A 144,179-nucleotide genomic window follows, 5' to 3' on the forward strand; every position below is an offset into this window, starting at 1 on the left:
CACTCTTGTCCTGCTTTGAAGTTCTTACATCCAAAGTATTTTTCCTGCAAGCACAAAATTGTTTTCATAGTAATTACTCCTCTCCCTTCCTCCCTTCTTGAAATTTGCTGTTGATTCATTTGCATACACTCTCCGAAGAAAATTTCTGGAGCCGAGAAGCAAGGTATCCACGTCGGGGTCTGGAGGGTCCATCTGTGTGGCAGCCTGGAGACACTGGGGAGTATCAGAAAACCTGCCCACGCTGCCTGGTCCAGAGTGAAGGAGAGGTCAGATGCCACTGAGCTGCCAGATGTCTGGCTAAGCAGGGGGATGAATTTTGGCTGCGCATCTACAGCGCATTAATGGCCTGTGCATTAATGGCAGCTGAGGGTGAAAAGTAGACTCTGTCAGAAGAAAGGAGTAGAGCAGGTTATAGTTCCCAAAGGTAGAAGAAGCAGGATTTCTAGCCAGAGAGCCACAGTCAGCTTGTGCTCTCTGGGTGACACCACAGCTGCACGCATTTCAGAGTGACAGTCTCTCTTTTGTCTTCTGCATTTAGCTGCAGAACAGGACCACTGTAAAACTTAGCAGTGGCAGGAGTGCATTTGCACCCACACCACACGAGCAGCAGGGTGATGAGCGTGCACTTAATACCGTGGCTGTACAGAATAACAAGAGATTGCTCTGTTGTTCACCAGAATACTCTGCACACTGTCAGGGCAAAGAGGTGGGGTGAGGCAGGAGCAGGTCCATGGAAGACGTGAATATGGGTCATCAGCAGCTACGCACATAACCACAACACAGAAGAGGATGCTTCTTAAACTGGAACAGAATATGCAGCACAAGTAACCAAAGAAGCAGAATAGCGTTTGCCCACAGCTGGGCACAGGCTGACCCCGTGACAGTGGACTAGGAGAAAGAAAATTGTTATGGTGGTATTACAGAGTTTCCTTAGGAGGGAGTATCTCCTCCTTGTTAGACGAATCCAGGGCCTGGCCCTCAGTGGGACAGGGGTATGGCCACCCGTTTAAAACCCCTGTTTCTCAGCACGCAATCCAGGACCTACTTGTGCACCTGGATGCCCTGTTCTGCACAGCTGATGTGGAGATGTATCAACAGAGGCAGTTCTCATCTTTCATCTTTAAATGAATTTGCCCACGAAGGGGAGGCTGCATGAAATGACATGGTTTTTTCCACTAGTTTGGTGAGAAGATAAAGCCAGCCTTTGCCTCTTTACCTGGCCTTCCCTTGACATGCCAGTAGACCTGAGACCTAGATGAAAGGTCTGGAGGAGAGGCAAACATTTGGGACTTGGGGTAACATTGTGGAGGTCAAGTCCTTTTTCACAGTGTGTGTCTGGGATGGATGTACAGACATTGTCGGGAAGAAATGTCCTGCTCATATTTCTCATTAGGCTTCAGTGCTTGAGGTCACGTCCCTGTTATTTTTGTCCATTTTTGTACTGAGAACTGTGCCTTGTCTTATTCTTCTTGTAATGTCCAGTTTTAGGATCCTCCTCACTTACATGAGGAGACTGGTACCTATGTATGTGATTTGCATGTGTGTATAAGCACTCAAAAACACAGCTTACACATAAAAAGTCTTGGTAACAGCAGTATAGTCATCTCGTCATATATTAGGCTTGATAAGGTTACTTTCAAGGGGCTTTTTCCAGTGAAGCAGTAGTATTTTTAGGGTTTTATATCTGGAATAGCAAATCTGGGAGCTGAAGAATATGTCTGTAGGGACCCAATGCTGTTCTAATTTTTCTGCTTCTCACAGCAGTAATTCTTATTAGAAATCACTCATTAAAGTTGATTCAGTGAGATATGGTGCAGTACTAGAACTCTCTGGTGAATTACATACATCCTTACTGTGCTACAAAATAAGTATTTCACATGGAAAATACTTTCTGAGCAATAACCATTTGGCAGACATGCACTATCCAGAATAAAGTTGAGGAGAATTTGCTGGTGCCCACAACAGGATAGCAATGATTGTATGAAAAAAGTCATGCTTTAATACTTGTTGGGCGTGCTGTTTGTTGTTGTACACTTCTACAACATAGGCATGAAGGAAAAACACAGCAGGTTTGTGTTTATCTTGTCCTAGAAGAAGCTCTGAACGTTACAGTTATGTTGTCAATAAAACGCCTGGGTTATGGTACATGATGTGTGTGTGCTTGCATATTCATATACAGGTAATTTTTGAATGTCTTGAGCCAGCAGGTGAGACTTAGAGGAGCTAATCACAGAATAATAGGTCGTGAAGCTCTGACAGTGTGTAGATGTACTTGTGGCTGTGGAGCGCAACTCAGGATCTGAACTGTGTCTCCGTGGGCTTCTTGCTCCTCAGCGCAAGCTAGCCCTTACCTCACGTCACCTGTGTAGGACCACTGCTCTCACTGGGGTGTAAGGACAGACCCAAAAGCTTCCTGCTGCTACATGCAGGTTTCTCATGTAAGTGTAATGCTTGTGTTCGAAGCTGGCTTACCCAGATGCTGGCACTATCAGGCTGTGTTTGACAAAAATATGTTTTGACAAATGTAATGCTAATGGAAGTTACACGAGGGAAAACTGAAGATGTAAAACAAGACAGCTCTGGCAGAGCAAAGCACGTGTTCGAGATGCTTTTTCAGCGTAATATCATTGTTTGGTTAAGCTGCTCTGAGTTGGAATTGCCACTGAAAAGGATGATTATGTCTTGCTCCCAGGTACATGTTCTTGCTAGCTCTTTCCTATCAAAACTAGGAATTGTTTGGCAAGTCAGATCAGCTTGTTGATCTGGTTGAAAACTATGCCTTCCAGAAATAAATATTGGCCTTCAGTAAGATTAAAGAGATGACGTGTCATGGCTGAGGGATCACTATAAGCCATGGAAACACATGGCAAGCTTGAGCAGCTGGGTGTCATGAGAGGAGCAGGACTTCTCTTGTTAACAGCAACATGGCCCAAGGGTAGCTCAGGGTAACACCAAAACCATACCCTCACTTAGGATCCCTGCTTGGTTCAGCTCAGAGCTGCTCTTGACTCTCTGGGGGATAACAGAGCTCCTGGCAAAAATAGCTCCTGACCTCTCTCAGGAGGAATCTCTCTTTTGGGATGCAAATCTTAAGAAGCCACAGGTACAGATTATGTCTCTGCATTTCCTAAGTGAATTGGATGTGACTCTTATTATTATCTGTCTTTTTTCTTTCAGCTACAGCAGGGGACATTTGCAGGCTGGTTTTAACCCTCTGAAGGTACTAGCAGTCTTTATGGAAATTTTAGCTAAACTGGTACAGCTACAGACAGGGTTAAATCCCCATTATTGAGGGAAAACAAATGAAGATTAGATCTACCACCTCCTAGCAGCTCTTGCAGCCCACACCTCCATTTAAAATTATCTTAGCACCTATTTTTGTGGGACTGGTGTCTTGCTCTGTGACCTCGCCTGCCTGGTCCCAGAGAGTTATTATCAACATCTATCACATAAAGATTTCTTTGCTTACCCTGGGCCGAAGTGAACATCAGTGGACAAAAATAACCCTGTCTCTTCCTTGGTTATAGTGTGAAGCATTTTCTCTTTGTTTGCTATAGCTGAGCTTGTATAAAACATCATGGTTTATGTTATTAGCTCTTCTTTGTGCCTGAAGCACCTTGAGAAAGAAAGGATTTCATGGCCTTCTAAAAGCTGTACTCAGAAGAGTTTTTAGAAGTAAGCTGATTCATAATCAATACTGCCAGGAAGGCATGCTTGGTGCGAAGGAAATATGTGGGCAGAGCAGTGAAATAAGCCCATTAAAGGAACTAGTAGCAGCCTCCATATATAGAAGTTGATGGGAAGAAATGCCAAGTAAAAAAAAAAAATTAAATAGATTATAAAAATGAAATATATGCTTCTGGTGACTGATATGTGATTCTTTTCCTTTTCCTTACTTACCTCCTTTCCCACCATAAGGTACCTAAATAAGACCTAGCTTGCATGATGGAAAAGTTACAGCAATTGTCACTTGAGAAAAGACTAGAGGCATCCCCACAGAAGGACAAGGCCATTGTACTGCTGAATGTTGTATACCCTACATGTTTTATGTCCGATTTAGTAGTAGAATAGAATTAGTCCCCTCAGCTTTCTCTCCAGCACTTGAGATAAGGGCTACTGATGTTGTCTATCTGGACTTCTGTAAAGCCTTTGACACAGTCTCCCACAACATCCTTCTCTCTAAACTGGAGAGGTATGGATTTGATGGGTGGACTATTCGCTGGATGAGGAACATGCTGGATGGTTGCACCCAGAGCATGGTGGTCAATGGCACAATGTCTGGATGGACAATGGTAACAAGTGGTGTTCCTCAGGTGTCCTTATTGAGACCAGTACTATTTAATATCTTCATCAATGACATAGACAGTGGGATCGAGTGCACCCTCACCAAGTTCGCGGATGACATGAAGCTGAGTGGTGCAGTTGACACTCCTGAGGGACGTGATGCCATCCAGAGGGACCTGGACAAGCTTGAGAAGTGGGCCCATGTGAACCTCATGAGGTTCAATAAGGCCAAGTGCAAGCTCCTATGCCTGGGTAAGGGCAACCCCCGGTATCAATACAGGCTGGGGGATGAAGGGATTGAGAGCAGCCCTGCACAGAAGGATTTGGGGGTACTGGTGGGTGAAAGATTGGACATGAGCCGGAAATTTGCGCTTGCAGCCCAGAAGGCAAATTGTATCCTGGGCTGCATCAAAAGGAGCATGGCCAGCAGGTTGAGGGAGGTGACTCTGCCCCTCCACTCTGTTCTGGAGAGACCCCACCTGGAGTCCTGTGTCCAGCTCTGGAGCCCTCAGTACAGGAAAGACATGGACCTGTTGGAGACGGTCAAGAGGAGGCCACCAAGATTATCAGAGGGCTGGAACACCTCTGCTGTGAGGACAGGCTGAAAGAGTTGGAGTTGTTCAGCCTGGAGAAGAAAAGGCTCCAGGGAGACCTTATTGCAGTCTTTTAGTACTTAAAGGGAGCCTGTAAGAAAGATGAGGACAGATTTTTTAGCAGGGCTTGTTGCCATAGGACAAGGAGTAGTGGTTTTAAACTAAAGGAAGGGAAATTCAGGTTAGACATGAGGAAGAAATTTTTTACAATGAGGGTGGTGAAACACTGGAACAGGTTGAGGTGGTAGATGCCCCATCCCTGGTGAAATTCCAGGCCAGGCTGGACGCGGCTCTGAACAATCTGATCTAGTTGGAGACGTCCCTGCTCATTGCAGGGGGGTTGGACTAGATGAGCTTTGAAGGTCCCTTCCAACCCAAACTATTCTATGATTCTATGTGCTAAGGACTGAGGCTCATAAAGGGCATAATTAGTAAGTCCTCAGTACAAGACTACATAAGTGAGAAATCGGAAAAAACAAATACCAAGGTTAGTCTGTTCCTTTCAGATAGGTGGCTTTCTGTCTTTCACTGGACCTCTAAGGAACTATCTACCTTTCCTGACCCCTTTTCAAAAAATAGCCCTGATGTAAATCAATGTTGTTTTTTTATTTAACAAAATCAGTGAGATTTAAAATTATCCATTATTCAACCAGCTGTTACCCCCTAGTGTTACAGCACAGTGGTATAATACAGCACACAAACTGAAACCCATTCTCTGCTAGTGTCAGGAAGACTGGCAGTGCTTTAGCAGAAGCACGGGAACTGAAACATCAGTTGGATGGCTCTTGGGAAAGAGGTTAGGGAGGGAACGCAAAGAAAAGAGAAGAGTGAGTCAAGGAAGCCAGAGGGACAGGGGAGATTTGGGAGAGTGACAAGTACCTCTTCCTAGTATCAATCTCCACTTCTAATCCTAAATGTTCTCCAAACTCTTGTAAGTTTCTCAACTCCAGAAAATCTTCAAATCAAGAATCTAATTGCATATATCCTAAAAACTATGTTCATTTTGGAGACATAAAAAAATGAGCCTAAGGGAATTTTAATGGATTAAATTCCTGGGGAAAAAACCCTTGTATTTTTACCTTAGTTTTAACTATTCTCTGCCAGGTTAATATATGACATCTGCTAACAAAATGATCTTTTAAATAACCTCTGGATCTACAAACTTATGAAGCAACCTCTGCGATAAAGTGACTATAGGCCTCCACTACTATAAAAATGCAAAGCATGGCCAGCCAGCTGCAAAATCCTCCAGGTCTGACCAGGGCTGTGTCCATCCTTTGTACTGTGCCAAGTTCATCGAGGCTCTGGCAGTAAAACCTGGCTCTTGTGAGATGTTCTGTGCTCATGAGTTGCAAAGCTACTCTGTAAAATGTTAATCAGTGAGCTTGGAAAGTATCGCCATTCTCAATTTACAGGTGGAGAAACAGACACACAGAGGTTAAGCGGTTTATCAAAAGTCTTAGAGAAAGCAGGTGGCAGAGCTGAGAGTGTAGTTCCAGGACACTAAGTCTCACAACCTTGATCTAAGTGATACTTTCTCTGGAAGACATCTCATTATTCACATCTGCTTTTTCGTATAATAGAGATACTTAATTCCAGTAACAGGAAAGGAGAACTATGAGAAATGGTCAATTATGAGAATGAGGTTAAAATCACTAGTGAAACAGAGGAGGATGTTTACTGCTGAGAGGAGTACAATGTTGAGTAAGCTGGGAGCATGAACACTATTGGTTCTGACTTCTGTAAGCAGACTTTGTTAAACTGGCAATTGGCACAGGGGATCCTTTGCTGCATTTCCAGATATGGGCTTAGTTTCCTCAGGGCTGTTTTCCATGCATTTGTGTTTTAAACCAGATAAACTATGACTTCCTGAAAATAAAAATAGCTTTGTTAAGCTTAGACTTTCAATAAAATATGTCAGATTACATGAGGCAGGAAAAGTATTTTTTTGCATAATAAAAGTTTCTTGCTAGTAACAAGACATTTCAAGACTTAAAATGTACGCAATGTCCTGAGCCTCCTCTGATGTTCTGTAGTTTAACTCTGAATGGAATGAATGTTACTTCTCTCCACACCTACCTTTCTCCTCACACTGAAGTTTTTAACAATGAAAACCTAAAGCCTACAGCTGAATTCTTCTATCAGAGCAGCAAAACAACTTAGAGTAGTATCGGCATTTCATTATTTTCTTCTCCATGCACAGCAGGACTTCAATCTACATGCAACTTTGTGACCAGTCTCAATGAAGGCAATAAAACCGTTCCCATACAACGGGATAAAGAAGAAGAATCCGTCTTTTTTACCTGTGAGGCAGATGCCATTGTAGAGACATCCACAGGCCACATGTTTGGTGAAATTGCAGATCTGGAGGCTGACTGCCAAGCCATGTAGGCAGGGTTTAACAGCTGGACCACCTGCACTCCCTTCAGACAATGCACTCAGAGAGGAAAGGCAGCACAAGGTAGAGCCCTGTGACAGGGAGTGCCAGATACGAGTAGCTTTGCATTTTCAAACATGCTGAATGAATGAATGAGACGACTCATCTGTATTAACTTTGACATGGGTGTGTGACATGGTTGTGTGAAGGGCTAAGGCCTTCATAATGTATTAGAGTTATCGCAATGATATTTTCAGGGAATAATTAAAAAGGAAAGCTAAATCCTACAGAAGTCTCCTGAGATCCAAACATAAGCAACATGCTATATCATCTTGAGTTAATTTGAAGGCCCAAATCACAGGAGAATGCTTGGAGTGCATTTTATATGTCCCCCACAACCTGTGTTTCAAGTGAGTTGGGGAATGTGATTTTTATTACCTTTTTGTGGTTAAAAAGGGACCCTTTGCATCACCAAAGAACAGATGTTCATTCAGTCTAGACCAGTTATAAGCACAAGAAAAGGAGATTATTTCATTTCTGGAAGAGGACACGATGGGTACTTTCTGCAGCACTTTGCTGCCAGCCTAAGGAGAAATTATAGAGCTACGCAAAACATTTTCTGCAATACTTGTTTTATCTGGGGCCATAGAAGCATGAAGTGAGAGAAAGTCATCTTGCAGAATTAGCAGCCTTGCAGTGTTAGCATCTTGTAGCCATATAAAGACAGCAATCTCTAAAATTGCTTCAGTTTTTTCTCCTAGATAGTACCACTGGCAATGATTCAAGAATACAAAATGAATTACAGCAGAACCACTGATACAAAAGGGAATAAAGAAAAACAATAGGGATGTGTTTAATGAACCACTTCTCCTAGGTCCTGTTACAGACAGTTCTCAAAAGCTATTTTTAAGATTAGTTTATATTTATACACTGTTATTAGCAAATCTGCTCTTGCTAGTACACACCAGTGACTCAATCTGTAAGGCATTTCTCCATTTTTTATGCCCTCAGAGGAGTTTACAATTGTTGGAGACTCATGGAACTGGTTCTCTCTCTCTGTCAACCATGCATACATGCAAGTGTGTTTGATGTAAATATTTCTTAATTCTCTGTAGAGAATACAAGTACAACAATTAAACCATCTTTGAATGGCCAGGGTCTGACAGTCTAATTTGTGAACGATATGGAAGTGAAATGTTCTATGCCCAGCTGTTGAATTTACATTTTTTGTTGTACACTAGTGAATTCAGATGGCCTAACTTAATTTTTAGGGCACTTCTATATTTTGAGGTCTCTGTGTCAAAATAGGCTTATCTGAAACTTAAACAAGTATATATGAATGCAGTTTCCTCTTCTGTATTGCCAAATGAAGATCCGGCATTTATCTTTTTCAAATGAGTAAAATAGAAAATAAACAAATATCCTCTGTGCAGGGTGCGATTGTAAGACCTCCTGAGTATAGGTTGAGAAGCCAACAGTCCTGAGTTCTGAGACAGATTAGAAGTCACTTTCAAACTTTGATGACAAAGTTACAAATGTAAATTCATACTTATGCATTATAATGGGGTACACAGTATGTCAGGGCTGCTTAGAAGAGCCAGAATGTCTGATACAGTCTGGCCAAGTTTTGTCCATGGGTTGCTACAGTCTGCTGCATGATGTGCTTACTCTAAATCTGAAATAGTTCAGAAACACTGTTTGTACATGAGCAAGTAGCATGGTGCAGCAGCAGCAGTGCAGAGAGCAAAGCACTCAGTGCAGAGAACCAAATGTCTACACTTAACACATTTCCAAGGTTTTGGAAGACAAATGGGGGTGTGAACTGTTGGAAATTCCTAAATCCTCAGTACTTTAAAGGAAAAATAATTGTAAGCAAAAAAAGACAATTGGGAAAAAAACCTGCTGGAAAAAATGTCTGTGGCAGAATTTTGTTCCTTTACTTGTTTGTTCGTTTCTTTTTTTTTTAAAAAAATTCTCTTTGGATTATAGTTCTGCATGAACTCAGCAGCAGCAAAGACATTGTTTTCTGTGTCAAATTGGGTTGAAACAGACCATCTTGATAAAAACCTAGAGAGAAAGATTTGTCTCTCAGTGGGTAGCCTGGAACTGTCAGAATGGTAGAAGGCCACCCAACTGGTCCTTTAACCATCCTCACCTCCTCCTTCATGATTGTTTCTTACTTTTACTTCCTCTGTCTTGTTCTTCACATTGACTGTGAGCTCCTCAAGGCAGGATCTATTCCTACATACGTGAGAATTTTCTTGTTTTGTTTTTAAATATGATATAGTGAGGCTTTTGGATGCTGGCTCAAGGCACACAGTAAACAGTAACAAAACTAATATTAATAATATTTAGTATCCTGAGCTTCCATTACATTTTCAGCCTGTTCTTCCTCCCTGTTTTCAAAGCGGTTGACCACCTTGGGAAATTAATGAATACATAACCATTTCCAGCTCCTGTAGATTCAATTTATTGTGCTTGTAAAAATTGTATATGTAGAGGTCATATACGGGTGAACTCCAAATGGACAGAAAAACCAAAGAAACCGGTGCCTTATTCAGGCACAGACATATCAGTAGTTATAAAATTTGAACTGATATTTGACAGTTGTGAGATTTTCTGACGTTAGGATGGGACAAATAGGCTGTGTCTTCACTGTGGGGTAAGTGTGCTTTGTGGCACATCCCATGTTCTCGTTCACCATGATGCTGAACATAGGACCTGCTGGAGCACATTGCAAGTCCCCAACGGGCTGCTAGTCCTGGTTAGCTCTGTATAACAAGCCAGGTGCAGCCAGGAACTAGAGGCAGATATGGTGTGCTCCGATATCCCTGGCTGTATCCCAGCTCTATCCTGGCATAAGTGTGCACTCCAAGGTTGGAACACTGTAAAGACAATCATGACCCAGTTGGTAATATATGATGAAATGCATGTAATTGATGGCAGCACGGAAACTTGACATTCTCAGCAAAGCTGCGACACTTTCTGAAACGTAATCTCACTTGTTCCTGGGTTATAAATTTGTGTGTGTGGAAGAAGTGTTTGATAGAGAGGGAGTTCTGAGGGAACAGAGAGGAATTTTATAGCTTCAAGAGGAGGGTTTGAGGTTTCGGGGTTTTGTGTGTGTATGTGTGTGTCTGTCTCCCTGTTCGTGTGCAAGAAAAAGCAGAGCATATTTCATTGTTCTGTTCCCACAATATATTGTCTGGGCATAATAAATGGAACATGAGCCCCATGTCTCTAATTTAATGATTTGAAATTCCCTCATACTCTTTTTGCCCAAGGCAGACATCTATTCTCCTGTTAAAGTTCCTCCAAAAGTAACTAAGCCTAATCCACCTTCCATTGAAGTCAGTGGGAATTTTTAAATTGATTTCACTGGGAACAGATACAGGCCTCTATGATACATCCTTGCATTATTACTCTTTTTTGTTTGTTTGTTTGGGGTTTTTTTGGTCAGATTGTGTCATCATAAGTACCCTGCATTCTTGAGGAAGTGGTAAAGTTTCACTTCCCAGGAAATTTCTCAGTTTTTTCCAAAGCTAGAATTAGTTGGGGATAAAAACTGGAACACCACTCCAAATTTGTCCTATGACCTATTTTTTTGTTTAAAGTCCTGTTGACATATGCCTATATATTAAATCCAGTTTGCCACTAGGAATATCTTATGGATAAAGCATTTTACAATACCAATCTGTAAACTTTTGCTAGAGGCTTCCAAAAGTTTTTTTGGCAAAATTCCAACCATTTCTGAGTGATGGGAATCTGCCAGTGCAACATTACAGGGAAAGCTCTGGCAGCTATGTGGAATGGGTTTGAGCAGCACTGGTGGCCAGCAGCATGTCTTTGCTGTTGTTCCCACTTGTTCTCAACATTACTGAAGTTGCCCTAGCACTGGCAACCTGTAGGTTAAAAAAGTACCTTTAAACAAAAGCTTAGCGCTTGGGTGGATTTAAACATTTTTTAAACGCGACCCCACATTGCATGGGTAAACTGTGCTAGCAATTTTTGCAGCAAGATTTTGGTTTAAGCCAAGATCTGCCTATCAGCACTTGAACTGCCTTAGGGACAGGGCCTCAGAATAGAACTACTATATATAACCAGATGGTGACAAAACTGTATATATTTGGAGGAGTCATGAAGCAGGATGTCATTCCCAGTCCTCTACATACCGAAGCAAGTCAGTTGCTTTTGGTGTTCTACAGACCTTCTTCTACCCAATAAAGCTACCAAAATAAGGCCCAAAACAACGGTCTGTGTGATGCACTGATGTTACTCCCTGGTCTGAATTCCTCGCTCCCTGGATAGGGCGATGCAGTGTGTTAACAACAAGGATGTCTCAGCTGGTTCTGGTTTTGTCACACAGGTGGGCTGCATATGGTTTCAGTGAAATAAGTGGTGGTTAACCTGCTTCCAAATGTGAATTTGGACCAACAGGGCTGAAAATACAGAAACTGGAAGGGAAGCAATCCTGTGGTGGACATAAAGGACCAAAGTACATACTGACTTTTCAAAATTATACACTCATATCCTCCATGGCACAGTCCTATTTAGGTATCATTGCCAGGTACAGCTCAGCTGTAGTTTTTTTTCAGGAAAAGACCCTTTACAGTTTCAGTGAGGTATTCACCATAGAAATCCTTGGAATGTTTTCCTAAATATATAAATGGGCAGGACATTTTATATAGTTTTTCCCTCTGCTATCCTCCACATTTTCACTATAACTTTTTTTTTTTTTAATTATTTATACACACTGTAATCAGTCTCTTTGTCAGGGGTTTTCATGGTGGAAAACAATTCATCAACATTTTGCTTGAACTATTTTGGTGATGTTAGAAAAGTAACAGATTATTTCACGAAGGGTAGCCTGTCAAATTCCTGAATCTCATCTGGTAGCATACTTTCTTTGCTTAAGAATAGTACCTACACTAGAGTGCTTTGTTTACAAAACGAACCGTTCTGGAATGAATAGCTGAAATCTACTCAGGTACAACGAAAGTCCTATTTTTTTTAACAAGAGATGTTGCTGAAAATTTCAATGGGATTTCAATATCTAGAGCACCTCCAAGATCTGGCTCCTAATTTGGAACCTGAATTATATTTAGTATCCATTTAAAACCTAGATTGCTTTTAAGTTTGTCCACCCAGTTTTATCATGCAGCATCTGCTTTTTTTTTTTTTTGCAATTACTCAGAATCCACCAAACTCTACTAAAGTTGCAGGACACTCTATACCAATTAGCAGTAGCTGAATGATTCTATTTACAGGGAGAAAGCAGATGTGTATTCTTGCCATTTTTCACAGAAACTTACTTGTATGAATTGGTATAGCTGTTTTATTGCTTTCGCCTCAAATATTTTCTTTAAACAGTCTCATAACATGATAGAGGTAAGACTTGGGTACAAGTGTTGAATTCTGATTGGCCCAAGATTTCTCTGAATAATTGCAACTGAAGATGTTTCTCTGCACTGCAATTGCCTCCTGCTGTGCTACCATGGCTGTCCCACAAAAAGGAAGTTCCAGGAGTATGTGAAATGGGATCATAAAATCATTTCAATTGGAAGAGACCCTCAGGATCACCAAGTCCAACCATAACCTAACTCTAGAACTAAACCATGTCCCTAAGAACCTCGTCTAAATGCCTTTTAAACACCTCCAGGGATGGTGACTCCACCACTTCCCTGGGCAGCCTGTACCAATGCCTGACAACCCTTTACATGAAGAATTTTTTCCTAATATCCAATCTGAACCTCCCCTGGTGCAGATTGAGGCCATTTCCTCTCTCTTTTTTTTTTTTTACCACAACTTCCAAGGCATTAAATCCCCTTATTGTAGAAATATATGTATATTTCCTTTTGGCTTTGGATATAGCAGGATTGTATTTAATTCAGGTTAGATATCCCAATGCTCTGATATCTTAGACGGCAACGTTGCTACGGAGAGCTCAACAGTTACATCTGAGGAAAGTTTCCTGTGTTTTGCATGGTTTTGTGAGGAAAGGAAATAAATCAAGATTAAATATAGATTAGTAAATGGAGAGAAAATGGTTGATTAAATGCTGTTTTCTCAATTTTGTGCCATAGTGAAGAAAAGGCTGTCACTCAAGACAGGGAAGAAATAGAGTTTCACAGCATATTTGGATTTACAGTGTAACTAGCTGGCAGAACTTATTGCCACCATATATTGCTAAAGGCATAAAGCTGGAAAAAATGTATCCTGGCTGTATAGGGCAGCTACAATTTTCATCACTTCACTTGGGTAATTGGATGGTCCTGTTTTCAAGGCCAATTCTCCCAAATACATAAATGTGAAAATCTGAGATTTCTCTAAAGCTATTTTCCTGTTATTCAAGTTGCTCTCTTTTTCAGTTTTGTGCTAGGGTTTCTCTTTTTTGTATGTTTGTGTAAGTAAGGTTTTTCTTACCTTAGTTCAAGTTGTGTATACTGTGTATATCTGTGCGTTTGTCATAAAAAGGTAAAGTCCCAGCTTTGTAAGTCCCTACAAGTTCTGTTAAAAGAGGTAGTCCAAGAGATAAGAGAAACCCTGCCCAGGAGATGGAAAACTACAGAATATTACTTCCTTTTCTTAGACTGTGGAGAAATCACACAGAAGAGGCTTTGTGAATATCTCCACTGTGAGAAAAACTTTGGTCATTTGACTTTTTATGAGACCTAGGAAACTAGAATTTACGGGTTCCAGCATTCATGAAACTTCATACTATTCTCTTCCTGTTAGTGCATCTTAGTCATATTTCAACCTAAACACATACTTTTGCCCTTTTCTTTTGAAGTTTTTGCATAGATTGAAATTTCACTTCTCTTTGAAAATCTGAGACTAGAATTCAGGATGGATGTTATCATCCATTTACACTTCAGGAGAACATTCTCCTACTGAATACTATGGGCAACATCCACGTGACTTGTATCCTATCATCAATGTTATTTTCTACATTGGTGGGCTTGTTCAATTCAAGAATGAAAAGGCAGGTGGTTGGGCCCACCGCTGTTCAGACACCCATGCCCTGTTGTGGCAAACTCTGTCTGGCAGTGCATGCAGCTGGATGTGCAAAACTGCACCTTCTCCAAGAATGAATCAGTGTGGATGATGGCGTGGTGATAAAAAAACCTTTAAACTCACACGTGCATTTTCTGTGGCATGGATAGCATTTGAGTTTAATTTTGGATGCAAATTCGTATATATCCTGCCTCTGGCTTGACCTGAGGGTTTTGTGAAAAGCTCAGCATGTTTTTCCTAGGATATCATCTTGTTCTCTTGAGAGCCCCACCTCTTTTGACTGGTTCTATGGACACAAAATAAACACCAATACTTAATGATAGTTGTATTGGAATGTAGCGGAAGATTTGGCGAGGAGGTTAGTTAAATGTAAATACACTCAAAGTGACTTGCACCTGTCTGTAGAAAAAGCACATACATCACACTAATTGTTTTACTGACCTTGTGTGCTTGATGAGTAGAACCTCTGTGTTAGATAACATAAGCCTGTGAGAAACTCTAGGCACCTTATCACTATGTCTGAGATTCCTGCTTTGTTGTGAGAAAGAGCGGGAGGCTGCGCCTGCCTGAAGCCTTGAAATCCAGGCGAGCTCAGCAGGCCCAGCGATCTTCCAGCAGGGCTGAACTTACCAGCGCCTGCGTCCCCGCTTGTGTCACCTCTGCCTGGGAGCTTAGGTGCGACTTCGGAGATCCTCCAGTAGAGAGGTAACTAAAATAAAACTTGCTCTTTGCAATGCGTTCGTGGCCTCTGGCTCTTCTTGCGATGTGCCTGCATATGTGTACACAATAGTATTGTCTGAAATCCCAGTCGCAAGCTCAAAGAGCATATGCTGCAGGGCACACACAGTCACTGTTCAGATGCTGAGGGAGGTTGTTTTCTTCTCATGAATATGAATGTCCTGTTCAAAACAAATATCGTCAATCTTTGGTGGCCTAGGACTGAAAGCAATTCCGAATTAATCCAGCAGGTTGGCAAGAAATCAAAAATACCAACAGCATATGAGTTGATGCAACTTACTCCCAGTTACATAAACAAGGAAGGCATCGTAATGGCATAGCTGATGGCACAGCCAAGTACTGCTGCAAGCAGGCTTTTAGCACTAACTACTCATCAGCTGAGTAAGGTTCTGTTCACTTGCTTAAAATTAAATAATGAAACTAAACTAGCTACAATAAACTCTGTACAATGTAGGGTTTAAAAAATGGCAATGGAAAAGATACACAGAAAATCATAAGGTGGAAGTGAATATGAAAGCTTATGGTATAAAGAAAAAAGACCCAGACACACCAAGCACTGTGTTACGAAGCTGAGCATACAAGGTAAAAAATTGTTCTCAATAAAGACAGTGGCATGTCTTTCACTAAGTCATTCAAGTTCTAAGGTCAGCATCAGATTGAGGTACTTCCCTGTGTTTAGGAACCAAGAGAATATTTCATGGAGAGGACAGGATTCCCCTTAGAATTACAAAACACCCCTGATACTGGATACAGCATCCTATTGTGGTTGTGGTGTTGGGTTTTTGTTTCTTTGTTTTTTAAAGTCAGAAATAGAATTATTTTGAAAGTATTAGAATTGCTGTTTTCCTTCTCTTTCTTTTTTTTTTTTTGGGGCGGGGGTGGGGGGGGCAGGATGGAAGAGGCAAAACGGGTTTGAATATCTTAAAGTAAGAAAAAGCAATGGGAATTTATATTGTTACCAGATGAAGAGTTGCCATCTTGTCACCATTCTTCAGTTATATTGAGCTTGTTCCGCTGCAGGGACAGGGAGGTTAATAGCAGTGACAAACGAGTCCACCTGGTTTGCCGCTCAGAACAGGGCCGGCACAGCACAGTCGAATTCAAAACACAGCGAGTATAAATCTGTAATGGAAGCGGCAATTAAAAAAAAAAAAAAAGAAACAAAAACCAAAACCAAAAATAACTTAAAGAACAAAAGCAAGGGAGTAAAGTCATCTTTCAAAGGGCTGACTGGATGCTAGGAAGAATGATCATAAACGGTTCAGAGACCTAATAAGTCACCCACAGGTCCTCCTGACTTCAGAGGACTTTTCCCCAGATTCATAAAAGCTTCCTAGGAAAATACTTCAATCTAGCCAGCAGCACTAATGAGATAAGTCTGCAAAACTCTCCATGACATTAGCAAGGCATCTAGGAGTATTAGCAGCAATGGGGAGAAAAATTAGACATTACAGAGGATTCCAGGAGGTTTTCTTCCATTCCCGGACCATTCTACTCTGTTTTACAGTAGCATGTTGCAAACCCTGTGAAACGCAAAGCCTGCTTTATACAGTACTTAATGGAATGCCTCTGACCTCTGGTAAAACCAGTAAAATTGTATTTTCATAAACAGGAAAACAAAGTTAATCCCTAGAGCTTCTGAAATAATAATGAATTTTAAAAGTGTAGAATTATTTATTGTTTGTATCACAATAGCAAGTAGAGAAGCCAAACAAATTGAGAGTTGCTTAATACCGGGCAATGTTGAAACATTGCACAAACATAACAGAAATATGCAACCTAGACAGACAAGACAGCCAGAGGGTGAGAGAGGAAACAGAGATGCATGTTAAATAATTATGAGTTTCCAAAGCCACATACATGCGCAGAATGAAAACTAACGGAAATTACAGAAAATACATTAGAAACCTCATTACCAGCCCTGGTTCTTGCAAGTGTTAAAAAACGCTGTTGTTTGTGGAGTTACATTTCCATCAGAAAAAAAGGACAATGAATGAAGCTATCGTACAGATATTTCATTGCAGGCTCACGATGAAGCAACTATATCCCTGCAACTATTTAGCGAAGTTCCTTTCTGATAGAAGCAGTACTATTAGCTGAGAAAATCCCTTTGGATTTTCACTTGGTGAGCTTCTTTTGTTCAAGGATCTTCTTTTTATTATGTAGAAAAGCTCTGAGTTACTTTGCCAAGATCAGGTCTTTACATGTTGAGTGAGAAGTGACTAAGTCAAGAGGACACACATTCTTTTCCATTCTCCCCACACTTTCTTGGTGAGTGGTAAATCTGCCTCATGTGACTTGGTGAAAAAATGAAACTTCCTTAAGACAGAGCATCTCAGCTTGCGTTTCAGGTGTCTGGATCTAATTCAGAAAACAGTGTATCTTTCTTATAAAGCCATAAGGGAGCAGGCGTGGTGAATCAGGTTCCACATGGATAGTTACCAGGCCATGTAGAGGGGCTTGTATCCAAAATGCATGCAGAGTCAGAGAGTTTGCTGTGACTTGCAAGCGAAACATCTGCCTCTTCTGGAAAAAGAAAGTTTTCCCCTTACCTGGACCCACTCATTGGCCTGAGCTTGTCTTAAAGCTTGTGGTTATGACTAGACTCGCCTTCAGCGTTGGTCACAAACAGACCCTTGCAACTGATGGAAGGAGCAGAGCACAACACGTTGGCTCTTGGTAGCTGAGCCGCATTAACAGATGGTACTGATGGTTCCTTGCCTGTAGCAACTGCAAAACAAAACATATTTGCCTAGGCTGCTGTGGTGAAGGTACACAGTTGCCACAGATAAGGAATGCAGGTCTGGTCAGCTAGCACAGCTCAGTGAATAGCTGCCTTAACCACTGGTAATTGCTGGTCCACACCTTCACCGACTTGTATATAGCTACACTAGAAGTAGAGGAATCCCATGCTGTTCGTAAGTCTTACACCCACACACTGCTATTTAGTCACAGCTAACATGTTCATTTTATTGTTCATTTTAAAAAGGGAACAATGCATTGTTAAATTTGGAATTACAAAGTAATTTTTCCCTTTTAAAAAGCAATTCTTTTTTTTTTTTTTCCCCACAGACACCAGCAAAGCCAGCAGTGATGGATTTCTATTTGTTGTCTTTGCTATGCTAACTAGCATGCACTCTGACCTACAGAGTGAGAAGAACGTGATTTATCACGAAAGGTTCATATAAATATTGAGTTAATTCTGCCTGACAATTTTTTTTCATGCTTCAGCATAAGGCCCTGAGGACCACAGGAGAGGAAAAAAGTTTTTGAAAGATAAAGTTCTTGCCTAACACTGGATGTGGAAGAAGCAACTAGTAAAAGCAGTCAGTAACACAGGCAAGACTGTCACTGGGGAAAGAAATCAGGAGAATGGTCAGTATTTACTCAGGACACAAGAGAGATATCTGGAAAGTGGTAAAGACAGTGTGACTGCACTTTTGAGGAACTAACCGTAATGAAGCAGAGGACAAACTGTTGGTCAGAGCACATTCGTCCAACTCAGTTCAATCTATTGAATGCTTAATTGAGTTTATTTGCAAGCACGGCTGGCTCTATACGCAGTTTGTTCTCTCACACAACAGGATTAGTACTCTGTTAGTAACTACAGAAGCTGAATATGTACCATTGCTGCCAGAAGCAGCCTGGCACATGACTGTCTTCTGACAAGTATTTGGCACATGCTTTCACGATGTAGATGAATCTCCTGACTCTGCTGATGGACCCAGTTTGGAGAGGTTGGCTTCTTATAGGTTTATGCTGCTGGGCTGTACAATGTGCCTTTGGGCATCCTAGTATCTGGTGAGGCACGTGGTAGGATAGATGCCCAGAACTCTGATGATGTACTGGAACCATCTAACACAGATGACTGTGGATGCATGTAGTTGGCACATCTTTGTTCCTTGGAAAGGAATTGCTGTGGGGAACAGTTCAAACCATGTGTTACCACAGGGTCTGATGAAAATGCTACAACTCTTCAGAAAACAGTGGACAGTCCTTCCTGGCAATCATTAATGTGTTAGCAGCTTTGGCCCAAGATTCCTGCCGTGTTCCTGTGAGTCACATGCTCCTGCATGAAATTTGGCCAATAAAAGCCAGAAATTATTACTTATATCACAGGTCTTAAATGCACAATGTTGAAGCAATATGTTAACATGGTGTTCCCGTTCTTGGTTCGTTCACTTACCAAACTAGTCTCATGTTTCTGCAAAACATTTTCTGTGTGGATATCGCTACTTGCAACATTTCCGCTTAATGACACTTTTTTTGCATGAGCTCAACAGTAGTTCTGTTAGTGTGTCTTTTTCAATATTTCTTTGCTCCTTCTCCCAAGAAGTTTTCAGGTGGGGAGTCCTGAGAAACAGAGCTTGAAAAAGAAAACGAACTTGTGGTTAAACTTACTTTATCTGCACCCAAACTCTGGATTAAGTTTCTGGTTTTACCACATACTGTATGTATGACCCAAGGCAAGATATACTGCCTATTTATGCTGCAATTTCTCATCTTGAAAGTGGGGATGATAATAATACTTTCTCTACATCACAGGATTCTTATGAAGTGAAGTCTGTTAACAGTAACGAGAAGCTTAAGCAGAACAGAAGGAACCATTGCAGCTGTTCTTTGCAGGCATCAGGTAAGGGTGTTCATCATCTAAACATACACAGATGAACCACCACTGATGGGGTGCTGGGCCAGGACTGGTTTTCAGTGCCTCTGATTGTGCAAGGGGAGATGAGTGGCTGGGTGTGCCTCGATACAGACACCCCCCCCTCACACCGTGTCCTTCCAAAGGCAAATTAGACATAACCACATCTGGTAGCTCACTGGGCACAAATAAAGACCTCTTAGAAAAATGTCCAAAATCATAAAAAAGAGCCTGGAAAAATAATAGAAACCAATCATGTTGCCACTTGATGTGGGTCTTATTAATAACAAGAAATCTGTATTGTTAGTAAGTGTAAATGTCAGGGATTCATAAAGACTAAAAACAGCGATCAAAAGTTTTTGAAAGATTTTTTTATAGTCTTGATATCCTTCTCAGACAGTTCTGTAACAGTTTGTGGATTTAGGTACAGACAAGGAATTTTCCACTCTAAAATCGCTCTCTCCAGTCTCTTTGTCACTGGGTAGAGCTGCTAGCTGTACTTGCAAGCAACACCTCCTTTCACGTTCATCGTGTTTCACATTTGAGTCATGCTTTCCACCTTCAGCTTTTTTCCCTCTTTTTCGTTTTTAAAAGATAATACATGGTCCAGTGGGATGGAGTGAGCTCTCTTTAAGAGTCGCAATGGCACCATACCTATTTACCTATCAGTAAATCAGTGTGTGGAGCACCTGTGGCGAGCCATCAGCTCTTTGCAAGGTCAGGTTCATATTGCTGAAGTGACTGTGGTGGGACGGCTGCAGGATGGGGCAGTTCACCAACACGCAGAGCGGGTTTGCTGCTCTCAGCAGCCGGGGGTTGGAAGCCAGAGCCCCCCCCTGCTCTTTTCCTGGATGTCCGACCCCAACCACACCAGCTTTCCTGACCTGCTTTCCACGACTCTGCAAGCCCTCTGCAATGCCAGCACAGAACTCCGGGCAGCCTGCTAATGAAGGCTCAGCCATCTGCGCTCACAGCGCCCGGGCGTGCTGCCTCCTCACAGAAGAGGAGGTGAGATGACCTCGCCGGCTTCGGAGGACTCCGGACCGCTGGCTCCGCCCGCCCCCGGACAGGGAGAGCCCATGTCAGGAACCACGCTGGCGCCAGCCCCATGTCGGCCCCGGGGTGCGCGGCAAGGCCCGCGGCGGCCCCGCCGTCCGCTCGGCTCGGCTCCCACCGCCCGGGCGCGGCGGCCGCTGTCAGGGCGCGGGGCGGAGCGGGGCGGGCAGGGGGCGCTGCGGCGCCGGCCCCGACGGCGGTTGGGAAGCGCGGAGGAGGAGCGGGCGGCACATCGACAGCGCTGACGGGCAGCGGCAGCCGCCTCGCCGCCGCCCGGCCTCCTTTGTCCCCTCCTCTCCCCGCCGCGCCCAGCCCAGCCGGCAGCGCGCAGCGGAGCGGGCCGGCCCGGGGATCCCCTCCCCGCGCCGCCGAGGTCGCCATCTTCACCCCCCGACCCGCCTCAGAACCCGCCGGCCGGGCTCCGGGGAGCGCGGGAGGGGGCCTGCGCGGCGCCCGCCCGCTGCATGTGACCGCCGGGAGGTAGCGGCCTCCTCCGCGGATCTCGTCTGCGTCCTCCTCCGCCCCCCAGCGCGGCGGGGAGGGGGCGCGGGGGTGCCCGGCAGCTGGGAACGGAGGTGCCGGGGCGCGGCGGGCAGACAAAGGAGCGGGCGCCGCCGTGGGCAGCGGTGAGTGGCGGGGGCAGGGCTGCGGGGGTCCCCGGTTCTCGGCGCCTCTCTTCTCTGGCGTGTCCGCAGGGCAGGTACCTGCCGGCGGGCCGGGCTGTGCGGCGGCCGCTCCCTTCACCGGGGGACGCGGGGGCTCGGGCTGCTGCCGGCGGAGGAGGGGGGTGCCGCCTCTGCGCCGTCTCCCCTTGAGACGGCCGGTGTTTCCCGCACCGCCAGCCCCGCGGCCGGGCAGCGGCGAGCGCGGTGCGCTGGGGCGGCCGGGGCTGGGCCGGGCCGGGCGGGGCGTTGCGGGCGCAGCCTCCGGCCCCGCCGCCGCGGGAGCGGGGCTGGCCAGTGCCGCGGGCGCGGCGGGCGATGCTCAGCGGTGATCCCGCCTGAGACTCGGACAAAAACGAGCAAGCAACGGATTTTCTGGTGGGCGATGAAAAATTTCCGCCCCCCGCTTCCTTGGCAAGGCGTGTGGCGGGCGGGCAGGTGCCGCGGTGAGCGAGTGGGCGGGCGCCGGGCAGCGGGGCCTCCCTGCCCCCCGCGCCGCGGCCACGCGTGTCCCTGTCGCCGTGGGGAGCCCCGCGCAGCGGCGGCAGGGCCAGGAGGCCGCTCTGGGAGGGGCGCTGGGGTATAGCAGCCGTGACTGCCTTGCACATCCACGGAGGTGCAGCTATATTTAATGGGGTTGTTTGAAATGTGGCGCTTGTCTTCTGGGTTAAGTGTTTGGTTTTCAGGCAGTTATTCAGTGTGTGCAATCTTGTGCTCTTACCGAAATTATAAATCTTACTTTCGTAGGCCAGGATAACATAAACTCCTGCAACTTTTAACTCTGAAGTTGGATATGCATTAAACTGTAAGTCTTCTGATTTTGTTTTTGAACTTGGATAAATGAATGGAATGATTATTTAACGTTCGTGAGACAAAAACTTCTGAAGTAATTTAAATGAAACCCTAGGCAGACTTCTCCTATGCACATTGCAAATACATCTCTCCTGGACTGTGATAACTGGTTAAAAAATAGAAGCTGTAAAGCCCCAGGGAGGGGTTGCCTTAAGCTCCTTTTTTAGGGTTTTTTTTTTTGGTGATGTATCTTATCTTTACCCTCAAGGGCAGACAGTCACCTTTTAATTTTAAATCAATGTACAGGAAACACCTGTAAGTGTAATACTGCTAAGTTTCCTTACATTTGAGTTGAAATTGTATGGTCCTTTCTCCTCACTCGTGAAGAATGCTTAGTCAATTAATTTGCTTAGGTAATCTGATTAGTAATAGCTCAGTGAAGGTACAGATATGTTTCTGAAAGCTATTTTTTATATTGTTGAAATATAGATGTAATTTTGAAAGATGTAAAAAAAATACTAGATTTCATCATAGTAATTTTTTGAAGGATGAAAGGGACCATTGTAGATGAAACCGTATGAAGTGATCAAATGATTATGACCTCAGATAAGCAATTAGATAACTCATTGTATAAATTTTAGTGTGTATATAAATCTAATTGTGTGTCAATAGGTGCATCATTGCTCTCTTAAATTTAATTTTTCTGTTAGCTTGAGTGAGAAGATAGAATATAGATATAGCTGTCCAGATATCTAAAATTATTTTGCTAATGGGTAATACTTTCTACATGCTTTCTGCTTTGAGAATCAGTTCTGCTATGTTCAAGGAACTTCCTGATGAAATTTCTGTGTATTGAGACCAAAGCTGTATAGATCAGAAATTACAGTGTGCAGTATATAAAACATTATAACGTGTTTGTACACTAGGGGCGTAAAGAACTCTGAAACTGTTGTTAGATGTAGCTTATCCAGAAATGTTACAGCTGTGTCATATGTTATCTTTGATGTAAAAGCTATTTTGCTGAAGAGTAATGGACGATTTACTTATGCTGTCATATAACCAGAAAAAATATATTGTTTTGAAGCTTACTAGTAATTCTGACCTTACTGTTAGAAGTTCTGTGGTGGCTTGCAGCGTGGTGGTCTATGGGAAGCCTTGTGGACATGTTGGCTTGTCTTGATAGGGACAAGACAAATATTTTTAACATCCTATCATAGTTTCTGTTGTCCAACAAATAAGTTGAGTTGATTTAGAAACAGAACAGAAATGGAGTGTGTGTTCCAAGTGTCTTTCTAAGTATTTTACTGTGACTTTTTAATCTAGATATCAGAGCTTCTATTGCAGTGATAAAACCTTAACTCTAGAGTAATGTTGAGAAATCATATCATATCCTATGGAGGCATTACAGTAAACAAGAAGTGTTAAAGTCCTCATTTCATATTTTTCCTCAGCAAGAAATGTAATTGATACTCTCTTACATTTCTAGATGCAGTAGTGGTTTGTGGTGGTGAAATAACATTAATCAGCAGTTGCTGCTATAATTCATTGTTCACCGAGGAGGAGTCCCTGTAACACCTGGTAACTTGAGCAAGGCTTTTATAGCAAACTTGCACAAACCCTTCAGATGTTTGTGCCAGACCTTTTGACCCTCAAAGGTAGGGTGTGAAGGGTTGTATTTTTTTGTCACTCCGGTTAGGATTTTCTGCTAGAATTACAATATGCTATTAGAAAAATATTTTTTGTTTACAATATTGATATATGAATTACAAGGAGAATGAATTTCATTCTGTGGTATATGACTGAGATAGCAGTTTCTTGGAGTTGAAGTTTTGGGGTTTTTTTAACTATTAAGGATAGCATTGAGACATTTACTTTGCTTAATGTGATTTATAGCACAGCCTTTAGGCATGAAGCATAATGTGGAATTAAATTACTCAATAATCTATAAAGAAAAAGTTAAAGTACTTCCTGAAAGTACCTCTCTTGCAGGTGTTTTGTTTGTTTGCTTCACCGTTGGTGAACTTGGCTTGTTGTGGAGTGGCACATTGTATGTAAGCTTGGCATACTCTATGGCTAAAGAAAATCTACTGGTCTGTTTTGCAAACTCTGTCATGATTTATTTGCTCTATGTGCAGAAGCCCACTGGGTTCTGGTCAGTGTCACTGAGTACTTGTATATAACTAAAATATGACTAGCTTTCACTTACTTTTGAGTAATACTTTGACTATTCAAATTAGCTTTCAGCAGCTTAGTTGCAACTCCTGATTATACTTGGCAAGCTGAGTCCAGGAACTGAAGAGCAATTTATCGTGAAATTCATTACGGCCACACATGTTTTTACTAGATATGGTTCTAGCTAGTATGAAAGACTGTTGCCTTACATAAACATGCATCTGAATGACCTGGTTATCTTTAGTCACCGCCTTACCTCTGGGCATCTGTTTATTGCCGTACACCTCTCTGTGCTCAGACAGGGAAAATGGGTGAAGACCAGTGTTGTACTGTGCTGCGTTGCATTCATTAAAATCTCTTTGCTACTAAGTACCATATCTGTTTAGTATTAGTCTTCTTGTGTCTGCTTATCTTAATATTGGCCTGTAAAGCAAATAACTGTGTTTTAAAAGACCTGAAGGTGTTGTGAAAGTGTTAAGTCACTGCTTTGATACCTTTAAAGGCAGAGAAATGCTTTCTTATATATGCTGAAGGATTGCGGTGAATTGGCTGCTGTTTACTCCACAAATGTTGCTGGTACGTGTATGCCTGTCTTCTAAAGCAATTTTGTCAGTTCTTAAAGTGTACTTAGCAGGGTTAACATGGAGGAGTTTTTAAATATTATAGCTGTCTTGCTGTATTACTGTTGCATTAAAAATACTGAAGCTAAGTGTACGTGATGATGACTGCCCAAGTAAATGATTATTTTTCTTCAAGCACAATTTTTTGAATAGACTAGTTGGAGATGCATTAGAAAAACAGGGACACAGTGTTCCTTCCTGTGGCCAAGCCTCGGAGGAAAATAAGGGGGGAGGGGAAAGAGAAATGCTTGTCTGAGGGATGCTGATCCTGCGATGGGTGTGTTGGATTCCTTTTAAAAAAAAAAAAGCCAGTAAATCTGAAGAGAGCCTTTTGAGTATTCCCAACCACTTTAAGGTTTCAAGATATTTTGATGAAGCAAATATCTCTTGAGTGATTAGTGTCTCTTGTTTTATCATGTGACTAGTGATGATGTCAAGAAATAATGACAAATTCAAGGAACGATCAACCTGAAACAACTGAAAGTGGGTAAGAGAGCAATCAAACAGCTGCACTGAACATGTTGAAGCAGAGGCTTTATGGAAAGAGCAGACTGAAGAGGAAGTTTAGCAGTGAGAAAACTGTCTGTTACTAAAAATGAGAATTTAGGAAAGTTAGGCTGGTGAGTGTCCTCTGAGAGGGTCAGTTCTCAGTGACTGTTGCATGGCTCTGCCTGAGGAACCCTTTGGTCTCATTCTAGTTCAGTGTTTTGTGTGTGGTTAGAAGTGGATGTGTGAGATGCAACTACTAGTCCAAGGGTAATTATTGTCTCAAGAGGAACAGAGGGTTTTCTTGATCGCTTCTTCTCAGCTCCAAGAAGAAGAGGAGCTCTCTTGCTTGTGATGAAGGCACAGTTAAGGGAGTGCAGACCCACTTCAGGGCAGTCTTCCATCTTTTTTGTCAGCGTCACATTAACAGAAGAGTTTAGGAGGGAGGCATCAGGAGGAAGACATAAGGTGTCAGTGCAATCATCAGCAGGTTTTGCAGGCTTCTTCGTGGAAACGTGGCTATACTGTATTAACTTCCTCCTCTGATATATTTAGCTTTCTGTCCTATCAAATTGATAATGTTTGTCATGAGGTGTCAGGGAGAGAACTGATACCTTCTCTCTGCATGTGCAGTAGTGCATTGGGGTGGTACATGGGAGAAAGCAAGCTGCTGACAGTTGTGCTGCCTGAAGAGCCAGGAACTGCTGTTCAGCTTGCTACAAAGTTGTGGTTAAGGTATATGCAACAAACAAATAAAATGGATCTCCGTGGCTTGTGTTCAATGGATAGCTTGCTTATTTGGCTAGTGTTGGAAGTATGGATCATGGTATAGGTCAACATCTAGTAATAGCAAAGGTCTATCGGGTTGCAGTTACCTGAGCACGTGATCTGATACTGTGCTTATTAGAAAACTGTCAGCTCAGTCCTTCGCTGGACAGAGTTTGAATCCCATCCCCACTATATATAAATTGTAGCAGAAGTGTTATGGCTCAAGATGAGATTGGTTTGCACAGTATAAACTGTTGTCTCCATTGCCTCTGCATGGAGGAAAGGTGCTGGAGGAGAAATGGCAATTCATCTTTAGCATAGTAAAGGAGAAACTTTCATCTAAATAATAAGGGGCTCCTAGTGCTGGAAGAAGTTTACACATGGTAATGACCGCTCTCATCCAAATGTTTTTCACACCAAAGCAGTTACAGTACTTAGAGTCACACTTCAGGCAAGCGGGGATAAAATATTGTAAGTATCTCTAACCATTTAGGCTAAAACAGAGAGCTATTTGTTTTATCGGTATATAAATCATAGTACAAGGGCAAAATAATGCATGAGCCAAATAACTGATTACAGACTGCATTGTTGTTTGCTGGGTGTTTTGCTATCTTGTGCTTTTTTACAAATTATGGTACAAATCAACGTGGTTTTTTCTGGCTGTACATGCTATGAACTTTATCAGTTAATACACAGAGTTCAGAAATGTTTTCTTAGGAAAACTTTCTCTCCACGGAATAGAAAGTGTGCTGTCACGAAGGCCTTCCCAGTCAAAATCCCAGTTGCCCTCACAGAGGAAATAAGTGTGTCTGTCTTTTGAATGAAGCTGGCAATTTCAATGTTTAATTTAGTGCCTGTTCTGCTGTAACATACAGACCTATCTTTGTATAGACTTGGTATACTTTGGCCTCACTTCCTTTTTGGAAGAGGATCTTTTATCACCTTTCTTTGTACTCACTCACTGAATTTGGGGACCAACTGTTTAAATCTTGTGCAAAACCAGGACTTTAATAAATTGCAGTTGGATTCCTCGTCAAAACAGTCATTCTAGTAAGTATTGAAATATTACATGCAGAGAGCTCTTTGTTACTTTTATTGGTTGCTTTTATCTTATGGCTCATGTTCAATAACTCTTATGCTGATGAATAACATCTCTTTTAATTGGCCCCACATGATGCAGCTGTTCTCAACACACACCAGTTGCTGAAGGAATTTCACCTACACCTTTAAAGCTTCCTGAGAACAATTTTTCATTTGAGCTCAACTACCTATTTTCCCTTCTAATCTTCCAAGTAAATGGTATCTCACCCTGATTTGCAGTACTGAAGTCCTTTTCTAGTAAGCTGAGCTTTATAAACGTTTGTTCTGCCTTGGGATAATAAAAATAAAATTGATGTAAGAAAGTAGTTTGAAGTTAAGAGTAGTCCTATTCACCTCAACTGCATAATCAGATTTCAAGATATCATAGAGGCTGTTTTCTCTACCCAAACATATGTTTAAGTATTTCAGAGGAGGAGTTTACCTGTTTTTTGTTTCGTGGTCACATATCGAAGAAGTCAATCTATGGTAGACTGAAAGAAAGGTTTAAAAATACCTGTTTCAAGTAACCTCTAATTTCTAAGGGGAGGGAGCAGGGAGTGGTCTTCAAATAATTACTATGGTTTTGGTATTTCGTGCACTCCTTGATCATCAGTTTGGTGTTGTGTTGGGGTTTTTTCGTTTCTTTGTCCTCAAGCATATGGGGAGAATAATTTGCGGAGCTAGTGGAAGACTAGGTATCTCTGGTGCATTCCTTTTTTTTTTTTTTTGGTTGTCCTACCAAAAATTCACCTTACACAGATGTTTAGATGATCTGCTCACAGTGAGAGCATGTCACTGATCATGTTGCCGGTACAGCCAGGGTTTGCTGCATAATCAAGTCTTTTTATTTCAGTGTTGAAATAGTGACTTGCTCTGAAAGATAAATCGAGGTGTGTCCAGCTCTGTTATTTGATGCAATTGTAGCTTGTTTTCTGCTAAGCTGTCTTGTAATGGGTAAAGCTGTGTGATGCTCTTGAAAAATGTCAGTTGGACTTGAGACTGAGGTGAATTTGAAGGGGCAGTATGTCAGAACAGCCACTCTATTGTGAAACGTGATTGAGACTAAAGCATGGACCATCCTCCAGTGTCCACCATTGCCACGCTCCCTGTGAGGGCTCTAAGGAAGAACCTGTAAGTCCCTGCACTGGTGTCTCTCCTTCAGCCACATGTGGTTGTTAAGTGGCGCTTACACTTGCTGCAGGCCTTTCCTGAGAAGTGGGTAGGAGTGGTGAGGGACGCCTTTCAGTTTAAAGTTAAACCCTGGCTATGATGAACTTAGTGGTGAACCTTTCATTGAGATCCTAAACTTATTACAGTTGAGTCTGTGAAGAAAGTGAACTGCATCTTTGGAAGAATGCATTTTCAACGATAATATTTGTCATTACCTGCAGGTAGCAGTTACGGTGAAGTCTTGTTCCTTGTATTTCTTCATTAGAATCATAATTGTGTTAGTTGTATCCCAAGGTGCTTACAAACTAAAGTATGGGACATTATCATTGTATATACAGGACAATATACATAACAAAGGTTGTGTTGGATTTGTTTGTTTAACTTGTTGTTTGGTTGGTGCACAAAGAACCAAGAATTGTCGCCTTTGCTCCCAGTCCAGTGCCCTTTATGTTGTCAGGATGTGTAGTATTCACAGAAAGATGACCCTCATTTCTTACGATTTTTTTTTTTAATTTGTTGAAAATCATAATAAATGAAAAGGAAAATGTGTGAGGAGTGATCCCACTTTTGCGAAACTCACAACAGGCAGAGACCTGTTACAGTTCAAACAAGTGTGCATTTTTGTGAAATAATATATAAATTAAGAATTCCTTCAAAGAAAATATGTTGTTCTTAAAGTGACATTTCACAGATAGCTACTCAAATGTCGACAGAGATAATGGGTGATTCTAGACTATGCTTTTTGTACTGAATGTATGCCATTTATTTTGTCAAATCCTTAAACTTAGTTCCCTTTCAGGGACAGAAAGCATAATGTGAAAGCTTTGTTTCTGCTGGTTGAGGTCACATTAAGTTATTTTTGTCAGTGCTCTTCTGTGAAGACAGCTTTACCAAACTATTTGTGGCTTATAGTCTCTTTAAATATAACTTAATTTGTGTTTGCATCTATTCAAAGATGCTGAGGGCATTTCAAATACCGTACTGTTCCAAAATCCCAGACAGCAAATTTTGCAAATTGCCATGGTAATGCGTGTGTGTGGGAAGAAGGCTGAAGTCAGAATCTGCATTAACAGAATCTGTTAATATTGCATGCGCTCAGTGCCACTAGCACTGCTTGTTCTTTGCTTAATTAAAAACAGGGTAATATGATGCAGCTAATACTGCATGTAGTCTGATTTTTAACCACATTTTTGTTCTGATTCTGAAACTAATTAGTGAAATAATCAGATACGTGGGTAATCATTGAGTCTTCAGGAAATGGCATAGAAGAATCTCGTAATCTAGCAAAGAAACTTCAAAACTTCTTTCTTGCTTCTCTAAGAATTTATGGATGGGCTTAAAAGTCAGTGTTTTACAACTGAGGCTGCATACCAAGGACACTTACTACTGATAGCTTGCATCGTGGTGATTTCTGCCAAGTCATTGTGAATGTTGAAGATTCTTGTTTCTGGGTAAGCCTGTCTGGATGCTTTTGTACATGCTATTGTTGCCTTAGACAGAGAATTTGTTCTGAAGTGCAGTCAATGTTAGTTAAAAAAAAAAATAAAACAAAAACCAAAACAAACAAACAAAAGCCTCATGCCAACAAACAAAACCCAAACAAAACAAACAAAAACCCCACCAAAACCAAATAAACAAAATCCCAAACAATTTTAAAAAATATTTTAAAGAGGAACTGTGTTCTGAGTGCTGAAACTAGTCCTTAATAATTGCCCTTAGTCAGTCAGTGCTGATGACAGGTAAGCTTATAAATTCGTATGAATTTATGGGAGGACTGGCCATTGCTTACTGTGGGGAACAGGAGAAGTTAAACCTGAAATTTCTTGGCTCTTTACTACTGTAGTCTAAACAAACGGAAAAAAAATAGGAGACTTGGATGAAGGATGATTTATTTACCCCATTACTGTATCGATTGTTTCAAATTTAAATGAGTTGGAGCAACTTTTTAGTTTAAAAATATTGGCCCACTGCTATTGAGAATTACAGAGGCATTGATACTGGTTCGAAATGCAGACCAAGATGTAATGACTTCCATGTTAGGTGGCCTGAGAGAATGTGCTTCTTCACTCTTCCATTGCATAAATAAACCCTATAACAAAACCACCAAGAGGGATATGGAGTTGAAATGCCCTGTCTGCATCAGAGTTCAGATGAGTTGGGGAGGCTGACAGGAGCCCACTGTCCAGAGTCATTAGCCCGGTGTGACACCAACACTGGGTCAGACTGTCCTGAACTTACACCGTCAGCTGTAGGTCTGAGCTGTCCGTGTCTGCATTCACATCACTTAATATATTTTGATTTGCAATGCTATTCATTTGTTATATGCACTCTGTTATAGTAATAATGCTTATTACTATGTTTTATTTTGTTTTTCAAAATGCCAGGCCCCCTTTCAAGAGGATAAATGTCGGAAGTGATGACTTTGAAAGTCTTTGTCCTGGGAAAACAAGTTGTGTTTTTTCAAGGCTGTTTTTACGAAGGCAGGACTCCGCTGTGCAGGCAGTGGAGCTGTTCGTATAGCTAGTGATGTGCTGGGTCCTGTGTTGGCTTTGTGAAGAAGTTGTTTCATGTCCACTAATAGGATATCTCTCTTTCCAGTTCTTCAAAATACGAAACTTTAGGTTTGAGAGGACTTCAAACAATGATCTGTTGTAGTTTTTTTGTTGCGTTGATTACCTCAAACTGTCTACTTGTGTTATGTGCAGGATTTGTAGTAGCACACAGGTTGACTGTCACTTGTACATTCAAAGCAGACAGCTAAGGGATTATTCATACTAGATTTTGAAGCAAAAATTCAAGTAAATTACATCCGCTATCTGATAAATCAGTTAAGTTTTTCATGTCAGGTTCTCAAAGTCTATGTTGGCAGCTATGAAAACGCAGTACCTGCTTCTGAAAAGCTTGCTATTAAATGCACCTTCCTCCCACCAAAACCCAAGACAGTATTAGCCTCTTTCAGTCATTTCCTTATGGAAAAAGAAAGCCTTTATATACAGTGAAGGAGATCCCTGTTAAATTTAGGTTGTATGGTAGTAAAATAATCTGAGAAAGAAGTATTTGTTCACAAATACTTTCTCCTGGGCTTAGCCTCTCAAACTTTGCAATATATACTGGGTTTCTCCATACTGAAAATCCAGTCTGTCTAAGTGGAATGAAATATAAGATTTTATGCCTTATATAGCTGAATTTCTGCACTCTCAGCCTCTGACTCAGATATGTTTCAGCCTTCTCCTTAGTATGTTCATGCAGTGTTATCCATTGATCATACAATTAGACACACCTCTATCACTGACAAGCCAAAGAAATTTCATTAGAACAGAGAAGAAATAGGAAAGCTTGATGCCAGCACAGGTAGACATAATGTGGAAGTCAACCTTCTATGTAAATAGAGTCATAGAATGTCCTGAGTTGGAAGGGACCCACAAGGATCATGGAGTACAGCTCTTGTTCCTGCATATGACAACCCCAAAATTCACACCATGTGTCTGACTCCCAGTAGTTTCCAAGAGGGTTATTTGATTTTTTTTCTTGGGGACATTTCTGGAGGCCCATGGAGGTAAATGTAAACATTATAAAATACTGAAATGTCTTCATGTTGTTGTCTTCTAAGGATCTCTTGAAAACAGTGTTTAAGGTGGGGAAAAGGTATTTAGATATAAGTTCAAGTAGGCTACTGTCCCAAGTCCTCTTCAAGGCTGAGTTGGTGAGTAGAGGTATCTTCCTCCTTCAGACCTAAGTGTGCCATCTCTACATTGTCCTCTAAAGGACTCTAATTTTGAGGCTTAGATCCCTCTGATAGGAATGGGAGAAACTAAAATGAGCTTTTGTGATTCTTTGTGCCTCAACTTAGGTTTAATGTTACATACCTTATGACTATTTTGCTTCCAGATATGCACGGCTCTGAATTCATTGACATTTATTAACTCAATTCACATTCATTATGGCTCTATTAAATGAATTGGTGTACCAGTTATAGGCCTTATAATGAAATTATAAAATACTTTCTACTGGCTATCTGTAATTTCCCATTTGTATGTGACTTTACTATTGACTGGAGTGGAAGGATGATTGTAAATCTGTGTGTATATCTGTACTGTATATGTCCGTAAGAGAGATGAAAATTACTTGGCAGGTACAAAACTGATCCTTGATATTTTTTCCATTTCAGTTTTTAATAGCTTGCAAAAGAAAAGTCCAGTGTTCTAACGAAGATAACAAAAATCAATATAAAGTTTAGATTATGATTTTCTTATGGATAAATTGTTGAAAATGCTGAAGTTCATTGTCTGGTTTTACTGTGTTTTTTGTTTTGTGGTGTATGTTTGTTTTTCAAGGGAAAGGACTGAATGTTTGCAGGCTATTTACCTCGTCATCTATTGTAAAGTCATGGCGTCTTTAGCTTAGATAATACTTTTCCTTAAGACAAAAATGCATTTTTAAAGCTTACATTTTACATATATAATGTCTTCACATTCTTTATCAAATTTCATCCTGTTCTGTGTAATTAGAAAACAACTTAGGAAATATTATGGGGCTGCGCTATTTTTTTTTTCTCTGAATTTAATACACTTAGTAATAACAGCATTAATTTTCTCAAATCTATTAATGCTTTTGACATTTTGGTAGCTGCCTCATCAAAATAGACTTCTTTGGCATTTAGGTTTTTTAAAGGAATGTGTATCTCTTCAGTAGAATCTCAGAATCACAGAATGTTAGGGATTGGAAGGGACCTCAAAAGATCATCTAGTCCAATATCCGTGCCAGAGCAGGAATACCCAGATGAGGTTACACAGGAATGTGTCCGGGCAGGTTTTGAATGCCTCCAGAGAAGGAGACTCCACAACCTCCCTGGGCAGCCTGTTCCAGTGTTCCGTCACCCTCACTGTGAAGCATTGTAGTAATAGATAAGTTTCACCTTTCTGAGGTAGTTAATATGTCATTTATCATATTGATTTGTACTTTGTCATCTTTGTTTTCATATGCAGGTTTTATATTGAACTTCTCAGAAAGGTTAATATGACTTAAGCTGTGATGGACTAAGTGAAATAAGAAACCACCTGAGCAGATAATGTTAGCATAATGATGAAATGCCTGCTAATGTTGCAACGTCAGCAGTATATTGTAACTGGTTAAATCAATAATTTAATTATTATTTAGAAGTACAGTAGTATACTGAATTTTTAGCTCTGAAAACAAGGCTTCAGACAAGAATAAAGCTTCAAATTCTTATGCAAATGCTAACACTTGGACAGTTGCTGTTTATAACTGACATTCATAAAGAACAAGCGATGTGCACATGTCTGAAGTCCAGACTTCATAGAAAGTGGTTGCAGCTTGATTAGTAGTGTGCCTTGGCAGTACCTGCAGACAACCACTCTTTCCACTCTGCTGGCTGGTAGTCTATGCCAGTTCATTTAATAGCATTTCAAGCCAGAAATCTACCATTTATAGAAGTGTTTTTTTGTGAATTACATTGTCCATTAGGATGTGGGTTTAGTCTACGGGGTTCATTTATCTGGGACTTTAAATAGCTGTGACATGATGACTTAAAACGACTGGTCCAGAGCTCATTTGTGACTGGCTTTTCCAAATGTTATTGTACAAGAATGGCTTTTGTTGTTCTGTCCTGCTGCTCTTACAGTGTGGCCCAAGTTTTCTAGTGCTACAGTTTAGGAAAGTGTAATTCATTTATTTTGTACCTTGTCTATTCTTCTTTAAGGAGAGGGGTGGAGGAAAACATTTGGTTTAGTAGTTGTAAATGCAAATATTCTTATATCTTACCTTATTTATATAAGTATTGTTACATAATGAAATAGCTTATGCAGAGTTGCATTATCTACATGTTTTTAGGATGTTATATGTGCTATTAATGTGTACTCGGTGCTAACATCTCATAATGCAGAATTGTCTCAGTTTTCTTTCAGTAAAATTTACTAATATGAATCTTTCTCCACTTTGATTTCAGTTACATTGTGTTTGAGTGAGGAGGTACACGTTTAACTACAGTTAGATTATTTGTTTCTCCTATCTACATATCATATATTGTCCACAGAGTCTTTAACTAAAGTGTAGTCAACTGTCAGTGACAATTCAGTCACAGAACTGACATCTACTCTAAAAATGCATGTTCGTCTTGCTAGCGTTAAGTATTTTATTTGCTTTCTTACTGAATTTGTTAGGCAATCAGTGCAGCGTCATGTTATAAGCAAGTTGTTCATCTGTTTGGTCTGAGAACAGTTTGTGATATGGTTATTTTACCAGGGAAAAGAAAATCATTAGAACTCTGCTCACAGGTATTCTGAATATAGTTTATGTGGAGCCCAAGCATTATGATATTGAAGTGTTTTCCCTGTGCACCTCTGGTACTATGTTGTTAGCTGCCTGCTTTGTTCCGACTAGATGTCCCGTCTTTGGGACCTGTAGCTCTCTAGCCCTTTGTCCAGTAACCCTACACCTTTTATATAGTCTGTCAAGCTTATTGTTCTGTCCACTAAAGTTTATTTTTCTCCTCTTATTATTCTGAGGTAACTAAAGATAAACAAAGAGTAGAAAGCCGTTATCTGAGTCCTCAGCCAAAGGAAGGAGGCTCGGATCACATTCTTTCCACAGAGTCTTCTTGTGTCACAGTCAGGGCTATGCAATCATCAAATGTAATTTTCACAGAGGCAGCTATAGCTAATTTCTAACACTGTTCTTAGCAATCCTCTGTTGTGAAGTCTTTCTCTTTTGACCACACAGATTTCTGTCTTAACAAAAAAGGTGATCAAAGCTTTCTGTCTCTTGACATGTAACACTGTCCAGACAAGTTTCCCCTTTCCCTGTTTTCCTCCCTAGCATTCTTCTCTTGATTTACCATTTCTCCTCATTTATTTTACTTGCTCTCATCTGCTTCAGGTCTTTGTTTCTAGTCCATAAATTTTCTGACAGTCTTTTCTTAAAAAGGAGGGGTAGAGATAGAAAACAACAATGAAAACCAACTTAATTTTACTTTTTAAGTCTGGTTTATGTTAGTTTGAGAAAAAACCAGAAGACTCTGTTCCCTAGTTTGTGAGCAAGGAAGGGCTGTAATCTGACAAACAAGCCCTCAGTGAAAGTCAGCAAATAGAGGTTTAACACAGGTAAATAATATGCTGCTACTTCAACAGCAGATTCTAGAGCAGTGATTCTTCTTGTTGCTCTTGTAGATTTCCTTTCTGTTGCTGCCTGGAGTACTTATAATCTGTCCTTTTACTGAGAACTGCTGGATTTGGTAGCAGATGCCATGGACAATAATTCAATTGCAAACTTGTTTGCTAGACCTCACAAATGTCATGAGACTTAACTGCCAAATTACACATTTTTACTGGGCATTTATTTCAGGAAATAACTGGTCTGTACTGCCTGGTATTGCCAATGATCTGAAGGCCAATCAGTAAGTAGGATTATATAGCTAATCTTGCACACAAAAATGTTGGAACATACATCTGGTTGAGCTGGGTCTCTTTAGCTTGGAGAAGAGGAGACTGAGGGGTGACCTCATTAATGTTTATAAATATGTAAAGGGTGAGTGTCATGAGGATGGAGCCAGGCTCTTCTCGGTGACAACCAATGATAAGACAAGGGGTAATGGGTTCAAGCTGGAACACAAGAGGTTCCACTTAAATTTGAGAAGAAACTTCTTCTCAGTCAAGGTAACAGAGCACTGGAACAGGCTACCCAGGGAGGTTGTGGAATCTTCTTCTCTGGAGACATTCAAAACCCGCCTGGACGCCTTCCTGTGTAACCTCACCTAGGTGTTCCTGCTCTGGCAGGGGGATTGGACTAGATGATCTTTTGAGGTCCCTTCCAATCCCTAACATTCTATGATTCTGTGTGATTAAGGTTTGATTGTAGCAAAGGGAGCAGACAGAATTAAGTAGTTACTGCTTTTGAACCCATGCTCTGCAGTTAATTGCTTTAACTATGTCATACATATATATGTACACACACGTAAATTATATATATAAATATATATTTAAAACAGTGCGTAAATATATTAGGAGAAGAACAAAGAGTGCCCAAGGGTGCATAAGTCAGTGAAAGTTTCTTCCAACACTGCAGCGAAGATGGTAGCCTCTAATCCTTGAATTCTTTCATTAATGGCAGCAGCTCAGCCGTTCCAACATCTGTGATGCTCTTCAAAGGAAAAGAGTTGGAGAAACTCCTGACTGTTCCTCTTGGTAGCTCTTTTCTTCCTGCTAACATGAAGTTACATTGCTCTTTGTTATAAATAATGATTTGCATTAGGAGCTGTAATAGATAGTTACTTATGCCATTTTTTCCCTCCTTCCTTGCTCTTTAGAATTGGGGATCTCTTCAGTAACTTGCTGCTTGAAGAAAGGACCAGAGTAACTGAAGTTTTAAAATTCAGGTAGGTAATACTATCAGTTTACTTTAAATATTGAGCTAAACACAGATAACAGATCTATAAATATTCATTGTGATACCAAAACTATCAAATCACGATAGGGATTTTAACCGTAAGTAGATTGGATCTGGTTTCATGGCTCGTCTCATGAATTCTAAGCAGCAGTTCAAGTGCCTCCCTGGCAATGAGTCCCTGATGAGAAGTCCAGCAGAACTGACATGCAAATGTCCTTCGTCCTCATAATAAAACCAGATTGGTTAATATTCATGTCTGAGTCAGACTAACTTTGACAGGAAGTCCAGGTACTTCGTGATCCTCAGTTAATTTAACAAATTATTTTTGACAGCATTAAATTGTGTTGTTGCCCCAACAGACTCTGGTATTTGGGGTATGTGCAGCCATGTATACTTTATGAATATTTCCTTCCCTAATTTTCTTACCAAAGATATTCTCAATGGATTTGCTAATTATGTCAATTTCACATTCCTTTTTCTTTGTTCAAAGTAAGGCTTCTAGATAGATCTCCAGTACCTAATTCTTCAATAAGATGCCAAAAAACTCTTTTGGTGTTATTTGTGTGATAGCTTTCATGGTTTTAATAATTTAACTAGCAATTTAATATCATATGCTACTGATTATCATCGTTTGCTCAGCTTTGAAGGACCCATCCAGCTTGACTTTACTACTTTCTAACTCCCATCAAGTACCTATGTTTTGGTGTGGTATTAAATAATGCAGATGAGTGGACAGTGTTTTTAATCAGCTGAATTTGCCTCCAGCGAAGTTTTAGTATAGATCTATTCCTGTTCGACTGTAGTAAGTGATACAATTGCAGCACATTTATATAGGGTTAAGTTCTATGGATTACATAAGTACTAACAGACCAGTTAAACCCTGAAACTACTGCTGGTTTCTTATGAACTCAGTTCTGTACAGAAACTTTAATTTTAGAAGTTTGTAAATTCTAAATTAACATTCTTCTTTACTGTTTCATATTTTACTGTCTAAATACACAAATGAACTGTGGAGAAGGATACTGTTAGGTAACAGTACTTTAGGAAATGTGCATAAAATTCTCTTACACATGCTGCTTCCTCAGAAAGAGGTGTAACTTGTGGAACATGTTGCACAATTCTCTGCATTGAGAACAAGCCCTGCAAACACTATTTCATTTCTCAGGTACTCTGTAATAAACGTGTATTCTACCTTATTCTCTGTGCTTCTGAGCATCATTCATGAGGTATGTAATTCAAGTAGCAGTCAAACTTGATGCTTTACCATAAAGATACTCAAAGTATGCTGAATTTAATTTAAATACTGGTAAATTGCTAACATTACATTTTCTGTTTCCTTCTTTCTCTTTCCCTTCCTCCATGTTCCTTTGACAACTTTGAAGTGTTTTCAGTACCACCAGACATGTTTGGACTTATCCTTCATGTTGTGCATTTCCTTTCTATGAACACACCTGGTTTTTTTTCAGCTCTGATTTCACTATTACTTGTAAAACCTTTCTGCCAGAGAGCCTGGGGAAGGAAGAGTCTGCACATGAATTTACCCTGGAGAAGTATGTGACAAGGAGGTAGTTTTATTACTAGCATGTGAAACTAGAAGTTTAAGTGGCATCCCAAAGCGGGAGCAGGAGCTGCAGCCTGTCTCCTGGCCCTGCAGGTCCTTCTCTGGCCTGCTTCTTGCTGCCGTGCCTCAGGAGTACCTCCAGATGTTTATGTACCCACGCTGTGGAAAACAAAACAAAACAAACCCACCCCCCAAAAAAAACCCATACCACGTTTCATTGTAGAAAGAGAATGGGATGTGAGGTTGGGGAATCTCTGTGCTTGAGACTCTGTCACAAGAGGGGAGAGAGAAGGAAATTATAGCCCAATCAGGTGATTTAAAAATAAATTTTAAAACTACCAACACCATAAAGCCCCACAACAACAACAACAACAAAAACCCCAACACCCCGTGGAGGTGGATGGAAGTGGGAAAAGAGAAGGCAATCAGTTGGGTAGCAGATGTAGGGTTGATAAGGGCAGGTAAAAGATGGTGATACCTGTTTGAAGAAGAAGATGGAGAAGAGCAGAGGACGAATATTTACTACTGGGGGAGAATAAGGGCTGTACTGCAAGCAGCAGGAGGGCATGGATGACAGCTGATGTAGGAAGACCCAAGTGCAGGAGAGACATGGCTTCTGCTGGAGCACTGGCATCAGTCAGTAGTGATCTCCCCTGGAGCAGAGTGAGGCAGGGAAGGAAGAGAACTCCACAGTGTGAAAATATGTGTGTTTAATTCTTGTGCCAGAAACAAGTGTAGTGCAATGGGTGTTCCCAACCTGTTGGCTGCCCTTTCTGTACATGCTCCAGGAGTGTCTGGAGGAAGCTTCAATCACAGGTCAGGAAGTACAGTCTTCCTGACTTGCCTCCCTGGAAGTTGTGGAAGTGGTGGGTTTAAAATCTCCATAAACATCTTACAGCATGTCCTAGTCCAGCCTAAAAAAACCCAACCAACCAACCAAAAAAAACCCCACCACCAAATCCCAAATGATTGAAGTTGTAATATTTTTCTTCATTTGTCTTGAGTGTTTTGAGGTTCAGAGTGACAGTTTGTAAGGCAGTGATGCAGGACAGTGCACCAGGGCCATTCCCTGCTGCCTGTTTACACAGAACTCTGCAACTTTTCTGTCCCCTGTCCCCCGGCAATTGTGTGGCTGGACTTGCATCTTCATTCACATAGTCAGTGTTTCTTGTCGCATGATTTTGACCACATGGTGGGTGGATGTACTTCCAGTCATGTGAAGAAGGCGGCATTAAAGCTTGTGGCTCTTCATCATAGTTAGTGTGTTTCTCATCTGGTCTCATGATACTCTGAAACATATACTTTCCAGCTGCTTAGAGCAAACCCAGAACAATCTGAAGGGGAAAAAAAAAGGATAAAAATGTGTTTTCCTTAACTTTTCCATTCTAGTATTGCTACTTATCACTAAATTCCCTAAAGATCTACAATACTGAAGTGGGGGAGAAAGTGGAAAAAAATATTTTCTCCCTTACGGAGGTAATATCAAAATGGTAGTGAATTTTAGATAAGTGCTTTTACACTAGCAAATGGCTTGAGTTTATCAAGGAAACCCTTATTCCATTTCCCAACATTTCTGCAGTATACTCTTGCAGCCAGAAGTCCTAGCCTAAAACGTTAGCAGACTATTCATGTGTTTGTGTCTGGGTACCACCATGGAAAAGCCTGCATATCTCCAAAATCTGAAATATGTCTTTTCTATTACCTGGCTTTTGTAGTATATGTTTTTCAAATTTGGTTCATGGGCTGTCTTTTCTAAGCAAGATTTTAATGGAATTTAGTTTCCTGTGGAAGGAAATATTTATACATCATTCACCACACTTTCATGAATTCTGTATGACTTAATATTCAATTTAATAATTGATTCATAAAGTTGGAGCAATGGCAAAAAGTTTTGGTTCACTTATTTAGTTGAAATTTGTATGTGCTGTTCCCTCTAAGGGCAAAGGAAAAAAATTCACATAAGATGTTGGATTTTATTTTCAGTTTAGCTTCTACCTGCAACTCCCAAGTTCTGATAATTGCATTAATCCTGTAGAATAACTGGGAAGTAGCACAAGTGCATAACTATGCTCTGCTGTTACTCCAGATGCCCATTTGTACAAATACTTGCATTTCACTACTTTTGTCTCTTGCACCAGCTGTGTTTGTATCTGACTGTTCTCCACTCTTCATTGTGAAGGCTAGGTCAAATCACTGGGGTGCAGCTGGATTCTCTGATTCAACTTCTTACATAGGTCTTGAAAAACAGCTGGTGGATTTTTCCCCTGAAACATTTTGTTTGTATTTTGAAATAGAATCATGGAATGTCCTAAGTTGGAGGGGACCCACAAGGATCATCAAGTCCAACTCTTGTCCCTGTGTATGACAACCCCACAGTTCGCACCACGTGTCTGAGGGTGTTGTCCAGTCTCTTCTTGAACACTGTCAGGCTTGGGGCCGTGACACCTCCCTGGGGAGCCTGTTCCAGTGCTCCACCACCCTCTGGGGGAAGAACCTTTTCCTAATGTCCAGCCTAAACCTCCCCTGGCACACCTTCCTGCCATTCCCTCGGGTTCTGTCGTTTGTCACCAGAGAGAAGAGCTCAGCGCCTGCCCCTCCTCCTCCCCTTGTGAGGCAGCTGGAGCCGCCATGAGGTCTCCCCTCAGTCTCCTCCAGGCTGAACAAACCAAGTGACTTTAACCACTAGTAGAACACAACTGATCCAATTGAACGATATTAATTCAGAAGTCCACAGTGCAACTTTTGCTGTCACTTTTCACAGTAAAGTGGACCATGAAGAACAAAATCACTAAAGCTTCCTGACAATGGGAAACCATAAAACAAGAAATCTAGAAGTTGGAGAGCGTTAGTAAGAAAATTACTGTCATGGAAGCCAGCTTTCATTACACCTGTTTGTATGAAGAGAATAGTAAACAAAAAAGTAGAATAGGAAAGTCTGTTGGAGAATATTGGTTGATGTTTAAACTGATTTGTCCTCCTTTTTGGGTAAGCCATCTTGCACTGTAATGGGGAAGAGAACACAAAGCCCACAAAGAAAGGGTGCTAGGAAGTACACTTGCATGATGTTCAGTTGCTGTAGTTTCAAATATTGAATATATACTCTGAGAGCTCTTTCATTTTCAAGATTTTATATTTAGACTTCAAACTAGCTATAGAATGTACTTTAGAAAGATATTTAAACTGATATTTATCTGTTACTGACTAACTTGGGGAGGAAGGGTAAGCAAGCCAATATTTCCATTATTCCTGTTGCATAATAGATCTGTGCCTCTCTCTGGCTGGGTTATGCATGACCAACCATTCTTTTGAGGCTGGTTTGTTAGACTTCATTCCAAGTATTTGTCAACAGTTATTCTGTCAGTCAAATTGGGTCAACCAGCCTTTAGTATGAATTATGTCCGGAGGCTGAACTGCATTTGCACATCCTGAGCACATTGATTGGTGGAGGAGTCTGAAGAACTGGAAGAGTGCCCTCAAGCTGTAGCTTCCTTAAATGCCATTGGCTGGCAGAAGGGGAATGCTGCTTTTGAATTGGCTTGGGCAGGAAAATAATGGTGGGGGAGTTGCAGTGGCTTCACAGGCATTTTTGTTTGCTTTTTAGTTAATATGAGTAAATCAAAAAATGAAGATGGTGATGCTAGCCTAGCCTCCTTTTAAGAGTAGTCTTTTCAAGTTAGTGCTAGTATTGTTGGAGAAGATGCTTTTACTGTGGTAAGGTGGAAATGTGAAATACTCTCAAAGAGGAATGCGTGGGTGATACTTGTTTGCAATATACGTATATGAAAATACGTTAATTTCCTTATACAGAAGGAGGAGTGGAGGCACAGGGAAGCATTGTAATTAATTACTGGAGGGCGGGAGTGCTGGAAGAATTGTTTGATTTGTAAAACAAGAAGCCAAATCTGTAGTTGAGTAGCACCTGCTTCTCAAAAATCTGGCAGGCTTTGATTGGAAACTGCTGGGTACTTGGCACTTCTGAAAATGTAGCTACCTAGCTTTCCAGTTGTGTTTTGAGAGGCTTCTAACTTGAGCTGCCACAAGAGACTGGGGTGCTGCTGTATTAAGTGTGTTCTGCCTTTTAGTGGACTGTGACTTAACAAGTACATGAAAAGCCACACTGTGATGTGGATCTCTGTAGTCCCAGATGATTTTGACATGCAGATGCCCCAGACTAGTTTGTACACAAATGTTATGACTTGATTTATCTGTTGTGGAGAAAACAAACTCATGGAAGATCACTGAAATTTCTCATTGTTAACACTTTCCATAAAAGAAAAACATTATTTACTGTCAAAATTTCATTATTTACCTTCAGAAAAGCCAGTCTAGAAAATTATTTTGTCAACAAGTGCTTTCTCATAAACACAATAGTTCATTTCTGTACCCTCTTCTGCTCTCCATCTGTTTCCTCAATATCTTCTGCATGATCTTTGCCTCTGGATATTTAGATATATTTCAGCAAAGCTTCTTAATGCAATGAGTTATCTGTTGCGGTATCATTACAAGTGCTTTTACTTCCACTTTTTTACAATTTGTTATTTGTTTAAAAACAAATCTCCCACCCAGTTCTTTTATATGGTATACATACTCCACGTTTGTTTCATGAGTGTGGTTCTTTTCTGCTGTGCCTTGCTTCTCTCCCCCTCTCCTGCCTCCAATATAACACTATAACCTTTCCTGTTACCTTTCTGTCTCTTCCTGTTCCTTTCCGCTGCTTGTATCTCAAAATAGCTGTAGTGGTTGTTACTGCTGGGGTGATGCCGTTAGATGGACCCAGAATTTGAAGGCTGCTGGATAATATTACATTGTGAAGTCTTCCATGGGTGGCATGGGAGAAAACTGTAACTACTTTTGTTTTAAGAGCCTTGGAAAAAGTTGCTAGTTCTGCAAAAACTGACTGTGGTAGGGTCCTGGTATAAGTTACTAATGTAGTAGTGGAGGCTCTTGGATGCTCTTTGTTAACCTAATATATTGCATTGTGGTAGCTAGTAACCCCTTGTACATAGGCATCAAATTCCCAGCTGTAAAGCTTTGTTGCAGGAAAGTCTGACTATGTTGTATGTCCTAAACCAAACTGTAACAAAAGCATATGCTTGTTCCAGTCTCTGGAGACTGATATACTTTCATTTCCATATATGTTTAACGAAGTCACGTAGTGTTTACTTACCAGAAACTTCTACAGTAGTGTAGCACTGCAGCTATTACTAATTTGGTAGTTCAAGCTGAACTCAAGTGTGGAAGTGGTTTTTTGTTTGTTTCACTACTTTTTTTTTTTTTAAGACAGCTGAGAATCTGCTAGAAAAAAGATACATTCACAGATATCCAGAAATAATAGCTTATTTTGCAGAAACTGATTATATTCTGAGGATGTGTTCAATAACACAGTTTTTAATAACAAGCAGTTATGAAAAGAAGAAATGTCTGTCATTTCACAAATTAAAAGCAGTAACTTCTCAGAAAAGCTTTTGAAACACTTTTCACTATTTCATTGTCCTGCTATTAGTATTTGTACATTTTAGAAAGTACTTAATTTTTGAGATATTGCATTTTCAATACTACAGTAAAATAGGATATTCATCATGAAATGGAAGAAAGTATTTTAGACTATCATCTTCAGAGCTTCTGCAAAAATCCCATTTTGTCTCTTTACCCATCAAAGTACCAGTACAGAATTAATGAGTAAAAGTTGATGACCAGTATGCACTGACTATTGTTACTGGTATTACCAGTGCTGTCTAAATTTCACCCATGTCTTGGATATTAGTATATTATAAAGGAAGTTAAATCAGCATTTGTTTTGAAGTCTTAGTCTCAAGTTGAGGGTGAAAGCTTTGTGCACATCTCACTAGAGCAAATGGAATGCTTGAGATATCTATATATAAAAATATAATGTACAGTCAACTAGTTAATTTCTGATGTTCAAACATGGATGTACTAGTGACATAAAAAGCAGCTTCTATCTCTTTTGATGGATATCAGCATTATTCACTACATTGCATGTCCAAGAACTGCAGTTATTTCAACAACACTGCTGCTCCTCTGACTCTTAGACCTCTCTGTTCCTGGAGTTACTTCTGGCGTGTGTGCTGCATAATGTGAGATGCATATATGGGGGGTTTGGTGGGGTGGGTTTTTTTGTTGTTGTTTGTTGTTGTTTTTTGTTTGGTTTTGTTGTTGGTTTTTTTTTGGGGGGGAGGCTTTAGCAAACAACTGTCTTTAACACAGAAATTGAAATTCTTCCTGTCAGTAGTTCTGCCATCCCCATTACAGAGCTATATAACAGGAGGCAAAGAGAAAGGTATAAGATCAGACTAGGTAAAAGAGCAGGTGGAATCAAGTAATAAAATACATAGTACCACAAATAAGCATGGTACATGTACCTTTTTGATCTTGTGTTCCTCCTTTAAATATTTATGAGATTTCACATGGAAGAAGGCCCACAGTTGTGGGTTAAGGCATCACAAATTCTGGATTAGAGGAACAATTAACTTTCTGTTGCACTAGAAATATCTGAGTCATGGTCATTGAATAATGCCAGTTGTATTCTTCAGGATCTCTTTATTTAAACTCCTGACTGTTTTTCCAGCCCCCAGGTAATTAAGTACTTTAAACAGAACTGAGACAGTTAACCATAAATGTGTCGCTTTTTTCAAAATTTGAACTTTTAAAGAAATGCACTTGTAGAAATTAGGTTTATTAATCTCTGCCTTCAATGGGGCTCAAAGACCTCAGCGGAAGTACCAAAATGAAACACATTAGGGAAGATCTAACCTGTTTCTGAAAAGGTTACCAGGAAATAGACTAGACTGTCTGATACGTGTTGATACGTCCTGTATCAACACAAAGTTAAAATGTCATACTTCTGTCTATGGTCCTTCCAGTGTTAGATCACAGGTGTCAGCTCATGGGATAGGTCACAGCCTTTCAGTTTCAGGCTGTATGTGGAAGTCCTCGTCTGCTGCCTCTTTGGGAGTGCATGAAGTGCACTTACCAGGATGCTCTGGTAAACTTATGGGCAGAAATTCCTATCACCTTCTATGGAGACTTGGGTTCCTTGGAGCTGGCAGAAATCCCAAATGTTTCCTCTGCTGTTGCTAAAGAGACAAACCTGCAGGTGCAGGAGTACTGACCTGATAAAGTGAAAAACTAGTCTGACCTTTAGGTAAGGCCTAGAATAGCTGTGATTTTCTTTCCACTTCTTGCTGTGTCATAGTCTGACACACTATGTGAAAAGGCTTCTACATCCCTTGTACTCTCTGCGTATGCTTATTAAGGTAAAGCTAATGGTCACTTTGGGTTGATTTGGGGCAGTCAACATGGCTTCACCAAGGGGAAGTCGTGCTTGACCAACCTCATAGCCTTTTATGAAGACATAACAAGGTGGATAGATGGTGGCAAAGCAGTGGATGTGGTCTGCCCTGACTTCAGTAAAGCATTTGACACCGTCTCCCACAGCATCCTCGCAGCTAAACTGAGGAAGTGTGGACTGGACGATTGGGTAGTGAGGTGGGCTGTGAACTGGCTGAAGGAAAGAAGCCAGAGAGTTGTGGTCAATGGGGCAGAGTCTGGTTGGAGGCCTGTATCTAGTGGAGTGCCTCAAGGGTCGGTACTGGGGCCAGTATTATTCAATATATTCATCAATGACTTGGATGAGGGAATTGAGTGTACTGTCAGCAAGTTTGCTGATGACACCAAGCTGGGAGGAGTGGTTGACATGCCAGAGGGCTGTGCTGCCATCCAGCGAGACCTGGACATGCTGGAGAGTTGGGCAGGGAAAAACTTAATGAAATATAACAAGGGCAAGTGTAGAGTCTTGCATCTGGGCAGGAACAACTGCCGGTTCCAGTATAAGTTGGGGAACGAGCTGTTGGAGAGCAGTGTAGGGGAAAGGGACCTGGGGGTCCTGGTGGACAGCAGGATGACCGTGAGCCAGTACTGTGCCCTTGTGGCCAAGAAGGCCAATGGCATCCTGGGATGCATTAGAAGGGAGGGAGGTAGTAGGTCGAGAGAGGTTCTCCTCCTCCTCCTCTGCTCTGCCCTGGTGAGATCGCATCTAGAATATTGTGTCCAGTTCTGGGCCCCTCAGTTCAAGAAGGACAGGGAACTACTGGAGAGAGTCCAGCACAGAGCCACAAAGATGATTAAGGGAGTGGAGCATCTCCTGTATGACGAAAGGCTGAGGGAGCTGGGTCTCTTTAGCTTGGAGAAGAGGAGACTGAGGGGTGACCTCATTAATGTTTATAAATATGTAAAGGGTGAGTGTCACGAGGATGGAGCCAGGCTCTTCTCGGTGACAACCAATGATAAGACAAGGGTAATGCGTACAAACTGGAACACAGGAGGTTCCACTTAAATTTGAGAAGAAACTTCTTCTCAGTGAGGGTGACAGCACTGGAACAGGCTGCCCAGGGAGGTTGTGGATTCTCCTTCTCTGGAGATATTCAAAACCCGCCTGGACACATTCCTGTATAACCTCATCTGGGTGTTCCTGTTCCAGCAGGGGGATTGGACTAGATGATCTTTCGAGGTCCCTTCCAGTCCCTAACATTCTGTGATTCTGTGATTTCCGTGAAATAAATGTTCTTGGTTTCCATTGTAAACAACTTATTTGCACATAGCCTCAAAAAGCATGATTTATGAGTTGCTATGTATTGATACTCGGGGTTCTTATGGAGAGTTAATTTCTTTCTCTATTTTTTGCTGTTCAACAATGATTTCTTAGTGTTGAGGAAGAGGAGTCCAAAGTGAAAACCAACTATTTTTGTCTGTTTTCTTTCCTTTGACACTAGAAGTGCTAAACTTCTTTTGTAGGAAGTTGCTGATAATATACTGGCACTTACAAACAAGATGGTACCAAAACCAGTCCAAGAAAAAATTAGTTTTTAACTTTTTTTTAGTTTATGTATTTATTTTGCTTGATTTTTCACAATGGAAACACTGCCCACATCCCTCTCACCTTCACAAGTGGTGCTACCCTGTGAAAGTGTTTGCAGAATGAATCCATTTGTAAATGCCAGTAAAGATTTTAAGTTCAGCCCTGGGAAGGTAGTTCAGTGTGAACAAAAAGCACTTTAGACCGTAGCAGTGTGTGCTGATTTAGTAGCTGTGCCCTCTTCTGTTTTGTGTCTTCCATCTCTATGTCCCAGAGTTGGCCAAGGCTTTTAGACACAGCTCCTTCTGGAAGATTAGAAATACGAAGAGACTGTTTTTTACTGGTTAAAACCAAACAATCCAGCCCCCACATAAAACACAAATCTCATTTCCCCAGTTCTTAAGTCAAACTGCGGTGTGAAGTTCCCATCAAGTCGTGATGACTGGATCATACCTGAGCAGCTTCTGAGGACCCTTCCCTGGAGGCGGCAGCCTGTGGTGGTGGCACGTGGCTTGGACACGGCACCAGGTCCGCAGTGCAGCTCTTCAGGTGTGGCTGGTTGGGATGGGGTGGCAGGGGCGGCCTGCCTGCTCAGTGCTGGGGAGAGAAGGAGGAGAAGATAATGGAACCCTCTGTGCCCCTCTGAAGACACGAGCTGCAGTGGGAACAGGCCACGCAGCTGCAACTCTGGCAACTAGGGCCCGGAGCAGGGGACAAGGGCAGCTTCCTGGTGGAGGACGGCCACGTTTGAAGATGAGCAAACTAAAATGGTAGCGTAGTCATTAGAAGAACTCATGTGCCTGTTTTTCTTCCTAGCAATTTTTTAATTTAACCTTTAGACCAAAATTGATCTATGTGGTTTTCAATACATAGATAAATTAATGACTTAATACTTGCCAATGTCTTTGTTACTTCTGACTGCATATTGGTTTGGGCTTTAGGAGTTTCTTGTATTGAACATGACCCTGTAAGTTTGTTTTCATAACACGTAGTAAAAAGCCTTGACTTTTTTTTTTTTAATTTTAATTTTAGAGTCTTAATTTGATAGCATATTTCCTGTTTGATACAGCACCCAACTCATTGTCACCAGTTAAACGCATGAAGGAATTTGGTTCAAACTGATTTTCGTAGAATAGAGGCACAAAATCCTTAAAGGAGTGGTAGTTTGAGAAGCAAATTTATTGTAAACAATGTGTGTGTGTATTTATCTGTATATAGATTTGCATTGGTTCTTCTAAAGTGGTCATCCTTGTTGTGACAGCCGTTTTCTAGAGAAATTAAATGTTTCATTTGTAAGATGCAGCAATCTGATCTATTTGCATAGGAAGTCCTGTGAATGAATTGGGATAACGCCGGTGATGTGAACACAAAAGGCTTCATTAATTACCCAGATGTGGATAGTGATTCACCAGCCACAGTTCTGGCTGCATGTCTGGGAGAGAGGGGGCGTTTGTTTGAGACAGAGTCTGAGTAATGAATACCTTAAACCAAGTGATCTGTGGCTGAGTGGCAGACAAAGAGGGCTTTGGGGAAGTGACTGGTTGTCCTGTGTGAAAGGATCACAGCCATTTCTGGCCTTCATGCTGCGCCCCGCATGTGAGCCGTTGCCCTGTCTTTTTGAGAGAGAAAAAGGGAAAATCGAATCCACTTAGGAAGCAAGTGCACCTTGCCAGTGAAGGTGCTGTTACTGTATCGTGCTCATCTGGCTACAGTAACATAGAACGGTTAACTAGAAGGCTCGGTTATTTTAGGTTTGTTTTTTCCAGTATTTTGACAAATGCAGTAGCCATTTTTGGCAAAATAGGTATAGATCTCTTTTTGTTTTGTCTTCTCTTCCACTTTCTTACCTCCTATAAGGAATCTGCAATGTCTGTGCTACAAGCTGATTGCAAGTCAGAGCCCAGAGCGATAGGAGCAGCAGATGTGATGATTCCTGGATGTTTTCTAAGCAGGCCAGTGTGGTGACGTGGGGCAACCACGAGTCAGGAGCACATTCCCTTCTGCTGACTGATACATAGGCCAAAATGTCCTGCTCAGGAGCTGGGTGGAAAGCTAAACCATCATAATCTTAAATTGTTCAAGCACTTCACTCAAGCTTGATTGTAGATGGGATGAATTACTCCTTTAATGGTTTTTCTTTTTTTCTTTTTCCTCTTCCCTCACTTGTTCTGTATTCAGCCTGAGCAATAAAAGAGGACTGAAGGTAAAAGCTAGGAAGAACATGTTCCCTCACTAGGTATATTTGTTGACTTGCTGTAAAGTGCAAAGTGAAGGGCCTGGCACCTGTAAAATATTTGGAGACACCTTGAGTCTCAAATTATAGAAATATCTGTATTTTTGTGAGGGGTAGGAAAAATGAAGGAAATGTTTTGGTCTGGTATAGGATTTGAGGCTTTAAATGCTAGATTTCACAGCTGTATCTTGTGCTCTTTGCAGAGCTTGCTAGTGAAAGCAAAGTTACAAATTTAAAAAGCTTGACACCCCCTTTAACAACCCTTTCCTTTATTTGAGAAGGAGCAACCAGAATGGAAAAGCGTGTAAAAGAGCAACTGTAACTTTCTCTAAATCTATACTTCTTACACCTTAATCTTAACTTTCAGATAAAAATTATTATCCCAGGCAAAGGAATTGTTGTGTGGTTTGGGGTTTTTTTTCGTTGCTAGATACATACAGAGTACTCTTGTCAGCAGATTCAAGGAAAATGTCCCCCGTCTCACCCAGATGCAGAAAAGAAAAAACTAGGAGTTGTGTGGCATTGGAGGAGGTAGGATCTCATTCAAAACAGAGAAACTTTGTATGGTAAACTGAATTGTCACCTTACAACTGTTCGACAATTTAATCAAAGTAGTTGCTGCTTGTTTTTCATTTCAGTTGATTTACTTACATGGAGACTTGATTGTACCCTCCAGCAAAACCCTAGTGACTCATCTCCAGGCCTTTCACTGGAAAGGATTATACAAGTGAAGTACTATGATGTTATTAAGTAACTTACCAAAAAAACCCCCAAACAGAACTAAGAGAAATTTGAAGGCAGAAAAGACCTTTTTTTTTCCCCCCCCCCCTTGAACAAGAGACGATTCCACTGAATTTTATAGCTTGAATTTTCGGTGATAGTGGAGTGTGCCAGCAGTTCTGTAGTGTGCAGAAAGAGTGCTCACCATGAAGTTTGTAAAGATCAGTGTGAAGATACTTACTAATTGTATTTACTTAAAAGCTGTTACAGTCTCTTCTTCCAGTGTGGCTGCAAAACTTCTTAGGAGTTCAAGATAACTGAGGAAAGGGGCAAAGTCTCCATAGAACTAAAGAAAATAGTGCACCTTCTCTCAAAACCAAAAAATCTGCTATTTTACCTCTTTCATAAAAGGCAGTGTGCTAGTTTGGGCTATTTTTACCTTTCCAGAACTTGTCTGTTTCATACCCATTTCTTGGTCATTTGCCATGGGAGTTTGTGGGAGAAAATGAAGCCGTTGTGCTACTTAGTGCTTTGTATCTCCAAAATGCTGGGGTACTGGCACAGGACAAATTTTAAATGTGTTTAAATCCCAAGCACAGTCTCATTTAAAGGGAAGCATGTACCAGCATCCATAGGGTCTCCTGACTCTGGCAGTACCAGAAGAGGTAGTGGATTTGTATGTTAGGAAATGTTAATGGTCTGTCATGTTTCTCCATAATAACACTTGGACTCAGGATGATACTTCTGAATAGGTAATATATATTTATCTTGTGGTCTAGGGAACTAAGTATTTGCCAAGAGAAGTAACTCTGATTAGCTAAGTTTACCTGTCAAAAGAGTAGAATAACAGAACAGGCGGTCAAGACCAGAGTGGGTGGTGTTGGCGAAGCATTTTTTCAAGCTTAAACTTGGAAGCATCTGATGTTAAATCTGTCACGAGCTAAGCCTTGTGATTCACTTCACTATCTGTGGCTTGTTCTGCAGTCTTCATCAGCATAGTTTACGAAAAAGGTCTTGGAGGAACCTGACAGTTCTTCCTGATACAGAGAGATGCAAGGGTTGCTGTTTGCCTTGTGGCTTTGTCGTGCACGTTACAAAAAGATTGCCTGTTGTGTTGAGCTGTCTGGAAAACTTCCATAGTTGATTTTGAGTAAAGGAACTTGCATTTCCCTGTTTCAAGTGGGCAAGTGGTTTTGGGTGACATGAGAAACACTTGAGTCTTTATGCTTACATTTGTAGAGATTCTTACTCTGTGTGGCAGCAGCATTCTTTTCATTGTGAGGAAGCACAAGTATACTTCATACTTGTTATTCAGGACCTTTCAAGTTTATCAGCAAAGTACTATACGTCTAGTGATTGTTTTGGCATGAGAAATACCATGGTCAAAACACTGTTTATTTTTCAGGCTTCCTTTAGGGGCTTTGTAGAAGTCAGAATGTTGGAAAGAAGGTGGCAGTATTTTGTACTTTATTTTGTTTCCCATCCTTACCTGTTTGCAAGCAGATAAGTAAGTAAAATAGTGTAAGAGATCGGTTGGAGATGGTATGCCTCTGACCCATACTACAATTGCTGATGTGTTTTCTTGTAAATAATCTCATTTCTTCCCTTTCCCTTTCCTTTCTCCCAGATAAATTCTCCAGAGCCAGGTCTTTGGGCTTAAAAGTGTTCATTCAGTGTGGATAAGCAAATACTGTCAGGTAACGTGACAGTGGAGTTGAAGTGCCCACAATGGGAAAAAGAATGTAACTTCATTGCTGTGCTATCTTAGAGAGATAAGATTTTATTTCACGCTGCTAACGTCTGCTGTTAGTAGATGCTATTTTGGCCATTACAAAATGCAATATTTAGTGAATCTTTTTTCTTCACTGCGTGTGTGCATGGAGGAGAGAAGTAACCCTTAGGGAAGTGATGAGAAAGCAAGAAGTGGGCCGGGGCAGTGTCTGAAGACTGTGCCAGGCCAGTATGGAGACCTGGACAACAAAGGACAGGAGCAGGAAGCACAGCTGCCTCTTTGAACAAAACTTCTGGGAACCTAAGTGTAAAAGTACTCTGTAGCGAGAAGCCCCTAGTTTGAAGGGCTGCGTTTCACCTTCACCATGTGAAAGAGGTGGACTCAACACAAAAGGGTTGCTTGGCTTGTTCCTTCTATTTTGTTGTCTAACTTCAGGCTCCTATCCTGGGATTTGACATGCGAGCTTTGCAGTGCAGGACTGCAGGGAGAACAGAGGCAGCACAAAGAGGAAAAGCACTAGAGCCTGAGTATGTGGCAGCTTGACACACCTCGAAGGTGACTGCATTTTGTGTTCGAAATACTAGCAGAAAGATGAAAGGTACACAAAACTCTAGCTAATATCAGTTTCAGCCTTAACAGCAGCATAATAGTGCAATTATCTTGAGGGGAAGGGTTAAAGAGGAAGATGTACACAGATTTGGGGTTCACCTTTCCTAAATTCCTGATTCCTCTGTCACCCCAATATCTTTATTGCTTTAAGATTTGAGGTGTACCAGTTAGATCATCCTATGGAAGCTAGATACGTATACAAGACTGACAGAATATTTTTTAATTTAAAAAAAGGGGGAATACATGCATGACAAGTGTCAAGGTGGATTGTGAAGTATGGAAAATTTCCACAAAGCCTTGATTAATTTATTTAAAAAGAAAACAATACATTGTATGTCTTGCAATCTCATACATAATGAAAATAACAGTAAAAGGCAAGTGATGTATGGTCTCCCCCCACACGCATACCTTTAGATGCTTATTTGTACTGCTTCCTGTATCGTGCCTTTTGGCAAGTGAGGAGGTTGAGAAAATGTTGTTTGAGAAAGGGGGAGAGAGAGGGATCATAAAGTTTTTGTATAATTCTGAATTATGTGGAAACGAAGGGGCATACTTTTAAGACTTAGATTACTTAATCATTAGAATAACTTCCTAAGGGTACTAGTGGATTCCCCATAACTTGTTGTTAAGGGATATTTGAATGCCTGTTTAAAAAAAAAAATCACGAAACAGACTAGAAGTCAAAGATCTTAGTTTTCATTCAATTGTGTAGAATATTGGATAACAATGTTTTAGAGGCCTCTTCAGGCTGGAAGAACCAGCAGCTCGTTTATCACCATTTCTGTTTGTGCCTAGAAATTCTAAAAACAAAATAACAACAAACCAACCAAGAAAAAACCCTCAAAAACTGGCTAAATGCAAAGCAGTAGAAGCATATTAGTGACTACAAATCATAGTGCTTGATAAATATCAGTCATGCAAAGAAGTGCAGTTTTTTGCCATGATGATGTACTACAAAATACATGCATCAGTAAACAGGATGGTGGTGTTTCTCCAAGTAACTTCTGTAAGTCAGCGTTAGTAAATCAGCTTTCTTTCCAAACCTTAATTTGTTTCTTTACCTTATTTTTCTTGTGTGACTTGTCTCATCTGCAAGGCTTTTGCCTCTTATTTGTAGTCTCAAGCCTTAAGTATGAAGTCTCTATCTTGAGAAGAAGATGAGGCATTTTAAAATCTTGTTACACGAAAATCCATGCAAAACAAAAGATAAAGTTCTAGTGATTTATGCAAAGTTATGTATTAATAAACATGAAAAGGTGCAGTGCTGTATGGCACACTTACAGTCCTGTGCTGTTGCCTAACGGCAAATCTTCTCTTACGTATTTTTGGGATTATCTTTGCTTAGTGCGTACCTGGCAAGTAAGCATTCATAGGTATAATAACTGCATATGTGATACATGGATATATTACAAAAAGAACAGACTTGCCGTACAGTTAGGGATTTTTAAGAAAGTTGTACAATGATGTTTTGTCAAAGAGCTGGTGAGTACACTGCAGAGCTTTTATAAATACAGAAGACAAGGTTGACATAAGAGAAGCAAAACTACTAAAAGTACAAAAAGCTTGATAGGTATCAACTCCGATGTGGATAGTATAGTTTTGCTATAGATATAGATAGATAGAAGTAGTTTCTGTGGATACTGTAACCGCTACAATATATTCATAACATTGCTTGCTACAGTCAGTCTTTCCCACCTAAAGGCAGATTAAAACTAGGCTTTTCTTAAAGTGATAATGTTAGCTGAGAACCAGCATGTTGTATTACTGCCAGACCTGCAAAAAACACTTATGTTCATTCTGAGCAGCAAAACTGAGTAACTGAAGAGATTCCCTTTAAAAAGATCTTTAAATGGTCTGAATACTTGACTTTATAGTTATATTGCTAGAATGCAATGAAAGCAGATATCAAGAGAGATGTGTAGAGGTTTTTAGAAATTCATCACAGATAGAAGCTGGCAGCAGTGTGTATTCAGTGTTGGTTTTTTTTTTTTTTTTCCAAGGCACACCATTTCTGGCAATTTCAGAGTTCTCCGAGCAGAGTTGAGAAAAAGTTGTGCTTAGAAACCCACCTGTTGCTTTATACGAAAAGATACCATATTTTTATCTCGTTCTTCCAATGCCTGCTTATAAAATTGGAAAAGATTAATGTATAGGATTCTAAAAACTAATAAACATTTGTTGGCCAGTTTTGCAGGGCAAAGGGTTACCCTTTGTCTCTAGCTCTGTGAGAAGACATACATTGAAATCCATAAACTGGTGGAAATGCATTTGCTTAGAACTAATTTGAGTAAGAATGTCCTTGGCTATCTCGAGTTATAAAATAGTATTGTCATTATGCCTCAGTTTCCCACACATATGAAGTGGAAGATGTCAGGAGCCTTCCTCAACGCCAGAGTGCTCACTGCAAAGCCTATGCTTTACCATGAGCTTTCTAATTGTGTCTTTTTTTGACAATTAAACTAATTCCTGTTAAATAGTTAGCAATACGATCATGGTAATGCATTATCCTCAAAGACCTTTATATATATGCATGTTTGGTTGGGTTTTTTTATAGTAATTCAGTAATCACCAGCCTTTGCTATGACAATCCTGACACAAAATTAACTTAAACAATTATATCAATGAAGTCACCATGGCCCAAGATGAAGAGTTACACTTGTGGTAGAATGCTGGGAGTGTATTACATTCAGGAAAAGGAGCTGTAGTTCTTTTACCTACTTGATACTAGTTTTCAAAGTTTTTCTAAATGTACATTAAAGACCTTTTGATTTCTTTCCCACAGAATCATTAAGAAAAATGGGATGGAAAAGATCTGCTCATGCATTTGTTAATTTCTTTGCCAAGATGTGACTGTTAATGTGTGGGGTTTTCCTCTTTTTTATCTGATGCTCTGTACAGTTTAGTACTAAATGACTCATGCATTGAAACTTCAACAACTTGCCTACTAAGACTGTAATACAGTTCAGAATAAAAACTAGGAAGTTTTTTGTTTGTGTTTTTTTTTTTTATAATTGTCTTTCTTTTTTTCCCTTATAGCTTTTACTGTTAAGCTATACTCTAACTTAGCTTGGGTTACATTGATTAAATCTGTGTTAGAGTAGGAAGGGGACCTGGAGGCTGGCTGTTAAGAGTACAGGAGTGCTGATTTGCAAACCTGTTTTCAAAATGTAATTATCCAGTTATATCAACAGTATCATTTGTGCTTTTAGACATAATAATTTTTTTCCTAATTAAAGGTATATTTTATGCTTCCATCTATAATCTGAAAGTGTGACCATACAAATTAAAAACTGCCATATTTACTAAGTAAGCTAGATGAGTTTATCTCATGTTTATTCTTTTTTAGTTTACCTTTGATTTTTCATTCATTGGTGAAAACACTGCACTGGTGTCTTAATTGCTCTCAATGATTGAAAATAGTGACTTAATAGATACAGGGCTTTCTAGCTGACATCAAATAAATGATAATTTCATGTCTATGTGCAGTACAGGCACCTTTCTTTCCCCTCAGTGCAACAGAATCTTTCCATGAAATGAAACTAAGAGAGTCATACAGAAGTCTCTGAGTTGGCTCTGTGCTCTGAGCTTCTCTTGAATTAATATGTATTAGTCATTGACAAATAAGTAAATATTTTGTAATAGCACTGTACCCATAAATGCATTTCATGCATCAAGTTTCTAGAATAAAAAGGTGAAAAAAACCTTTAAATCCAGATTTTTTTGTTGCTGTTACAATAACCTGAAAATAGTTTAGTTTTTACATGCCGCAGCTTTGATTGCACTGCTTTTAGTCTGAATCTCAAAAACAAAGTTAGAGCTAGCTCTTGATGCCCAGCTATCAACCATGCACAAATCAGTCCCGCTTTCCACACAGAAGCCCATGCAGGGGGTGAGGTACAGAGCATGAGAGGCAGGGGGGAGACATTTAGTGAGGGGCCATCTCTGAGGTCAGGTGGGTCTGGGTCATGTCTATATGTGGAAGTTGCAATAGCCAGTCCAGACTTTGTTTCTATAGTCTGCTCAAAAATCCTGTCTGGCATGGGTACCACTACTCTGCTTGTGAAAGTCAGGTCCCCCATGGGCAGCCACGCTCCGCACCTCCTGAGGTGCCCACATGTGAAGCGGATTCGATGTAGCACTATGCTGGTGCATTAAGTCACATCTCGGACAGCTGAGCACCAGCCTCTTCCTTCTGTGTATGTGTATGTGACAGTATGTATAGTGTATGTGACAAACAGCGAATCTAGTTTCACATCCAGCACATTCTTTGTTTTCTTTTTTCCTTTCCGGAATAGACATTGTGATTTGTTGTCTAATAAGGTCGTTTGTTCTTGATGTAATTGACAATTTAAGAGACTTTCAAAGGCAGAAGTCATAGCGTAGGAACATAACTGTAACTGAAAGCTAGTAGAAGTAAGCAGCAAATGCTGTCTGGCTTTAAGCTAAAGGATGAAATACGCTCATTGACAGTGGTGAGGATTGTGGTGTGATTGTTTTGGGAATTTGGGGAGAGGGAGGGTTAGGATTTTTTGGGAAGGTGTGATGTTGTTGTAGCTACTTGCTAATCCAGAATAGAGCTCTCTGGTCAGTTGTGGGAATCCAGCCTAAAAAGAAGAGCTGCACGGCTTGTTAATTTTTGTTCAATGAAATCAGAACCTAGTGAAGACTCCAGACAGCACAAACACTGGAGTTGACTGTGTGTTCACAACATGTGTTTCTGAACACCTGGTAGCATGATAGAAAGTACTGTTTCTCAAACCGTGTTAAATTGAGAAGCAGATAGCTTTGCTGCAAGTTTGAGTTTTAGTGTACAAAAAACATTTTCTACCAACAAGAACGTGAACAATTAAACTAGTGACTGTGAAGGTAAATTGAGCAAAAAATGTCATGCTATTTAAATCTTCTTTATTGCTCTGGGTAGAAACACAGAGCAGATTTTCAACTGTGTGTGCTCTTTGCTTTAGAATGCCTCATTTTTCATGCTGCAGCCTGAAAACCATTTGCAGGGAAGTAGAGGTAGCATTGAAAACTGCAGTACTGAGATTTTTGGGAGGAAATGTCAGTGGCAGTGTGTACTTTCCCCTTCCAATCCACTAGTTGGGTTGAGATTGGAGCCTGAAGGTTAGTCTCCCTTCATATGATTCTTAATGTCGGCCAAGAAGCTGCTCCGGATCTCACTGAATTACCTGCTTGTCTGGTGGTTGTCCCCTGCTGTTACATAGCCCAAACCTTAAACAAACCAAACACTATTTCACAGAAAACTTCCGAACTAATGGTGAAATTGACACAACAGAGAAGGTGGTTATCTTGAGAGTGGGTAAGAGACCACCTGCTGAATCCAGATGTATCCTGAAAATTTTGTTTGACCATGTCCTGAGGAAAAAAACCAGAAATGCCAGGGGTACTGCCACAGTCCTCTCTTGCATATTAGTGTAATACATACATAATATTTCCTCCACATCACAAAGAACAGGAAAGTCTTCAGTTTGAGAGATATTTGTAATTTTTCACAGTTCATTCCACGGGAGTATTTTCTTGTTGTTTTTAGAAATTGAGAGGTTTTTTTCTTTAAAAAAGAGCCCCAAAATTCACAATTTACAAGAGCAGTTGTTATGAGCATTTTTACACACATCCAAGGGCGTACTAACAGAATAAGATCAAATAGTTTGTGACATAGGATAATCTCTGCAATTTATTAATAAACATTCTCTGAATTGTTGGCAGATTGAATTTGCATCCAGAAAATCATATCCTATCTGTGATATGCTTGTTTAAGAGGACATATGTAAGTAAAATTTCTAACTGCATGCTCTGAGTATTATATGGGAATACAGTTTTGAATGGCTGTAGTTAGTATAACTAGAAGTTAATTGTGGAGTTCAAATAGTGTCATCATGTGGTTATTTGGTGTCAGAGTACACTTTTCACATTGCCTATTTACTTCCTTGTAACAAGCCACTGACGAAGAATCAAGATACATAAAGCTTCTTTCATATTTAGTAGACAGGCATTGCAAGTTGCTTATGGTTTTGTTAGCAGCTTTCAGTTAGGGGAGCTGAAATGAACCTGTTTAGCATATACAGCTATGAACAACTTATTTTTAAAACTCGTTGGAAAAATAGCTCTTAGCCTTGACACACATTTATTCTAGGTTTTTCCACTCACGGGTTACCTATCAATGTAGGTAAGCCATTTGCTGCTGTATACATTGGTGTTTCCTAGGAGAGCCAAATCATTTGAGGTTTACTGCGGTTTTACATAGGCAGTAAAACTCCAGGTGCCGTAACCACCACTGAGATATGACCCACAAGGCATTTTCCAAATGGGCATTTTTAGCAGTAGTGGCCTTAGAAGTTTTTGTGGGTACACAGGGAACACAATTCAGTGTTTCTTGGCAAGATAAGCAGGTCATTTCTGAGGTGACAGCTTCCTGTGCATTCAGTTTTCAGAACAGCAGTAACTGTTCTGCTGAGAATATGTACTTTGTTAAAATGTTTCTGGAACATTTTGAAACTCCCTTTTTTGTACAGCACTTTGTTTCTTAACTAGGTCAATAATTCTGGTATCCCCATTGGAACTGAATTTCAGTGTTCGAGATTTTTGAGATCTGGGGGTTCTGGTTGACGGCAAGTTGAACATGAGCCAGCAGTGTCCCTGTCAGCCAAGAGGGCCACCTGTGTCCTGGGGTGCATGAAGCACAGCATTGCCAGCCGGGCAGGGAGGTGATTGTCCCGCTCTGCTCTGCACTGGTGCGGCCTCACCTGGAGCCCTGTGTGCAGTTCTGGCTGTCTCAATATAACGACACCCTCAAGGAGGGCAGTGGAGGGGGACGTGCTGATCTCCTCTCACTGGTGACCACGGATAGGACATGATGAAGTGGAATGAAGCTACAGCGAGGGAAGTTCATATTGGACGTTAGGAAAAGGTTCTTCACTGAGAGACTGGTTGGTCACTGGAACAGGCTTCCCAGGGCAGTGGTCACGGCACCAAGCCTGTCAGAGTTCAAGGAGAATCTGGCTATGTCATATGGTGTAGTTCTAGGTAGTCCTGCGAGGATCAGGGAATTGGACTTGATGATCCTTATGGGCCCCTTCCAAATCAAGATACTCTATGGTACTTTCAGGCCTAATATAAAATATTGTTTATCTCGTTATAGATATCAGATGCTGCGTAAGAGGTTTCTCAACCTTGAGGAGTAACCTGGAGAGGTGTCCCTACTCAAGGGGGAGATCATTGCCATGCAGCCTGCTGCTGTGCAGGAGAGTTCATTGGGCTGGCAGGGGCTACAGATATTTAAAGCATAATGTGATTGACTTGTAGTCAAACCCTGCTGTGGTGTACATGCAGGTGTGCAGCTGCAGCAGTTTTAGATTTGTCTGGTCCCAGCTCAGGCTGGTACTGTTGGCTCCTGATAAGACATGCCCTAGATTCCTTAGTCCCTGTGAAGATACAGCCTAGCACAGTTCTCACGCTTTGCACAGACGGGCTGACTTCAGTCAGACCTCCTTGTTGGCGATGCCTGAACCAGAGCGCTATTCACTCAGAGTGGGAGAATGCATCACAGACTTGCCAAGCAACAAACTTGATCTGCGCTTAAACCCCCAAATTAGTAAGCCATTATCTATCATAAAATTAAAATCAGTGAGGATTTTCAAGATTTTGTTTGCAGTTACATTTTCCATAAACTTGCCTTTGATGAACATTTTGTCAGTGTTTTGCAAAAGACATATAAGAGCTCTCTGTGGTGAAGTATTTCTTCCAAAGAGTAAATTCACAAATTCAGCTGAATGTTAAGCACAATTTGCAGTGGCTATCAGCTTGGGGGAGAGAGAAGGGAAGAGCAATAATTCCTCTTGAGTAATGTGCAGTATCTGAATCAAGGTGCAGTCTGAAGGTGGTCCCAAGACAAGATGTTGGATTATAGGATTTCTTATATGAAGCAAACTTGTATAGGTACTGGTGTTTTTTCTACTAGTGAGCTACGTCTATGCCTGCTTGTGCAATGGCTTAGTGTGAACAATTGCAGAGATTAAAAAAAAATCTCCTGAAACATTTTTCTCCCCTCCCCAAATCTTATTCTGCTTTGAAAAATGAGCGTTCCTTTCAGAAAAAAAAATAGAAGGTGCTGTTGACCTGCAAAATGTCATTTCATACTGACTGCAACTCTAACACATGAAATTTCTCCTTATCAGCTCACCTTAGAAACTTTATCCAGGTTGTCGTCGTTCTCCTTAATGCAGACTAACTGTCTGAGGTTTGTAGAGGTAAAAGTTTATTAGCTTTCATGTTATTTTCATACTTGCTGTATATAGCATGGTAGCCTTAGCCATGAGAATGAAATACTTTGTGGTTGCTGCAGTTACGGAATTACACTTTGTATGTGCGGCTTCACAGAGATGTGCATGCACACGCAGTCATGGTATTTAGTAGGCTTCTTCTGTGTAGAAGGGGTAAGAGGGGTTATCTGTGCTGTGGAAGTGTAGCATCTCTCTGTGCATAATTCTTAGTAGTTCTATTTCCATTCATTACTTTCTTTGCAGTTGTTTAAGGATTATAGAATTAGGACACCCTTCTGCATTATGGCATATTTAAATTAGGACACATGAACCGAACTTGTTTGTTGCTACAGTTATATTTAGATTTTCCTTTCCCTTAAGTGGCTTAAGAAATGTCTGGAGGCAGAGGAAAAGAACCTCTTCTTGCTGTATGCTGCTAGAGAAAGATGAAAGGTAACCCTCCTGTCCAGGTGTCACTTTGTGCTGTGTGTTACACAGTAGTGCTAGCAGACCTCTGGCTATTGATGGGAGGAGAGGAAAATGTCAGGCAATTTATGCTGCTTTGCTTACTGTAATTGGTCTCATAATTGTTTTGTGCTTGAGAGGGAGGTGAGGAAGTGACAGCAATAATCTACTGAAATGCATTTAAATGTCTTTAGATACAACGGCAGACTTCTGTTGCAAGGCTGTCTATCTTACAATAGCAAGTTAAAATCTGCGGTAGCAGTGTGCCATGTTGATTTTTTTGACATGAAACACTATACTGGTGAGAGCTGGCCTCTGTGAACTCCTGACAGTTTTAATGGCCTGTTCTCCCCTTGTTCCCACTTATTCTTTTCCTCTACCCTAAACCGTGCTTGGAAATTGCTTGGGCATATTAGCTTTCTGTGGAAAAATGAATATGATAAATGCTATGAATAATGCTTTCACCTGTTGTCATACTAAAAAAACAGGTAGGGGTCCCTTGAATATCTTGTATGGTCTGTCACGTAGTTTGTCACAGGTACTTTTTTCCCCATGGACTATTTAATTCCTTTTAATGCTACACTGTTCTTAAAATGATGGATTCTCTGGAGGTTCCAGGTTTTGTGTTGTGTTGTTTTGATTGTTTTGGGGCTGGTTGGTTGGTTTTCTTTCCATTCTTTATGGAAATGGTACCCTGTTCAGAGCCTGCCTTGGATGACTAGTTTGCCTTAGTTGTTTGGTTTTTTGGGTTTTTTTTGTGGGGGTTTTTTATTGTTTCCCCACACCCCCCGCGCTCTGGCTGGTATTACCTGTTAGAATTAACAAGGAGGCCAGCTGAGAAAAGTGTTCTTTTGTGTTACTTTCAGTAAGGCTTGCCACTTAAGAAAATAATGTTGTTGACCAATTAGAACTTTGACTAACAGGATTATTTTTTTTTAATGTGAATGGCAGGCAATAAGAAATCAGATTTCCTAAACCATAGGAGTGGATTCGCAAAGGCTTGTCACTTTCTTTTAACTGACTGTTTTTGTAGGTGGAGCAAAAGATATTATGCTTGAACTATGTATTGGATAGGACAAAACATTTATTTTGTCTTTAGTTTGTCTTACTGTCATTTAGTAAATAAATTTGGACCATTGGTTTTCTGTTAGTCATTCTGTATTTTCATAGTGTAGAGCTGTTACATGTTCTGTGCTGTGGTTTTCATAGAAGTAGGTTCCTGCCTGCATGCATGTATGGGAAATAGCGTAAGCTATGTATCAGCTGTTTCAGAAAGCTTCATTGAACCCATATATATTGAAAGCAATTATTAATTGAAGACAGAGGAAGCTTTGAAATGGCAGTGATGGAGAAAAGGTTACCTGCACTGCTCAGTCACTTGACACAGTATTGCCTGTTAAACTTTGTTTGGGCCCAAAAAACTATGCTTTTATGTTTCAAATTGGACATGGGGAATTTTAATGGGACCCATGTAATACTGTCAGTTTCATTTGTTGATTTTGTGCACAAAGTAATAAGGACCTTTCAAGGGCCTGGCCACTTACCTGAAGTAATTAAATTCAACAGAATGGCTAGAGACTCAAACTCAGGTAATTGCAAGTGGACACTGTTTGGAGAAAAAAAAAAAAAAAAAAAAGGAAGGGAGGCAGGACCCTTGTCAATGACTGAACAATTGTTCGAACTTCACACTAGCAAGATGTTTTAGAGATGTTTGAAGGCTCTCTGCTTTAAACTCACAGCTTGGCCTTGTGATCAAAGGTATTTACTGTCACGATGTGTGACCGAGTGGTGAGCTTTCTTCCCTCTCATGCCATCCGTGACCTGCTAGGAAAAGCCAAGTATTTCTCCTTACTATGGACTTGCTGTGGTTCCCTTCTTGTACCTTTTGCTGCCTTCCCATGTATTATCTCAGATGGGTACATTTCTTAAGGGAAACTTGTGGTAGCTTCCTACAAACTGAAAACATGAGCAGAAACTGGAGGTGTTTTGGTTCCAGCGAAAGATGAGATTGTTCCCAAAGCTAGACTCCCTTCTATTAACAAGAATTAAAAAACAAAACAAACCCCACATCTTTCTCCTTCGAGTAAGCTGAAAGCGTACCCTCATCTCATTCCACCATTTTCAATATTCTTTGAAGTTTTTAATTCAGAAGCAAAGCACTCTCATAATATATACTCATGCATGGCTAATAATTTGTGTTGAGCTTGACTTGAAGTACAACCTATTACTGAGTTGGTTAAGGAAATACACAGATGAAAAAGCATTTCAGTGTAAATATGGGCAAAAACAGAACTGATGCCAAATGACCAATAATCCCGAAATACGACCTTATAATAAAATCTTATAAATAGCTTTAGTCATTATGTTCAAACCTGTGTCATAAAGACATTAATCGAATACCATCTTACAGAGTTTGAAAATGCACAAGAAAGTCTAACTCTAACTTTGAAGTTTCTTCAATGTCATGAAACTAAACCGCAAATCACAGGGTGGGAGTGGGGGGCAGAATAGGAATTGGAAAGTTATGAGAAAGTGAAAAAGGGATTTCAGCCTTATTCAGCCTATGTTGATGGTGAATGTATTCCTTTGTCTGGCAAGAGCTACTTGCAGCTCAGGTTTCTCAGGATCTGAAAGTGCAAAAGATAATTGGTGCATTAAAAGCAGTGACGAAGGCCCCAGAAGCACCTGCTCTGCTATGGGGGAAGGGCAGAAGAGTGCTGCTGCCAGTGCACGGCCCTGGAGAGGTAAAGTTTGTGATACAAAATTTATGCATGAAGGCAACTTTCCCTTTAGGTAGTGTTTGTTTAAAATCTCTATTGCTTCTTGTACAAATTGTTTTATTTCAAAAAACAAGGCTGGCAAGGGCGTAAACACTTTTCACTTCCTCTGAGAGCTGGAGAGCATCCTCCAGTTACTACAGCTGTACGTGTATGGGAGTGTGCACCAGTGGAGCCTCTCTGTTGTGTGGACACACCTTAATCTACCCCTCTCCTCACTTCTTGATGCCACTTGGCTGTATCTGCTAAGCAGCAAGAGGAAATAGTATGGCTACAAAATGGATTTAAAGTGAAAAGTATGAGGAGAAGTCTTAAAAATACTCTCCAAAATGATAATTTTCCACTTACAGCTTGCAGGATTGAAACAAATGATAGGTGTTCAGAGACTTTAAGCAAAAGAAAAGAAAAAAAAGAAAAAGTACTTGCAACTGAAAACTAGTAGTAGCCATGGTTGTGACTTTGTGCATACATGTGCATGTCATGGTACATCATGTCATGATATTCTGTGGCATGGCATACTTAGTCATACCTTTGTGCATGCTTCACTTTTTTCTTTTTTACCTTCCCCCCCACACACACTCCTTAAATAGTAGTCTGAGCTTTGGATCAAATCTAGTTAAATTCAATATGAACACCTGCAGTCATTTTGTTTCTCTTCCTGTGGTTTTATTTGCTTCAAGTAATCGTCAAAGAGCGTTGTTAACCATGCTTCCTGTTTGAAGCTATAGTGAACAGTGTGCAGTCAGAGGATACAGCGGAGTCACCCTTAAAAGGAACTTTATAGATCTTTTTTAAAAACAGCAGTCTGCTCTTAAGCTATATAATTAATAAGTAGCTTTATTCTAACTGACACTCCAGAGCAGGCAGCATATTCCTGTTTGAATCAGCTAAGGTAAATGCTCTCTAAACCGTTTTCTGCCAGTAAAACATGAAGAACTTCTAGGGAAGATTGATCTCTCTTTTTTCCTTTCTTTTTTTTTTTTTTTTACCCTTCCTCCTTTTCTGCTCTATTTCCTACAGAAAAGTTAATACTGCTTTAATAAGAAAAAAATGCTGATACTGTAAGAGAACGTGCTCCACCCCCACTGTCCGTTAATGCAGGGTTTGCACTTACTGCCTTTATAACTGTTTTTTTAACAGTAAACAGTAGTTTTGGTTTTTGCGTTAGATCAGCTCCTGTGGAATAAACTTTGGAGAAATGAAAATTACCTTAATGTGTTTTCACTTTAAATTTTAAACAACGTATCCTTTTGAATATCTTCATTTCTTCGTTCTACTTAAAATTTCTATGAATTGGGTGAAATTAAAGTCATACATAAAAGCCTTAAAATGTGACAAAGTTCTTCAGCATGATAGTCCTGTGTGTTCTTGCAGTGTGGATTGTACACTCTAAAATAAGTTGCATTCATAGTTCAGAAAGTTTAAATGGCGAAAAGGCAAATAGATGTTTCACCCTTCATCACTCTGAGTAACTTTCCAGTTCAGACAGAATAAGCATCTTGTTTTTTCAACATGAGCTGTGTGGTGTTATGCCACTCAGAGGACCATGAGCTGTGTTAAGGGCAAAACCAAAGAAGGACGGAGCTGTTGTCTTGAACAGTGTTCTTCAGCCCCTTTTGTCCTCTTCATGTGGCAAGCGTGCACAGGCAAACGCAGCAACACTTGTGAACAGCTTGATCCTACCACAAAGCAGAGAACTAGCTGTGAAGCATTGCACATGTTTTGGGATCTCATTAATCACGGTTAGGTTTGGGGTGCAGTCCGGGCTTTGCAGGAACACTTTCTCAGGAGGTTGCTAGTGGGCTGATGCTGCATAATTGCCTGACTGGTAGCTGTAGGTGAGCGTGGTGCTTTTCTCATTCTCCCTTCATAACCAGTAATTTGGAAAAGAACAGCAGAATTTTCTTGTTTCAACTTGTTCTTTAAACAAGCAACTAGCAGAATAAGAGAAGTCCTAGTGCGTTGCCGTTGATATTGCAGTGCCAATGTGCCTTTTTACCTTCAGTTTAATTGCTTTTTCTTTCCATTTTGGTGCAGCAGATTTATACTTGATCTTTTATATTAACTTGGCCACTCTAAAAATCATTTGTTTAGCAGAGCGGGGTGTATAAAATTTCAGTGCCCTAAGAAATAATCCTAAGCGTTTGTTTGCCTTTGAAGAGGTGCAGTTACTGACAGTTTTCTCCAGCATTACATATATGTACTCCCACTACCTTTTTTTTTTTTAATTAAAAGACAACAGATTGAAAAACTGTTTGGTGCTGATTGCAGAACCATGAAATTACAGGCAAATGTTGTTCTATACAGACTATAGAAGGTAAAATACATTTTTAAGAATGAAGGTGTTATCAGAGGCTGTCATTCACAATCTCTAGCTTGGCTTCGTCACTCAGCAGCTTTTGATTTTATGGAGGGAGACTCAATTTCAATGAGAACTGTATCCTGGAGGGCACAAGTCCTGCATGCTGAGGGTGGCTGGGTGGAGAAAGTCTTGTGCACCCTGGAGCCTTTTGTACCCAGGAGGAGCTTTCCAGGCTCACAGGAGCCTCCACAAGCCCTTCGGGTTTGTTCCCAGGGCTTCAGCCCAACACGGCGCTCAACGCTGCAGGGAGCTGGAGGAGCGTGCCAGCGATCAGCGAGCAAATGAGGAGATGGATCGACAGACGAATTTCCCTGCTCTTTCCACGTATGTCTTCTATACGTGGCTGTAACGGCAGGGTGGAAGTTAACTCTCTCTGAGTTTGGAATGTTAAATCTGAACTTTGTCAAAAAGAGATTGTGAGGAAGCAATAATATGAGCATCAGAATTTCAGGAGCTGCAGATCAGACTGTTGGGTCACTTGTGCAGCAAGAAAAGGCCACTGCGGTGTATCAGTTTATAGCTCTGGCATGTTACAATATATTAGGCTTAAAAAGGCTCTAACTTTGAGTACTTGCTTTCTTGCTTTCTCATAATCTGAGCAGTTTACATGTGCGGAGCATTTCAGAACAATTTGGAACCTACCCTCTCAGGCATAAAAACACCAAATTTTAAGAACAGATAAACTGTACAGTTACTGGACTGAAATTTTTGTTACATACTTAACAGGAGTTAACCATGGTTTAGTTCCAATTTTGTTACATATTGAATCAAGTTTAGAAAAGAATTGTGCAGCATGTGAATTCTGAGACTGCAGAGAACAGTGCTTTTTATCAAGCTTTTTAATGTTAGTCCAGCTCTTGCTATTTAAAGTTGATCAAGCTTTCGGTAACCAGAGGAACTGAGAAAATGATGCAAAACTACCTGATTAATAAGTGAGAACTTTCTTAAAGACTTTTATAGTTATTGTTATTCTTGGATGTCACACTGTTGGTTGATAATTCCCATGTTTCATTGCAGCTTCTTGACACATACATGGGATTTAGATTATCATCTTAGAGGTAGAAAAAAAGTCCTCTTTTAAGTAGTGAAAATATGTCATATTAGCACTGTTCTAAGACCTTTTTTTTGAAGTGTGTGACAAAATAAAGGTTGTGTAGGAGGATTTTTGGTTTTGTTTTTTTGTTTAGTTTTTATCTTTCCCTCAAGGTGTTCTGTTTCATAAAGTTGCAGTGCTCTGTGTGGTGTTAGAAAAAGCTAGCAAAGCATTTTTACCTACTTCCTATTCTGATCTTTAAGCAAGAAATGCCACAAACAGGCATATAAACTTGATTTAAACACTACCAATAGGTATTTCAAAGCTAGGAGAAGCATTAACTTTTCCTAGGGATTTGCTATTCAAGTGGTGTTACTGCAGCAGTGTTTATTTCTTGAATATCCTCTGTTAGTCTCTTGAAGAGGGAAAGCTTCCCAGAGGCCTTGGACTTACTACAGTAAAGGTGCTATTGTATGTCTGTCTGTGTGCGTTGTAGCCAAGAGTCTTGGGAAAGTACCTGGCTGGCGGTATCTCCACAGTGCAGTAACTTGTCGTGTGTGTAGTAAATGAGAGACCTCATCGCTGACGTGCTTGGTGTGTAGAGAACTGATGAAGGCAGTGGAACTGCTCTGCCGCAGAACGTGTGTGTAGGTACTTACATATATGTAGTTTATGCATCCCATGGAGTCTCCAAACCACTTAATACTGTAAAGAATTGCATACAAATAATGATGCATAATCATGCACACATTTCTGTGAATGAAGATGCAGTCGTATATAGAATTATTAAGGAGTGTGCATGTAAAAACTTGTGAATATTCATTATCTCACTTTCTCTGCAAGTAAAGTTTGTGATAGATGGCAAGATAAACAACCAGGGTGAAATCTCACGGGAATTTTTATTGCACTCTTACTGAAAGAAATTGGGTTGGAGATTAACCAAGGAACGTTATTTTAGCAAAGGAATGGTTGGAATGTGGAGCCTCAGTTGGTTCCACATGAGGAATTTTAGAGGTTTAAGGAAACAGTTTCAAACTCTACGAGTAATCTGTTTTGAAGCCAACTGTACATGAAGCAGGAGAGAGTGGAAGGAAAATACCTTGAGTTGACGCCGTCCAGCCATTTTGCAAATTTTCCATTTACAGAAACTTACTTGTTTCCTCAATATTTAGAAAAGCATGTCATTGTTTGACAGCTGTGCAAAAGGCTTGGGGTTAAATACTATTTAAACCTCACGCTGTGAATGGACTGCGTAACGTTTCCATTGAGAAGTATGAACTGTCAATAGGCAGAATTCTGTAAGAAGTTTCAAGGGGTGTGTGGGCAATTGTCACTTTCTAAAATGACATTTGAAATTTAGAAATAGATCAAACAGAGGTGGCTGCCAAGAGATCGAACACCAGTTCTTGATACCACTTTATCTAACCAAAGCTGGAATGTAAGCCTCATATGGATTTCTGACATATGCTATTTTTGGTAGTTACTCTAGAAATAAGCATGTGGCTTCTTTGCTAGTGTCTCTTCTCTCTGTGGTTCACTAAGAAATAAATCACTGGTGTGGGTGGCTGTCTGGGAGCACAAGATTCTTTGTGTTCTTTCTTTTTGATGTAATGTACTTCTGTTTTCAGGTTCACATAACGCTAGGGACCAAAGAAGCATATGTAACATTTCTGTGGTGCTGGGACCAACCTTCTGAAAGAAGACTCTAAAATAACTATTGCCTTCAAGTTGTTTGTCCTGGGACCGACTTGAGTTTGGAGAAGATATCAACAGAGAAAAGATTTTCACATTGGAACAATTACAAATAAACCTATTTAAAGAACTTAGTACAGAACCTGGAGACGGATTTACAGAGGTTGAGTCCTGCTTTTCATCTGTGAAACTTCATCACTTCAGACTGTAAACAATGAGTGAGTTTTGGTTGTGTTTCAACTGCTGTATTGCAGAACAGCCTCAGCCTGTAAGTATAAATATTGGCACTGCTTTATTTTTGTATGATTAAGTACATCATTCACGTTTTCTTATGGCTTTTTACATTAGTGCTGTTTGGCCACGCTCAGTGAGAATTAAGGAATTAACTAATAACCTGGCTTTGTGGGGAGAGAAAAATGTCTGTTCTAGACTGTTGTCACACAGATATTTTCCTGTCCTTGAGATCAAATCTATCTAAAGTGTTTGGCAAGAGCTTTTATTTGTTTGAATTGAAGGGGAGGGGGAAAGGAAGGGAAGAGTGAGTAGGACCGAAACTATCATTGTAAAAGAAGTAATTTTTTATATGGAGATCTGTAAATGTCCTGACTTCTGTATGGCTTAAGGCCTGCCTCCAGGTGTGGCTGGACAGTGACAAAAGAAGAAAATGATTCTGTTAAAAAGTCCAGAGTGAAATCCAGTCCTCCTCCACCTTAATGTAATTAAGGATTTCATCCTTAATTGTTTTGTTAATTTTTAAATGAAACCTTAGTAGAATGAAGGGATGCACTCATACCATAAATACTTTTATTTTTTAATAGAATTTGGAATGACTGTTCTGGGAAAAAGTACATAGCAAACACTTGGATAAAAGAACATTGCAAAGCATACATAAGGAAGAGAGAAAGTACAGAAATATTCTTGGGTTTCATATACTCTAAGTACGTTTAAAGTGTGTTCCTGACTCCAGTGTTGTTGGGAGAAATTCTGCCTACATAAAGGTGGAATTAACCAGGAATATGGTTAGCACTGTGAGAAAAATCATTGTGTGTTGTGGCATCCAGATCAAGCTAAATGAATGTCTAGAAAGGACAGTCATCTTGCAAACAGGTGGAAGAGAGCCCAGTTACTACTAAAGGATATGCTGGAATTACAGTTACCAAGAGAATCCCAGAGTGAATAAAATCCCATTAACATGCTTAGATGATAATATTTGGCTTTAAGGAAGCCAAGGAATTAAAAAAAAGAAATCTGATGTTAGGCATTTTCATTGCACAAAGCCTGGATGCTAGACTGATCTTTGGGCAGCAACGCAAATATTGAAGTGTGACCATTAACATTTCTAACAAATGAATGCAACTTTATCTCACTCTTAGTCAAGGAGAGCTGTCGGAGATGAACTCTTACCATGGGAAACTGCAATCTTCTACTGTTGCTTGAATACCATGCAGTCCTTTAAAATGCTGGTTGTGTCCGTATATAGCCAAAGTTATTTACCTAGTTTTTGGAACATATATTTCAATTAAAAATAAGGTATGACTGTTAAAAATCTTTGAGATAGAAAATGACATAGTCTGTTTGTTTACAAGAATCCTGAGGCTCAGTCCTCATAAAATCTTGACTCAAGCTTTATGACACAATGAAGTTATTGCCTACAAAATACATGGTATGTTAATACAGCATATAATGATGTTTGTGTCAACTCATGGAAAGGGTGGAGAATGTACCTCAAAAGTGGAGAAAAGGAAACAACACGTTTTGTATGTTTCTGCTGACATGGTGTTGTGCATTGGCCTAGAAAATTAAAACCACCCTTATGTTTAAGACACAAATAGCACATTGCTGAGCATTGACTGAGTTCTGCCTTTCAAGCTTGTTTTGAAGTACCAAAATTCTCAGGACGCAGCTCAGGAAAAAGAGTTATGGTCCCTCCTTGGCATGCATGACAGTAGGCCCTTAGTTGTCCTTCCCCTGCCATTACTCAGCTCATTTTGCTGTGCTGTGTTATACAGTCGGGGTTCTGCCACACACTGTTGCAGTAAGTGGAGTATTTAATCAGATATATGCTATACTGAGTAAGTACAGGAATATTTTTCCTCTCTGATGTGTAGCAAAGCATGTACTGTCAGTGTGAGTGAACTGATGAACCAGACAAGTGCGAAGGAAACAATTTGTCTCTGCAGGCAGTATGTGATTACATGTTTGGTAGACTTACATGCTGAAAAGCATGCTAGTTTTTAGTCTCAAAATACTGGTATGTATTGCCCCGTTATATCAGAAGATATGTGAAACATGCAAACTTCTGTAAAAGCTACATGTCTGTCCTCTAATGTGCATTAAATCTGTCAGTTTAGTCCAGTTTCTTAGGAGAAATGCGTTATCTGCCTGATCTCGTCTCTTTCATGTTCCTTCTTTCATTTTACCTCCTGCATCTCAACTTCTTCATGGCCTGACTAACAGTGTCTCAGCCATCACATATTCAGCGTGCTCCTTCTGTGGAAGCACTAATGTGGTCTTGCAGTAAAGCTGACAACCACCAGCCTCTCTGAATTGAAGATCTTGCAAGCAGGAAGTTACTTAATTTGCTACTTGTTGTGATCAGTGTTTAAAATGTTCCTTTTATTTTTAAACTTACATTCTCTGAAATGTTTGTGTGCTTTGTTTCGTTTTTTTCTCATTGTCAAGTGCTGGTGTCTGGGACACCTTTAGTGTCATGGATAGTGACATTAAGCCTCTTCACTGGGGAAGACAAACCTGGAACTTTGAGTAGTTGCATGTTTCTACGATATTTATAGCTTCCATTGATCTAAGGAGTTTTCCTTCTCTCTTGAAATCCAGGATGCAGGAACTCTCTCTGCTTTCTTCTGGCAAAATTCTAGCATATTCTGTTAGGAATCTTCAGTATAGCATCTCTATTCTTTGCAGCTATAGAGCACTTAAAATGAAAAGCGTGTACACACACCGAATCCTTTCAGTTAAATTTAGAGAAGACTATTATTCAGACTGTACACAAAGGCATTTTCTAGGTTATTGCCAATACTCTCTGAGCCTTCCAGACTTGCATACTCATGCTTTCCAGTGCATTTGCACGGTTTCGAACCATGTCTTTTTAGATAAGATTTGCGAACTTCGTGGCAATATGAACGCATTATTTTTCACTCCCATCACTTAACTAATACCATACCCCAGAGCAGAACAGTAAAAATGTTGCATTTGTATATTAGTGCACGTTTAAGAGGCTTCTTAATTAAAAAACAATCTTCCAAGTATTACCATCAGCTTTCATTGCAGTGTATCACAGCACAGCTTTTTGTCTTTTGCACCGTTTTGCTGTCAAATAACATACAGGTATGTGTTGTGGTTTAACCTGAGCTTGCAATATAACAACAACAGCCACTCGCTCACTCCCCGTCTCCCACTCCTGAACAGGGGAGAGATTTGAAAGGGAAGGGAGAAACTAGTGGATTGAGATAAATACAGTTTAATAAAATAACAAAGTATACTAATATACTACTATTATGACTAATATATATAAAATGGAGATAGAATATAAAATAAAAGATACTTAATGCAATTCCTCATGAACTCTGTCCAAACCAATCAGCCAGTCCCAGGCAGCAGCACCTGGTCCCAAAGCCGATCCTGGAGAGAAAAGAGAGGAAAAAGGCAGAAAGGCCTCTGCAAACGGCAGGATGGCAAAAGGCCAAACTAAAGAAACTGCCAAATAGAAATCCACTGAAATGGATCAGAACGAGAACAGGTCTCTCTCCCTGTCTGTACTGACTCCCCCCTAGCCAGAAGATCTCAGCTCTCCTTAAATATGACGCATGACGCTAATGGCATGGAATATTGTTATTGAACAGGCTGAATGTCAGTCAAGCTCTGCCCCATCCATGCGCCCCTTCCTCGCTGCCTCACACCTGTGGGCAGAGCGCTCAGAATGTCCTTGGCCCCCAGACAACAATAATTTAAAACATTAACTGTGTCCTGGGGTGTTACCTTCTTGTTGTCAAACTAAATCCAAACAATGACCATGCTGGTTACAAACAAGAAGGGTTTCTAACTGCGTGAAGAAAATTAACTCGCTTTCAGTCAAACCAGCACACTATCTTAGAAAGCAGTGTTCTGCTCTCTCCTCTGATGTTACTTTGGTTGCTAAATATTTTCACTTGGTGTTTCCAAGACTGCAGTACTCATAATAAGATCATGGAAGGGGCATGTCTGAACATAGGTCTCTATGCTTCTCTGAAATAGGGTGATAAATGAAGAAATTGGGTATGCAAAGAAATGAAACTAAATAGTGATACAGTTGAAGGAAGCATGTTCCTGATGGGGGCTTAGGTCTTGATTCTTAATAGCCTGAGGTTTTTACCACAGTAGAATGCAAACAAAAGCCAAGGGAACATTTTGTCTTATCTGCTTCTAGTTTTCTCTTCTCAGATTTGGATTGATAATGTATTTTACCACAATGAACAATTCAGACAACAAGTTGATTTCACATCTCTTTTCATGATACAAAGGAGGTGATATTAATCTCTTAATAACTATGTTCAGGTCTTCTTGGTTGTTTACATGACCTGAATTCAATCTTTTATGTTCTGACACAAACTTTTATATATTTTGAGAAGAGCAGCACTTTCTGTGATTGCACCAGATTTCTTACACTTCCCACTGATACCCTATAAAGGGTTCCGTAAGCTGATCCTGCACTTCTCAGTGACGAGTCTTTCTTCCCATGCTTCCCATGTGCTACCGTCCCATCCACTGCTACATTTCAGTAAATTCTGCCAAATCCCCACTACCAGATGCATTGCTGGGTGACAGAAGTTGAGAGAGCCTTTTATCTTGCAGGTTTTCAGAGAACATGTGCATGGTTTCTTTCTCTGGCTGAGCTCCTCGCCTACACCAGGAAGCTGTTATTTTCCTCCACTTCTTTTTTTTTGCATGTTCTGTCTGTCCATTTTTAACTTGCAAAGTTAATTTTTGGTCTGAGAAGCCTTTGGTTATGATCTGGTGCACTCTCACCTGGTTTGGGCCACCGCCCAGTGCAGCTGAGCTCTTCATTTTCCTTTGACCTTGCAGTAAAATTACTGCTGTGCTATAAAAAAATAAACTGTCCTCTCCTCTTTCTTGCTCCAAGCTTCCTTCTGCAGCTAATTAGTTTCTGGTTTGTTGCTTGTCTCTTGTTTGGATTATTTCCATTTTGTATTTTGTCAAAGGGCTACTACAGTTTTGCTGCATGCTATCCCACAGATGTTTAAAGTGGTTTAGAAAGTAAAGTTTCCTTTGTGTCTTTTATGATGTATGAAAGAGGATTGACAGATCTGTATTTAGAGTGGGGAGGTCAATCTTAAAATACAGGCAGAAAAAACGCTGCACATACTGCTGTATTTGTCAACTGAACTGGATGCTGAATGTTGCACGAGACTCAGATGGTCTTGACTCAGGTTACTTAAGCAAATTGACCACTGACGGTTATTGTCAGGTCTAGCTTTTTTCCTAGAGAAGGAGCTGTAGGAATAGCTAAGGAATAGCATCTACTACTGTGACTCTTAAAAAACTTAAACACAAAGATAATGAAGCATTTAGTATGCATAACAAATGCAAAATACGTCACCCTCAGTAGACACGAACAGTAAATCAAGTGTTTGCTACTGAAGAAATACTGGGCCAGGCTCCCTCTTCAGTGTGGTGGCAGCGTTGTGCAATCACAGCTTCTGGCTCAAAATGACTAAAACTCAGGCTCCTTTATTCATTAAATTTGATCAGCCTACCACATTCCATAAGCCTATGAAAGACTCGAATGTAAAAGGTGACAATTCTAGAGAGCCCCCACATTTCAGAGTTGTCATACTGAGTTACATATTGATCTGCCAGTTCAGATGTTTCAAATTGCTTCTCTTTCCTGTTCAGTGCTATTGTTAAAGTAGCCTGAAGGAACACCTTATCAAAGAGGACAGACTTAAATAAGCAACAAAATACTCGGCTTTTATTTCTCAAACCTGATCTGTTTTACTTTCAGCCTGATAGAACTGCTTTAGATTTTTTTTTATACCTTTAGATTAGCCCACACACATCTTAAAATAGCTGTTGTGATGTTCAAGTATTAAAAGGTTTACAAAGAAAACCAAAAAGGCAGTATTTTGTGTTTATGTATGCATACCTGAATGAAAATTAGCTGAATATTTTGTGATCCATTATTATGGCTGCAAAATTTTTAGGAGCTCTTAGCTGTATTGATGCAATTTCTTCAATGTAATACTAGTTGATGGGTTTGAAAATAGCTCTTTGAGGGACTGGAAACAAGAACTATGCCAACTTTCTTTTTTACTGAGAATGTGTCTTCCATATATCAAAACATATCAACATACTTCAAGAAGGATGTAATATGCTTTTAATATCTACAGGCTCTACAGACCTCAGGCTTTCTGCTTAAACATGGGGAGGAGGTAGATTGTACTCTTGATCTGGACACCAGTGTTAGAGCCCTTGAATCGCTTGTGGCTTTTAAATCTCCAGATTTTTCAGTGAGAAGACATCTTCAAGAGCAAAACCTAGTATGAGTCACTGACAAAAGGAGCTGCCAGAAGAAATAGTTGATGCTGCCTAGCAAAAGTTGATAGTTTTGCAGCCACCCTTGGGGACTGTGCTGAAGCATTTCTGAAATTAACAAATCCAGTGCAATCTTTGTAATTTTTTTTTTTTTTTTAAGGGAGGTTGAAGTTGCAAAGCCCTGGCATTTTTGGTTTGCCTTAATTTTAATGCTTGGGAGTTCAACTGCTTTTCCCCTGGTCTGCTTTTCATGTCAGAGCAGGGGAGGTGGGCAAGCATGTAGGTTTAGGGGCATTTTGACTTGCCAACAGCTAGAGGCAGAGGTAACTTGCACATAGCCTTAGAGATGTGCACATTCACTGACTGTATAGAAGTATGATTTGTGTTAGTGAATAGAGAAGTCAGTAGTTGCCCAGAAGCTCAATGCCTTTTACCTTTAACTGTTTCTGACAGGAAAGAGAGTAGAAGCTTCCTCTGCTGCTGTCTTACTGAATTTTTGTTGTAACTTTTCTGTAATGGATCTGAGATACCATGTTGGAGATAATTCTTATGACCAATATGGAACTTAAAAAATATGCATTTTTAAATGGCTGTTTGGAAAATATCTGCCTGCACTTACATTTTTAATTCCCAAAATCTGTATTTCATAATGATGAAAGTTTCCCTTTTTCAGACTGTTCCTCAAACCTTTGGTTCTGCAGTTCCTGTCATGACTCTTATGTGTGAGACATGCATGATGGCAGAGTTCCTCTTGAATTATATGATTGCTGTTCCTCGTGTATTCTCAAAGATCCTGAAATTATAAGGCACCCATTAAGCCATAGACTTGAATATGTAATCACTTGCAATGACTTTCTCACTTCCATCTTCAGAGTGGCTTAGCTGATCGCTCTGAAATGATGCCATCTGTAATTCTGGGTTAGTCTCCTGCCACAGAGTGAGGAGAACAGGGGAGTGGAGGTTGGGCAGAAAAACTGAAGCTGTGGGCCACACTCCGATGCAGATACAGCACAGTAATGCCTCTCCAAACCCATCAGTTTTATTTTTCTTCTTAAAATACTTTGAGAGGGTTTTTTAGCTACTTGGGTGTACCCTCAAGAGACCTGTAGTTTACTGTAGCTGAGGAAAGATACCCTCTCTCTTTGTGTTTTCTCCCTCATTGTGTCAAATGTGTGACACTGTGTGGTTTGTTGACATGTCATGCTCTGAAAGTGACCTTACTTCAAAAGGGAGAGGCTCACATGGAGTCTTTTAAGTAGTTTTAAGCTACCTTATCTCTCTTCCTGCAATTGTAAATTCAGCTCATTCGGTCTCAGAAAATAGTGGGTATTTATAGTATGGTGTCTTCAGCAAGCACAGGGTCTTCATAATTGTTTGTTTCTCTCGCTTGAGTATGACTGTTTTTCAGTGTGAACGTAACTACCCTTTGTGTTCTGCATGATGGTTTATCATAAAGCACTACCTTGTTCATAGTTTGTAAAATTTGTTGGTACTGGCATGCTCTCAAATGAGAATATTTTAATTTTGCCTTATCTTTGGCAGGCCTGCATTATGCTTTAGGTGTTTCTAACAAGATGGTTTCAGGTTGCTGTGGCTGCCTTATCTCTGGAGACTGAGAAGTAAATTGGGACCAAATTGTGATTTGTCATCTAGATTTGGCCAGACCAGCACTTCTTTGGTGGTGCAGCGTGGCATTACATGCTCTACTGCTCTAGTGGTGGTACTGGCCTGCTGGAGCTCTCTGCCTCTGGAGCCAAGATGCAGAGCTCATCTCATCACCTTGCACAGCAGGAAATACTGTTGGTTGTGGGAGGCTGCCTTCCCTCTGGGTTACATCCATCTCTCTCAGGGCTGTGTAAAAATAAATCATAACCTTTAAAATTCTTCTACTTAAACAAAAATAAAAAATCTGATGGGCAGTGGCTGTGGTGACAGCTGAGCGCAGGTGAATGCTCTGGAAATTTGTGGCAGTCTTCTATTCTGGCCTCAGGCTGCTTTAGGCACAGGCTAAAGTCTTGCCTCCGCTGAAAACCCCAAGTTATGCCACTGATTTTGAGCTCAGTTTTCTTGCAGTTCGGGCCTGATTCATCTGAGAGATCAGCACTGTTGTCCTTGTTTTGTAGCTGGAAGGTGTCAGGCAGGTTGTTTGGGGAGCTGTAGTGTACCCATTGGTGGCTTTAGAGCCTCTGACTTTACATGAGAACAGAAAAATTCCTTGGGGCATATAGGATGATTTAGCGAGTAGAGAAAAATGAATTGGATTTGAATAAAATGGAGGAAAATACTTCAACAGGATTGATGAATAGATGTTAATTGGGGATTGCACCAGAATGGTAAAATTTTAGAGGTGATGTGACACCAGGGTTTTCAAAAAGACAGTTGTGTAAACTGTAGTTATTAATCCTTACATCATTATGTATAGTTGCATAAAACTTGCCTTTTGGGGTGCTTTATCAGTTTTGTGAACTGAAAAACTGATGCTATCAGGAATTGAATTATCTAAAGAAAGCACACTTGGCTATGTCCAACTGGGAACTGAAATTGTGTGTCAAGGGAGTGTATTATCGTTAAGTTCCTCGAAGCCTAGGAGGCTTCCAAGCCAAATCTACTTCAGGTAGATTTCTTGAAAGACTTGAGTAAAATTAATATAGGACAACAAGTTATTTAACTGTTTGGAACAAATACTGTTTTAAATACAGCTTTCTGTACTCCAGTTACTTAAAAAAAACCATTTAATTCCTAGGCTCTAGGATGATGGTTAAATAGTAGATTACTGTTAAAATGGGGCAATAAATCCTGCTAGGCACATATTCCAAACAAATGTGCTAGGATATACAAACGTACACACACATATGTGTGTGCCCATGTATGTAACATACTGGATTGCTTGTGTTTGTGGTACCAGCTTGGCATTGCTGAACTTATAAAGAGAATAAATGCCAAAACAAGAATAGGTGTGCTGATCTACAGAATAGCAGGCAAAAGAGCCTACGAGGCCTTTTATTCTCCATGGAAAAATATCAAATGGATATTGTATTTTTTTAACATCAGAATAAGCTTTGAAAATGAAATGCCTCTTCAATTTTTAATGCAAAGAAAGGGAGATTTGGGGGAGGAAGGAGAATAACTGCAATGCATGTACTTCAGAGAATAAAGAAACAGGACATATATGTGAGAAGAACCGGGGCTGCTTAATTATTGCTTTTAAAAACTATTTTAAAACCTGACAAAGATTTCTAAGCCCATTATGCTATGTGAATATTATATTTTCTGTAAGCTAGCCATGAAGACAGTGCAGTCTGTAAAACACTATGCAACCAATGCTAGGCTGCTACCAGTAGTGAGTATGAGGGAGAAGAGGTGATTAAAGTGGCGATGGTGAAAGCAATGTGGATTAAACTAACTTCTGCATGACTAGAAAGGATTTAATCAAGGACTCTTTTGTATGGCCCTGCCCCTAGAGAAATAAATGCACGTATCTCCAGTCAGTGAGATTAAACTGCTCTTTTTAACTCAGGAATAAAATGCCAACATTCCCATTGTAAAAGATTAATGTTTCTACACAAAGAAGATAATCAAGAGGAAATTTACACATCTTAATACTCACCTAGGTCAAAATCTGTCAAGAATCTGACTGATGTGTGAATATAGATATGTTTTAGCTGATTCAGTGGTTAAAGAACTGTTCATGGGGTTTTCTGCAGGCTACTATACTTGCTGGTTTTCTACATAGCAAAGGCATACAAACTGTAGTTCCTAGTTTATCTGATTTGTTTTGGAGTTTTGTTTGTTTTTTATTTGGGGTGTGTGTGTAGGGAATAATCTGCTAAATTACAGCAAAAATCAACTGCTAGACTATTCTTCTGCGTGCTTTCCTGGGCTTCTGCTAATTGTGCTGAGATCCTCTGAGGAAAGGCACTACCAACTAATAAAAAATACAAAACTCTTGGATGTTTAGTTGTAGGTTTTTATGGGGCATGTGTATAAGCATCATGATTTTTTTTTTTAAGGCAGCACACCTTAAATGTTAAGGCAAAAGTTTATTCTAGCTAGATTTTAAAAAGGACAATGTCAATTATAGATTACCTATATATTATTTTTTTAGACTTAACTCCTTACTTTGTGTTCATTGTAAATAGCTCTTCTATATTCTCTAAGGAGAATATAATGCAAGAGGAATTTCTGAAGTGTGCAATACTTGTGTGAAATAACTGCTTCGTAATATCTGCCATGATATTTTGAAAATGTGAGGGCATCTTGATCATCCTTGGAAGACAGTGAAATTAGTCTCCTTGTATGCTGCCAGTAGCATGCTTCAGGTCACCAAAATGACATTCTGTGATATCTTTGTCCCTTGCTCACTCTCTCTGAACTTGATACTGGTGTAAATACTACTTTCTGTTCAGTTAGAGTGAACAGAAGAGCTTGCATCAGTCTGATCTACTTCTACTTTATATAATAGGAAAAGTGATCAGGTACTGTACATTACATAATAACTTATGTAATTCAATATTCCAGAATTAGTCACCTTGCATTATTACCCAGTGAAAAGGAAAGAAAAATGATAAAGGGAATGAGAGGATTTTATTTGGTTTTTATGTCCTTGTATTTTTTACCTAAAAAGACAGACAAAGCTTCCCCTTTGAAGCATGCTGTGAAGTACAACTTGAAAACCTGTTTTTCCATTTAGTTGTTTATTGGTCAATAAAATATACATCAAGTGAACAAATTTTAAAGGAACCATTTTTGAAAATAAGTAAACTTTTAGTTGCTAGGTCTACAAACTCATTCTGGGTTCAGAGAGTCAAGCTGAATCTTTTTCCCACGCTGGTACAGTAAGTTTTCTGCAAGTAATTCCTTTGCTTCAGCTCATTGGAATTTAGTAAATAATCTGGTTGTGCCCAAGAAGGAATAGAATTCAACTTAGGCTCTTAGCAATGTTGGCTCTGCAGGCATTGCAAGGGTGAGTATCACTGGCAATTTATTTTTTATAAACAAACATAGCAGACATTTATATTTGCAATGCGTAAGACAAGAAGGAAGCCTGCAGAGAAACATTTTGGAAGGGCAGAAAGGTTTGGGTTTCTCAGTTTTTTCCTTGGTGATCCCAAAGAGAGAATGTTGAGTGTCTTGGTAATGCATGCATCTTTCCGCTTTCTGACTTTTTTAGCTTTGCAGATGGAAAACAAAACCTACTTGTGCCGTTCTTAGTGAAGAAGTTTATGTTTGCCCTTGAGTTTCAAAGAATATTAGATTCATAATGTGTTACAATATGTTAAAATTAAGACTTTGAAGCTTAAGAAATTTTGCTTAAAATTTTCTAGAATGATGTTATGGAAAGAACTAGGGTCACTTCTGAAGCTGTAATATTTGACTTTGCATAAAAGCAGCTGCAGTATAAAACAAGTATACATTTTTTAATGAAGAAAAGCTTTTTAAGCTTCTGAAGAGCTATAGCAATTCACTTTTTTTAGGAGAGACTTCAACACAGCTGTTGCAGATGACTTAGGACAAAGAAAGGTGAGGGAATAGCTAGAAGCTTAACGTGGCAGGATTTCTTAATACTACTCTGTGGTCTTCTAGCTATGCAGCCTTTGGGATCCTTTATTGAGGTAATTTGTAAATCAGTTGTTCTTTCTGGTAAGAAAAACCAGCAGTGTTTGGGTAAAATTCCTGCCTGGATGGCTGTCAAATGACAAAGTTGACCGATACCTTTACAAGGACTGGAACAGAGGTTAAAGTTACTGTCACAGAGAAGAGCAGAGGCAGGGAGGGCTCCTGAGAAGTGAGTGTGTGCTGGGCTGTGAACGCCGGTCACCTAAAAGGTGAAATGTCTCTTGCATTCCAGCAGGCAGTGAAGAAAGGGATGTGGAGCAAATGCCACAGGGACAGCAGCACTACCACAACCTTCTGATTTTCAGAAATATTTCTAGTGCGCTATTTCCAGACATCTGAAGTGGAAGGTTAAAGAGTCTCTGAGAAGTTCTCCATAGGGTAACTATAAAGTGACAACAAGTGTTTTACCCATTCCATGGTAGACAACTCAGATTCTGCCAACTGAAAGTGAGACCTTTCAGGTTGATGCATCTCTTGTTGTCCTAAGCTATTTTGATGTAGTATTCAGCTCTCCTTAGTGTGAAACTCTGAAGCTATTGAGAATCACGAAGGTGGCAATGTCTGTGCAAGACAGCAGTTATAGGTGGCTACACTAATGCCTTTGTACATGGATCTTCACAGAACTTCGTGGAAACTCGGTGAAATGGTAAAGCAAGGTTGAGACCTAGAAACCATGCAGGAGATCTGGGAACAAAATGAACTTCTTGCAGATTCTGTGCCTTGATCATGGAAGCATCTTTCTGGGTGGTATAGCCTGATGACATTGTGGCATAGGGAACTCTTAAAATAATCTGATGCGATTGGAATTTAGCAGTTGTCATGCTGGTGAGCCAGCTGTTCAAAACCAACTTGTTTTATTGGTATAGTTGCCAGAATCCACTGGAGACCTGTGTGTTGGTAAAAAGTACCTGACACTCAGGCCGTGAAACAGAGTGGTAGTGATAGTGTTTTAGCTTAGCTGTGTTTTTTTTCTTGAATTTAGAAATAATAGATATTTTCCTGCCAACACTACTAGTCAATTTTGTATTCATAGCTCTAATTGTTGAGATGATGGAGTTGTGTACCTGTCTTTTTAGGTACTATATGGTTCAATTTGCTGAAGAGTAAAAGGAAAAATTTTTGTTATAAATAATCTACACTTACTATTATGCACTCAGTTTAGAAATTCAGAGCCTGCAGCTCTTTAGAAAACCTGGGTTTGTTCTGTATTTTTATTGCTTTTTCTCCTCTTCATTCTGATTTTTTTTTTTTAACCGCCAGTGACTGTAAATCTGTAGCCAACAGCTGCTCTTGGCTATATCTTGGTTTTGGTAGAAGCTGACTACACTTGTGGAACTGGAAAGCAGTTGCCGTGAAATTGTCAATAATGCAAGAACCTGAAGGAGTCAAGAGTTCTCCATGGTGCTTAGTGTTGCAATGCCAAATCTTCCCCTGTTCTGCTAAAGAACCATGCTTTCCTATTCTTCCTGTCTTAAGAAGCTCCTAAATATGGGCTTATTCTGGCAAGACCAGTAGATCTGACATACTAAGAAAGGCAATATATTTCCTGGATTTCTACAGTGGATCCAACTTTGGAATTGCCAGCACTAGACTGAAGGAATGGTGTCCAAAAGTATGCAAGTAGGACATGCAATAATACAGTAACAGAAATTCTGCTCTCACAGTAATAAATTTATCATAGATAACTTACTGCAGAAGAGCTGCATTAGAAGGAAGCAGGCTTACCAGAGAAAAGGATTAGTAAGAAGAAGAATTTTTCTGAATGTTATGATCAGCCAACACTGCCTCTATAAATGATCGTATGATTTGTTGTTGATCCTACTTCTGAGTCTGGCAGTAAATTCTGAATAATGAACATACCTGAGGCTTTATCCTCAACAAAATTTGTGTCTATTCCAAGTGCAGCTAGTGGAAGAGTAAGGAGATATTGCTACTGCTCCTGACTGGTTCTTTCCAACAAGGCTGTATTTAGAAGAGTAGAATTTGACAAATGAATCAGGAATATGGGACACTTTCTGACTTGATGAAATATAAATAGTTAATGATTGTTTACACTCAAGACCTGTGGAATTGAGGCATACCTTAGCTAGACTATGCAAAAGTGCGCGTACATGCTTGGAACTGGTGGTTTCCTTTTGATAGAAGGTTGGACAAGGTAGCAAGGATGCCTTTGTTGTGCTAGGGAAAGCAGGACACTCCTTGAGAGGACTTACTTTTTATGTTCCTTGTTAAACTGAAATAAGTAGGAATACTGTGCTTGACTAGAAGTTTTTCTTCACAATGTTCAGTCTTCTTCATTATCTGTCTTGCGAGCCTACTGATTTGCAATGGCACACCATGTTGCTCTTCCATTGCCCCTGTGCTTCTGTTGTAACTTGTTAATTGGCTCCTGAACAATTTCCCTTCCATCTTTCAGGGATATTTGCTACACTTTGGGCACAGGCTTTTGTGTTGTTCCTCTGTGTCAGATACCGTTCTGAATATGTCAAAAGCTGAGCAGAAAGCTATTTTAAGTCTGAGTGCAGCTGTTGATTTGAACATTTCTTAGGAGTTACTGCTGGGGTACTCTTCCAGAGATTCTTCTAGCCATGCCATGTGTGGGCTTGGCATCTAAGCAGCTCTAAAATACCTACTGGGCCATCTGTTGCTAAATTGTCTTGGATGGTTGTTGTATTGTCTTTTTCAAATTCTGTGTATAATGCCATCATTTCCACACCCACTACTGGGATAATCTTTCAAATGAATGACTGTTTTTCATAGTACAGGAAGAATTTGGGAGGCTGTTCCTGCTTCCTTTCTGTAGGTTTTAACTACTATTTGCTTTGCTGTTCCAAGAGCAAGCAAAGACACACTACATCATGATGTATTTTGAGATGCACTTATTCCAGTGCCTTACTGAAAATTAACTGGATGAATATGACAGCAAAATTTGAGAACTTTGCAGAAGTCCTCACAGGAGCAAGAAGTGGGATGGCCACTGAAGCAAATTCATCCTGCCATGTTTATGCAAAACAGGGCACCCGAGGCCGTGTGACTGCTTATATGCTGATGAGGTAACTGGTCAGGGTGCCTTTGGAGCAGCAAGGAGAACCCAGAGATAATGATGAGTTCACACAGGTGACAAATAACTTGTCAACAAAATGCCAATGGGAAGATTGCCAGAAAGGTCAGCAGCCAGGAGTGTGTCTTGTGGACCTGACACACACAAAACTGGGACGGGATTAGTTGCTTTTAAAAAGGATTTGTACCAAAAAAAAAAAAAAGTATCTTCATTCAGACCAAGCTCATGTCAATACAACTTCAGTGGGAAGTAAGTAGTACAGTACACAACCAGAAAACTGGGTGAATATTTAGGTATTCTATTGCATAAGTATATAAACAAAGAAGCTGCTGCTGCTATTTGGGCAAACTAGTGTCAGGCTTTGAAGATGACGTTCACAGAGGTATTTAAAAGCTGATGAATTCACTGTGTCTGTGGTTGTTGACTCTCAAGGATATTATTATTAAATGTTACAGCTTTTTTTTTCCCTGCGGCACAAGTACTAGAGCTTCCACCCATGAATTCTACAGCTAAAAAAGATGAGTGCCGTAAATCCTGAAGATCCAGCTTCTTTCGGTAAAGGAATTACTTACGAGTGGTGTGCAGAGGTTTTCTGAAAACACCATGTGTGCCCTGATTTCTTGTCATAGCCGAAGGTGAATCACAATGTGCAGTACCAAACTCCTGCTTGTGAGCACATATGACAATGCATTTAGAGCTATTATATTCAGAGCAGTAGGTGTGTTAACTAGCTAGTCTAGAGAAAGTGTTAGACTTATTAAGTGGTTGGATTTGTTTGGTAAGTGTGTCTGAGGATCCTCTATCTGGCAGTGGCTATTATCTGTTTGGAGGTAACGTTTCAGTTTATTTTTTTGTTCTTGTACTTTTCTGTACTGATGTTTAGTATGTGCATATCATTCCGGTTTAGAATATCATACAGAGTGTACCTACCAGTACAGAGGGCTTATATGTACTATATCTTATGCAACATGCATGCTTCCATATAGATGCGAATATGTGCAGACACCTGCATGTGCAGGACATAACAAACCTGTTTGTATTAGTCACCTAGCTGAAGGAAGTGTTACTGCAGGATTTACGAGCATGAAGTATAATTTCTTAACGAAACAATTTCAATATGCAGCATACTTAAGGACACCCAAAGCTTTTGTTTGTGTTGTGGCTGGGGGGGGACACACATTCATTTGGCTGAGCAGGAGAGGCTACATGTTGTAACCCTGACATACATCTTCTAGAGAGCTATAGCTCTTGTCATGCCAGATGACCTTTCAAGTATTTCCCGTGTTCTTGTTGGAAAAGGTCAGCAAGTGAAAGGAAAGAGATCAACGTGATGCAGTTCACAGTATGTTCTTATCAGAACTTTGGAATTTTTTTTTAAGAAGCTGTTAGAAATTTCCGGAAAGTTTGTATTGTGGTGTATCTTTACATCATTTGTTTAATGTGTCTTTTAAGATTGTTTTTGATCACGGGGGAGAATATACTGCATCTGTGTTACAGGAAAGTCAATTCAAGCCCACTCTACATTCTTCCTCTTCATCACCAGTTGATTAGACTTGGGAAATAATCTAGGTGGCAAGAGACGTCTGGATGTCATCTAGTGCAATGCATGTACTCAGAACAGAACCAACTATGGCTTTTGCAGGGCTAAAACAAAGAAATAAACTTAACAGCAGAGTCAATTATACTGTTAGGCAGCATTCTTTATTTTTTCAGTCCTGGGGATCATCCTCCATAAGTGCTCCAGCAACTGGGTGCTCTTGCATTGCTTATATTCACGTAATTATTACATAGGCATTACTATTTTTGAAAGTTTTGACATCCAATACATCTATACTAAGAGATAATTGATGATGTTAGTTATAATTGTTTAGTTTCTTACTTACAATACACCTATTAATTATTAGTTAAATATAAACACTATGCTTCTAAACAATATCACTTAATCTTCTGTCTCCCTGTTGTCATGCAGCAGGATCTAAAACTTGAAGAATATCCCCTCATTTTGCAGGTGGTCAGAAAGCATTTGTCTCATGTCTATTGGTTAATGATGGGTACGTCTTTTATAACTTAATCACAGTATACATGAATTTGGCAGGTTCTCTTCAGGGCCATCTCCAGTTGTGTTCAGGGGATCTCCAAGGAAGGATATTCAGATTCATTGGGTTCTTCGTTCAGTGTTTGACCACCTACATAACCTTTTTTAAAATTTAATCAGTACTTTCTGTTTTGAACTTCAGGTTGTGGCTTGTCATACTATCGCTGTGCACCTCTGAGTCTGTCTGTCTTCTGTATGCTCCTAGTAGGTAGTGGAAGACAATTAGGACCACAAGCAGATATCTCTTCTTAAGGCTGAACAAACCTTCTTTTTCAGTCTCTCCTTCTATACCACGTGCAGCAGAGTTTTTGTCCCTTACCTGTGTCACAGCTCTGGAATTACTCCAAAAGGTACAGTGAGAAACTTTTGTTTCCAGCTGTGTGGGCTGGTAGTAAGCATGTGATCCAAGCAACAGCTGATGCGTTGGAAGTTAAGCAGCTTGGCAACTGTAAGAAAAGACTATATGTTAAATGGTAAGTTCTGATTTTTGCTGAGATACCACAAGCAAGTATCACAGACTTGTTCCTTTCATCATGCCCTGCCGTCCTTTTCACTGATGAATGACCCTTTACTCTACAATCAGACTGCGTGGTCTGTCTAAAGACAGTAAAGAAGTATGGTTGCTACAGTAGAAAACCATATTGTTATCTTAGATGACTGTTTTGGTTTTTTTTAATTATGTTTAAAGAGGCATTAATCACAAAAAGTAATGAGAATAAACTTACTGGAAAGAGAAGTTAGTTCATGGTATAATGTGACAGTCAAGTTACAAGTTGTAGATGTCATCATAAAATTGTGCCAATGTGTGTTTTGAAAAGGACAGTGCTTACTGGCTATACCAAGGAATCTGGCTTACTCTGTGACTTAAAGTTGGTTTAAGCATCTGGAACAAAACAAGTTCCTATTAACGTGTGAGCTAAACACATTTCTTAAAAGACCTATTGTCTTTTGGAGTCATTTGACCTCATCTGGCAAATTTTCCTGTCTATTTAGAAAACAGGGGCTAGTATTGCCAGTTTTGTCATATGATGGCTAACGTCATCACAATATAAGGGAATATTGTGCAAACAGATCAAAAAGTGCACACTTCAAAAAGGTGCTAAATTTGCTAAAAGGAAAGGAACTGATTGAGATAACAACAACATGCAATGCAGCTTGAAGTATTCATTTACAAAATAGATTCATTCAATGTGAAATTGTACTTAAGATTTTATAAAATCAGCTTCTCTTCCGTATTAATTATTTTATTTTCCCTGTACTTTTTTCTTTTTCTAAATAGTGACAGAATTGCTAGTTCCTTTGCTTGGGAGTTCAGAAAGCAATCAGATTTGCTTATTCTTTTTTTTGCCACTTGAGTCAGTAAATCCCAGCCATTTTGCCTAAAGGCTAAATCCAGTGTACATTTGATAATCATTTTATTAGATGCTAACTGTAGCAGCTTACACAATTTAAAAACTTGCCTCTTTTCCATCCTTCGTCTCAATTTCCTAACTCTCCTTTAACTAGAGGAGTTGGGCAGCATCCTGGATTTTTAGAAAACTTGATGAAAGCTCAGTGTGCTGGAGGCCTGTTGCTTGTTTCTGTTGCTAAAGAGCTGGCATGAAAACCTGGGTTGTTTTCCTCCTGCTTCTGTTCTGATGAAGCCATGGTTTGTAAGATCCATAAGCAATCAAGACTCTTTAAGCAATCTGCTGGAAACTGCCAATGTGAGGGACTGAGAAAAATGTGTTAGTAGTGGTAGCAGCTTTGGAGTTTCGCAGCTGATGAAAATCACAGCACTGGTCAGAACGTCATTACACTGGGCTTAGGTACCACATGTTACTGCTTTAGAATAAATTATCCCTGAAATATAGTGTTTTGCAAGGAGTGAGTTGCATTTTAATTTATCTTGCATATTATCTTGGTTGCACTTCTCTGTGTTTCTTCTGTTTGATAGACCTCTTGACATAAGGCATTTGAACCCTAAGTTCTTCATCCTTTCCTCATCAGAGAGTATGTGGTCTCCTGTAGTTCAATGTAGTGTCACTGTATGGTTCAAAAAGTAAACTAAATGTTAAAACTTCAAACATATGGTAGTGCCTAACTGGAATTTTAACATTACTGTGCCTGATGTCTCTCTAATTTAATCAGCTTCCATATAATACTTACAGATTGTATAAATGTTGGAATTTGCAATGTAAGTTCATGGGTTTAAAAATAAAAAGTGGAGAAAAAAATGGATGGTACCACAATATTCAGGGAAATGTTTAGGAGGCACAAAGACCTTTCTTCTTCAAAAATATCCTACTGGCTATGTAATAATCCTATACATCGAGCCACTAGTTTCACAATGCTAGTTTGCTAAATAATAATCCAGTTGCTAGAGATGGGAGTGTATTAGCATTCCAGCCTTATACGTGTACATGCTTTTCATTGTTCTTAACATGAATCTCTAGGTTCTTAGGGAGGAAAGTGTAGAGAAAGGCATCTTAAACACATAATGCACAAAATCAAATACAAGGGACATCCTTGCCTCTGCAGCCCCTTTATATACAGTTTGGTGAAAGACACTCTTTAAGACCTTCTTTGGTAATTTTGATGGTCAATATTGGGAACCCAGACATGTCTCTTTTGAGAGACAGCCAGCCAGACTGTTCTGGAAGCAGAACAGCATGTATGTGGGAGGACCAAATGCCACCTTTGCAGGGTGATGTGATGCTTCTATTCTGAGCAGGTACCTGGCTCCTCCTGTGCAGTAGCCTGTGGAAGATCAGCTGGGTGGCACAGCACAGGGACTCCTCAGGGCAGATATAAAAAGTAAGAGAGATCAAAGAAAATAAAATGAAAGGTGCTTTTTCTTTTGCAGTGTCCCCTGTAACCAACCAAATCCCTCATCTTGAAATGGTTTACTATCTAGCGTTTGATTAAGTCCTTTCTTTAGATTTCTATCTTAGTTTTATCTTTGGCCTGCACTACTTTTGAAGTTTCAGCTGAGTTCTTGAATACAAAGCTATTAAGCAGCTCTATTTCAACAGAGAGTTGTATCATTGAAAAGTTTAATGGATCACTTTGTCCTCAGGGAAAAGTTATGAAATACCTATTTTGATTGGTCGTGAAGATCCCAGAGAGTAAATTACCAGATTAAGAGTTTACTTTTTGCATTGGGTTAGCCTTACATTAATGCTAGAATGAATGCTAACACAAGTTCTCAAAAAAAACATCGCTTTTTGAGAGTTATTTGTGAAAGAAGGTCAAATGCAATAGCTGTGAGCCTCCATATGAATCTGATACTTCCTATTAAAAAAAAATAGCAAATCACCTACTTAGCTGTAACTATCTTGATAGTGCATCTATATAGGGTTGAAAGTATAAGCAGACTAGCTCCTAATCATGAAAACGCATCTTCTAGGTAGATACAGAGGAGAACCAGGAGCATATTCCCTGTTGCATTTGTCCTGTCTACCGTAAGAGCAGCAGTTGTGGCAGCTCTACAGGGATTTATTTTACTGTAGGAGAGTTTGGGATCTGGATTGTTTTAGTATGGAAAGATATGTGAGCTCTAGTGTGGCAAAGGATTAAATGATGTAGTTGAAAGTTATTCATGATGCTCAGATTACCCTGCTGTTACTTAGAAGTCAAGCTTGCAAAGAACTATCATAGAGAGTGAATTACTTCTTACTATATTTGATGCCATTTTAATGACTGAGATAGCAGTGACCAAGCAGTCTAGAAAAGTGGAGTATTGTGGAGACAAGTTTAAAAGCTGTGTAACCTTCTAGTGTTTATCTTCTTGTGTGCTAGTGTTGTCTTTCCGCTTTGACAAGAGCACAGTTTTTAGCAGTAATAAATGTAAATGGTCCTTCTCTGACCGCAGAAACTCATTCTGCAAACCAACAATCCAGCTGGGTCATTCCCTTCTCTGTTCACCAGGGAGTTTCCCAGTAGAGAGTTAGCAAGTAAATTTGTTAAGTCTTGAATCAGACTTCAGAGAGGAATTAAGTGTTCTTTAGTTACCTTCTTGCCAAGAGAGAGATACGCCTGTTTTATGACAGTGATCATTTAATAAATGGGAAAAAAACTATTTTTTGTCTTAGCTAGGTTACTGAGCCTGCAGGCCAGCAGTAAGCATTGCTGATTGCATGACGGCAAACCTGGCAGATGAATGAGGACCACTGAAGCCTCAAATGCTGCTGGCCATGGCACATTCTACTGTGGAATGTTATTAATTGATTTACGCAATCTGCACTCCTTCTAAATAATTATTTTTATTTTAAAAAATAGTCTGAAACTAGAGAAGAAACTGATACACGACTGGAAAATTAATCTTGGGAAACTGATGCTTTTGCTCTGCATCAGATGAGATGCCAAAGCATGGTGGTTTGTTTTGGTTTTCCCTAATTATGTATCAAGGCTGTTCTGAAGTTAAAATACGATGTTTCTCATCATTTTATTCAGAAAGGGAGACTATAAAGCACAGGGATTATGCCTCAATAAATGTTACTACTTAGATTTTCTGCATGTGAGTCTGTAGCCAGCTTAAAGATTTTATATTGAAATAAGAGAAGCCAAATAGCATCTCATGAAAAATAATAGAGGTAACCTTGCAGAATAGTGAGAAATTATGACAAATTTGAACCAAAGTTCCTCTTCTACAGATAGTTAGAAGGAAAGGAGAAAAATTTCCAGAACTTTTATTTTTTATTTGTATATATACAGGTGGAAAACTTGTCTAATTCAGAACTGCTGCCATCACTATGGAGTGTCTTGAGCTAGAGGAGCACAGCCTGGCCTCTGGAGAAAATTTGGAAATAGTCAAAAAAGACCACTTCTTCACTGCAAGCCAAAAATAGAGAGCAATAAAAGAAATTTTACATGCCTCTGGACCCATCAGTGGCAATTATTTGTTTAAAGAAACAAATTACAGTTTTGAATTTCTTGCAATAAAATGCTTGTGGCTTTGCTGAAGGGCAGGTTGAATACATGGTATAAATAGTTTAATTTTTTTAAACAGAAGTTTAAAACTGTTTACCAAAAGTTTCATGAAAATTGCAGGCTTAAAATAATTTCTGTATTATGTTAACTATTGGTGGCTTTCTGAATTCTGGTTTTTTACTTCGAAAGAGATGCTACCCTGTGTGGGTGCAAAGCATCACTTGCAGATTAAGAATAGAAGAGACGTCAGTCCTTTACTTCATTACTGTGGTAACTGAAATGTGATCCAGTTTCATTGCATCTAGTATACGTTCAAAGCTTCCGAGATGGGTCCTCAGACTGCTTCTATTCCTTTCAAATATTCAACACACAGACCTGCATCTCTTCTACTTCTGTTTAAAGATTATTTATTCTTTTTGTGGTGTAAAGATTACCTGGTTTGTACTTTACAGTACAGGTTCTGCAGATTTTTGTCAAGGGAACAAACCGAGTAAAGTTATTAAACAGTGACGTTTCATATTCCACTTCCAGGATCCCTTTACAAGTCTCTTCATCTCACCTCACCTCTGTTGTGCTCCTTGCCACCCGTGCCCCTCTTAGTAAAGGGGTAAGTGCCTTGGGATGTGGCAAGAGGGGGGAAATACTGCAATTCAGATTTTGAACTTTTTTGCCCATCAATACCAAATATTTCAATAATGACCCAAGCTAACAAGAAAGATAACAAACAAGTTAGCTAATAATAATGTGAGCTTTCTTCTACTTCCCCCTGCTAAGGAAACATCCACAAGAAACACAGATCCAGCACATAGGGTCTCATTGCAGTTAGGCTGCCAGAGTTGAGACATACATGTATTCCGCCAGAAACATCTTTAAAACAAACCTTTAGATGATACAATCATTCAGGTGCACGAATGCTTAAGTCCTTTGCACTAGCATCATAAACAATGCGGTTGTTTTCTAGATCACCTATATAGTCAGATCTCATTACTACAGTGGCTAGTGGTGTAGATATATATTCTAAAACTAATTATTTATGGTATGTTATCGAGTGGAGTTTTGGCCATGGGTGAAGGCTGGTGGGAATTCATTTTCACTGGCTCTGTCAGCTCAGGCACGTGACTTGCACTAGGAGCAAGCATGGAATGGTACAAGTGATACAGAGGGAAATTAGCATAATTGTACAACTCATTTCTTAAGTAAGAGGTGATTGTGTTGCTTCTCAGCTTCTCTGAAGTAAATATACTAAATTTACCAAACAATCAATCTGTGTGTTAATTCTTATTGTTTAAAGACAGTGGTATTGCATGTATTCTCACAGGTACAGGGCCTCAGAAAAAAGAACTTCACAACAAAACCCTGGCAAAGCTAATGTTTATGGTGTCCTCTGTAAAAGCTTTGTAACCTTTCCTGGCATGTTCCCCTACTCCTGTCTCCTGTGTTACATTCCTCAAAAAGAGGTGACTTCTTGCATCGCTCCCCATGCTAACTGGTCACTGGTTCTTGCTGAAGTTGTATACAGAAGTGACATATCCTGGTAGGAGCAGCCATGCAGTAGAGTAGAAAAGTTGGTGTTGGGGAGTCATGATGTGCATTAGTTGTCTTTTTGTGGCCTGCTTCAGACCGTATCGCCTGGTCCATTAGCCTCAATGTCTGTTAGCAGTAGGAGTGCATCAGCAAGTCTTCCAGTTCAGCTTGACCCAAAAGAAGTCCAATTTGTACACTCCAAGATTACTCTGAAATTTAAATTGAAGCGTTTTAAATAGGGACTGGCAAAGTTGCTTCAAAAGCATGCCCATGAGCCAAGCTAAAGCACTAATGTAAATGCAAACCAAATGCTTCTGCAGCAAAAAAACACAAAGATTTGCTTTCAGAGTGAAATACTTTGTGGTCTTAATATAGCAGAGCATTTAAATACTCTTCCATTGCTTTAAGGATATCACATCTGTGGGCACATGCCTTGGTGTGACTGGTGATGGCCTCTGATAAGAAACTTGCTTGAGATAAGAAAGAGGATTTGATGGCAATTCACTTTAACTGGTGGTTACTGGTTGACTAGCTGATGATGAATGGAGAATCATTTACAGTCATTCACAAGGTCCAGCACTCTAATTCTGTTACCGGCATGCCAGTGGTCTTAGCAACTAGTAAAGGAGCAAAATAAGTTGAGTCACCCAAAGAAGGAGTTTGGTTTTTTGCAAAATGATTGAAACAAAAAAATTCCAAAAGCTCTGAGATTGTCTACATTTTCTCTGCATCAAAACCCTGCATTTCAAAACTCTACTAAAACCAAGAAATCATGGATATATTGTTTAGACATAGAAAGGTATCTGACTCTGGCTGGTTTTTGTTTTGTTTTGTTTTTAAATGGGGAGGGAGGCAACTACTGCAGACCTGAAACAATTTGAAATGTTCTAATTGGAGTGGTGTGCTACAGCTCTCTAGAGCTGCTTTCTATGTCAGTGTCACAGCATATTACAATTCTATATTGTGTAAATACAGCAATGTGCATTTAAAATGATCATCACACCTGGTGGAGATGCTCCTCATCCTGAACATGTCAGGTGAGCAGTTCTCATCCAGTGGCAGCATAAGCCTGGTATGGGTTGTGTTCCCCCAAGTTAGTCACATATGCTTTACTAGCTGATATCATGCATAAATTAAGAAATCGTTTGCTATATGTATAAATGAGCTTGACTTCCAGATTGACATATTAATGCATTGATGGGACATGGTAATAGATTCTGTTGTGGCTTTTTATGGCTTTATGAACTCTACTAATATTTTTCTGTAGTTGAGAAACCTTGATGGATTTCCATAAACATTTTCTCTGTGAAAGCCCTTAAACTACAGGAAGATGTTTTTATAGCTATGATTATTTTATTTGGTTGATCTTGTCAAATTTGCTGGGAGTAGAGAGTTCGCTAATAGTTTTGGAATAGATTGGGTCATTTTGTTCTGTTGTTTCACCCCAGCTATTAATATGATGCAGTAAGTTACTGAAACATACTGAAATCTGGTGTTAGTAATAGGGAAAAGGTACCGGAAAGGAGTAAATGTGTTTGTACTTGCTGGCTAGCCCCCAGGATGTATGCTTATAGCTGTGGGCTCTGATTCACAAAGACGTAATCTGTAGCTGTGTTTCAATAGCAGCTAGCCCACATACCTTTGTGTCTTGATTCTGGGTGGTCTGACGATTTCATTGCAGATTGGAAACGGAGATCCTTTTAAAAATGCGACTGAGTGGACTTCAAGATGATGGGAAGTTTTTAATTGAGCTCAAATAGTTTCTTAGTTACTACGCTGTATTTTGTATGACACACCTTAAATTGAGATATTCATAATGTGCTTCATGGCTATTGCTTTTTCTTTCAAATACAGGATATGGTGACTGCACACTGTATGGTTTACTCTTTGTAGGCTCCCTGGCTCTGGCTTAATAAACGAGGATAGGATTTTCTTGTTTTATTCCTTTAGAGGCAATGCTTAGCCAGAGGCAGACAATCAAAGTGGCTTTAATTAGAGGAAGTCCTTACTGCCTCAAGTTTTTCATTTGTGTATTATTACATTAACAAAAAATAAAGCTGTGATGGTGAGAAAGGGGAGGCACAGTAATCAGAGTCCCCATTCTGGCATCCTGGCATACTCTCAGACTGCACCCCTTCATCTCACGCTCTGCAACCATGCAGACTGGAAGTTGTCTGTGTATACAGGTTTCAGCAAAGACATGTCTGTGATTAACCCTGATCGAACTCAAGGCATTGTGCTGAACCACGAAGTATATTACAAATAGTGATAGAAGTTCCCGTGGCATGCAAATCAGAAATTCTGTTAAGTTCAAGGTTTCATAGACTATACTGATGCTCTTTGATCCTTAATTCTTTTTTTGAATGACTGAACCTCAAATTTCACCTGTCACATCACGATTTAAATACAAATATAGGCAGAAGTTACTGTATTAAACCTTTCAAATATTGCAACCATGGAATGTAGTAAGGTAATTTACAAAGATTTTGTTGGCCTAAGTGTTAGCAGTGGTATCAGTGCTGGTCTAATGCTATGCTATAGATCCTCTAGGTTAAAACAAAGGACAGTATTACTGATGTCTTGGTTAACCTGGGAATTTGGAGTCTGCTTTTTGACTCTATGAAAATATCCCAGTGTATGAAAAACCCTGTGGACAATTAACTCTTACATTTATGACACACATTGGTTTTGCCTTTTTTGTGACTCTTAGTTAGAAGGTTTCTTTACCTTCCTTTCAGAAAAGACGACGGCGGATTGACCGAAGCATGATTGGGGAGCCAACAAACTTCGTTCACACAGCTCATGTAGGATCAGGAGATCTGTTCAGTGGAATGAATTCGGTAAGCATGAGTGGATGAAGAGTATTTCATCTTAGAATACAGGGACACCGTGTATGTATATTGTGGCTGACGCAAAGAGTCAACTGTAAGAAAGAATCTCCATGAAACTGAAGACCAACCTACTAGTATCTTATTTCCAAGTACTAAACACTTGTATTCGAGATTATGGCATACCATTTTTAAAATTCCTATGTTTATTGACAATACATAGTAGATGCTGTATAAATTGTACAGGGTATGAGTAGAATACTTTTAAAAAATACATTCTGATGGCATGTATGAACTAAAATAGAGGTATATTTAAAAATACACTAGAGTATCTCAGAGAAAACTTTGAAAAGTGTCTTATAATTGACTAGATTTCTCACCTTAAATTCTTTTAAGCTACTTTAAATATAGTTCATGTAAAACTCTAACTTGCCATGGTATATAGTGCACACAAATATTTTTGGGTGTCCTTGTTGAGGTTTTTCTATCTTCTGTAGCTGTATTTGCAGGGTGGATTATTTCCAGGGCAAGCAATGATGTCACAGGCAAGGTTTTGTGGCTTCCTGTAGATGACAGGAGCAATAAATATTTTTGTCTCTTTGAAAGTAAAAAACAGAGTCTAAGATAAATACTGAAAATTGGCTTATGAGGATAGATTTCTTTTGCACAACTTTGTATTTACACAAAATGTCAATCTGTGTTTAAGGTCAACAGTATGCAATCTAGAAAAGGGTTTTATGTAGATAATGATGAAAAATACTTAATGACCTTAACAATCCTCTTTAAAGGAAAAAAATGTTTTGAGATTAAAACGATGAGAAATAACTTATTGACAAAGGAGAAGAAATAATTCTGTCAGAGGTATCAGAGTGCAGAGCTGTAAAGGAAGGAGATAATTTTAATGTAGTCAAGTGACATCATTTGTAGTTTCAACTAGTTTACAGCTTATTGGAATCAGACAAAAACTTTTTAACTCAGTACATATTGAGGAAGGGCAAAGCTAGAAAATCTGACATGACAAACAATATAATACATTTTCCCAGAAACAACATGATGGATTGGAAGTGACATCTACTAAAACCTGTGTAAGCAAGTTAAGTGGACAAACACAGCTTTAACTGGATAAAATTGAGTGAAAGCTAATTACTTATTTAATGCAATATACTACATTAATATTTAAAGCCATTATAAACTGAAATAATAAAGTGATAATAAAATGAGTTGGTTTTTTTTTTTTTTTGCTTGTTTGTTTAAAGTGTGGCTTTTTGCTTTTTAAATGTTTGCTGTCCTTCCTGTGAGAACCTTCCTCATTCTCACAGCTGAGCTGCCTCTTGAGGTTTGTGGTGATTGCCTGACGCTTGTCTCTTTAACCTCAGACTTTACCCCTGCTTGCCCTCACCTTTGCCTTGCGTAATATCCAGTTTATCTCTGGATGGTATATAATCATTATTGTCCCTTTATATAGACTTTTTAATTTTGAAAGCTCATAAATGGCTGTCTCTTTCTCTTACTTTTTTTTTTCATTTGGATAATGTGCTGCATTAGTGGTCAGAGTGATTTTTCTGATCCCAGATAGAAAGGATCTGTATGCAAAAAATAACCCTTTTCTTCACTCCTCTCTCTTCAGAAGCAAAAATCTCTACTTTTTCACACTGCTTATTTTCCTCCTTCTTCTGTGGTGACTTACTGGAGTAATACTGTATCCAGTCTCCTTGTTAGTTCTTCACAGTGTAAATTCAAGATTACAGTGTTTGAACTCCACATGTTTTTCTGGGGATTAATTTCCTTTATAGTGTGGACATAATACTCCCTCATGAACCTCCTTGTCCCTTTTATGAATACTTTAGGAAGACCTCCTGCATTTTCATTAGCTTTTGCTGTATAAGTTTGAATCTTCATCCACTATCTGAGTCTACTTTACTCCTCAGTTCCCTGAGACACCATCCATATTTATGTTTACAAATTTTACTGGAGCAGAACTAAAGTATTTTTTAAATTGACCTTTGACATAAATTTCTGGATTTCCATGTCATGGTAAGGAAAAAAATGTGCACATCATCTGCACATGGGTCAGGCAGCACTGTGTGCATGCCAGATGGTGAAATGGTGATAGGGGTCCTGAAATCCAGGCAGAAATGCACCAGGTTCAGTGTATATATCTATGCCGAAATAGTCCACAGCATGGCAGAGACATGGGCTGGCTTGCAGGGGAAAGTGGCTTTGTACAAGCTCTAAAATCATAGATATGGTGAAGCTGTGAGCTGGCAATCAGATTTTTCATTTGATAGGATGCCAGGATGATTCTGAGGACAGTAGTTTTCTGACTACTGAAATATTTTGGTTTTTGTTTGCCTCCTCTGTAGAGCACCTTGCTCCTTTTTTTAAAAGTACGCTTAAATAGTAGAAGCCCTTTGTGCACTACTTCTTTCTCATTCCCATCACTTTCTTTCTTATTTTATTCATATTCCGTGGAGAAATTTCACTTTCTTCTTCTGCTTCATATTTCTCAGTTTAGCCTTTGATTTCATTTATTCTGTCCTTTTCTTAGTTTTCCCTTGTTTTCTTTCTCAAGGGACCATCTGTGCTATCTCCTAGTTCTGAAAGGGAGGGGGAAAAAAAGGAAGGAGGAAATTAATGAGATAGATAAGTAGCACAACAGATTGTGTGATCTTTAATTGGTGGAATCTCTTCCCCTTCCAAAATCTTTAAATACATATTCTATCTAAATTAGACATAGGAGAGTAGAACCTTCCTGTTATGTATGATCAAAGGAAGGCAATGTCATCTTTTAGAAAGAAAAAAAATAATTTCATTTCATGGTGCTTGTTCTTGCAGCTCAGACTGCCTCAAAAGGACAATGCTTCAGAAAAAATACCACCTTATAATCGCACAATTGTTAGACCTGCATTTTGCTCGGTGTTCTTAACATCGTATGTCTCCTATATAAGTTTTCATATATAAAATAGCTACTGAACTGGTAAAGCAGTCAAATTTAATTTGCTGCATTTGCTTTGCTTCAAGTGTAACAGCCTCTGCATTTTAGACTGATACTTCTTACCCACTGACACAAACATCTATATGTGTGACTCAAGTACCAGAGAAATTATTCTAACCTTTAGAAGAAGTGCTCGTAAAAATTTACACTGTAGCCTGGCGATTTGTGTTGATTTGCTGTTCTTCAGAATTTTAAAGTCATGTAGGCAAGTTGTTGGGCTGGCAGGTGACATGGCCTGGAGATGCTTTTCTAGCTCTTTTTCACTAGAGGCAGGGTTCATTCAGATTAAATTAATGCCATCCTCAAGTCATTCTTGTGAATACATTTACATGTAGATTGATTATTTTCTGAGGGAAAAAAAGATTAAATTTGAACTCCTTTTATTCCAAAGAGCAACAGAAGATGCTTGGTGAAGAAAACAATGAGCTCAGTGAAATGCTAAAGTTCTTAAACACCACCGCATGAATGTGGTTGCATTTCTCCACGGTTCCTTACTGACTCTGTAGTCTCTGATGTCAGCCTTACTACAGCATTGGCTCTGAACACTTTTCCTTGAAGAAAAATGTGGATATAACATTGCTTTGCTGCAGCTGTATTGCTTATTTGAGCAAAGTGCCAAGGTAGTAAATGGTTTTACGTTGCACTGCTTAAATACATAAAAATAAGGTCTTTAGCACAGCAGTACAATATGCCATACTATTGAAGACAAAGATCCTAAATCGAGCTCTCTTTTCACATTGGTTTGAGAAACTGTGTAAGAAGGAGTTGTGCTGATTTTGTGTGTATGCATGTGTTTTACTTTACTGTGGGAAAGAATATATTTCTTTTGTCTTCATAGGGAAAATATCATGCAATCTACTTGGAAATATTTCTCCAGTGCTGTTTTAATACAGATTTCTAGTGATGTTTTGAGGTCTTTGTGAAGGAACATACCTGTACTAATTGCAAGCGGTGCCCTCCAGGCATAGGCTTTGCTGCAAGTTCAGTTTCAGAAGCTGTAGCCTTGAATGGATATGTTATTTTGTACTCATTGTGTACTTGTTATTTATACTCTGGGGTGCAGAGAGAAAAAGGCCAAACCTTTGAGGTTGGAGTTGTCTTCCTGCAGGCACTTGGAGATGATTATTTTGACTCATGCAACACAAGCAGGAAAGAACTATGGGTTCCCTTCCTTTTTGTCGATAAAGGCAATGAAAGCCATAGAAGAATGTGCGAGTCTTGGAGGGTGGGGATGGGATGATGTCCTTTATGTATTTATTTGCACCATGCAAAAAATACTCTCAAATAAGTTATTTCCAGGGATGTAGATAGATTAAGTATGATTTAAACAGTAATGGCCCTGCCATTGAAAAGAATAGTAGCAATTAAGGAAAGCAGTGTGTGCTGTTACATAAATAGATAAATAAAAAGCCTTCCACAAACCAAAAGCTCATTTTTGGTTTAGAAAGTCCTTTTTTAATTATGCTAAGTTAGCCATACAGTGCAGATACTATCCAGATATTTTGTAAGTTGTCCGTTATATTTTTAACATAATGGTGTCCACTTTTCTGGTTTATCATACTTGGCAAAGAACACTTTCCATATAATAAGATAAATTACAGCTTGTCAGATGGAGTGGAGTTGGATACCAGTAAGAAATTTGATTAATTTTTTTTCGAGTAATTGAGCAGATCAGTAAAAGCCTGAATCAGCCAGTTTTCTTCAGGAGAGAGGAAAAACTTCTGCCTCAGCACCAGTTCTTCCATCTCACTTGTTCAGCTGCCTGCAGAAGTGAAAATTTCAGCAAACCTACACTGCACGTCCTTATGCTAAAGTAATGTAGCTTTAATGGTACAGGAGCACTTCAGAACCAAACCTAAACAATAAATGCAATCAGAAGCATTTGGTGCCATTCTTATTTTCTCTTCCTCCCTTTCCCTTCTGTCTTCAGGTCAGCTCAATTCAGAATCAAATGCAGTCCAAGGGAGGCTATGGAGGTGGCATGTCTGCAAATGTTCAGATGCAGCTTGTAGATACAAAGGCAGGATAACCTTTGGGAAACCCTTCCAGTAAGTACTGCATGCTGCTTTTTAGGTACTATTAGAGTAGTAGGAAAATAAATCATGCTACTTTGTAATTAGCTCCCTGTAAATAGGGGATGATGCCTGATTTTAAAATGCATTTCTTAGTAAAAAATTCAGTATCATGTAAACATGTTAATTTTGTTACCCAATGAACAAGAGATTGTCCTGACTGCATCAGTCTGTTCATATGCCTGTTTTATACCTATAATTTGCCTTTATACAGGCAAATCTTTGCAAGTAAAGTTAGTTGTGTAATAAATTTCAGAAGAATTTTTTTATATGATTAGTGTACCATTCTTGCAACAGTTCCATCCATTTAAGCATAATATGTGTGGTGTTAATAGCAATGTTACAGTAGTAAAATGGTCACTCAGAATGTTCAAAACTCTGTTTAATGTGTTTTCTGTCTTCTAGGTTTATGTGAGTTCCTGTATCTTCTTCCCTCTGTCCTATCTTTTGCCTTGGTGACTGCTTTCTGTGCTTATGACAAGAGAAGTGATGGATCATTGTTCACCCTTTGCGATTACTCCAGTGAAGATTTGCTGTTCTGCTCTGATGATGCCATTTATCAGATGGGTCCGACCGTGCCTTTTGGTGGCATGCACACATTGGCCTCTACCAGTATCATGGACATAGAGCTGTTTAGGATCAGGTTTAGCTTTTCGTTTATCTTAAGGCAAATTAAAGCACCAACCTTAGATTCCCTCATCCCTCAGAAATACTAATGCACAACATTTGGTTGCTTTTTAGTCTTTAAATCTTTTCTTCACTCAAGTAATTTAGAAACGAGTGAGTTTCCATTAATGTCTTCAGTCATCTGTTGTTCATACCCATCTTTGAAAGGTCTGGGACCTGCAAGCACAAATGATTATTTCATACAAAATCAGCAGAGTAGATGACTGCATGCTTTGTGAAGTTGCTTTATATGGTGGCCCACTTGGTGCTAGGAGAAAAAAAAAATTGCCTATTGCAGACTGGTGAAAAACTTTGCTGTGGCACCAAGTCATGCCTGTTCCTGAAAAAGGACTTGTAACTTAGCTGCTTCAGAGTTATGTCTTTATTTTAGTTTTTATCCAGCTGGTCTTGAAATAATAAAGAGAGAGCTTGCATTCATGAGGCATTTGTTGTAAATGTTCAGTATATTTATTTTGAAAGAGCTGATCTTAAGACTGTAAATCAGTGTAGTACCGTATCTAGGTGTTGTGGAAACACGTTAGTCTATTTAAAAAGAAAAGAAAAGCATCATGTTTGGCTGCTCTTTTTTCTTTTTACCATTTTTCTTAATTCTAGGCTATATGTTCATTTCCCGCAGCAGCATGTCAGACTGCCTGCAATATTAGCTAAAAAATTTAATAGAACTCTCTAAGTGGTTGGCAGTTTCTGTGTACTAAATGTTTAGGGGCCATGGAAGTTGCTAAGAGCAACATGCTAATCTGGCAGAACAAATGCCAATGAAAACAACATACAGGGTGACTTTTTACTAAGTCAGTAAAACGCCTTTTGCTCAGGTTCCAAAGCATGTTTCTTTCACATGTTGTGAAATTGTATTTTAATATTGCACTGTTTTCAGATTTTTGCTGTAGATTGTCCCTTTTTTTCCTCCTTGTTGGTGGTTTGAGCAAAGTCAATGATTGAGTCTTGGTTGAGTTAAATTGTTATGTGGTTAAAAAACCCCATCCAAACAAGGCATAACTGAGCCTAGTCAGATCCATTTTTATACACATACACACATGTGTTCATAAATACAGATTGCTGTCATAAATGATTCTTTATTCTTTTTCCATCCTTTCCCTGATTTCAGATTGCAACAGCTGTCAGGTTGATTTAAACATGTATAAACCTGCCAGCTCTGCTCTCACAGTTTGCAAAGAACATACAAAATGCAGGGCCGTGGAGGTAGTTTGCCTTCTCTCAGTTGTCCTCCAGTGGCAGGTGTCAATTATCTGGTTGAATAGTTTGAATTAGGTTGGATAGTCTTCACTGATAAAGGTACTGATTTGTGATGACAGAAGATCAAGATGTTCAATTGTCTGGGTGCATAAACATGTGGCAGTGCAGTGATTTTTTTTTTTTTTTTTTTTTTTTTTAGCGGCCAACATGTCCAGTGCCACTTTATCAATGAGTCTTAACTATACTTTGGTTATGAAATTATTTGAGCTTTGTCACTGGTAATAGCGGCTTAAATTTGCTTGCCAAACATATCTTGCACTTGTCAAAATGTTTTCAGCTCAATAGCCAGAAAAAAAAATTGACATATTTTTATAACAGACATAATTTGTACATTGTGTTCATTCTTGAATAAAGTCAGTTCAGTGTTGGCTTGTAGATATTAAAAGGGAAGTATTGACTTTGATTCAATAAATGTTTTCTTTCAGTTGGTGGCCTATCCTTTTTCTTTTTCATAATTTGCATTAGCATTAGAAAAACACTTGCAGCCTACAGACAAATTTGTGGTGTTGATAAGTAATTTGCAGGCTTGAGGGTTTTTTCATACCACTGGACCTTTTTGTTGCCAAGTGGATTAACCTGTAATTTTATTGGTAGTTTTGTTGCCTTGATTCAGTGTGTATACCAGGGGCTTCTGCAAGGATCTTCAAGGGAAGATTTCTTTAAAAATATATTTGAAACCTTCATATACAGGCTTGCTTTCCTTTTGACTGCACCTGGTATGTGCATTACTTTCCTGATCATCATTCCAATTACTGTAGTGATCAGCAGAAAACTTAATCATACAACTAGTCATCATAATATGCGTATCTGCATTAAATAGATCTGCAAGGCGTGATATTGTCTACTCTGTATTTGGCTCAATTAATTTTTATATTTTACACTCTCAAAGTTAATTCCTTAAGCACTGATTTACTACTTCAGACTTCATGCTGAATTGTTTTAAAGATGGATCATGAATTCTTTAGCTCATGGCAAGTTCTTAGTTGCCAACTGAGGAAAAAGGATGGTTCTAAAGGGAAAGGTAAAGCCATGAGGCTCAACTAGAGGGTTCTTTTCTTTAATTGCTGAGGCTATAGAAGCTTAGTACTATCTATAAAGGTGTTTATTGAAGAGCAGATGTTTTAATATAACCATCTATAAAAATAAAGGGGTTTGACCTCTTAAAGAAGCAGCCAACTTGTGTACACTTAGTCTTTAGTCTGTTTAGCTGCCTAAAGGAGTTGTATGAGTCAATTCACCTGTTTTCTGCCTTTTTAAATTTTTAAGTGAGAATGTGTTGCATTAGCAACCAAGTCTCTGAACATAGTGTTGGTCCCAAGTAGCACTGTACTCTGCCATGATTTGATATACCAAAAATGTCCCACCCTTCAGATCCAGAAAATAAGTTGTGAGGAAATCTTGCCCTGTCCACATAACAACACCTTCTTACCAAGTACATGTTTCATCACAACACAGTTATTCTGATTTCAGTATTCCTTTTCTCTCTTTTTTTTTTTTTCTGTTGTGTTTGTTTGTTTCCCCTGTGGTGAGGGGAAGAGTTAATTGAATACAATATTGATTTTCAAAGTCTAATTTTTAAAGCTATTCCTATTTTGTGTGTATATGTGTGAACAGGGCCCCTTCCTATAGAAAAGATAGTTACTTTTAGAGCTTCATAAGGATTCTGTAGATCTTCAGCACTTCATTGTATTTCGTGATCTCTGTCTTCTATGAAGATATCTATGCATGCCACTCAAAAGACTTAATGAATTGACTTTACTTTCTTTATATGCCTTAAAAAAATAAAAAAAGTACTATGTCCCTGTCCGAAACTAGGAGGAAGCAGCATAGGGTTTACCAAAGAAAGTTTATTAGGTTTTCATATTTGTGAAAGCAGTCCAATGGAGGAGGCCTCTCTTTAACATTTTATTATTCCTTAAAAACAGTTATTAACATGATAGCTTAATGAAATCTGGACTAAACTGCAGATTTAGTGGTATAATGCAATTCCATGAGCACGAACAGCTACATCAGGACATAAAACACTTTCACAGTAAGACATTAAAGGCTCAGCATTTCGGATAAGAGTTTGATGCTGCTTTTCTGTTAAGTCTATAAAAACATGCTGGTTGCATCCACAGGCTACAACTTCCCTATAAAACTATTCTACTAACAGAAGAGGTAAAAATTGTAATCTTCACAGCACTACTTTATTTTTCAAGAAGTACACCTGAGACTGATGACACATGCAACATGTGCCACTGGGAAGCTAAGAGATACTGAATGAGTGAATTGCCAAGCAGTGAGCAAGATTCCCCAGAATGAGACTTGATGAAAATTTAACCATTTCCTGCTGGCAAAAATCTCTGTATTGAAGTAGCAACAGGTAAATTTTAGATGGTTCTTTCAGTGTTTGCTGTTAGGTGATTAGGAGCAACCTCTGTGCATAGTTGCAATAAGCCAACATAACTGGAAGTTATCGTGAACTTTAGCAAGTAACTCTCTCTTAAGTGTAAGCCATACTGAATCATCACTGTGAATGTATAGCTCTGGCTAGTTTCCTTAAAAATTGACAGAACACAGTAAAACATCCTTCTTGCTCTTGATGTTCTATCTTGTGCAATATTGACAGATTTTAAAATGGCATTTTGGTGACCATATTTTAAGTTTATGTAATGGAGAAGAATTGCATGTGCTCTTCAGTATTTCCTAAGAAGAAAAGCTATTTTCTTTCACTGTATTCATGGCATGAAGCAAAGTGCTCATAAGTGTGCACCTCATCATGTAACATTACTAAATCAGCTACAAATTATTTTAAAATGTGCACTACTCAATAAATAAATTGACAAATATTTCATTGTATTTAGCATCCCAAATAATAATGATGCAGTCCTGACTGTAGATCCATATACAGTGGCTGTGATATTAAAGCATATTGAAAATTATGTCCTGGCTCTGCCAATGATTAGTACAAGTACTTCTAAGGCCTATCAGTAAAACCAATTGGGACTGGTCCCATCTACTTACTCTCATAGACCCTGCTAGCACTGATACTGATTTGGCTGCTCAGCTGACTCTGTTGGGTACTGATGTATATAGCACAGGTTGTGGTTTTGGCAAAATTGGTTAGTTTTAACCTGGATCAGTTTCTTAATGCTTATGTAGAGTAAGCATGTGAGTTAGTGGCACAGGATCAGAAATCATCTGTTATGTCATTGATAGCTTAACCTGACTGTGGAAATGCATCAAGCTTTCTGAATTAAAAACCACCTGACATTCAACTTAGAGACTATGCTTAGCTACAGCTGGGGCCATGAATGTGTCCACTGAAAAGCTACTTCCACTTTTTGGGAGCTCTGTTTTCATGCATTGGGTTCACCAGCTTTGCCCAGGTTATTCTGTTTGGTTTGGGGGCACAGAGCATGGTGAACACATTGCCAAATGGTCAACTACATCATGGCCAAGAGTTACCCAACCTCAGGCAATACAATTAATTTCTGCCATCTGTGTTAAATCAATCTATCACCACTATGCAAAACATGACTTTCTGCTTTCACACAAGGTAACAGAAATGATGACTTCAGACTTCGAGCAGGTTTCCTGTTAAGACTAGAAAACACAGAGTGCTGGTGGAGTTGGCAGTAATGTGATGAATACTGAGCTAAATATGATGCAGAATGGTATAACCACATTTATGAATGAGCTGTCATGCAAAAGGCACATTTGTTTGTTATAACACAGCTATTTAAGCATTTGTAAGCATTTGTGGGAGCGCTTCATGGCATGGATTGTCTACAGCCAAATTTTTTTTTTTTTTCCAAAAAAAAATTTGGTGATCTGTTTTTAGACACAAGATAGTATCAGAGGCTATTAGCAGAAAATAAAAGTAGGGTGTTATGTTTGGTTTATCAGTTGTGATCAGAAGTGAGGTGAATGCTTCACTTTTTGACTTTGCTTGTAGTAGAAGACACTCCTGGTATGCCATGACACACACACACAGAGCAGGGCTGGAGATCTGGTAGATAACACTGAAATTAGCTTGCTCTGATTTTCCAATAGTTCAAGAAAGTGTTGGTATATGCAAGAGTAATGATAAGCTTTATCAGTCCAACAGTGACTTTCAGGGCAGGAGATATTTCAGCATGAAACAGTGAGCAGGCCACTATGGATACCTGTCATTTTTCTTCAAAATGCTAAGCAGTAAGAAAGCTTCATGTATTGATGTCAGCGCTCAGGTGGTGCTGGTGTTCTGTCAGTGCTCTGCCTGTCAAAGTCATGAGCAATTGTTTCCCAGGAATGTGCTTTGTTTCACCTATGCTATGTCTTCAGTGTTAGGGAGAGGCTGTTAGCTTTTGTTTGGTTTGTTGTTTTGTTTTGTTTTGTTTTTTTAAATCTCTCACCATTACATCAGCTTTTGTAGGTTATAATTTATTTGAAATATCTGCTAGGAAATATAAACATATTTTGCATTTGTGCATTTTGTGGTGGGAAGCTCAGATGAATGATTCCTGTTGATACAGCAATGGTGTGAGGAGCCCTCATGCACCACGCAGGAGCTGAGGTTTATCTTTTCCACCCGCTGTCACTCACCATGATCCCTCACCAAATGTGTGAGGTAGGCTGTTAACACAAGGCCAGTTCTTAAAACATCACTTCTAGGAGTAAGATCAGTATTACTTGGAATAGATTTTAAGTCTTCAGATTTCATGAAATGTGGCCAGACTAAGGCAATGGCTATTCTGAAACAGTTTTCCTTAAGAAATGGTGTTCACAGTACCAATAAAACAGGCAAAGAATCATAATCCTTGGAGAAGAGTATACTTACCAAGTAGTTAATGCTAACGTACATTTTGGCACTCCACTGCTTTTTCCACTTGTCATGATTTCACCTACTGGAGCATTAACAGTCATCTCGTGTGTGGTGTATGCGTTAAGCAGCAGAGATAATGCATGGATGTGTGTGCGTTGTGCAGCGTTTTGATTCACATTCATAAAGCAGAAAAACATTTCAGAAGGTGGAAGTAAGGAATCAGTAATCACATTTCAGCGAGCAGCTCTGGGTTTGGAAGGATAAAGGATTGAGGAGGTCAGATACTAATGGAGGGTAAGTGGGGGAGGAGGGTAAACTTTGATAGGTATCCAAGCACTGTACCCAGGCCAGTTCCCCATGGTGCTCTTTCCAAAAAGGAGCTATTGGCAACAGCCACAAAAACAGAGCCCTGTGCAGAAAGGCTTGCTCATTTTTCACTGTTTTAGGTAGGAGATTCAAAGCCAATTACTCTTCCTGTACGTTGCAGCAGAGATTTGGTTTCCCGCTGGCGTAAGCAGAATCCATCATAACAAGCAGGGTTGGAGCAGCCCAGAGGAACAGGGCTGCACAGTGAACAGAGCTGGGAAATTAACATCTTTTTGGCAATTTTCAAAGCCTGTATTAAATGCAAATGATTTTTCTTAATGTGAACATACATGGGATGATGCGATGGATGCTTTTGCAGATCCACATCTCTTAAACATTCAGAATTCTGTTTCCAAACCCATTTGCTGGAGCTAGATGACATCAGGATGATATTGCTGCTACAGGTCCAAGTCCCAGTATTTCTTTTTATTGACTATAACCACCCATTTCTGTTTCCTTACATCCATCCACAATTGCACAGATGCTGTTTTCCTCAGAGACTGCCAAAATGCACCCAGCCCATTCCTTGGATGGGAATTAAATTGCCACGCCACACTTTGGTTAAGAGCTTCCTCACTCATTCTCTGAATCACTACCAGAGCACTAGAAATATATGGCAGAAGGAAACACTGCAGTTAATTCAACAGCTTGGTAAAACCTAGAACTGAAAAGTTACATCAAGATGGCTGCTTACTAAACCATTTTTAAATGGGATTTTAAGCCTCTTATAACACACTTGCATACCCAAACAGAGCAATATTAAAACTGTTCTGACCTTCATAGATACAGTGGCCCATACTGTCCCCAAGGTACATGGGATAATGAGACATAATGATTTCTTCTCTAAGACCAAGTGCCTAATTGTTTCTGGGGCACGAGGCCCTTCTCAGCTGCTGTGCAGGACATCCACCTGCCTCCTGCAGAGCTTCAAATATCCAGAATGCTGCAATGTGTAGGCCAGTGCAGCACTGAGAGGACAGACCTTTTGTCCCAACCCAAAGTGCCCAAGCCATTCGGCACAAGGGACTTGCAACTTTTTTTTGCCAGTGCTTGCAGGCATTGCAGCCTCCAGCAGGTAAAGCCTCCACAGGTGCAGTGTCCCAGCCCCGCTTCTGCCTGGGCCAGGGGGATCTGGGCCAGCAGGATCTGACACAGCCAGGTCCCCTCAAACACCTGCAGCTCCCACAGCTGCCTGGCTCCAGGGGCAGCTGAGACAGCTCCAGCCTCACCCCAAACTGAATCAGTCATTTGCATCACATTCCTGGGCAGCTCTGCCACCTTCCTAAGTCCAAGTTCACATAGTATTGCCCTGAGTTAAGAAAACTCAAATCAGATTTTCTAAGTAAGGGCACTCAGCTTAACTCTGCATGAAGTCAAGTCCTTGTCCTCCCTGCCCCCATCTAGCAGGGTTATGCCAGCCCAGTCAGCTAAAGGAAGGGCGACTGGAGCTGGTTATTATCAATACAATAATCAATGCTATATCATTGCTTGGAAAACTGTGATCAAATATGTGCAGCTGCTCATTTGGATAGCTTTCCTCAGTGGGAAAGCTATCCACACCCATGAAGGAAAACCCTCCAGGGGACTGACATGCCTTCTAAATTTAAGCTTCTTTGTAAGTAACAAATTTCCACAGTTCTGTCCAACAAACCATGCCATAGGGCCCATAAAGACCCCCCTTTCTCCCAATATTAGCAATCTTGATGTTCACATTATGAGATGTAACTGGCCTCACTGGATGGGCAATTGCTTTACACAGCTCATCATCCCATGGTAAAGCCAGTTTCACAGCACACTGCACTATTTTCAAATTAAGAACCCTACAGTCCAAGTCCCTGACGATAAATGAATCTGCAAAGAAGAACGTCCTCTTCTAATCAGGCCAAGAGGATCCAGAATCAGAAGACTGCAAGGAGTTTAAAGGATGTTACAAAACTAGGAATACATTTGCATGGTTCTGAATTTCATTGCTTTGCTTCTTCCACTGCACAACCTTTTGCCCAAATTTCTGGTACGCCACATCATCTGCATTTTTATTCCTCCACTGTTTACTACTTAAGGTTTTGGGCTTCTGAGAATTGATGTTCCTTGTTTCCCACCTGAGGTCAGTCTAAATCCTCCCATCACAGCGACATTTACATAGATTATCACGAATATGCAGCAGAATCTAATGAATTTAAGTGAGACTTGAAATAACAAACATGGGAAAATTGCCTCTAAGCATCTCCTAGCATGCTCTTGAAGTAGCACTAGCAGTTGTTTGATATTTGGCCAGGGGCTGACATTCTCTAAAGGGTAACAGCAGTACATTTTGCTTTTGTAGCTTTGCATCAAATAATGGCCTCCCAGGCGTTACCTTCACTTCAGTCCATAACACTTAACTGAAAGGTCACTTCAGAGTTTTCTAGTGAGGCACACAAGCACACAGGATATAATAGACACTATGAAAAAAAAATAATAATTTTTATGAATAATTATATAAATCAGTGATTTTTTTTTCATAAACTAATTGCTCTGTCCCTTGCCTGTGTTCTGCACCCAGAAAGATAAGACTACTTCAGAAACAGCAGGGTAACAAGAGAGTTCTCTACTGCTTCAAGCAATTACCACTAGGTAAGAAAAAATAAATCTTCTGAGAAAATAAAAAAAGGATCATAGCAGTTTTGTCAAAAAGCCTCATTTCTTTTAATGAAATAATTTATTTGACCAAAGACTGCAGCAGCTAAGCCAGGATAGGAGAATTTGTCTCATCAAAGGTCACAGCGACTTACTTTTACTTTGCTAATTTGTGTCAGTAAGAGCACTTAGGGTCACCTGGGTGAGCAGAGGGAAAACCTTTCACTTCAAATACAGCTTCAGATGAAAACTTTTAGTCACTTCTATCACAAATGTTCATTTGATGGGACATGGGAACAAGATCCATCTTCTGCCAGGCTGCTGGAGAGACAGTCCCGAGACCAGCATATTGGCATGATAGAAGAAACAACAAACCACAAGAGGAAAGACTAAGGAACTTGCACAGATAGATGGGATAATTATTTTTTCCTCTGGTTCCTATAAGCGACACCTTCAAGGCAAGTAGAGAGGAGAGCAGAAGGGGAGCTGTTGCAGTCACGTCTGCTATAACTGAGAGCTCTGCCCATGAGACTCCTCATCTGGCATTTCGCTCACACACTGGCCTGGTACAGCTGCTCTTCGCAAGAGGCACATGTCTCTGACTGTGCAGCCTTGCATCGTTTCACAAATATACCTTTGTTTGTGAGTGTGCCTGCATGTGACCATCAGAGAGGTTCTTTTACAGCACTAAGATGCCCCCTTAGTCAGCCCCAATGACACAACATGTCACTCTGACGTAAAACCATCTTGAGCCTCTATTTCTAAGAATAGAGGCGTCAAAAACTTATCATCTATTTTCTTTGCAGATAGGGTGAATAAAGGAGGAGTGCTTTTGTGAACATAGGACCATGTCCTCATGAAAGCTGAATGCTTCAGGTCTTGCTATTTTGCTCCTGTGGTTAAATGCAAAGTGAATAATGATTTTCATTGTTTGTGGTTCATTAATCAGCAAGTGTGTTTGATGTTTGCATTTATGGGTTATGGGAAGCAATAGCAAAATCCTAGCCTGCCTGGAGGTGAAAGTGCAGAAAAAGGCCTGTACAGCAGGATCGGTGGTTCTCTTAAAAGCCAGACACACAGCGTGGCTGTCCAGCTATTTGTGGGCTGAGCACACAGCTCAGCATAAAAGCCCACAAATACAAGCAGGCCTTGGCAACAGTTCTTGGGAGTGAGAAAATGAAAATTCAGCAGCTTCTGCACTTCCAGGCTCCACTAGCTTTCTTTGGTCAGGTAAACCTGCCTAAATAGAAGAAACCATGAAAAGTCTTTGGAGTGGTCCCGTGGTTGGTCCCCGCAGGAAGGAACACCTTTGGGGCAGACACCTAGTCCTTCTGGGCTGATGAAAACATGGCAATGTGCAAAGCCTCAGCTGGCAGATGACTGTCAGCACCAGGACTCAAGGAAGATGGTTGGCTAGGTGGCGTGAGCTTATTGTAGCTCATGGAAAACTGATAACTGGCTTTGAACTCTGTAGCAGCCTCCTTCAGAAGGGGAAAAGGGCTGGGTTTTGCTGCAGAAGTTGTTAAGTTGAATGACACAGTGATGCCTGCTGATGAACCGAAAGATTAGCCCATTGCAGGAGCCCTTGTGCATCTCAGATTTCCTAACCAACGTGTCTTGCCATGTAGTCTGATTCATTATGCTGAAAACCAGCTTCCTAGTCCTGCTCCATTCCCACTGCACTTGTGTCAGTTTGCCAGTTATGGTGGGTTGACTGTGGCTGGGTGCCAGGTGCCTTCCAAGCTGCCCTATCACTCCCCTGCAACAGGACAGTGGGAGAAAATACTGTGGAAAGCTCATGGGCTGAAATAAGGAAAGGGAGATCACTCAGCAATTACTGTCACAGGCAAAACAGACTCGATTTGGTGAAATGAATCGGATTTGTTGCCAATTAGACAGAGCAGGATAATGAGAAATAAGAACAAACATTAAAATAGCTTCCCCCAACCCCTCTCATCTTCCCAGGCTCCACTTCACTCCCAATTTCTCCGCCTCCTCCCCCAGAGTGGTATGAGTGAGAGGGAATAGGGGTGGCAGCCAGTTCAGCACATGTTGTCTCTGCCGCTCCTTCCTACTCACACTCTTCCCGTGCTCCAGCGTGGGGTCCCTCGCACGGGAGACAGTCCTCCAGGAATTTCTCCAATATGAGTCCTTCCATGGGCTGCAGTTCTTCAGGGATGGACTGCTCCAGCCTGGGTCCATCGTGGGGTCACAGGTCTTGCTAGCAAACCTGCTCCATTGTGGGCTCTCCACAGGGTCACAGCTTCCTTCAGGGCACGTCTACCTGCTCCGACATGGGGTCATCCCTGGGCTGCAGGTGGATCTCTGCTCCGCCATGGACCTCCGTGGGCTGCCGAGGAACAGCCAGCCTCACCATGGGCTGCAGGGGAGTCTCTGGTCTGGTGCCTGAAGCACGTCCTCACCACCTTCTTCACTGGCCTTGGTGTTTGCAGAGCTGGATCTCTCACATATTCGCACTCCTCTCTCCAGCTTCAACTGCCGTTGTGCAGGTTTTGGTTTTTTCCCCAACCCTCGTTAAATACACGGTCACAGAGGTGCTGCCAGCATCGCTGATGGGCTCAGCTTTGGCCAGTAGTGGGACCATCTCAGAGCCAGTGGGAGCTGGCTCTGTCTGATATGGGGACAGCTTCTGGAATTTTCCTACAGAAGCCACCCCTCCAGTGCTCCCACTATCAAAACCTCGCCACGTAAACCAAATAGACAAGTACATCCCTGGCATTAATCTCTTTCTTATGCCTGAGAGCTTTTTTGAAAACATGTGGTGGGCAGACATTACCCTCTTTCACATAAGGTGGACTGGTGAGTGCTAAGCCTTATTTTCTTCAAAACATTGCACGGAACAGGTCCCGTAAGGTGTCTGCTGCCCCCATTCACGCTGGCTAACAGCTGACCTCCCTCTGAGCATGTACTGGTGACTTCGCCTAGCAAAGCGGCGCACAAGGATTCAGAGGTCTCCCAGCACAGTGCAAGTGGTGGCAGGAGTCACCATGTAAGTCTCTGGTGTGCTGCTGCACTCAGTCCTCCACATGCGTCTCTGGGCGAAGGCAACAAGAACTAGTGAGAAGCACACTGACACAGTGCGTAGGTTTCTTGTTCCAAAGTAAGATAAAAACAGAAACACATGAATCTAGACAAAAATAATAAAACCCTGTATGCTTTCCTGCCGCCTCCTCCCACTCCGCCCCCCACTTTACTTGCTTTCTTGCCATTGCAGAACACTCTGCAGCTTCAGTGAGGGTTATCTCAGATGTCAACTCAGGGCAAGCCCATTTCTCTCTCAGCATTTGGCTGTTGGTCTTCAAAAAGTCTGAAGTCCCGAAAAATCACGTATGTGAAGAAAAAAACCCCAGTGTGCCATTGCTTTTCCACTAGATCCCGAACACTTATTAAACTTCTCTCTTTGCTACAAATCAGCTTAAAGGGGTTGGCTCGGTTGAGCTGAGTGAACCTGGGACTCCCGCTGTGGTCCCATCTGCACTGTGAGCCCCTGTTCCTCTGCGTTGTGTCTCTCAGCAGAGCAGTCATCCTTTAGCAACCTGCTGTGACTAGCTCTGTCATGGTGCTCTTGGAGACCTCAGATCACAGGAGAGACAAAAACGGCAGCAGAAAACAATGTCCCTTCTAACAGTTAAAACAGTTGCTGCTTGACACAGTGCCATTGTGCTGGGTTGGCTGAGACAGGGTTAATTTCTACAGTGCCAGGATGGCTGAGACAGGACTAGCCAAAGGGGTGTTTGATACGATAGGAGGTCATGCTCAGCTACAAAGGGAGCAGGCTGCGGTGCAGTCTCTCTGTCTCTTTCTTGCCCTCAGTGCTGGGAGCAGGGTGGTCAGGGACACTTGGTTCTCTACAGACCATGCAGTTTGGTGCTTTTGTATTTCAGGCACAAGCTGCGGATGGGGCGGGGGGGCAGTTTCAGTGCAAGCCGTGGCCGGGGTGGTGGGAGGTTTTGATGTGGGCTGCTATGGCGGGACCACCACGCGGTGGTTGGGCTGTGTGTCCATTGCTTTGTAGGTTCTCTCATTATTGTTGTTGTTACTGTTTGTTCATTTTCCTTCCCCATTCTGTTAAATTGTTCTTATCCCAACCCACAAGTTTCACCTTCGTTTTCTGATTCTCCTCCCCACCCCACCAAGGGTGGGGGACGGGTGAGTGAGTGGCACCCAGATTTAGCTGCTGGCTGGTGGGGTAATGGAGCTAAACTATGACAGCTATATGTGCCGTATTACTGTCCACCACAGTCTTTTGCTTCAGCTGGAACTGAAAATCCCAAGTGGCAGTGCCCATGGTTTTCTGCTGGCAACCCCACCTCCTGTTGCACTCTATATCCTTGCTTCTGGCTGTGAGCCTTGCTCCTGGGTGCACCAGTGCCAGCCGGAGCCCATGACCTACCCATTTCTCGCCAAGCACACTGAGATGAAGCATTTTACTGCCCTAAGTTAATTACCGCCTCAGAAACACAAAAGTTCTTCTATGTGTCTCTTGATACTGTCACAAATCCCTGAAGACCAAACCAAAGAAGTAGCTAGAGACACTGCTTTATCTCCCTGCCCCAGAGCAAGAGAGGAACAAGTTTTAACAAATACATAACCAAGAGAGAAAGCTACATGTTTTCTGCTGCATTTGTCACTCAGAAATAAGCACTGGTTAGTCCAAAAGTATGGGGGAGGGAGAAAAAAATGTGTAACTCAGACTATGATGCTCCTCTCTCATCAACAATTTGGCTAAATTGTGGATCTCCTTCTCTTGCCTCCTCTTAGACCTAGCAAGCAGCTGACCTGGCAAGCACTGTTGAAAACCACTGTTGGTTTTGGACACCTTCCATCTCTGTTACTTCTCTAGAAATAAATTCAAAGAGCTGTTGTGTGCAACTACCTTTATTCTGCCTAGGCTGGAGAAAAGGCACTTCTGAACTAGATAGGAAATATACTGGTTTTGAAATATGCTGTTCAAGATGAGCGTAACACAGGACAAAACAGTACATGAAAAAGCATGCCTGGTTCTCAGGTCATGCTCCAGCCTGGTGTTGGTTTTCAAAATGTTCGTTGGCTCTAAGCTGCTTGTGGGAGAGGTTACATGAGATTATATTAATTAGTCAGCACAACTAGCTTCCAGCCTTAGCTCCAGTCTTCCTGCAGTGCTTTGTTCTCACATTCTTCTCCAACTTTCTTACCCCAAAGCTGATCCTCGCAGTGTACGACATGCAGTAGCAGAGTGGCATGAACAGCCTAAAGCTTGAGGAGTGGGCACCACGTGTTGGAGCACATCACATCCATAGCAGCCCCAAGGGCCTCGCACTGCACCCGCACTACTGTTTCCCTTGGGAAGGCTACAGCCCTTCTCTGCCTGGGGATGGCAGAGGGAACGAGCCTTTCCCACTCTGGGTCCCTGCATTTGCTTTACCTGGCAGTGCTTGTCTGCAAGGACAGAGACAGCAGATGCAAAAGCTGCATACCCAACTTACGGGGCGATCACCGTTGCAATTCTTGATGAAGCCGTTTACATTTAGGATGCTCTGGTCAGCTACAAAGGGAATATCTGCCCTGTGCTTTGTCCAGCTCTGTTGCCTGGATCGTTTACTGCACACTGGTGGTAGTGCCACTGCTGGGTGAAATTGCTTCATCAATCTATGCACCACCCAATCTTCCACTCCCTGTTGAACACACGTCTGCATATCTTAGACTATTAGAAGGTGCCAGGCACATTTGTCACACAGATGAAGCCTCTGGTCCCTGCAGTAAAGAGAAAATAAAGATAGCGCACTGTAAAATAAGAAGCAGAGCAATGTATGCTGCAAATTTAGGCCATGAAAATGTCACACATGCTTTCAATCTACCTAGAAAACTTGTTTTCTTGTGCCAGTATGTAGCAAGGCAAACTTCAAAGTATCTGCGCAGCACTTGTTTTCTCCTTCAACCTCCTACTTGCTCCCACATTCCTCCTACATGGAAAACCAGTCCAATCTGCCTCTCAAGCTGCATAACACAAAACACGGCTGAAGAGGCTTGAATGAAGACACCAGAACCAGGAGCTTTTTTAAATCTCTGCTGAGGTCTGAATGGCATCTCTGAGCTTGGATCAACTGCGTCAGGAGTCTCTTTCTCAGTCCCTCCCAGTCCTTGTGTGTTGCTGCTGCCCCACATGTCCAACCTCAGGGCCAAAACCCTAGTGAGGCTGCGGCTGATGCTGCCTTACGCTCTTCATGCCTTGCCTCACTGCTCTGACGGGCCACTCACTTTTTTTTTCTCCATGTGCTGCTCATGATGATTTTGCTTTTCCCCTCTTTGGCACTATCTGAGCCTTGTGTTGTTGCTGCACCCTTTGGTGTGTGTCCCCCTTTCCTGTTCCTCTGTGCATGACCACAAAAGGGTAGTGCAAAGCACACGCTTTATTTCTCAACCTTTGACAGAGAAAAAAAAAAAAAAAGGAGCAGGGTGAGGAATAATGGATAAGCATATGGATAACACACCTGGAACTACAATTACTGGTAAGCTGTCCCTTAAGTGTGATTATCCCTATATACACAGATTCACACCATAGCTAACAGCAACTATGTCCTCTAGGGTTCAATAATTAGATTCTCTAGAAGAGGTGGTCCATGACTCTTGCTCATATAATGCAGGTTTTAATGATCATGATGAAGTACTTGTCAAAAGCTGCTCTGCAGAAGTATGGAAGAGAAATATGTTAGCTACCAGTACACTTCGATCTCTGGTGAAACGTCCTGACCTCTGATGTTAGACCTATTTCCATAGCTCATTACCTCATTTGGGTAAGCTTCTCTTGGGTCTCATCTGCTGAAGGGTAGCTTCTGCAGGCTGGGAGGTCTCAGGAAGCGGTGCATATCAGGGGTGGAAATTTATGGGTGTCTTGACCGCCCATACCAAATCTGTGAGTTTTTCATCAGTGCTCGAGAAGTGGTTAGACACTTGAGAAAACATGCAAGGAAGGTAAAGTTTTAGTGTTAAGAGCTCCCAAGTCTGTGACAGACCACAAAGACTGACAAGACAATAGCATTGTAGATACTATTTTTGCACTTGAACTTCAAGCATCTGTGCAGAATATGGTGTTTTCTTCAAACACTGCAGACCTCTTCCACAGGCAGTAGTGATGGGAATGTGTCTGTTGCAAGAAAACTGCTAAGTATACGGTCAGTTGTTTTCTTTATTTTCTTTTTGTGGTTTTGATTATTTAGGTAAGTTTTACTAGGGATGAGGAAACAGCAATCTAGCAGCATATTTTATAAGAAAAATAAATGAGGCATAATGCAGCAAGCTCATAGGGCACCTGTGAACTCAGGTGTGAGGTTGAGGGTTGTGTGGAGCCTGATGGCAGCTAACAAAAAATAGGGACTGGATGCAGCCTGCAGCTACTAACACCAAAAACTTCCAACATTCACAACACAAACATGTATATGTGGACTCAGTCAAAAGGTAACAACTAAGTGCAATATTCTAACTTTTCCTTGTTCCTCTTGCCATCAGGGATAGGTAGGCTTCTCGAATTTCTTTTCTGTAGTTCATATATGGATGAACTTCATATACAAATAGTTTTGCCAATATGAGCTAGGATTGAGCAGTTTGGTGAAGAGTGCGCTCATCAGCCAGTAGCTGATGACATATTTCAGGTACTACATGCCTGTATTTGATATTCCTCCATTTGGGCTTTCTGTCTTTCATGAGATGTTCACCCGCTGTATCAGACTGAAATTAACCTGTCTATATACAATATGCATATACAAGCAATCAGTTACTACCAACAGAAACTCAGTTGCTGCAGTTTTGGACAATGTGCTAACATTGGACATGGACATTTCTTTTCCATGACTCACAGCAGTAAATGCAGTGAAGAAACAGATGTGTGTGATCCATGTACATGCTAAAGTGGTTACCTGCCAGTGCTGCTGTATACCAATACATCCTAATTATAGATGCTTCTGAAAGTGATGCACACCTTTTGTGATGTTTTTGGACACAGTGGCAAGAATATCCTGACGGAAAACTCTTTAGTAATGTCCAAAGAGGAGCCAGAGGGTCGGAAAAATACGTGCATCCCAAGAATAAAGGAACTGTAGTTTTCGTTTGGTTTGCTCTTTCCTTTCCGTGGTTATTGTTCTTTTTTACTTACACTTTCAATGTCTGTGCTAACAAATATCTATAAAGCTCATTATCAGTCTTTCCAAAGTAGAAAAAAACCACTGCTATGTGCAAGCATGAACACTATAATGTTGGCTCTAAAACAAGAGCAGATTGAGAAGGAAGAGTTATTTTGAAGTGAAACTTGGGGGCTGTTTCTTGTTTACAGTTTGGGAACTGAGTAGGAAGAAGAGAGAGGAACAGAGGTTGTATCTGGCCAGCTGAGCACAACTCCAAGGCAGGTCAGGCCATTCTAGCCTTTTCTGTGTTTTTTCCACCTTGCTTTCCATTTAAAAGCTAGCACAAAATACAAGAGCTTAGCGTCACAAGCTGATAATTAGCTGGTACGCCTCTGAAGTTTATGCTCATGTAAAAATCTTCCTCAACTGCCCAAGCAAACGAAATTTTTGAACATTGCCAGAAGAGTAGGCTGCAATCCTGACTTACAGGCATGCATAGTGCATGCAGTCCCTCAAGGACAGAGGATGCATGGGACAGAGGAGTGTATTAGCAGAAATCTTCAGACTGCATCTGTGAAGTCATACTTGTAAAATAATTAATACACTTTGAAAATACTCTCAGGGGGGATCAAGACCTTTAGGGCATCTACAAAATCATTCCCGTAGTACCCTGGACTATTTTTTTGTATTAGAATTATGCCGAGAGTCTCCAGCTGAGACTGAGGACCCCATTCAGTCAATAGGCTCTGCATAGTCAGCATAGTCACTGTAAGCTCTCCAGGGAAATCTGAACCAACAAAGCAAGAGATAAAATATTATTTTCAGGTGTCAGACCACAAATACAAAAGAACCCCTTTTTTGCCTCCCCCCCCAAAAAAAAACTTGAATGCCTTCAGGTTGTGGCAGAATCTCCTGTGAAGGAGGCAACAGGCCAATCTGAGAAATATTTCTGCAGAAATAGTTTGTAAATTCTTTCATCAGTCCTTAAAACATGTTGCATTTACAGGCTTTATCCTCGCTCCTCTGCCCTTGTGGCCAAGAAGGCCAATGGCATCCTGGGGTGTATTAGAAGGGGGGTGGTTAGTAGGTCGAGAGAGGTTCTCCTTCCCCTCTACTCTGCCCTGGTGAGACCTCATCTGGAATATTGTGTCCAGTTCTGGGCCCCTCAGTTCAAGAAGGAGAGGGAACTGCTGGAGAGAGTCCAGCGCAGGGCAACAAAGATGATGAAGGGAGTGGAGCATCTGCCTTATGAGGAAAGGCTGAGGGAGCTGGGTCTCTTTAGCTTGGAGAAGAGGAGACTGAGGGGTGACCTCATCAATGTTTATAAATATATAAAGGGTGAGTGTCACGAGGATGGAGCCAGGCTCTTCTCAGTGACAACCAACAGTAAGACAAGGGGTAATGGGTTCAAGCTGGAACACAAGAGGTTCCACTTAAATTTGAGAAGAAACTTCTTCTCAGTGAGGGTGACGGAACACTGGAACAGGCTGCCCAGGGGGGTTGTGGATTCTCCTTCTCTGGAGACATTCAAAACCCGCCTGGACGCCTTCCTGTGTAACCTCACCTAGGTGTTCCTGCTCTGGCAGGGGGATTGGACTAGATGATCTTTCGAGGTCCCTTCCAATCCCTAACATTCTGTGATTCTGTGATTCTGTGTGATTCGCTTTCTGTTCTATCACAGAGTATAACTGAAGCCCACATTAAGCAAGAACTGCTGGATAATTAAGTTTTACATCACCATAGGTTTTCATCTAGGTGAGAGGTGTCCAAGTCCAGGCTTTAAATTTGCATTAATCTTATTTGTTTGTTTGTTTGTTTTCCTTAAACCAACTCATAGTAATGAAATAAATACAAGCCAGAGGAAAACCTAGTTTAAAGGTTTCTCTGTCATTCCTCCTAGAAATAGCTCTTGGGGGACTTTTCCAACAAAAAAAATATTTATTAGAAGAAAGCTACTAAAAAGGTAGGAATTAGATATGAGAATCTCCATTGCAAGTTGCTTTCTCGTGTTAAAATTGCCTGCCTTCTTCCGAAGTGCATCATCTGCTCATATCTGGTAGGCCTGGAGTACAAAAGATGCTTCATGCATTCACTCCACACAGAATTTCCTTACATTTTCTTTCCTTATGTTGCTAAACAATGGTGTTAGGATATTTTCATAGCAAACAAACCAAATCCACTTCATCTTGCTCTTCTCTGTCACCTTGCTACATCAGGAGGTCAGAGGCACCAAAAGCAATTCTGTCCTTCCAACAACTCTTTGCAAAAAGAAATAGGGATTTTTGCCTAGAACATACAGGGTCATCAATGCAAAAATGGTACCAGTAAGCAGTTTCTGCCATAAGAAGACTAGACGAAAGTAACTGTGGCATTTCATGAGTCAAGGCTGAAGAAAGGATCAACAGTCTTATGTAAATTTTACTCAAGTAAGGGAGAATATGTACAGAAAGGCGGAAAAATGTTCACTTCATAACATCGGGTTTTGGTTTTGTTTTTTTTTTATTTTGCGCCTTAAGTCCTGTTGACTGGAAAGTTTGTCACTTGCTGGAGCAAGCCTGTCTAATGTTGAACCTCTCAGTCAGCAAAACAATGCTACTGCAAACAACAGATTTGATTACTCCCGTGTAGGCAAAGAAGTAGTTTCCATGCATGTAAAAAATGCTTGATGAATGCACATGGAGTAGGTTGGAGAAACACAAGCTTCTCCATACATATGCCTGACTACTCAAATGCATGTGGAAATGTACACCTTTCTAATTTGTCGGGGAAATTATTAGCAGCTAGCAGGGGAGAAGAGGTAATAAGGGCCATCACAGTTTATTCCAAAACATTGCATTAGGTCATTCACAAAGTGTTTCATATTCAAATCTCCAAGATTAAACAGAAAAAAAATACTTTAAAAAATCTCCCTTTCTCCAACTTTATTAGACATAATTCAGAAACTATTGAAAAATTTTCTTTTTAGCATCATCAAGAAAGCTGCTTTAAGTCTTGAGATACATTGAATTACTATATTTGCTGCATTATTGGCAAAAAACCAAATCTGTGGCATTTGGTGAAGACAGAATTCCTGAGGAATAAGCTGTCTGGGTTTCTGGTTCCTATGTGGCAACAGAATAATAAAAAAGAATATGGATCAGAGAACCAAAACAATAATGGAGTTATTTATCTTGGTGGATGAAGGTGTCAACATTCTGGTTTAAAGTTATGTACAACAGGTGAAGGAACAGTGATGTTTTTCCTCAAAAATATCTTTTCTTATTGTGAATTGCCAGCATCACTGTTAAAAATTGAGCATTTATTTTCAACATGAAAGATAAAAATGGGGATATTAAACATGTTTTACCCAGCATCAATTCACTCTTATCACCAGGCATATACTGTCTTCCAAGAACAGAAAGAGAATTTTTGACAGTAAACTTTTTGATTAGTCCTGAAGAGAGGTTTCTGACAGTGAAGATGGCAGATCCTTTTTTTCTGAATTTATCAGATAAAATCTCATTCAACAGAACTAAATCTGTTTTCCGTGTTGTAACCAAATATGACACAACATCTGAGAATTAGCAGAAACTGCTGATTTAATTAAACATTAAGGAGGGGATGGGAAACAGGTTTACTCCAAAACAGACAAAAGCTACAGCAAGCCTAGCACGTAGGAAGAATTGTATCTTCTTTTGTGTTCAGTTATTGAAAAATAAGGTATGTCACAGCATGGAACATGCACTGGAAACATTTTCCCATATGTTTACTTCTCTGAAGCATGGAAGTGCTACTGATAGAAAATTGGGTAAGGCTTTAAAGCAAGTGTAAATGCAGATTTTAAAACCATCTGACAAAGAATCAGTTTGTCTTTGTATGCACCACAGGAGTTATTTCCTTCTTTGCACTTCTTGATTAAAGAATTTGGCCTGGCATGACACAGGAAGCTTGGTAGCAAAGAGAAGTTTGCATCTCAACATGAATGTGTTTAGTCCCCAAACAATTTATGGTATCTGTCTCATGGTGTAAAAGACAACCAAAGTTAATAATTCATACAGAGTGCAGAAGATACATTTAAAGAAAAAGGCTTAAGGTGTATTTCAAAGTTTTGAAAAAGAACATCTTAGAAGCTTGTAAAAGCAATTAAAATATTTTTCTTCAATGGAAGAGAGACGAAAATTTGGAAGCATTACTGTGTTCTGTGGTATAGCAAGAACACACAATGCAGACTGAGTATTGGTCACGCACTGTCCTTTTTTGCCTAAAGCTGCCACTGAGGGATTGCCTGGACCATCATTACATATGACTTCCCAAGAGCATACGTGTTTTAATCATTCCACTCAAGACTGAATCACCAGCAGCACCAGAGGAAGGCTTTTGCCAAGGAGCAGCTAGAGAAGATGTGCCAGAAACAATGAATTATGTGCTGCAGCAGCTATGGGAGCAGCAAATCACTGCGCAGAGGGAACCTGTTGTTTTGCACAGGATAATGGTAGCAGCATCAGGAGGAAAGCAACAGAATGAGATGTCTGCCCAAGCAAACCCCTTTCTTTTTGGTTCTCTCTTTTGTTATAGATCACTCTCTTCAGGGCTTCTGAGCATCTCTGTAACTCAAATGCCCTGTCCTAAATCCTTCTGAGGAAGCAAACCACATAGAACTGCAGTTTGCTGGCTCCAGGCAGAGGAGTGACAAAAGCTACAAAACGTATTGCTATACTGTTTAGAATTATACAATCACAAGACTCAGGGGTCTTCAATTTAGAAGTTTCCTGTTGACAGTCTCAAAATACTAAATAGGAGCAGTGCTCTGCTGACACAGGAATTGAAACACATTGGGGATGCTTCTCTGAGTCCTTTTACTTACTGATCTCAACATACTTCTGTCTTACAGAGACATCACTCCAGTTTTTCTGGATTGTCAAACCAGTCACAAATTTCCAATTAAGCTGCTGACCTAGCACTAGCAGATAGGATTGAATTGCTGATCAGTTAAAGGCTTTGTCCGGGACAGCAAAGAGTCATCTTGTGGAACCACATATACATGTTAGTGCTAACACTGCAGTCATTCCATGTATAGATAAGTCAAAGCTCTGGGCAGCACTGTGAGTTAGGAAGTCTTGTTATCTAACTTCCGTATCTTAATGTGTACATTCTGGATAATTTTTGTGGTACTGCCACACAGCAAGATAGCTTGTTTCCTGCCAAAAAAATGTGGAGTAAGCATTATTCTACTCAAAACATTGAGACACCAGCAAAAGGAATTGACAGTATACTGACTTAGCATGGCAATTTTTTTCTCAGCAGGTGTAAAATCCTCCTTGTCCTCTGACTCAGCTGTACCCGTTTTTTGCATAATTTGATATCTAGATCTTCCCAGGTGATGTAGAAACAGGACATTTTCTCATGAGTAGCTGCACAGCAATTGGTGTCTTCATCACATATACAGTGGGGAGCAACAATTAAAACGGGCAATACATCTACTTAACATATATTCAAACCCAGGAGTTGTTTTCTCCCTATCCTCATTTATGTATCAGCACAATGTAGTATGCCCTGCTATGTAGGTCAGATAACAGGCCCCAGGAAAAGGGCATCCCATGTAAGAGCATCTCAGCATTTACATGACAGACAAATTTCCCAGATACACAGGTTATAGGAATCTGGGTTGGCAGAGGACTCTGTGTAACAAAGTTTTGCCATATTAGCCTGGGCTTAAGTTCTCAGGAGTAAAGTTAAATTGCTTAAGAAGATTAAAAGTCACTCCAGCACTCCTGGATAGAAATTCAGACACTTTTAAAAATGGACTTTAAAATGAAGCATAGAATGATGCGAATTGTTTCAGTGGTCTTTTTTCATCTATATTTTTAGCTCAGTGCAGATTTATGTACTGATAACAGGGACTTTAACATAGAAATCCCAAAGATGGTGCAAAAAAACACCCAGCTTCTGAGTTCAATATAAATGGAAGCAGTTTAACACCAAGAAGGCAGTTGTGAATGTGGCTAGGAAGATTAACAGGGTATTCTGCAGAACTCCTGACTAGACACACAAGTTGCTATGGAGTTAGTTCATCCTTGAGACAAGTGACAGAGTACACATGCTGACTAGACAGACAGCATTTGACTATACTTGCAGTAGGCTCAGCTGCACTCACAGAAGCAGCTCCTGTCACCCACAATCAACACTGTCCCCTGCCCTGGTGCTGGCTACGGTGATACAGATGTTTCCTGGCAAAACTGATGCAGCGGTTCCTGCCTCCCCGTCCTAAGGCCTCTCCCCCCTGCCACGTTCTCCTGCACTTGTGGTAGTTATGAAGTTCGTGAGACTGCTTCTATAGCCACAAGTTAATGAAACCAAGGAACTAAGGTTAAAAATAAATACTAAATAAGCAAATATGAAGCAGCAGCTTTGCTGTGGGTTCAGATATCCATGGATCCACAGTTTCTATAGTGAGAATAGAACATGTTTTACAGTCCTACCAGTGCTTCCAGCCTGACATGTATACGTTGCTGATGACCTTAGTTTATATTATAAACTGAGGAGAATAAAGAGCAGATACATTATCTTGATGGTTGCCCCTGCAGTGCTGGGGACAACAGCCTCTGGCAAAGGCTGGAGAGAGGAAGAGAAATCAACCACTGGAGCTGAAGTTCCTTGTGATGGTGAGTCAGCGCTCTTGGGCTTTAAGTAGCAGTATGCATCTGGTTCAGTTTCTTGCTTCTTTTTTTCTTTTTCAGAAACATAAGTATTAAAATTAAATTTCAAATTCTGGAGTGCAATTCTGTGGAAAGGGCTTGTGCAGCAAGCCAAGTAGACTTGCTCAATTAAATGGGTAGGAGTCTGTGGTTATTTGCCTCTGCAAATGTTTTATGTCCTATCACTTTAGAATAATTCTGGCTTGGTTCTGGGTAGCTTTTGCCAGATTTTTTTATCCCTTTAGAACATGAGACCAAACTAATCTTAAGCCATTCAGTAGTGGTGATTTCTGTTCCAGTTCCTACACATTCAATAATAACCAAGTAATTATTCTTGCTCACTCTCATGATTAATCAGGAATCTCTGGGTTTCATATGATTAGTTTTACATTACAGACTTCTGTCACTGAAACATTGCTCGGGTATCTGAAGTTCTTGTCACTGGACAACATAGATAGGTCAGAAACATCCACTTATGAAGGTATCATTACATTAGTCTCTCTTGTTTCTGCAGGAGATGAGGAATGAAAAAAAAAAGTTTCTACATAAACATTACCTTATATACTTTTGGCAGTATGGCTATTTCTATGCTACCGTCATTTTCCTGGCACTGTTCCTCTTGTTACTGTAAAGGACAGACCTTCTGTTAAGCACCAGAAGAATTTTCACTAAGTAGCATATATCACTTTCAGTACAGCCTGATGCTTTTAATATATCAAACATACCTTCTTTGGGTTTTTTTTGTGAAGATCTGTGAACTACTTTTGGCACACATAAAATACTTAAGGAAGAAGCAAAAAAATCCCAAATAATATATCTTGCTTCTATCCAGAACTGAAAAGTTTAAATAACTTACATATCTAACTTAATTTTTATAGAAAGAGTGACACCACTAATGTATTTAATGCCCCAGATCTTATTATTGAGAGTACAGCTTAAGAACAAACATCTCCTAATGCATACTGATCAATAACATCAGTTAATCACTGTCTGAAATAATATAATTAAAAGGAAAGCCTTCACTAACTAATTCCAATGTATTTACAACAACAAGCTGGTTTTACTTCTGCAAATCTGCTTTGACAATGTCTCCAGATTTCCCTCTGCTGGGATAATGACAACATTGCTCACCAGAAATAAACCACTGCTATCTGTTTGTGAGAGTTTTGAAGGGAACACTGTTTCTAAGTTTATAAATGTAGGAAGATGGTACAACTTCCCTTATGCATGTGCAAAGGACCGCAAATAATCAGACCGATTGGGTATTACAGCCTTGTCTCTGATGACAGCTTAGATAGTGTTGGTCACTTTAGTCTTCCAGGATGTCCCTGGTTGTTTCAGGCTTGAGAGCAGACATAGCAGAGGAGGTGCTGAGACAACATCTCAATGATGCAGTCTCTTTGGCAATTTTAACTTTATGTTTTCATACAGGTGTAGCATTAGCTGCTGCCCAGCACAACACTAAACCCTTGCTGTCATGATCATAGCATCCAGTCTTTTCAATTTCCTGATCTCCCATGGGTAAGCACTTGCCCTGAAGGTCCCTTATTTGTTCATGTTCATGCCAGCAGAACTGGCATCAGCAGCTCTGGCTTTCATTCCCGTTAAAGAAATTCACTACTGGTACAAGAAGGTAACATTGCACATCAAAAGACTGATTGATCTGCAAAAAAGGGAATAACAAGCTAGGTCCTGTTCTGCTCGCTGGAGCTAGAGAGAACAAGGTAAAAAGACATAGTGTTCATCTTTGCGATACACATTTGCTTGCTCTATTGGAGAACAGGGTAGTTAGTGAATTCAGCCCAGTGAGATTTCCAAATTTTTTGGCTCAGCATGACTGTAGAGGACCACATGTTAGAGAACTTAACACTACGTGGGGCAAGGAGTAGCAAATAGAGTTTATTAAGGCTGATTTGACAGCTTCCAGTGAGAAAAACTGTAAAAATCCTTTGTGTCTCCATGAAAGACCAAAATAGCTATGCTCTGGACACAGGTTGGAAAGCTGCTACGTTAAATATTAAATTAGGTTCTCCATATATGTTTTTCTTGTTAGATAATATTTTGCTTTCCCTTACTTTGCAGTCTCTTTCAGATACTCTTTTTCCCCCCAGTCTTGCATTTTCTATAACAAAACTTGCAGATCACTGACATTACTCTTATTCCAAAGAGGTCAGTGCTTTTGGCTTGACCCTGCACTCCCACCAGCTGGAAGGTTCGTCTACAGCTGTAGATCCCAGTACACACTGTGGTCCAGTTCTGCTGAATGCAGACTGCATTTGCAGTGCTTGGAGATTATTTCAGTACTGATGCATGTGGACAGTATTATGTTCATACAACTCGATACCAATTTGGGTCAGATATCATCACATTACATAACATTTCTTTAGTTACTGCTATAATTTTCGTATGATTTGCTATTACTCTCAGACAAATAAAAGAGCTTGTTGAGTTACAGTGTGGTATGTTTGATTCCAGGATATGGATCTACTTATTCTTCCCTATACTGCAGCCAGTTGCAGAACCATATTACTCCAAGTAATGCACATAGAAGATATTATTTTCAGCTGATACTTTCCATTAGCTCCCATACCACCTCCTCTACCCCTTCTTTAATGGTGCATGAAATTTATAGGCTTAGATTAATTTTTGAATTGTCTAGGAATCAAATTTGTCTCAACTGCCTGGGAGAATTCATCTTTCACAAAACTAGGCAGGTGAAAACTAAACTAAAACTAATTTAAGGTAAACTCCCCCCACTGACTCACTACTGTATCATGCACAGCTGATGTATTGGTTCTGGTGAGAAAGGAGTTAACTTTCCCCATAGCAGCCCTGATAGTGTTGTGCTTTGTATTGGTAGCTAAAATGGTGTTGATAACACACCAGTGTTTTTGCTACAGTGTTGGCATAACATCAAGGCTGTCTTCCAAGCCCTTCCCTCCAAAGGCCAGTAGGCTGGGGGTAGGCAAGAGCTTGGGAGGGGACATAACCAGGACAGCGGACCCAAATGACCAAAGGTATATTCTGTAACATACGAGGTCTGCTCAGCAATAAAAGCTAAGATAAAGGGGTGGGAGGCATTGGTTATTAAGGCATTTGTCTTCCAGAGCAACTGCTCTGCATTCTGAGGCCATACCTAACTGGACATCACCTGCTGATGGGAAGTAGAGAATAAACCTTTTGTTTTCCTCTGCTTCCATGCACAACCTTTGCTTTTTCTTTATTAAACTGCCTTTAGCTTGACCCATGAGCTTTTTTCATCTTATTTTCTCCTCTGCTGTCCTGCTGAGGAGGGGAATGATAGAGTGGCTTGATGGGCACCTGGTATCCAGCCAAGTTCAACCCATCACAGGTGGTCAAAAGCAAATTTATTCCTAATGTTGAGGTTACATTAACTTTCATGGCTTCCTCTATCTTTCATCATTTTACTCAGGTTATTTAGGAGGTAAAGCTACCTGATTTACTGTTCAGGAGAACTGAAATTGCTCAACCTACCTACCTAAGCTTAGTTCATAAGCAGTTTCTGATAAAGGAGCCAGTGTCAAGGTTTGATTGCAGGGTGACAATAAAACTGTGGCAGATGCGTCGTTAACCCTCTCTCCCCACTTTCTCCCCTTAGCCCCTCCCTCTACCCCCTTCCCACTAAGGACAGGTGATTGGGAGGGAAAGGAAGACAGAGAGAAGAGAGTTGGATAAAATTAAACATGTTTTACTAATGCTACTAATAAAATAGAGAAAATAACACAAAATATACAAAACCAATCTTGAAAGTCCCGGCAATGGCTCTGGCAGATGTAGGGCCGGCACCTGAAGTCCTGGACTGGACTCTGCAGCCAACCGGAGCTGGATTCAGTCTGTCACTAGGCCTCAGTTCACAGGGACAACTTGCAAGGTCCTCTCCCAATGTCGGCCATAAGGAAAAGGGACGAGATTCTCGTGATCTCCCACTTTCATATGAACTATCACGTGAATGGGATGGAATACTTAATTGGTCAGTTTTTGGTCACCTGTCTCAGTTCACTTTTCTCACGGGACGTGCATCCATCCTTATCAATGACCTCGCATTCCATTGCTATGTCTACCAAAACATGTATCTAGCGTTCAGGAAAGCGCAGTTAGTAAGAAGACTTTAGCTGACAGGAAAATTCACTAAAAGAGAAATTTGTTTTTTAAAAAAACCAGGACAGCCAGACATGCCCACAAAATCCGCAGAATTGGCACTACGTAGTTTGCTCTGTCTATAACCTGGTGATCTTATCTAGGGCTGCTCCTTAAGTGGAAATATTATTGGTAAATATTTACAGATACATTAACTTGTACCCGTCTTACAGGTGGATTTTACAGTTCATTGTCAAAAATCACAGTATACACAATGGCAGCATGAAAAGAGCTAGTATGGTAATCTTGCCATTAAACAAACTGACAAAGGAAAAGCAGAGAATCAAACGCATGACCAGACGCTGTTGTATATACACAGAGATTACTTATTCTCATTCTACAATTAAAGGCTGAAGAACATTCACATGCCTTTGGTTGGATTTTCTGTAGCAACATTGAACTAACATTAAGATATACTGACATTAACATTTAATTAAGCTTTTAATTGGCACCATGCATAAAACTCCAGATAGATTTTTTTTTTCTGCCCTGCATGTACCATTAAAGTCTACGTTGTTTTGTTGGGGTTTTTGTTGTTGTTTTTTAAGATGTTTGATATAAAACAATTAGGTCCCAGAATGTTTCCACAAGCAGACTGTAATCCACAGAGCTGTTTCCTGCCCAGGAATGCTGTGGCACACCATTAGCAGTTAGGGTGAAGTATGGCAATCTCTGAAATAGTGGTTTGTGCTTGCATCTCGGTGTCTGTTCTCATATATATCAGAAAACCAGATCCCATTTGGACTCCTATTTAAAGCTATTGAATAGCGCATTATTTTATTGTTGCCTCATGTGTCTAGAAAGCACTCTGCCACTTGGAAAGGAGAAAATCATTCTTCCTACATGTGGGGCTATAAGGCAGAATAAACCTGAGCCTGAGATACTTAATTAAAAGTTTTGTCTCAGCCACAATCACATTTTCTGCATTGCTAGGTGACACTGAAGGTACAAATCATCGAGTTTAGAGGACAACATTTTGAAAACAATTTCAAAAAGTATTATTTTATAATATCAATTTCATGCTATTAAATGATCTTGCTATAAGTGCTTTATCCATTCAGGGATGAGAAACAACAACATGACTTTTTTAGTTAACTGAAGAGAAGTGAACAATGCTGCATTTCTGACATTCATATAAACCATTTGTAGTGATGTAGAGAATACCCACTGTCATGGAAGAAACAAATAGACCCTATTTGCCTTTCTTTCCTCTGCAAGTCTACAGGTAAATTAGATGAATTGTAATAGAACTCCATAGCTTTTAAGCAATATATGGCATATATCCCCAAAGTAAAGCTGCCTACAATTCCCAAAGTAATACTGCCTATCAAGCATCTCTTTTGTAGACAGCTAGAATTTTACCCTCAACACTCCAGAATCCATATCCTTAAAAAATCCACAGCATTAAAATAAAATCTAAACTGTTAGGCATTATCCTTCCTTACAGATAATATCTCCTTACTATGCTGCTCCTCAGCTGAGCTGAGATCAAGCCATACCCCAGCTGGCTATGAAAAGAGAACACCTGAAGGGCATCCCTCCCCCACCTCCTTTTATATTTACTTTGGCAGGCACAGCACCAGGCAAAGCAATTTCTGTCCAAAGTGTCTTGGCCATGCTGTAAAGGCCATCTGGGGGTGTATATGAGAGAGGGAGGGAGGAAAAAGGGGAGAGAGAAAGAAAGAGACAGAGGAGTTCTGGCTGGCACAAGGAATACTGAATGGAATGGTACAGTCCTGGGAGAAGTGGAGCAACAGGGTTACAAGGGTTATTCCTCTGATTTTGCTTCCACAGAGGTTCCTGCACTGTGTTTGCGTTTAAGGAAGGCATCTCGCTATTGATATGTACAGACGCCCCTCAGTACTGTTCCTTTCCCTCTGACATCCTGCAAATGCACTTCCAAGTAAAGATCGCACTCGAAATTCTCTTCAAGCACGACAAGGTGGGAAGATAAATGGCTTGGATCTTCTTTAGTTGATCTTACAAATTACCCAGAAGGAAGGATATGTTTTAGTGCACTTAAAACATCATTTTGTTTCATTCCTAAAAATACATGCGCTTGAACTGTCACATCACATCTTTTCAGACATATAAAAAGGAGTAGTTTCCTACAAACAAAAATATCTCAGGTTGAACTTATCTCCCAAAGAGTAGCTACAACTTCAGCTTTTGTCTACCCCAAATTTTATAGGTATTTTTTAATATTTAATCCAATAATTAATAATAATAGTAGTAATAATAATAACAATGGCAGCATGTAAATAGATATGTTGTATGTACAATTGGAAATATAAAAACCAACTTTCTGAAAAAAAATACCAAGTCAAGGCAAACTAATGTCATTTTATAGTTTTCAATATTATTTTTTAAAAGTTATTTTCTATGTAGTATTGATCATTCTGAAACTATTTCAAAGTACTTTTAATGAAATCAATGTAGAAAAGGAAAAGCTGAAGACATTATACATGAAAAAATGTTAAGGACTAAGTTTTATATAATAGGTGTTTAACACGATACTTTGTAACAATCTCATTTTACTGTTTTGGTACAGAGTAACAGTACATGGTATGGTTTTTAGACCTTCTAACCCTAGATGTTTAAAATTTGTGACTCAAGTAGTAGTTCCACTCAAACAGTGGAAAGGAAGCTTTTGCTCTCCATTTGGAGAGATGTTTAGCCACATTAAGGATGAATAAACAGATTAATTTAAAACTGGATGTACTCTAGCTTTCTAACCAAACCAAGCTACCAAAACTGTGCCAGTTCTTTGGCGTCTACAATACGGTTAAGTACACAGACTCAAGTCTTCAATTTCTAAGAACAAGCAAGCATAAGGCCAGTAATTGAGCACAACAATTGAGGTTTTTTTTATTTACAAGATACCACAAAATCCCTGTGGTGGTGGTGTGAGGGGAGTGGGAAATCAAGGCAAATGTGTACTAATGTGTACTAATTTTCTCATTTCTTCCAAATTATGATGGAGTTAAATGCATTACTGATATTCTAATTATGGTAGTTTACTTAACAAAAATAGTACAGAAAAGAATGTTTCCCTGTGCAAATGTTGAATTTCTCAAGCTCGATGTTTTTTCTTTTTTTCTTTAGAAAGTAAGTTATATTGAAACTAGTACGGATTTGCACTGAAAAATTCAAATGCTGAACATTATCAGTAGAGAGAGTGACAGAGTTTCCCCACACAGAGCTTAGAAAACACTCAGCTGAGGGAGGAAGTCTAAGCCCTGTAGGGAAATGCAAGCCAACTTTCATCAATGAGCCCGCTGGTAAACAGCCAACTACTAGCTGCAATTAAAGTTCACTAGTAATAAACCAAGACTTAAAAAGTACAACTGGCTGAGGCCCATAATCTGAGCCAGCTGAAGCTTTTAAAGTTCAGGAGTTTTCAATAGTATTTTGGAAAAACAACAAACAAACCAAGCCAAACAAAACCAAAACAAAAACCCAACAGACCAAACCAACAAACAAAAACCAACCAACTGAACAACTTTACAACTCAGATACAAATTCATGGATACAGTTGATTTTCAGCTCTCTCATGCTTATCTAACCCCTGCAGCAGGTGAAGTTTTTTTTCCAATAAGGGTTTCTAACTGACATGATAATTTGGGGGTTTCAGCTCCATTGGTTAAAAAAATATTGCACTGACTTTTATTAAATTTGGTAGCCAGGGTGAACTCTCTAACCTAACACGAACCACATGCTTGGAGAAAGCAGCTTCTAAATCTAAATCTAAATCTAAATATGAATATAAATATAAATATAAATATAAATATAAGGGGGTTTTAAAGTTAGTTTTAGTAGAATAAAGCTACCTCTAAAAGTTTGACTAGTTGACCTTTTCTGTTTGGCTGACAACTGCCACTTTTTCTAAAGGTAATGAAGAACATGAGTCATGTTGATGCAAGTTCATATTACTAAACATGAAAAAAAATAAATTCAAGTGCGTTTGATATGTAGTTAGTAAATGGTTTCAGAAATCTGGATACAAATACAAATGGCTGTGCAAGTGATGTGGTCAATTGACTATCCAGTCAACTCCTATCCATATGCAAAGTTTAGCACAGGCAACCTACTGGGAAAGAAGTTAATTCTCTCATGGGATGTCTGGCTAGGTGACTGGCTTAGTCAAATTTTCAGGAAACATCACAGCCATTGTGCTGCTTGTACGCACATTTTGCCTCATTCAGGACCTCTGTTGCCAGAGATTAGGCAGAAAGGAAACAACATGGCTCTGCTGACAGCCAACAGATTGGAGAAAACGTAACCATTAAAAGTGAATGATCTCGGTGAAACAAATGTATTTTCTCCAACATTATTCATGATAGAAGTTTAAAAAAAGAACTTGCAAACAAAAAAACAAACCCCTTCAAATAGGAAATTTATGCCCATAATGTATTCTGGAGTTGCTTTCTATATGCACAGCCATCTTCCAGTTTTCATGCTGGCAGTCTCTTGTTACTGCTTCGGTCCGGCAGGAAGCAAGCAACTCACAGAAGCAGTGTACTGCACAGCAAGAATTTAGGCAGGAACAGATTATAGCAACGAGAGCAAAACTGTCATTGCAGATGAGCAAAGACGACAGAACAGCTATCTGCTGGAAAATTGAAGATGCTGCCTGTTACCACAGGATAAGATGTATCTGGGAAAAGAAAGCTGGTATGACCGTTTGGGATGGGAAATACACGAAACCAAATTCAACTGTCTCTCCCAGATATAAGGACATACACATATGATCAAAAACTTGTGAATGACGAAGGGAAGCAGAAACAGCTAAACTAACCCTTCTCCTGCCCTCTGGACTTCAAAGACAAATATCAGTAATGCAGACAAAGGTCCAAGTAGACTTACATCTATTGCAGTCAGTAAGGGTAGAAGTAAACTTTCTACTAAAAGGACCAGCAAAACACTCCAGGCAGCTAATCTCTCATAGCTTCTTATGCTTCTCATGTGGTTCAAGTTATTGATCTTATACCTCTTGTTTCAGAAGTGAATTTCCTGAAATAACTCCCATAAGTACACTTGGCTTTTTTATTGCTTAGCTAATGACTGAGACAAAACCTAGCTCTAGACCTGGCTTTCCAACTTTTCTAACAGCCATGTTAGACAACAACATATTTCTAAATAACTGCAATTTAAGACTTAAGAAATCTTCTGAGAAGGCAAACGTTAAAAAAACTGCGTTGCTTTTTTAATGACAAGTGTTTAATTTCCTTTATGATAGAATTCATTTAGCACAGTCCATAGCCTATTGTATAACACAAATCAGAGCCAAAGTAAGCAGAGGTACGTTACTCTCAAGATAAATCAACAAGGCAGGAAAGGACATTTGAGATTTTTCATTATGAGGAAACTGAAAGCGATGTGTTTTTTCTCTCATTGTGCTAATGGCTGGAGCAGTTCCCTGTATCTGTCGCCCTGTGGCACCCCAAAAAGAGACTAAACCAGACTGCTCTTCATCTGCCCAAGACTCAGGCTGGTCACATGCTACTTTTCTCCCCACAAGGTGTCTACGTGGAACCAGTTAAGGTTATAGTATTGGGCTTCTGTGAAGCATGTACGCACATAAAAGATTCTCCTCTTTTACGTGCCACTCACACCTCCAAAAAAGCTAAATTCATCAGCCCTTTGTGTTTCAGAAGCAGTTACAAAGAAGGTAACTTTGGATTCCTTTGAGTTAGGAATCAACTCCAGCACCGTTCAGGTATTTTGCAATGGGTTTTGGTGTTTAAAAATATGCAACACCTATTTTAAAATAAAATCCCATTTAGTCATCAATATCCTTACTGATTCACGAGCTGGACAATGCCCTACTCTGGAACAGAGGAGAGATGTCAAAGATACCTGACTAGAAGGTTTAACCATGCTATAGCTGCAGCTGATGTTTGGGTGGACTAATTGAGGATGTGTGTTGGTTTGAGTTAAATTAACATATGCTTCACTCAAATGGGAGTGGATGAACTGTAAGAAAATGTATTTGTACATGCTGGAAGTTGATTTGCTTGGGTGATATGGTCTTTCCTACCGCTCGGTCTCAAATTTAAAACAAATTGTTCAGAAATATTTTCAAGTGAGTAGTATTCTTGTCACCACTCCAGGCAGGATACACCACTTTTGTATCTCTGTTCCCGTGTTTCTCCCCTTTTTTTTATTACATCTTTTGGGATAGGCAGTTCACAGACCACTTGCTTGGTCTGATTTCTACCAATTTGTCTGTTACAGCAGCCACTTGAACAGAGTATTCATACATCAGACTCAAGAGCCCAGCCTTTTGATGGATGCCGATTTCTTTCCTGACAATTCTGCACTCAGACAGTCTGAAAAATATATCCCCTGTTTCCCAAAAACTCACTCTTTGCGGCAGAGGCTTACTATAGTTCAAGAGAATTTCTCTCAAATTGTGTTGAAGTGTTTATTGAAAGTAATCCATATTCCAGCAGTAGCCAATTAATTTCTAGTTCTAAGGCCTAAGCTCATTCAAGGGAAATATGAAGCTCTGTGCTCCATCACACTAAATGGATGTGCTTTGCCAAGAATGGAAACATTCTACATATTTGTCATTGTATACCGTATACAGTGTGAGAATACAAATCCCTGGTCTGACTCCCACCCATGTTGGTTAAATGTCAATATAGGCACAACATGCACAGTTTTTTAATTAGGAAAAACTTAATTTGCCCCCTTTCAAAATGTACATAGAAAGCCACCACCTCCACTGTTTCATCATTCGTGTAAGACTGCCTAATTTTCAAACTATTGCTTATGAGAGTTTGTAGTAACAAGTCACTCCTTGTAGAGAATCTTTTTTCTCCTGATTAGACTGAGGAAGGTGCAAGAGATCTTTTTCACTATACAATGCTAAATGATTTTCTCCTGTAGCAGAACACCACCCTATGGGGTCCTGAGAACAACACCTAAAACAACGACACTTGGCTAGGACTATAAAAATTCAGCATTATGTTTTAATATTTTCTTTTTCTGACTAATTATCTGAAAAACAGATGTCAGTCCAATTCACTGGCATCAGATGGGAACTTTATTTATTAAAAAGTGAGACATATCAATGTAAATCAACAGTCACACTTGTCAGTAAAACTGTTTTACACATGGAAGAGTGTGTAAACACAAATGGTAACCCATCAGGATTTCCTGGTATTTGATGGAAACTGAATTTCTTGAGAGAGAAGTGAAGGGGCTGGGGTTGGGATTTTCCGGGCAGTTTTCTGTGTGCATCTGAAATACACAATTTTCCTGCCTGTAGGGTACACATGAGGCTCAGCATAAGGTTGGTACCCCAGCATATGCAGCAGTATGTGGAAAATCAGTAGTGCTGCACAGACACTCTTTGAGGCTTTTAGGCTGATAATTCTTAAGAGCAACAAAGATGTCTTCTAAGCAGCAATGAGAACAGAGTGGGGCACAGGCAGAGGAGACCTGCCTTCCAGACAGGGATTCTCTTGCCACAAATGGAATCAGGAAAGAGGCATTTCTCACCTACGAGTTTCACTATTTAGTAACTTTAAAGTGGTTTTTCTTCAAGGGTTTCCTATTTACTCTTTCCCTTTTCTATTCCTTGAGCTCCCTTCTGTGCTAAGCTCAGTGTGAAACCACTAAAGAAATAATCTACCTTTTGAATCCCAGGTATTCAAGTGGTTTCCAAATTGGGCAATACCAGTTTGCAGAGGCTTACTGTCAAGTAAAAGAAAGGTGAAGGAGACAAATGCAGGGCTGCTTAAAAATGTATAGATTGAACAAAGAAGCATCTGAAGGTAACTAATGCACAATTGTACCTCAACCTGTGCTGCTCTCACAGATTTCATTGAGAAGGGACATTTGCAGATTTTAACAGATACCTGTTCCTGGACTATGTGACTAGTACGGAGAAACACTGCGTGCTGTGAATAAGGAAGCAAGATATGAAAGCAGCAATAAAAACTGCCCCTTTTCTCCTTGTTCTCTGTTATAGAGCTAGAGAAGACAGTAGCAATTGCCCTGATTTATCCTTGGGAAGCCAAGAGACACTCGTAGAAAAAATGAGGTAAAAAATAAACTCTAAGTAAGTGCAAGTAAAATCAGCCCACCTAAACTTCCTGCAAAACAGTGAAGATTCAAGTGCTGAGGGCAAAAAGTCGCAGGACTCCCAAGCTCACGTGTGGCACCAGGCCCTTCAAGAGGAATGGTATGGTGATTGGGATTGCCTTGATGCTCCAAGTACAGCAAATTTAGTGTAAAATGCAGCTTCAAGACAAAATCACCCTGATCCTGGGGGGATTATGAATCAGTCCGACCCCTTCAGGACACCTGGGAATTAACATCAATAGGAAGAAGGGCATCTCATTAGTAGCCCTTGAAAAACAAATAACCACAGTTGGGTGTACCCGTCTTAAACAATTAACAATGAAACTGCAGTAAAACTTGTATCTCACTGGCACACGTACAAAGCCAAATAAACTCTCAACTTCTCTAAAGTAACAGGAGATCTATGTCTGAGCTACAGCTTCTGTCTCTACACTGAGCATCCAAAGTATTCCCTTAACCAGTTATTGTTTAAAAGAGTGGTGTTTTCTTTCAGTAGAAAGCTAAGTACATAATCATAGCAAAGATGAGTAACCACAAAAGCTGTAAGTCTCTTCTAATTCAAGGATTTTTTTGCAATGTTTTCTTTTAAAAGTCTCTCTGGTAATCCTCATAGTTTTAAATAAAAAAATGCCGATCAGCCTTTATAGAACACTTTAAATTTGACCACTGTCAGTTGCAATTTACATACTTAATGAAAAATATTTAATATGCAAAAAATTAATATGCTAATTAGGAGCTTGTATGTTTTCCCCTCAGCTAGCAGTAGTCCATTGCAGAAAGGATTTTGCTTTGCCCTGTAAAGCTTACCTCCAGACAGGATTCGGTCAGAAGCAATTCTTTCTTGGGAGATGTATGTGGCATAAGTAGTGGCATAAGATTAATTTCACCAGGCACTGATTTGAAAGTTATTGAGAGAAGCAGAAATGGACTTATGCTTTGAATTAGGTGTGCAGCTAAGCATTTTGCTGCGCTAAATTGCAGAAGAAAAAAAAAAATAAAGTTCATAGCTGAACGGTGAGTTCATATCCCATCAAAAAGATCTCATAGTTTACAAGTAGGTTAAAGACTATTTGTTATTCAAGTTACTTGATAAACATGTCGTCTTCACTCTGGACCAATGTTACTTATAGAATCATAGAATCATAGACTATCTCAAGTTGGAAGGGACCCGTGATGTCCAACTCCCTGCTCCTTGCAAGACTACCTAAGACTAAACCATACCACTGAGAGTGTTGTCCAGACACTCCTTGAAGACGCTGTGACAGTCTTGGTGCCATGATGCCCTGGGGAGCCTGTTCCAGTGACCAACCAGCCTCTCAGTGAAGAGCCTTTTCCTAATTTCCAATCTGAACTTCTAGGAGATGCATTGCAGAGATAGAACCTAATATTGGATGGACACGAGCCAGTCTGGTAGAACTGAGTTTAGATAAGCATCTAAATAGCTAAATAGTTAGTACAAGTTGCTGTAATATCCTACCTTTACAATTTCTGCCTTTACCAGGACCTTCTGGGACATTAGTTTTGGGTGTTTTTCATATTTTCTCTTCCCACCTTAATGTTAATTTTTATTTTTACTATTTACATTTTAAAAGTTTAGGTTCATTTATTTATTTATTTATTTATTATTACTTAATTAATTATGTTTTTTAAAAATCTCTTTCTAGAAACAGTAAGTAGGCATAATGTATTATTCCAAGTCAAGAGCGGTAAATTGTACATCAAGAAAAGTTTACTTCTAGTCAGGTTCAAGATTGCAGCTTTGAAGTCTGCACATATCTGTGTGTGTCAGCCAAAAGAAGTGCTAAAATTCATTTAAACATATTTTACTTATCATAACTTTATAACAAAGAAACCAACTCCATTCTCATAGTTCTAGCATATGCAAAACTCCCCAGTTAATTAGAAGTTTTGTGTCAACAAACTGCAGGGTAACTCTAGTCACATCTTTTGTAGAGTCATCCTGAGAAAGCCAAGGAGGGGCATTGGGAATCCACGTAGCCCGTTGGCTAAGATTATTTCAATTAACTGATGATTTTAGAGATTTCTTGAAATTATTTTCAGGCAATGCAACTAGTTTCTGAAATAACCATTTCAAAATTTCAGGTAGGACAACCCGAACTGATACTACCTCTACTATGAAAGCAGTGACCCAGTATGAACATATTACGTCCTATTGAAAATAAAGAGCTTACTAATAATTTTATGGGGGAGGGGAAGAATGGTTAGAAGACAGACTTTCCCCTTTCATTATACAAACTATTACCATAGAAGAGAAAATATTCATATGAATCTTGCAAAATGGCTGAAGCACTTTCATATTGTATTATAGAGATCAGTTCAAAGACCTGACATTCTGCAATGTTTATGCATTATTTTCTGCATATTACAGTTCTGTCCTGAAATGTATACTATAAAATGTCAAGAACTGTAAATGCAGGGGAGTAGGGGCATACAACGCACACTTTCTTTGTTGGTGTTAAAAAGAGAATATGAAACATCACTACAGAAACTGTTTTCTGAAGCTATTTCTTAGCATATTATTGGAGAGAAAAACAAAAGCCTTTTACATAATTGGACTACATCTGCAAAGTTCAGCATCTAGGGTTTTGGGGAGCCACAAGTCACATATGGTTCTTATAAACTAGAAATATCTTTGAATCAAAGTTCTACAGATTTTGTTTCAAAATTTGCAGTTGTCAGATAACTGCCAGTTAGGCTTTATATACTCTTATGTGAAAATTAGACAAAAGAAATCAGAGCAATGTGAAAACAAAATGTTGCTTTAAGTGCTATTTCTTGGTGAAAGTTGGAAAAGTAACAACCAAAACATGAAGTCCTTAAAATCCTGTGAATATTAAGATTTCAAAGAGGAGCATACCAATCTGAAAGATCAAAATTAATCAAAAATACAACAATTCCGTGTATAACAGAGGGGTAGGGGAAAAATCACCAAAAGCTAGCAGGTAAATGATGCATGGATGGAAGAAAGGATAGGATAATGTCCTTCACCTTCCAGTAGAGGCTTTTAATTGCTATGTAGTATTGCAAAATAATCATGTGTGGGAGGGAGTTGTTTGTTTTGTGGGTTTTGTTTGGTTGGGTTTTTTGTTTTGTTTTGATTTACAAAACACCTGTATAAGTGTACAGTTTGTACCTCCATACTGGAGTCACATTGAAAACATCATATTTGTCATTTGTGTGCAAAATTATACCGTGACCCTACATATAAAATTAATGCATGCATAGAATGTACATTAAAAATAAGCACTGAAGTTGAGCACCTTCAGTTTCTCATACCATATTCCAGCAATAGCTCCAGTTCTATGCACATTATATCATTGGACCTGGAGAAGAAGCACTTTTAAGCTGTTGCCAGCATAAATTATACAACTAACATGCTGCCAGATCAGTACATTTAGTGAAAAGTTCTCCATTGCCTTTAAATAGAGACTTAGCTAGCTTTGTAATAATGACTGAATCAGATTCAGAAGAGACCTTTGTAGACATGTAATCTGGCAGCCTGCATAAACACAAGCCATAAAACCTCCATGTATTAGGTTCCACATTGAATTTACTAGATAGTTTAATGTAAAATTTCTTAAAAAGAAGGCAAACAATCTTATTGTTAACATTGCTAAAACTTCTTGAGACAGCCAAATGCCTAGAAAGTCTATGTGAATGTGTGTGTACTGAGTTTTTGGTTTTAGAGTTTTTTATCGTTGTTTTTGTTGGTTTTTTTGGTTTGGTTTGGTTTGGTTTAGTTTGCGTTTTTGTTTTGGTTTGGTTTGTTTGTTGTTTTGGTTTGGTTTGGTTTTTTTTTTTTGCAAGGAAAGGAAGCTATACCTAATTAAAGGATGAAGCATTTTCATCTGACCCGATGAAGTCCTTAAGTAAAACCTCTTCTTAGGAGAAAGTTGTTAATATATTCTGTGATGAATTCTGTCCCTCTTCTGCATCAGATAGCATCATTGAGGTGCTGTAAGTGAGCCAAAAAATGGATCCTGCTACTTACCTCCTTTATATATTTGTACCAGGCGACTAAGGAAACTATTCTGCTTGGACAAGAATTCTCTCATTTTCCGTTTCCACTTCCCACAGTAAAAAGAAATAATAAGCAGGCCAGATTCCCGTCTATTACAACATGGTTGATCTGGAATGGCTCCATTGTGGCTGACAGAAACCTTCTGGGTTCACACACTTGTCACTAAGATGAGCAGCTGGCTGTTTGCCTCATAGTTTTTGAAATGAAGCCTGAAGTCACCAGAGTAAGGTTTGCACACTGGCAACTGTAATACTTGGTGTTTGGCTTAACAGAAACATCTGGCAATACTTACCAAACAAAAAAACAGGGAGACACCCGGAGAAGATGAGTACTTGCATGACTCCTCTTTCTTCCTGTTTCCCACTGTGATTTCTGGGCAATCTATGTCACTTTCTCTAGCTAAATTAGAATTTAGGGAATTATTTCACCATTAAAAATGCTGACTCATCTTAGCTGAGACAAGACTATAACATAAGAGTGTCACAATTTGGGAATAACTTGATGTAGCATTTAACCCAGCATTTCATGTGGTTTGGCTAGGATAAATAAGGGATAGACAGACAGCCTTGTCCTTTGCAGTATTTTAGGCTGTGGATTGTGCATTAAACAGTACTTACAACACTAAGCATTGCCTGGTGGGAAAAGACGTGTGGTTTAGCTAATAATCCTGACTTCATTCTGTTTAGGAAAAGAACATGACTCATCAGTACAAGCTGAACACAAGATGTTCAAGAGTGAAATGGCTATGTTTGTTCTACTAGTTACTGCCCCTTCAGACTTACCAGGAATTATGAGTTTCTCACAGATTTCTACCAAAATTCACAGTATTCTGATGGAGTATTTTGTCAGCTCCATGTAGCAATTGCTTGTGAAAACTGAGATAGACAACAGTCTTACCAAGAGCTTTTAATTTTGATCTCAGAGGGAGAAATACTAATTAAATGCTTCTGCAAGACAAGATTCAATTCCAGCCAAAAATCCTTTCAAAAACTGGACAGGATGGAAGGCTGCCAAACAAAACACATGTATTTGGTACCCAGGAAAGAAGGAGGCCCTCGAGGATAACAATGCAGTAAACCATACTTCTGATAGTTTCTCAAAGGAATAGGCTAGAGGACACAAGGTTGATCCTATTGTTTTTTTCTGAAATGACTGACAAGCTTTTAAAAAGTAGGATGACAACCAAAACTCTAAACAGTTTTTAGTTTCTCTGATACACCTCAATGCTTTAACATGTCTTCAAGCTCATTCTGTCCTTCATAGCCCAATTTAACACTAAAACCTGATTCTGGATCAGACATTTCTGAAAACAAAACCAGAGCTTTTTAAAACCAGTATTAGACAACAGTCATGATTCTTCTCATGCTTTCTTTTTGCAACAATACATTTTTGCCCTTGCTTAGTGGCAGCACCAGACAGTGTGGAAGAATACTCTGCATTCAGTTTGTCCTGGTTTGCTTGATCTTCCAGGAGCTACAGAGACAGATCTGGTGCTGAATCTCTTCTTTATGACAGCTTTCACCAACACACCATTCTAGTAGCAGCAAGCAGCACCAGCAACCCGTACCAACTTTGCTGGTTTTGAGTTGGCAGAATCCTCTTCCCCACTGATGGCTACAGTGAACATCCTGGTTTGGTGACTACTTCAGGGTGTGTTGCTATACTGCTGTACTTCATGCATTTGCTGCCTTTGCTTAGCACAGGAAGTAAATAACATTAGGAAGTTTGGAGGGTTTTTTTTGAGACTCATAAAGTTGGGGAGGGGGTGAACCTCAGTATCACCAAGGTAGAAGCCACTCCTGCTTTCAGCTAGGCTGATGCTACAGTTTGTCATATGCCAAACATTAATTAATCTCAGTGCAGATACACCACGCCAGGCTTCCCAGTTCACTTTAATGTACCACCTGAGCCATTAGGAATGGTCCATTTCTTGAATGCATTTTCTAGTTTTAAAATGCTTCATTGTGAAAGCATCCAAGTGAGGTCACCTTTTCACTTTTACAGCATTCAGATGCAAGTGGCTCTGCATTTTAGTGCTCGTTATGTTTAAGTCTTATTTTAAATACAATAAAGGGCTAAAGCATATAGCCATGGATTCTTCAAAAAACTACAATTTTGCGGATCTCTGGCTCAAATGAGCTCAACGCTAATAGTGATTTCTCTCCCACTCTACTCTGCACTAATGCAGTCTCACCTGGAACAGTGTGTGCAGTTCTAGGTGCCAACTATAAAAAAGATGTAAAAGATATATCTAAAAAAGATATAAACCTACTGAAGAGTGTCCAGAAGAGGGTTACAAAGTTGGTGAAGGGTTTGGAGGGGAAGCCATATGAGGAGCAGCTAAAGTCACTTGGTCTATTCAGCCTGGAGGAGAGTGAGGGGAGACCTCATGGTGGCTCCAGCTTCCTCACAAGGGGAGGAGAAGGAGCAGGTGCCAAACTCTTCACTCTGATGACCAATGACAGAAGCCAAGGGAATGTCAGGAAGATGTGCCAGGGGAGGTTTAGGTTGGACATTAGGAAAAGGTTCTTCCCCCAGAGGG

The 144,179-nt window shown here is 40.0% G+C and overlaps 1 protein-coding gene across 5 annotated transcripts; it reads left to right on the plus strand.

Annotated features, from left to right (window-relative positions):
* Positions 1 to 20,989: 20,989 nt before the first annotated feature.
* CDC42SE2 (CDC42 small effector 2) lies at positions 20,990 to 103,374 on the plus strand. 5 transcript variants are annotated; one of them, XM_065656415.1, is made up of 8 exons: positions 20,990 to 21,333; positions 22,117 to 22,174; positions 36,778 to 36,846; positions 38,023 to 38,083; positions 69,126 to 69,457; positions 95,684 to 95,785; positions 100,699 to 100,816; positions 101,246 to 103,374. In XM_065656415.1, exons 5-7 carry the CDS (start codon positions 69,404 to 69,406, stop codon positions 100,795 to 100,797), a joined length of 255 nt encoding a protein of 84 aa, XP_065512487.1. In that variant the 5' UTR covers positions 20,990 to 21,333; positions 22,117 to 22,174; positions 36,778 to 36,846; positions 38,023 to 38,083; positions 69,126 to 69,403; the 3' UTR covers positions 100,798 to 100,816; positions 101,246 to 103,374. The 5 variants fall into 5 exon arrangements, with proteins under 5 accessions (XP_065512487.1, XP_065512484.1, XP_065512489.1 ...); XM_065656412.1 differs by lacking the exon at positions 38,023 to 38,083; XM_065656413.1 differs by lacking the exons at positions 20,990 to 21,333; positions 38,023 to 38,083 and adding an exon at positions 21,663 to 21,747.
* Positions 103,375 to 144,179: the final 40,805 nt, after the last annotated feature.

Source organism: Caloenas nicobarica, chromosome Z (genome assembly GCF_036013445.1).
Source record: "Caloenas nicobarica isolate bCalNic1 chromosome Z, bCalNic1.hap1, whole genome shotgun sequence".
Classification (NCBI taxonomy): domain Eukaryota; kingdom Metazoa; phylum Chordata; class Aves; order Columbiformes; family Columbidae; genus Caloenas; species Caloenas nicobarica.

Coding starts and splice junctions, on each gene's coding strand:
- CDC42SE2 (XM_065656415.1), top strand. CDS start 69,404: ATGAGTGAGTTTTGGTTGTGTTTCAACTGCTGTATTGCAGAACAGCCT. Junction 69,458..95,683: donor TTGCAGAACAGCCTCAGCCT/GTAAGTATAAAT, acceptor CCTTCCTTTCAG/AAAAGACGACGGCGGATTGA. Junction 95,786..100,698: donor TGTTCAGTGGAATGAATTCG/GTAAGCATGAGT, acceptor TTCTGTCTTCAG/GTCAGCTCAATTCAGAATCA.